Raw genomic sequence first — 144,179 nt, forward strand, 5'->3', positions numbered from 1 at the left:
GAGTCTGTCTGATTGGGACTAATCTATGTTTCAGGTGCGGACAGGAGGGGCACATTGCACGTGAGTGTCCCACTGCGCCCAGGTTGGCTCCGTCCCAACAAGCAGCTTCCGGTAGAGCAGCTCAGCCAACAGCTCCAGCCGTGGTTCAGGTTAGTGGTCGAGGCAGAGGAAGAGGGTCAGCCTTTTCTTTTGAAGGTTCCCGTGGAGAAGGTCCGTCAGCTTCAGCTCGGATCTTCACCCAAGCTCAGCAGGAGGCAGACACATCGAACATGGTGGTGTCAGGTACGCTCACTTTTGAATGTTCTGATGTGTATGTTTTTGTGAACCCTGGTATTCTCTTTCTTTAGTTGCTCTAGGAGCCGTCAAGAGGTTGAGTTGACAGCTTTTGGGCTAGAGTGTTCTCTTTGGGTCAGTAGACTCACGTGTGATCCATCTGTGGCAGAGTCAGTCTGCCGGTTCAGTTCTGTGACAGTTGAGGGTAGATGCCTTCCACCCGACTTTGAGGTCCTAGACTTAACTGTCTAGACGTCAGTTTAGGGTTGGACTGGGTTTTTCTGCTCGTGGGGCTATCTTGGTTTGTAGAGACAAGGTAATCAGGTTCATAGGACAGGATGGGTCAAGGGTTTTCTTCCGAAGGAACACAGTAGGGATGCCTAGAGGTCTGATGTTAGCCTATCAGGTTCGTAGGGTACGTAGGAGGGGTTGTCAGAGGGTTCTAGCTCTTGTTTGAGAGTTTAGCAGTCTAGTCAGGGAACCAGACTCAGTGGTAATAGTTAGAGAGTTCTTAGTTGTTTTCCCAGGCGAGTTGTCAGGTTTACCACCTGTCAGGGAGTTAGAGTTTGGAATGAAGGTGGTACTTGGTACCAGGACCATTTCTTTCCTTCCCTACAGGATGGTGCCTGCGTAGAGAGAGGTAGTAGTCAGAGTAGAGGCGAGACTTGGTAGACAAGGGTTTTATCCGACCTAGTACCTCACCCTGGATTGTTCCAGTATGGTTGCGGGAAAAGAAGGATGGATCCCTGAGACTTTGTAACAACTGTAAGCAGTGGGCTAAGGTCACTACCAAGAGCAGGTATTCCCTTGCAGGATGGATGATCTATTGGGACAGCTAGTAGGAGCTGTTTGTTCTCCAAGATAGATCTGAAATTCAGGTACTACCTATGAGAGTTAGAGTTAGTTTTGGGTTAGCAGTGAGAAGAAGAAGCCTGTTAGTGAAGATGAAGAGAAAAGAGCAAGGATAGAGTAGCGCAGTGGAAGCGTGTGAAGTTCAGGAGGAGGTTGGGTATTGCTAAGGTGTTTCTTTTGGAGACCCGGGAGTTTATACTCCAGCAGTGCCTGTGTCTCTCTTTTAGGAGAGAGATTTTTAGGTTTTGCTTGCTGGTTGCTTGCTTGTTCATGTATGATTGATGTTATGTTTTATGCTATGCCTGTTTGTTTGTGGAACATTCGGGGACGAATGTTCTTAAAGGGGGGAAGAATGTAATACCCGGCTAGATTCCGGCATCGAAATCCCTACCTTCCGGCGGAATCTCCGTTGGGATTTGGAATTTCTGAAGATGCCAGAGGTTTCTAGAGGGGTAAAATGTGTTTTCTAAAAGGTTTTTATTGATTTCATGGTTTTAAATGAAAAAGAATTGAGTTTTAAAAAGAAAAGACCAAGGAGGCATTTGCCAGGTTCGGCCGCCGAAAGTGAAGTTCGGCCGCCGAACATGGAAAGGCTTCGGGAGCGCCTTTGGCCTCCGAAAGTCTTGTTTGAACGAGCCAAGGTTCGGCCGCCGAAAGTCAAGTTCGGCCGCCGAACATGCATGAGTTTAGGGGGCACGTTAGGCTGCCGAAAGTCTTCGACCAGGCCACCTATAAAGGGCCCTCAGATCGAAAATGGGCGAGTTTTCTCCCCATTCTCGAGCTCAGGTGAGTTTTTGTCCTCCTTTAGCCGTTTTCATGTTTTTCTTCATCTCCTTCATGTTTTCATGAGTTCCATGGTTATTTTGAAGAGTTTTAAAGCTTAGATCGAAGTTTTGGGAGCTTGGAGCTTTTGGAGCTTGGATTCTCCACACCTCCGAGTTAGAGATCACACAACCCTCGATCTTCAAGAGGTAAGTGTAGATCTTTGCTTTCCTAGTGTCTTTTGAAGTTTTATGAAGGTTTTAATGGTAGAGTATGGGTAGATATGCATGTTAGGATTTATGTGGATTTTATGCCCCATATATGTTTATATGATGCTATGTAGGAAGTTTAAGCTAGTCTATGCATGTGGGAGTGAGTATGCATGATGGGGAGAGAGTATGTGAGGATTTGGGTTGTTTTGATGGTTTTGGCCTATGTGGGTCATAAGCTATCTATGTATGTTTTGATGTTGTTTTTGGAGTTTAATCAAGCTATTAAGCTCCTTTGTGCATGGTTAAGGGTTTATGCATGTTTTGGTAAGGTTGGGTGCTTGTTTTGGGGTGTTTGGAAGGTTTGGGAGGCTTGAATGCATGTGAAGCTGAGTTCTGCCCTTCTGGGAAGAACTCAGGTTCGGCCGCCGAAAGTGGCTTCGGCCGCCGAACCTGCCTTTGGATGCATGGATTGGCCGCCTAACCTTGCCCCCGAAAGCTGAGTTTTGGCTTGAAAGCAGACTTTCGGCCGCCGAAGGAAGGATTCGGCCGCCGAAGGAAGGATTCGGCCGCCGAAAGTGTCTGACTTTCGTCTCTGGAGTGGGACTTTCGGCCGCCGAAGGTGCCGCCGAAAGTGCCCGAGTTTCGTCTCTGGAGAGAGGGTTCGGCCGCCGAAGGTGCCGCCGAAAGTGCCCTGTCCAGCCTTTTCAAGGTTGCTTTCTATGCATGTTTAAGTGATGTTTTAGAGGGTTTTTGGAGAGTTGTTTATGAGTTGTTTAGAGTGTGTTGGCACCTCATTCGAGTCCACCTGTGTAGGATCGGACCCGAGGGACCGAGGAGGCCATCAGTGTTAGCGGTTGCAGAGTTAGTTCAGCGTCTGCCAGAGGTGAGTAGAACTAAACTTAATCTTTATTTTATGAAACCAAATGCCTAAAGCATGCTCATGCATCATGTTTATATGTAATAGGTTGATTGCACTAGTTACACGAATATGAAGCATTGCATTATTTACTGTTGATGGAGATTGGACCAAGGACGACCCCACTAGCCCTATGGATAAGACCTGGCTGGGCCAGGCATTACGAAGTCCTGTGGTGCCCTTTATGGTGGCCGGGCAAATAGCTTAGGGATGTTTTGGGGTTGGGTCCAATCCGTGATATGATTTGTTTGTACTGTGACGCATTTCATGAAAGCATGTAATTAATGAACTGTTTTCTTTGTTTCTACTCACTGGGCTTTTTAGCTCACCCTTCTCCCCTAACCCCAGTGTTGCAGGTATGAGGTCGATCGGGAAGTCTCAAGAGTTAAGGCTTTGCTTTTGTATTAGTATTAGATTAGTAAGCTTTTAGTGTGGACATGTATTAGGAATTGATATAATGTATTGTAAGATAATGAAATGTAATGTAAAGTTAAGTGAAGTTATGTTTATGGTATAGTGTTGTGCTTGGCCCTGAGACTTGGTTAGTCCCTGTTTAATACATGATGTATATTATGCTAGATGTTGAGTTATGTTTGAACTAATCTTGTGGCATGTGTTGTTTACCACGCTATGGTAATTGATGAGGACCTTAGTGGAGGTCTTATATTTGTGGTTTGATGCATGCATAGGTTAGGTTCTAGTTCCTTGGATGTAATCCCAGCTTGATGTATGTTATGTTGACCCAGCTAGAGTTTTGATGTGGGCTCTAGTAGGGGATCCTTTTATGTTTTCAGTTATGTCGCATACAGGTCAGGCTCGGTTTGTACATCAGATGTTTGAGTTTTTATGTTAAAGTTTCGATCATGTATGGGATTCGACCAGGTGATAGGAGGTATGTTTGGCTTGCTACGGGTCCCGGCGGCCTTAAGCCGATCTGGATCCTAGCGCCGGTGGCGGTTCGGGCCGTTACAGAGGGGTATCGATTTCCGGGTCGTTGCAGGGCCGATCTTGAGCTTATGGCATGTTTTAAGTAAGTTTTAAGTAGATCTATGGGGTAGAATGCATGTTTAGCTCATGGTTAGGTTTATGGGTATAATGTGTGTTCTTGAGCAATATTGGTATGTTGATGTGTTGTAGATGGGGTTTAAATTAGTTTGTTGCCCCTAGGAACTTGTATGTTTGAGTATGTATGTTGTAGTTTAGGAGAAATGCATGTTGAATGGTTTTGGGAGGCAAAAATGCATGAGGAACCAAGTTTCTGCCCTTTGGCAGAAACCAGGTTTGGCAGCCGAAGGACTTTCGTCCGCCGAACCTGCCTGGGAGGCAAGCCTTTCGGCTACCGAAGCCTGCCCCCGAAAGAGGACTTTCGTCTCTGTCTGGGAGTTTCGGCCGCCGAAAGTGCCGCCGAACATGCATGAGTTTCGTCTCTGTCTGGGAGTTTCGGCCGCCGAAGGTGCCGCCGAACCTGCCTGACTTTCGGCTCTAGAGGGACTTTCGGCTGCCAAACTTGCCGCCGAAAGTGTCCTGTTCAGCCTTCCTTTGCAAGTTTTTCTATGGTTGTTTCATGATGTTCTAGGGGGTTTTTGGGGAGTAGTTTAGAGTTATGTTCATGTATGTTTGGTCCCTCATTTGAGTCCACCTGTGTAGGTTCGGACCCGAGGAACCGAGGACCACAGTAGTGAGTCAGTTGCCCCAGTGTCTGGTCAGAGCTATCCAGAGGTGAGTAGAATAAACCTTTACGTTTTAAAGTAAATCAATTATAAATTTTTGAGCATGATCCACGCATCATGAATGCCATGTGATGATTTAGGTTGTTGCATTAGAATTCACGAATATGTTGCATTGCATACTCTACTGTTGTTGTTGTGGATGAATGTTGGATGATCCATAGCCCTCGATCTATGATGTGACGATGTGATATGTACGGTACGGAATGTAAGACCAGTGGGACCCATTCTACGTTCGCTGGCACTATGTAAGAGAAAGACTAGGACCCATTCTACGTTCTGGCACAGTTGGACCATGTAGAGGGCTATTGGTGACAACTTCATCCTTGATGTGATTAGCTGTAATGTGATGCATTCCATGTTATCATATGTTTAAATGTTTTATTATTCTGCTCACTGGGCTCTAGTAGCTCACCCCTCTCCCTAATCCCCCAGGTGTGCAGGTACAGGGTAGACCAGGAGGTCAGCAAGAGTATTGAAGTCTTGTCTATGTAATAGATAGTGTGGACATGATAAATTGTAAAATGATGAAAAGTTATGAATAGTAATGTATGTAATGATTTTGAGGATTAGAGATTGTGCTTGACCCAATGTATAAGGTATCCCTTTCTATACATGATCTTAGATGTTTTATGATGTTCATGTAAACCAACTCAACATATGTTACATCGCCCATTGGGGCATTGATGAGATCCCACAGAGGGGTCAATGCTTATGATTATGACTATGTTCAGTGCATGCACAGGTTGAGTTTGGTGTATGAGAGAATGTATGAAAGAAAAGTTTTAATTTTTATGTATATTCTTGATCATGTATGGGATGAAACAGGTTTACAGGTTGTATGTCAGGCGTGCTACGGGTCCCGGCGGCCTTAAGCCGACCTGGATCCTAGCGTCGGTAGCGGTCCGATTTTCGGGTCGTTACACATATCCCCCTTCTCTACCTAATACACACGATGGTATGAATGAACTCTTCATCATTTTTCGTTTGAGGTCTTTTTACTTTTATATGTGACACACTTCTTTGAATTTTTTTCAATTGTCTGTAACTTATCAAATATCAACAAAAAACAATGTTTATTAAGAGATTAACAATAAAATATTATCTACTTACTTACCCAACAATCTAAGTGCTTTTACTTGGGAATCATAACTCTCTTAGTCCTTAGTTTTAAGGTGGACCATTAAAGTAAACATAAAAAAAGAGTGATATACTAAATCACAAATTATTAAATTAAAAGTTAAGAGTTCATATTTACTTACTTGTAATGGATCAATGGATGCGAATAAAATTCTTAAAACCAATGGTCAACGGCAACTAGACCAAAAAGTCTACTCAATAATGAAAGCAATCTGTAATACCCGGCTAGATTCCGACATCGGAATCCCTACCTTCCGGCGGAATCTCCACTGGAATCTGGAATTTTGATGATGCCAGAGTCTTCTAGAGGGGTAAAATGTGTTTTCTAAAATGTTTTTACTGATTTCATGGTTTTAAATGAAAAAGAATTGAGTTTTAAAAAGAAAAGACCAAGGAGGCATTTGCCAGGTTCGGCCGCCGAAAATAAAGTTCGGCCGCCCAAAATAAAGTTCGGCCGCCGAACATGGGAAGGTTTTGGGAGCGCTTTTGGCCTCCGAAAGCCTTGTTTAAACGAGCCAAGGTTCGGCCGCCGAACCTTAAGTTTCGGCCGCCGAACATGCATGAGTTTAGGGGGCACGTTAGGCTGCCGAAGGTTGTTGACCAGGCCACCTATAAAGAGCCCTCAGATCGGAAATGGGCGAGTTTTCTCCCCATTCTCGAGCTCAGGTGAGTTTATGCCCTCCTTTGGTCGTTTTCATATTTTCTCTACCCATCCCTCAAGTTTTTCATGGATTCTACCTTTGTTTTGAAGTTTTGAAGCTTAAATAGGAGTTTTGGGAGCTTGGAGGCTTTTTGAGCTTGGATCCTCCACACCTCCGAGTTAGGGATCGCACCACCCCTCGATCTTCAAGAGATAAGTGTAGATCCTTGCTTTCCTTGTGTTTTAATGAAGTTTTAAAGTAAGTTTAAAGATGTTTTGATGGTTGAGTATGGATAGATATGCATGTTAGGGTTTATGTGGGTTTTATGCCCAATGTGTGCTTATGTATGTTTAAATGATGTTATGTTGAAGGTTTAGGCTAGGTTATGCATGTGGGAGAGTGTATGCATGATTGGGAGAGAGCAAGTGAGGTTTTGAGTAGTTTTGATGGTTTTGGCTTATATGGGTCATAAGCTCTTTATGTATGCTCTATGATGTTCTTGTTGGAGTTTAAGCTTGTTTAAGCTCGTTTAAGCTCCTTTGTGCATGGTTTAGGGTTTATTCATGTTTTTATGAGGTTGGGTGCTTGTTTGGGGTATTTGGTAAGGTTTTGGAGGCTGGTATGCACGAGAGGCTGAGTTCTGATGAACTCAGATTCGGCCGCCGAAGGTAGTTTCGACCGCCGAACCTGCCTATGGATGCATGGATTGGCCGCCAAACCTTGCCCCCGAAAGTTGAGTTTTGGCTTGAAAGCAGACTTTCGGCCGCCGAAGGAAGGTTTGGCCGCCGAAAGTGCCTAAATTTCGTCTCTAGAGAGGGACTTTCGGCCGCCGAAGGTGCCGCCGAAAGTACCCGAGTTTCGTCTCTGGAGAGAGGGTTCGGCCGCCGAAGGTGCCGCCGAAAGTGCCCTGTCCAGCCTTTTCATGGTTGTCTCCTATGCATGTTTTGGTGATGTTTTAGGGGGTTTTTGGATAGTTGTTTATGAGTTGTTTAGAGTGTGTTTGGCACCTCACTGGAGTCCACCTGTGTAGGATCGGACCCGAGGAACTAAGGTGTTTGGCAGTGTTAGCTGCTTCAGAGTCAGTCCAGAGCTAGTCAAAGGTGAGTAGAACATAACTCTTCTAATATTAAAGAAATTAAATGTTTAAAGCATGTTCATGCATCACGAATACCATATTATGTAATAGGTTGTTGCATTAGAGATCACGAATATGTTGCATTGCATAATACGATGATGACGATGTGGATGGATTTTGGATGATCCATTAGCCCTCAGTATGACATGATTTGACACGATATGACATGTATGACATGATATATGATGGAAAGACCAGGTGTGGCTGTATCGCCCCTGGCATAGAGGAAGAGAAGTCCAGGTGTGGCCGTATCGCCCCTGGCATAGAGTATGTGAAGTCCAGGCGTGGCCGTATCGCCCCTGGCATAGAGCATTTCTGAACTTGTTATGATATGACATCTATATGTAGAGGGCTATTGGTGACAAATTCATCCTTGATGTGTATTGTTTGTGATGTGATGCATTCCATGATAGCATATGTTTTAATGAACTGCTTTTCTTTTATGATTTCTGCTCACTGGGCTTTTTAGCTCACCCCTCTCCCCTAACCCCAGGTTTGCAGGGTCAGAGTTAGTTTGAGGAGTCGTCAGGATATGGCTATGGTTATGATGTATAATAGAATAGTAGTGGACATGATGTAATGTAAGGTTATGTCTTGATGTAAAAGAGTTGTATTGAAAAATGTTATTATGTAATATGATCAGAGTTATAGTATTGTGTTTGGCCCGAGTTGGATAATCCCTTTGTACATAAGTTTTATATTATGTTGATATGTATGTTGGACCGAGTTTGACATAGGGTATGCTGACCTTAGGGGTTCTATGAGTTCAGTCATAGTGCATACACAGGTCAAGCTTGGTAAAGGTAAAGTTTTAAATGTTTTATAGAAATGTTTGATCATGTTTGGGGATTATACCAATTGTACAGGATGTATGTTTGGCTTGCTACGGGTCCCGGCGGCCTTAAGCTGATCTGGATTGTAATACCCGGCGAGAATCCGGCACCGGAATTCCTGTAGTCCGGTGGAATTCGGGGTGTCGGAAGTCTACAAAAAGGTAGGATTTATGTTTTACTAAGTGGTGTGCTTTGTGTTGATATACCTTAATGGAAGTGAGTTGAAATGGACCAAGGCAGTTGAGCCAAGTTCGGCCGCCGAAGGTAAGTTCGGCCCTCGAAAGTGCTCAAGGTTCGGCTTCCGAATTCAGGTTCGGCCCCCGAATGTTGCATGGTTTTGCATGCGATCCGGCAGCCGAAGCTGAGTTGCTTAGCCAGCAGGTTTGTATCCCTTAGTCAGCATTGTGGACAGGTGTTATGTCCAACTTGTTGCCAGAAGCTTGGCCACGTCTCCCCTGGTTTATTTGCTGAGTTTGAGTAGCTCATGCAGAGTGTTTTGATAGTTCACAAGGGTTTGAATGTTTTGAAGCAAAAAGCTCCGTTTGTGCGAGTTTGAGAGTTTGAGGAGAGTTGGTCCGTTTTCCTTAGTTCAGAGTGTTTCAGCTTCTTGTTACAGGAGGTAAGTAATGCTCTTGAACCTGTTTATGTGTTTTCTGACGGTTTTCTGGAAGTTAAGGGAGAGAGATGCATGTTTAAGTGAGAAGTAGTGGTTTTGATGAGTTATGCATGTATACATGTTTCTGTGTTATGTTTGATTTGTTGTTTGGGGTTATTAGATAGTTTTGGACCCCTGTGATCATATACGTGAGTATATGTGTGTTGAGGAGTTGGAGTATATATGGTTTGAGTGGTTGAAGGGAAGGAGAAGATGGTTTGCCGTTGAAGCTGAGTTCTGGATGAACTCAGGTTCGGCAGCCGAAGGTTCATTCGGCCGCCGAACCTCCTGCATGGTGGCTTGGTTGCCACAGCTTGCCCCCGAGTGTTTTTGCATGTTCGGCTCTGTTTAGGGGATTCGGCCGCCGAAGGTGCCGCCGAAGGTGCTTGAGTTTCGTCTCTGGAGAGGACATTCGGCCGCCGAACCTGCCGCCGAAAGTGTCCTGTCCAGCTTTCTTTTGCATGCTTTGCATGGATAGTTGAGTGAGTTTAAGGGGATTCTTGGGGAAGTTTAAGAGAGTTATTGCTACGCTTGTTTGGTCCTTCATTTGAGTCCATCTGTATAGGTACAGACCAGAGGAACCAGAGAGAGCAGCAGTGAGTACGGCTCCAGAGGTTCAGAGCCTGCAGAGTCAGTCAGTCCAGATAGCCAGAGGTGAGTGGAACTACACTTATGACTTTTAATTGAACCACAAACTGCTTTGAGCATATCTCATGCATCATGGTTATACCATAGGTTGATTGCATTAGTATTCACGAATATGTTGCATTGCATCGTTATTTGGTGATGTGAGTGAATGCTGAATGATCCAATAGTCTCAGACAGGAAGTCCAGGAGCCTTTGACTACGCCCTGGCAGGTATAGTGAAGTCCAGGAGCCTTTGACTACGCCCTGGCAAGTATAGCAAAGTCCAGGAGCCTTTGACTACGCCCTGGCAATGGTAAGTACAGAGGTGTTATATACACATATACATATATGACAGGAAGACCAGGTGCTCGATTCTACGCCCTGGCACAGAGTTACTGGGACTATGTGGTGACAGGTTTACTCTTGATGTGACTTGTCTGTGATATGGTGCATTCCATGAGATCATATTTTACTGAGATGTTTTACTGTTCTACTCACTAGGCTATAGAGCTCATCCCACTCCCTTAACCCCAGTTTTGCAGGTTCAGTGTACAGTGTACAGGGACAGTCTAGCAGAGTACAAGAAAAGTAAAGAGATCTGTAATAGCTTAGAGTGGACATGTAATATTAAAGAGATGTAATAGTTGTTGCTTGACCTAGTGATGTATGTTTTGTACATGATCTGTATATGTATATATGTTTTCCTGTATGTGAAAACCAGGCTTAACAGGTATGAGTTAACCCATCTAGAGCAAGCTCTAGTCAGGGATACAGAGTACAGAGTACATGAGTACAGAGTACAGAGATAGTGCATGCACAGGTTAAGCCTTGGTTCAGAAAAGAGTTTTATTTTCACAGAAAATGTATGATCATGTATGAGGTTTACAGGTACACAGAGAGTATAGCAGGCTTGCTACGGGTTCTGGCGGCCTTAAGCAGACCTGAATCCTAGCGCCTGTGACGGTCCATTTTGGGGTCGTTACAGATTGGTATCAGAGCCCTAGGTTCACATGATCGGACCTATAGAGACAGTGTTGGGCTCAGACAGGTTAGAAGTGGTCAAGCACAATAGGAAATCATGTCCACTAGGATAGGGTCTTGAGTCCTATCTGTTATGATATGCCATGAGTGTTGCATGTGTATGCTTGCTATGTAATGTTTATGTGCTAAAGTGGTATGTTATATGTTGTGTTTCCAGAGAGTAAAGATGCGAGGAACTCGTCGATCAGCTCGATTGACTGGAGTCCCACCAGAGAATGAGCCAGCTGCTCGTCCTCCTGCATTGCCAAGGGCAAGGTCTCAGAGATCTAGCAGGGAAGGTACGTCAATAGACCCTAGAAGGTCTGTCGACGAGAGCAGAAGAGGAACAGCTAGGGGAGGAAGATCAGAGGAAAGGAGGGAAGCTATGGAGATTGATCAGTCTAGAGATGACAGCATGGGTATAGGCAGTTTTGAGGAAGGTATGGGAGAGTCGCAGGGAGGTGCTCAGACTTCAGGTTTTGGCTATCCAGAGTATCCGATGGGAGGTATGTCGGAGTACTCGAGTTTTGTGCCATATCCTTCTTACATGCCTTATATGCCTTATCCTTACTATCCACCATATCCTATGTATCCCTCTTCCCCTATCCATCCAAGTGCAGCACACCTCGAGCCAAATGAACCAGTACTACCACCAGAGCCAGTAGCCCCTGTTGTTGACAGACATGAACCTAGCTCATCTGGAGGTAAAGTCCAAATGACAGAGTACTTGAAATTGGATGCTCCTAAATACAACACGGGAGATGATCCATTTGATTACCTCAGAGCAGTTAGGATGATAACCAGTGAATTGGGAGCAGATGATAGGAGAGCCATTGAGATGGCAGGGTTTACATTGAAATGCAAGAAAGCCAGAGAATGGTTTAAGAATTATGTGGAGCCTAGAATGGACAGCATGTCATGGGGAGAGTTCGCCAATGAGTTTGCAGGGTGGGCTTTTCCTGACAGTTCGAGGGAGATGAAAGTAATTGAATTCGAACAGCTGAGACAGACAGATGAAATGAGTGTTGATGAGTTCACAGATAAGTTCCTGGATCTGCTTCAGTACGTGGGTCAAGCCTATGATACTGATCAGAAGAAAGCAAGGAGATATACTATGAGACTGCATCCTAGGTATGCTTCCTTGATTCTTCCAGCAGAAAAGGAGAGTTTCCATACCATAGTAGACGCAGCCAGGAAAATGGAAGCTAGTGCCAATATTCAGAAACAGTCAAAGGCACAGGCTTCGGGTTCTAAAGCCCCCACACCAAGCAGTAAAAGATGGGATAGAGCAAAAGGAACAAAGAGTAAGTTCTGGAGCAAAGTCAAGTCAGGTCTGGGAATAGGTAGTGGCTCAAGCTCTGGCACAGCTCCAGGCTGCAGACGATGCGGAAAACCACATGGAGGAGTTTGTCGGTTGGGATCTACAGCTTGTTTTCGATGTGGACAGGAAGGGCATATTGCTCGGGATTGTCCGCAGATGACTTTTGCACCATCCCAGCAGATGAGTTCAGGCAGTGTGGTACAGCCAGTTGTACGGCCAGCAGCTCCAGTCATGCCTCAGACTAGTGGCAGAGGTAGAGGGAGAGGGGTAGCCTCTACTTCAGCAGCAGGTTCCCGAGGTGGAAATCCGGTAGCCCCAGCACGGATTTTCACAGTGACACAGGAGGAGGCTAACACGTCGAACACAGTGGTGTCAGGTAATCTCATCATTGGGTGTTCAGATGTGTATGCTTTGATGGACCCCGGTGCTTCTCATTCCTTTATTGCTTCGAGAGCCATAGAGCGATTGGGTTTGATCAGTTCTGAGTTAGAGTATCCTCTCTGGGTCAGTGGACCTAGATGTGACCCATCAGTGGCAGTGTCAGTCTGTCGTTTCAGTCCAGTGTTTATCGAGGGTAGATACCTTCCAGCTGACCTTGTGGTTCTAGATTTGACGGCTTTGGATGTCATTCTAGGGATGGATTGGTTATCTACATATAGTGCTACGTTGGACTGTCGAGAGAAACTAGTGAGTCTCAGAGACCAGGATGGGTCAGAGTGTGTCTTCAGAGGAGACAGGAGAGGTACACCCAGAGGTCTGATTTCAGCCCTTCAGGCTCGTCGTTTGCTTAGGAGGGGTTGTCAGGGGTTTCTAGCTCATGTGAGAGAGCTAGACAGTCAGGTGAGGGAACCAGCCACAGTACCAGTAGTCCGAGAGTTTCTCGATGTATTCCCAGACGATTTGCCAGGACTACCACCTGATAGGGAGATAGGATTTGAAATTGAATTACTGCCAGGTACCAGACCTATCTCTATTCCTCCCTACAGGATGGCGCCAGCTGAGTTAACAGAGTTGAAAGAACAGTTGCAGGACTTGGTAGATAAGGGTTTCATCCGCCCTAGTACCTCACCTTGGGGTGCTCCAGTGCTCTTTGTCAGAAAGAAGGATGGATCCCTCAGACTTTGTATCGACTACAGATAGTTGAACAAGGTCACTATCAAGAATAGGTATCCCTTACCTCGGATTGATGATCTATTTGACCAGCTAGCTGGAGCAGGTTGTTTCTCGAAAATAGATCTGAGATCTGGGTATCATCAGTTGAGAGTCAGAGAGGCAGATGTGCCTAAGACAGCTTTTCGGACCAGATATGGGCATTATGAGTTCTTAGTGATGCCGTTCGGGTTGACTAACGCCCCTGCAGCATTTATGGATCTCATGAACAGGGTATTCAGTGAGTTTCTGGATCACTTTGTCATTATGTTTATCGATGATATCTTAGTGTATTCCAGAGATGCAGAGGAGCATGCCCAGCATCTGAGGATCATTCTGCAGACACTGAGAGAGCATGGGTTATATGCCAAGTTCTCGAAGTGTGAGTTTTGGTTACGGAGCATTGCCTTCTTGGGACATGTGGTATCAGCAGAGGGTATTGAGGTAGACCCCAAGAAGATCGAGGCTGTAGCTAACTGGCCTAGACCCACGACAGTGACTGAGATTAAAAGCTTTCTGGGACTGGCAGGTTACTACAGGAGGTTCGTTCAGAACTTCTCAAAGATAGCAGCTCCTATGACCAAATTGACTCAGAAGAACCAGAAGTTTATCTGGTCAGACCAGTGTGAAGAGAGCTTTGAGGAGCTCAAGAGGAGATTGACAACAGCACCAGTGTTAGCTCTGCCTGTCAGTAATGAAGAGTTCACAGTGTTCTGTGATGCATCTCGAGTGGGATTGGGTTGTGTATTGATGCAGAGTGATAAAGTAATAGCTTATGCTTCTAGACAGTTGAAGAAGCACGAGTTGAATTACCCTACCCATGACCTAGAGATGGCAGCAGTTATCTTTGCACTTAAGATGTGGCGGCATTACCTCTACGGGGTTAAATGCGAGATCTTCACCGATCACAAGAGTTTACAGTACATCTTAAGTCAGAGAGAGCTGAATTTGCGGCAGAGAAGGTGGGTCGAATTGCTCAGTGGTTATGATTGTAAAATCCAGTATCATCCGGGTAAGGCGAATGTTGTCGCAGACGCCCTAAGCCGGAAGTCACTAGGCAGTTTATCCCATATAGCAGCAGAGCGGAGACCAGTTGTGATGGAGCTTTATAAGCTTTTCGATGAGGGATTACAGCTAGAGTTGTCTGGTACAGGTGCGTTGATAGCACAGATGAGAGTGACACCTGTGTTTCTGGAGCAGATAGCTCAGAGACAGCATGAGGACCCTGAGTTGATGAAAATTGCCAGGACTGTTCAGTCAGGCAATAGTGTAGAGTTCAGATTTGACAGCAAAGGGATCCTTCGCTATGGGAGTCGACTTTGTGTACCAGATAAGGGCAGTGTGAAGGAAGACATTATGAGGGAAGCTCATAATGCGAGGTATAGTGTTCACCCAGGAGCCACCAAGATGTATCAGGATCTGAAAAGGGTCTATTGGTGGCCAGCCATGAAGAAAGAAGTGGCGCAGTTCGTGACAGCCTGTGAGGTGTGTCAAAGGGTGAAATTAGAGCATCAGAAACCAGCCGGAATGCTTAACCCATTACCGATTCCAGAGTGGAAATGGGAGAACATAGCCATGGATTTTGTAGTGGGTTTACCAGTAGCGTCCAACAGGATAGACTCGATATGGGTGATTGTGGACAGACTCACGAAATCTGCTCATTTTCTTCCAGTACGGAGTAACTATTCTGTGGATAAGTTGGCACAGGTCTATCTGGATGAAATAGTGAGATTACATGGAGTTCCAGTGTCTATAGTTTCAGACAGAGGACCTCAGTTTACCTCCCGCTTTTGGCGGAGTCTGCAAAGTGCGATGGGCACGAGATTGGATTTTAGTACTGTAACATTCCAAAACCTGCAGATAGAAATAGAGCAACCATTAGCTTTCAATTGTACCATTCCGAAGTTCGAATAACTAGCTTCAGGGAAGGTGCTAGCTTAACCTCGAGCTAATTAGGGGAGGTGTTAGCTTATCCATAGCCATTTGACACACAATTGGTTTCTAGATAGAGCACTAAAAGTTGTGTTTAGAGGTCCAACTTGCATTTCATATAGAGTTATACATGCACAGATAGAGTTAAAATAAGAATGACCACTAATAGTATTTTAATATCTTGAAGCTATAATAACTGAATCATTGAAAGCTCAAATAAGAAAACAGATATATCTTAAAATAAAGCATCTAATGCGATAAGCAGGTCGGAATCAAGTTGCTATCGGGAGGTGCTTAAGGGTTTCCCGACGTGCTAGCTTGAGGTGCTTACTAAAACCGACGTGCTTGCTTAAATGAAATGAACTTCTAAATGTTAAAAATGTAAGTTTAGTAGGTCAATCTATGAATATTGAAAATTTAAAAACTAAATTGAAACATGTGGAAAAGTTTAGTAGGTGAAAGTGTGAATATGGAAAGTTTAAAAGTAAAATTCCAAGTTTGCCCTCCACCTTTTTCTATATTTACACCTAACCCACCATATGACACCTAGCCATGCATGACTAAGCATGAAAGAAAAGAGTTGTCATTCATTTGGTCCATCATTGCCGTGGCTACACCAAAAGGAAAGAGAAAAAGCTTTTGCTTTCTTATCTTCCATTTCCACCATAGTTCATCAAAAAGATAAAATCTCCAGCCACACAAAATCTGTTCTTAAGTGTAATAACCAGCAAGGAAACCATAGAAAGGGAGGAAAGAAGGAGAGAAGTTAAGGTGCTTTAGTGGTAAGTGATGAAATTGAAAACTAGGTTAGGTAAACATATTCTTTCATGTTTCAATTCATTATATGTTGTTAAATGAATTAAAGCTCCTGTTTTTCTTATTCTTTGTAAAGAACAAACTCAAAGGGAGGAAGGTACATCAAAGGGGAAAGGCAAGGAAAGAGAGTAACTAAGGTGTACCTAAAGCTTTTGAAAAGATTGTGCAAAAGGTTTGGTGATTGTATGAACTTCTGTTTTTCCTTTGATTTTCTCATGAATATGTAACATTAGGGATTGGTTTTGTTTGCTGGAAATGCTCTTTTGATTGTATGGATATGTAATATGAATGTTGAAATGATGATTGGAAGGCTTAAAGTATATAGATACTACATGGAAGCCAAAAACATAAAACTGGCAGAATAGGTTCCAACAGGACAGTCTGTGTTAGAAGCCTCATAACTTATTGTGTGATCATTGAAATTAAGCCTAACATATACCAAATGAAAGCTAAGACACAAATCTCAAACTTTCATGAAGTGACCAAATTCTGAATCTGTAGCTAAGTATGTGAAAATTTCTAGTGAACCTAAGCTGGTCACAGGGAATTGTGCATCCGGAGCAGTATGTATCTCCTAGACCATAACTAATGATTTACTCAATGAAATGAATTAAAACCAGTGCCAAAGGAACCCTGAAAAGTATACCTAAAACTTTGTACAAGAAAGTTAAGCTTGAATCTGTATGCAAATATATGCATATGATAGGTTTTGTTAGATTAAAAACAGATACCAAAACTGTACTGGTTAGGACCTGATTGAGCAGCTTGCAAAGAAAAATTCATAACTTAAGTTAGAAAGGTCAGCATTAGATGTAATATATCTTGTTAGAAAGCTAAGACATAAATACACAAAGTTCATGAAGAAAGGTGAGTCTAATTATATCCACAAAATACTTAAAAATGTGATACAATCTCAGGCAGAAACAAACCTAATTGTAAATATTGACCTAAAAGAGATTGACATGCTAGCTTTGTGGCCAAATTATGCACATGCTAGCTTGACATGCCTGCTTTATGCACGTGCTAGCTTTATAGACTAAAAATTTGCATACATGTTCTTGATGAAATAGTAATATGTTCATGACTGAATATTGTGTTCATGAATGAAGATGGTCTATTACACACATATGTATGCTCCTAAGGACTCCTTTTTATTGACATATTTGCTTGTTTCAACAGGGTATGCATCTAAATGAATAAGTTTGATACCAATAAATCTTTAACATGTAAATATGTATTCTTGGCCCTAGTAAACCTTAGTGGGAGTCATAGATAGCATAAGGGTATGGCATGCCATATACAGTTTAGCAGTACTGCGCCCTAATGGGCTACATGATATGATCTTATCGACACAGTATGTGTCATATAGTTTCCCGGCTTTTTAGCCATACAGGCACAACATTCGGCCCCCGGGCCATACAGTTTGGCACTTTGTGCTATACAGATACAGTTTCCCTTATCTAGCTAAATGATCCTGTGAAGAGTTTATAGGGGCTAAGATTTAATTATATGACTTGTTAATGCTTTGCTAGCATGCATACAAGATGGTTACAAAAATATGAATAATCTTACTGCTATAAAATGTAGTGACCTGATTTGTCCACTGACACATAAAATATTTATGTGCTTTTATATAACATGAGTTCAGTATATATGTCATGATTATTCCTATTATATGTGAATGAGTATATATGTTGTTATTCACCCACTGGGCATAAGCTCAGCGCATTGGACTTTTCCATGCGCAGGTAATAAATAGAGGAAGCAACAGTTAGGAGGTCTGGTTCTGCATCAGTACAGAGACATCATCATAACCAGTTGTTCACAAGATTTGTCCAGAGGTTGTTTATGTTTGGCATGTACATTAATAGTCTACCAAGAGTCTGTAAATGAGTATTGTAAATAGTATGAATATAAACAAATGTGTTTACTATTTTACGTTATTATGTTCTATTTGTGGTTTTAATAGTGTGAAATGAGTAAATATTGAAATTTTATGACTAGTTTTCACAGGGATAATTGCTAATAAACAGGGGAGACTTTTGCGGTTTCTCCATTTAAAATTATTTTGTGAATCAACATGCATTTAAACAAACTAAAGAACAATTTATAAGGTCAAAGCTATCTTAAGTCCACATATGTAATTGCATATAGTATAGTATGTGGCATCCTTTACTAAGTTATTTTATAGACGGGTAAGGGGTGTTACAAGTACTGCTTTCCACCCACAGACTGATGGACAGTCAGAAAGGACCATCCAGACCATAGAGGATATGCTTCGACTATGTGTGTTAGACTTTGGCGGTTCTTGGAGGCAGCATCTACCTTTGGTGGAGTTTGCCTACAATAACAGCCATCATGCGAGCATCGGGATGGCTCCTTATGAAGCTTTGTATGGGAGGAAGTGCAGATCCCCTGTTTGCTGGGAAGAGGTAGGAGAGAAGGCTCTTGCAGGGCCAGAGTTAGTAGACATTACCAGTAGAATGGTGCCCATGATCAGAGAGAGAATCAGAACAGCTCAGAGTAGACAGAAAAGTTATGCAGACGTTCGCAGGAAGCAGTTAGAGTTTCAAGAGGGTAATTGGGTATTGCTAAAAGTGTCTCCAATGAAAGGAGTGGTTCGTTTTGGAAAAAAAGGTAAATTGGCTCCACGGTACATTGGACCCTTTGAGGTGTTGCAGAGGATCGGAAATGTGTCGTATAAGCTGGATTTACCTGTTTCTATGGCGAGAATTCACCCGGTATTTCATGTTTCTATGCTACGACAGTTTGTGTCAGATCCGAATCAGGTTCTGAGTGAGCCTGAGGTGGAGATTCATACGGATCTCACCTATATAGAGCAGCCAGTGCGGATTCTGGACACGCAGATCAGACAGCTAAGGAACAAGGAGATTCCGATGGTGAAAGTTCTATGGAACCACCATAATCTAGAAGAGTGCACCTGGGAGACGCGAGAGTCTATGCTCCAGCAGTATCCATATTTGTTTTGAGGTTAGTGTTCTCCGTTTCATGTGTTAATTGTGTGTTTTAGGAACCTTCGAGGACGAATGTTCTTAAGGGGGGGAGAATGTAATACCCGGCGAGAATCCGGCACCGGAATTCCTGTAGTCCGGTGGAATTCGGGGTGTCGGAAGTCTACAAAAAGGTAGGATTTATGTTTTACTAAGTGGTGTGCTTTGTGTTGATATACCTTAATGGAAGTGAGTTGAAATGGACCAAGGCAGTTGAGCCAAGTTCGGCCGCCGAAGGTAAGTTCGGCCCCCGAAAGTGCTCAAGGTTCGGCTTCCGAATTCAGGTTCGGCCCCCGAATGTTGCATGGTTTTGCATGCGATCCGGCAGCCGAAGCTGAGTTGCTTAGCCAGCAGGTTTGTATCCCTTAGTCAGCATTGTGGACAGGTGTTATGTCCAACTTGTTGCCAGAAGCTTGGCCACGTCTCCCCTGGTTTATTTGCTGAGTTTGAGCAGCTCATGCAGAGTGTTTTGATAGTTCACAAGGGTTTGAATGTTTTGAAGCAAAAAGCTCCGTTTGTGCGAGTTTGAGAGTTTGAGGAGAGTTGGTCCGTTTTCCTTAGTTCAGAGTGTTTCAGCTTCTTGTTACAGGAGGTAAGTAATGCTCTTGAACCTGTTTATGTGTTTTCTGACGGTTTTCTGGAAGTTAAGGGAGAGAGATGCATGTTTAAGTGAGAAGTAGTGGTTTTGATGAGTTATGCATGTATACATGTTTCTGTGTTATGTTTGATTTGTTGTTTGGGGTTATTAGATAGTTTTGGACCCCTGTGATCATATACGTGAGTATATGTGTGTTGAGGAGTTGGAGTATATATGGTTTGAGTGGTTGAAGGGAAGGAGAAGATGGTTTGCCGTTGAAGCTGAGTTCTGGATGAACTCAGGTTCGGCAGCCGAAGGTTCATTCGGCCGCCGAACCTCCTGCATGGTGGCTTGGTTGCCACAGCTTGCCCCCGAGTGTTTTTGCATGTTCGGCTCTGTTTGGGGGATTCGGCCGCCGAAGGTGCCGCCGAAGGTGCTTGAGTTTCGTCTCGGGAGAGGACATTCGGCCGCCGAACCTGCCGCCGAAAGTGTCCTGTCCAGCTTTCTTTTGCATGCTTTGCATGGATAGTTGAGTGAGTTTAAGGGGATTCTTGGGGAAGTTTAAGAGAGTTATTGCTACGCTTGTTTGGTCCCTCATTTGAGTCCATCTGTATAGGTACAGACCAGAGGAACCAGAGAGAGCAGCAGTGCGTACGGCTCCAGAGGTTCAGAGCCTGTAGAGTCAGTCAGTCCAGATAGCCAGAGGTGAGTGGAACTACACTTATGACTTTTAATTGAACCACAAACTGCTTTGAGCATATCTCATGCATCATGGTTATACCATAGGTTGATTGCATTAGTATTCACGAATATGTTGCATTGCATCGTTATTTGGTGATGTGAGTGAATGCTGAATGATCCAATAGTCTCAGACAGGAAGTCCAGGAGCCTTTGACTACGCCCTGGCAGGTATAGTGAAGTCCAGGAGCCTTACATGGATCCTAGCGCCAGTAGCGGTCCGATTTTCGGGTCGTTACACAATCGAGGAACTTCAATTATGGGTAGCAATGGGTTGCAGCAGCAATTGGAGTAAGAACGCTAATGAGCTTGCAAAACACAATTGCAGTAATTAATTGAAAAAAAAATCTCTTATCAAAATGCAAAATACAATATTAAGTGGAACACAATAATGGAAAATAATAATCCCTAACAATAAATTGATTAAATTAAACCAAGCGTAGAAATGATAAATGGTTAGTGCACAATCATATTATTTTAGCTGGTATGATTGTCAACAAACTTGCAAGATAATGCTACTCTTAGGTGTCTTGTGTAATTATTGTCTTCTTAGGACATGCCCTCACTTTCTCTCTCTCTCTTCTCTTTCCTTCCTCCTTCCACAAAGTCAGCTAATCATGGGAATTTTTTTTTCTTTTTGCTGTGGTGCCCTATGGTGCAATTTTGCACTACAGTTCTGCTGTGGTGAAAAGTTGCACTACACAGGGCAATTGCATAATAGCACCTCTGTGGTGCATAATTGCACCACAAGTTGCACCACAGGAGTTGTTGTGGTGCAATGGTGCAACTTTGCACCACAAAGCTGCCTTGTGGTGCAATATTGCACCACAACAGGTTGTTATGGTGCAAAGGTGCAACTTTGCACCACAAGGCTGCCTTGTGGTGCAATATTGCACCACAACAGGTTGTTATGGTGCAAAGGTGCAACTTTGCACCACAAGGCTGCCTTGTGGTGCAATATTGCACCACAACAGGTTGTTATGGTGCAAAGTTACACCATAGTCCCGCTGTGGTGCATAATTGCACCACAGTGGCTGTTGAACACAAATGCTTAAAAAGAGATGTGAAGGAGGTTGTTAAAAGCATTCAGCATGGTCATAAAAGGTCAGTTTTTCTATACATCATAGGTTTTTTAGGCAATTCCATAATACATTTAGTTCTTTAAACTCAATTCATATTGTTTTTGTTTTTTCACATTATTGTACAAATATGTTTTATGGATTACTTCCCTTTTCTCAGTAATGTAGTGTATTGATGTTTCTTTCTAGAATCATTGGCAAATTTCATGATATTTGTTTCTCAAAATTGAAGAAAAATAAGACTTGGATTGTATTTTCATAAATTTAAAAAAATAAGCCTGACCTGTGGTGTAATTTTGTACCACAGTTCTGCTTTGGTGCAAAGTTGCACCACAACAAACTTTGTGAATTTTTACTTCTGATGGAAGAAGATTTTTTTTTAAGTGACCCCTTGAAATTAGTAGAAGGCAATCCACAATATAATTACAAAAATATATTAAGAGCAAAAATTTTTTATCACTATATTTGTAATTTGGGCAAAATATAGATTGCAATTGAGGCTTCAATTTCATAGGCACTTGTTAATTTTAGTATCAGGAGTAATAAGGGTGCCCAATCTCAATAAACCTAGTTTAATCTTCCATTCATTGCATGAATTAAGGTTGAATTTTCAGTACTGTTAATCTCGATAGTAAGAAGTTGAATCCCAATCACAACAGCAAATGTACGGGTGTTCAAATCAGTCAATAGTAATAAGGAATTTTGATCACGTTGACGACGACAACAGAAAAGAATTAATCATGTACAATAAGCTTTTGTTAGTGTCAATAAAGACAATATATCGACGATGATAGCAACAATGGTTAAAATCATGCAACAATTGATTTGAATTTTAATCAAGTCGATGAAGACAACATTAACGGTAATCAGATCAAGCAGGTCCACACTATAGCTTTTGAATATGTAACACCCCTTACCCTGTCAAAGTATAAACAGAATAAAGATTGTCACAAACTATACCTTTTTAGATATATCAAAACTAAACAATTTTTTTTATCTGTAATTACCAAGTTATTAGGTAGTTCAAGTAAATTTTATAAAGTGATTAAAGTAAATGTGAGATTTTAAGCCAAAATTTTGGCAGAGTTTTTTTCTGTTTTATTAATATTGCAACATGTAGTACATATGAAAAACATATTTGTAATTATACTATTAACTGTCATTTGATACCTTACTATTCTTTAATTTAGCACACATTTCATAACAACATCACTCCTTTTTTTTGAATATCATCACATGCAAACATTTAGCTCTTTCTCTTTATCCATACATGATTACATTATTTTAACTTATATAATCCTCATAACCCACTTTATTTAATATGTACATGCCAAAATATAACTATACTATGATGTGAAGACTCAAACAACTAGCTATGATAATGGTTTTAAAGTCTGATATAGATCTTTGACAACCTCCGCTATGCCTACTTTATCAAAAACCTGCGTGAAGTAAAAACTAACACGCTGAGCTAATGCTCAGTGGGTGATTCCAAACAAATAATAAAATAAAGCAAGCATATTCATGTTTATAGAAAATTAAGTAAACAATTACAAGTATGGAAGGTGTAGTTAACATAATATAAAACATACTTGTCAAACTTCTTGGTATAAGATAGGAGTGCCATATGTATCCTTGTGCACGCTAAGAATTTCCTTCAAATTCAATAAAATATCTTCTTTTGCCATTATTGCACATTATATACTCATAGCAAATCACCATAGTTTTATGTATACAATAGATGTAAACATGTTAATATTCACTGATAATTTCACAAAATCGAACATAAATCTTAATTAGGTTCTTAGCCCTTATAAACATATAGTGGGGTCAACTAGGTAGATAAGGAGTTATAACAGTAGCCACAGGGTGCCAAACAGTAGGCTTAGAGGCTAAAATTGTGATAGCAGGGCTTTGTGTCAATGCTTATGAGGTACCTGATATGTAATCTTAAATATAGATCATGTATCAGTGGCAATACTATGATGTTTATATGGCATGCCATACCTTTAAGCTAACCTCGACTCCTATTAAGTTTACCAGGATCAAGTATCATTAATTCAATGTATCAATTGTTCAACGTAAATGCATATCATTTGAAACTATTTGAATTTATTTTCAAAGTATATATATCATATGCCAAGATTAAAAAGATAAGAAACTCATGGCAAATAGTGCAAAACTTTATTAACTTAGCATTTCATAACACTAACAAGTAAAGAATGACAAGTTTTACTCAAATCATCATGCACAAATATGTGTTATTATCAAGCAAGCACGTGCAAAAACTAAGTACGATAAGCAAGCATGTGCGTAATTCTTACTGATTAAGCAAGCATATCAATTTTTATACATTTCAATTTGATAAAACGACATTCTGCCATATATTGCATAAACTTTTCAAGTAGTTTAAAGTTATAATTTGACTTCAGTTTCTCATAATAAATGTATATTTATGTCTTATCTTTTCATGCAAATTTGATCATCCTAACTTAAGTTATGAATTTTTCTTTATAAGCTGCTCAAATAGGTCTTAATCAGTCCAATATTGGTACTTGTTTATAGTATCATAAAACATATCAAATTCATGCATTTTTATATAAATTCAAACTTAAGTTTCTTCTATATTTATTAAGATTCATTTAGCACTGGTCTTAACTAATTTCATTGAGTATAGAATTAGTTGTGGTTTAGTCAATACAGTATGTTCTGAATGCTCTATCACTATGTCCAGTTTAGGTTCACTTGCAATTTACATCATCTTACCTATAGATTCGAATTTGGTCAACTCATAAAAATTTTAGCTCTTTGTCTCAACTTTCATTTGATATATTTTAGGCCTAATTTCAATAATTAAACAATAAGTTATGAAGCTGCTAACTCATGCTACCCTGTTAAAATCTATCCTGCCAAGTTTATACTTTTAGCTCCCATGTTAAATTTCGTTACTTTAAGCCTTTCAAACACCATTTCAACATTCATATTTCATATTTATACAATCAAAACAATATTTTCAGCAAGTAGAATCAATCCCTAATTTCACATATCCATGAGAAAATCAAAGAAAAATAGAAAATCATACAAACACCAAACCATTCTTAAATTTCTCTTTCTTTTCCACTTCTACTCTCTAGCTATCTCATTTCCCTTTGATATTCATTCACTTAGGTAAATTTATATCTTATGGAAGAGTTAAGTAAATTAAAAATTAAAGCTTTGTAATTCAAATTCATGCATGAAGAAATGAGAAGATGTTATTTCGTACACATTTCTAAGCTCACCTATGATTTTCAAGCTTTGTCCATATAGAACCCTAAACTTTTCTTCTTCAATTCTTTCAATATATGACTCTTTCTTTAGCTCTTAGTCTTAGAGTGAATTTTAATTAAAGTAAGAAGTTAATTTGGTGAGAGTTTGGCTTGGATTTGGTAGAAAAAAGACAAAACAAGATTTTGGTTTTTCAATGGTGTAAGCTACGACCATAAGGTGGGTTGAAAAATACAACCCATCTTTCATTTGCTTTGTCATTTCTTTCATGCATAGCTAGGTGACACATGGAGAGTTTAGGTGAAGAGGTGGAAAACATGAAGGACTAAACTGAATTTTATCTTTAAACTTTTTATATTCATACTTTGACCTACTAAACTTTTTACCATATTTCAATTTAGTTTTTAAACTTTCAATATTCATAGATTGACCTACTAACTTATACTTTTACCCTTTAGAAGTCTTTTTCACTTAAGTAAGCATGTCGGATTTTAACAAGCACCTCAAGCAAGTATGTCGAAAAACCCTAAGCACCTTCCGAAAGTGACTCATTTTCGACTCGCTAATCATACTGTCTACTTTATTTTTGGATATGTTTGTTTCTTTATTTGAGTTTTCTATGATTCAGTTATTAGCAGTTTAGAGTTATGCTAGCAGCTCCCCTAAATAGCTCAGAGTAACCTATCACCTCTTCTAATGCAACTTGCTCTAATAGTGAAATAATCTAACTCATACCTAGTCATGTCACTATTCTTAACTATGAGTTTCAGGATGTTACAACCCTTTTCCTCCTAAGAAATTTTGTCCTCGAAATTTTGCCTGCTTTGAATAACTGTGGATATTGTTGCTGTATCACTTCTTTGCTCTCTCATGTAGCTTCTTCTACCTTGTGATTTCTCCACAACACTTTAACTAATGGAATCTTCTTATTTCGTAACTCTTTCATTTCCCTTGCTAAAATTTTCACTAGTTCTTCTTCACAAGTTAAGTTAGGTTGTACATCAATGGTTTTTGTTGAAATCACATGTGACGGGTCAGATCTGTATCTTCTTAACATGGATACATGGAAGACATTGTGTATTTTGTCTAACTCTGGAGGAAAAGCTAGCCTGTAGGCTACTAGACCCACATGCTCAATTATTTCATATGGACTAATAAACCGAGGGTTTAGCTTACCTTTCTTACCAAATCTTAACACTTTCTTCCATGGAAAAACTTTTAAAAATACTTTATCCCAGTAGCAAATTCTATATCTTTTCTCTTCAAATCTGCATAGGATTTTTTACTATCTATTACAGCTTTCAATCTTTCTTTGATGATTTTCACTTTCTCCTCAGTCTGTCTTATCAACTCTGGACTTACAAGTTTAGCTTCACTAAGTTCTGTCCAGCATAATGGGATTCTACATTTTCTGCCATACAATGCTTCATAAAAGACCATCTTAATACTAGTCTGATAATTGTTATTGTAGGCAAATGCTACTAGTGGAAGATACCTTTTCCAACTTCCTTCAAATTCAATTGCACAACTTATGAGCATATCTTTCAAAACTTGAATTACTCTCTCTGACTAGCCATTTGTTTGAGGATGAAAAGCTATACTAAAATTCAATTTTGTACCTAGAGCTTCATATAGTTTTTCCCAGAATCTGGATGTGAATCTTGGATCTCTATCTGATATGATAGAGATAGGAACACCATGCAGTCTCATAATTTTATTAATGTACAATTCTGCATACTTTTCCAATGTATAATCCGTTCTAATTGGCAACAAATGCGCTGATTTAGTTAACTTATTAACTATTACCCAAATGTCATCTTTTTTTCTTGGTGTGAGTGGCAATCCTGTTACAACATCTATGGCAATTCTATCCCATTTCCATTCTGGTATAGCGATAGGCTGCAATAACTCTGATGGAACCTGGTGTTCTGCTTTTACTCGTTGACATGTCAAACATTTTGTTATAAATTCAACTATAACTCTTTTCATACCCGACCACCAATAGTGCACTTTCAGATCTTGATACATCTTAGTGCTACATGGATACATAACATATGGACTGTTGTGTGCATCTGTAAGAAAACTCTGCTTCAATTCTCCAGTGTTAGGTATACATATTCAGTTACTATAGTACAAGTAGCCATCATCACTTATCACATGCTTCTGCTTCTTCCCTTCTTGTACTTGTCTGGTCCATAAAGCTATCTAGGCATCTTCTTTCTGTGCTTCTTTAATTTGTTATACTAAACTGGGTCTAACTTTTAATTCTGCTATGATAGCTCCCATCATCCACTATAGTCATGAGTAGAGAGCCAATCCATCCCTAGAATGATATCAAAATCAGTCAAATCTAGAACCATAAGGTCAGATGGAAGGCACCTATCCTCAACTATAACTGAACTGAACCAATAGGCTGACTCTACCACAGATGGATCACACTTGGGTCCACTAACCCAAAGAGGACACTCTAGCCTAGAAGCTATCAAACCCAAATTGTCTACGGCTCTTGAAGAAACAAAGGAATGAGAAGCACTAGAGTCCATAAGAGCATACACACCAGAATACCCAATAGTGAGTTTACCTGACACCATTTTGTTTGATGTGTTGGCTTCCTGCTGTGTCATGGTGAAATTCCAGGCTGGGGCTGAAGGACCTTCCCCTTAGGAACCTGCTAAAGAAGAGGCTGTCCCTCTCCTTCTACCTTGCCCTCTACCATGTGATGTGGCTAAAGCTGCTGGCTGAGCCATACTGCCAGAAGTCATCTCTTGGGACTGTGCCATCCTAGCTGCATTGGGATACTCACGCGCCATGTGTCCCTCTTATCTACATCTGTAACAAGCTGTAGTCACAAATCGACAAAGCTCTTTGTGTGGCTTACCACACTAACACATCTAGAGCTATCCAAACTAGAGCTTGAACCACTACCCATTCCCAGACCAGACTTCAACCTGTTCCAGAACTTGTTCTTCTTAGTCTTCTTAGTAGATTTGTTCCACTTTTTACTTTCCGTGGCGGCTGCACTCAGAGAAGAGAGATCAAAATTTTCTGTACTTGAGATTTTGGAACTCGATAACTGTGCCACCTATTGCTTCACTATTCCCTGTATGATGGCACTAGTCTCCATCTTTCTAGCTGCATTCATTATAGTGTGGAAACTCTCTTTCTCTGCTACTAAGATCAGGGAGGAATAACTAGAGTGGAATCTTATGGTATATCTCCTAGCCTTCTTCTAGTTAGTGTTATAAGCTTGACCCACATACTGAAGCAACTCCAAAAACTTGTCTGTGTACTCATCTACACTTATTTCCTCAGTATGCCTTAACTGTTCAAACTCTATCACCTTCAGCTCCCTTGAACTGTCTGGAAAAGCCCATCCTGCAAACTCATTTGCAAACTGCTCCCAGGATAAGCCATCTAGCTTCAGTTCCACATAATTCTTGAACCTCTCCTTTGCCTTTTTTCACTTTTGAGTGAACTCCACCATCTGAATGGCTCTACTATCGCTAGCCCCTAATTCGTCACTTATTATTTTCACTGCTTTAATGTACTCAAATGGGTCATCACCCTCTTTATACTTGGGAGTATTCAACTTCAAGTAATCTGTCATTTTTACCTTACTCCCTACTGATGAGTTAGGTTTGGGTGGTTGGCTTTCATGAATTACTGGTTCCGTTGGGGGGAGGGGGAGGAGGCAGTGCAACATTTCCTAGGTTAGGGTTTGCTAGATTCTAGTAATGGGGTGGAGGTGAAAATATAGGGTAGGGTGGATATAGTGGATGGTAGGGAGGATAGGGCATGTATGAGGGGTATGAGAGGTAGCTAGAGTAATCCAATGTACCTCCCATTGGATACCCGGGTCCTTGTGGGTAGGGTTGGTACTGAGGTGCATAGGTGGGTCTTGAGGCTTGAGTGCCTCTTGTTCCTCCTTCAAACTCTCCCACACCCTCTCCTTCAAAGCTCATACCCAAACTTCCATCTCTCCTCTGATCATCACCTACTATTTTCCTGACATTTGCAGACATCCTACCCGGATCTGTTCCCCTTTTATTTACATCAAAAGACCTTCTAGGGTCCCTTGACATTTCACCCCTGTTATTTCTACTTGACCACGCTCTTGACGGAGCAGCAGGGGGAAGGGCATCTATACCCTCATTTTCGAGTGGGTCTTTGGTCAATCGTGCAGATTGACTTGAGCCACGCATCCTATCTTTCGAAAAATAATATTTAAACAAATAGGCATTAGCATCATACGGTTCATCTGGATACACATGAACCCACATCATACCTATCATATCATCAATGCACATGCATATAGTCATGGCATTACACATGATCATTCATATATCAAGACAGGACTCTTATATCCTATTCTAGTGGACATGATTTTTTCTAATTGTGCTTGCTCTCTATAACATCTATGAGCCCAACACTGTGGGTCCGACTATGTGAACTTAGCGCGCTGATACCACTCTGTAATGACCTGAGAATCGGATTGCTACCGGCGCTAGGGTTCAGATCCACTTAAGATCGCCGGAGCCCGTAACAAGCCTACTATACATCATGTTACACCTGATATAATCCCATACGTGATAACACGAATAATAAAAACATAGCCATTACATGAAGCAAGACTCGACCTGTGCATGTATCATAATTGAAAATATAAAACCCATACTAGAGCTCTCATCAAATGCTCCAGTATGGTCACCATTACATGCTTCAAGCTCAGTTCAAACATAACTTATACTAAAAAACTTTTATATGAAAGGATCATGAAGCAGAGATTACAAGAAAGAACCCGGGCAAAACACAATTCTAATCCACAAATTAATACATGTCTGCAGCTATACTATTACAACAGGCTATACTAGCAACTCAGCTGACTTTCTAAGCTAACTCTGAGCCTGCAAACCTGGGATTAGGGAAAAAAGAATAAGTATAAGAGTTTAGTGAACATAACATAAAAAAGCCAGTTCAATAAAATATATGATCGTATGAATGCGTCACAATATAAACAATTCACAGTAACATAAATTTGTCACCAGTAACTTTATACACTTTCCAATAGTACTACTCAAATTAAAGAGAAATTTAAAAGAATAAGACATGGCAAAATAAATGAAAGAAAAAAAATTTAAGAAATAATTTTGCATGTAATTTTTTTAATTATTATCTTAAAATTATTTTCTTTGCATTTATTTTGAATAATAGTATAAATAAATTTTATTATTAATTAAATCATTTATATTGTACTTTTAATTTTTAATGGGCCTATTTATTAAAGATGATATATAATATAATTATTTTTATAATTATATAATAATAATTTTTAATTAAAAATATTTTATAGATCAACTATTTATATAATTAATAAATGTTTATAAATTCTAGCATTTGTAAGTTTGTTATTCCTCTTACTATGCTAGCATATTTTTATTTTTTCAAAATTATATTTATCCAGCACAAAAATACAAATATATATATATATATAATACAAATTAATTTTTATAGAAATCCAAAACATAAATTAAAATTAAAATTTTGTAAAAGATAAAAAAACAAATTAAACTAACATTGATTGCATAAAAAAATATAAAACAAATTAAATGAATTTAAATTGTAAAAATATGTTTGGTATTTAAATTGTGAAAACAATCACTTACCAATAATAAGAACTTAAATAAATAAACTTCTTTCGACTAAAAAAATATAATATTTCAAAATTATTTCAATTCAGCATAAAAATACATACATACATATATATATATATATATATATATATATATATATATATATATATATATAGAATAAATTAATAGATAAATGCAAATTAATTTTTATAAAAATTCAAAATACAAATTAAATTGTCTAAAAAAAATCTAAAAATAAATTAAATGAATATAAATCGTATAAAAAAATTTAAAATATAAATTGAATGAATCTAAATTATAAAAATATAGATTATATAAAAAATTTAAAAGACAAATTAAATGAATTTAAATTATGAAAATAATAACTTACCAATGATAATAAATGTAAAATATATATGTAAATAAATAAAAGAATTAAAAGTATTTAAAAAATTTAAAAATAAAAAAATTATTTTCTTATTCCATAATCTCACTCTAATAGCCTGTTTTTTTATAGATATAATAGATAGATTATTATTTTACGTAAAATAATAAAAAGCTTTATTTAATTAATCATTTATTATTTTATGTAAAATAATAAAAAGTATTATTCATTTATTATTCTTTTATGTAAAAAGATATAAAATGAGAAAAAAAAATAAATTCTCAATAATTATAATATGTTTTTTATTATTTCTATAAAAATGTGAACAATTTCAAAGTAAAAGTCATTTTCTTATATCTCTTTTATTTTATTATATAATAAAAAAAAATAAAAGTTATTTCTCTCCATTTCTTTTCCCATTACTTGCAAACAAAGAAAAATGAAAAGCAGCGCAATAATTTTTTGCAAAAGGTTGGATTCCTAATACTGACGTATTTATTAATTTATGCTTTTTTCTCTCTCCTCAACCCGTCAAACATCAACCGTAAATACACCTCCGCCACGACGACCTCCGCCACCGCCACTTCACCACCTAATCATTCCTAATTTCTCAACAATCGAAAGGGGGAACCGAATCAAGGACCATCAAGGCACATCATCATAGTTTTGGACTCACCGGTGTCGGAAAATCATGCTTATCCTCCAATCATCCTCCATGTCGGGGGAAAATTCAGTGAATATTTATGTTAGAACAGATCGGGTCTTGTATGAGCTACCCTAAATAACCATATTAAGGTATATTTTTCTTATTCTTGTTCTCGTTTTGAATTTGATTGTGGTTCTGCAGATATTGACTAATAATATTATGCTATTGCCATCAATAATCTTTGAGTAGTTAATTTTAGTGTTTTATTAGCGTGATCTTTATTTGGAGAAGTAATTTTATGAGTATTTTGGTTATTTGTTCATTTTTTGCTTATGCACGTATGATGAACCGGTATTGCTGTCCATGTGATGGTTTTATTTTAATTCTACAAATTTTTTACTAATGGGTAAGTTATTGCCATCATAAGATTTGAGCAGTAGGATTTTAGTGTTCTGTTAGGATGACAGTGAATTCGAGAAGTACTTTTGATTCATTGTTCATTTTTTTGGTTTATACATGTATAATTAATTATAAAAGAGGATAAGTATAATTACTGACACCGTCTTCCTCTTTCTATCTACTATCACCTCTTCTTCCTTTTTTTTTTTTGGTTATATTTAATAAAATAAGTGAATACGAATAGGATTAAGGGCAAGACCAAGATGGAAAAGTATTTTTAATGGTTAATAACTTGGTCTGATTTCTTCTATATGCAAATGATGTATTGCTGAAAGGAAGATCACCCTTGTGTCTATAAATCGGTAATTACTTTCATGAATCATAATAACTATGATCTAATCAACATACACTTGCAAGTTGAACTTATGTTTTCATGTAATGAAACAATGAGCTATTATAGTGACAAACCTTCTATATAGTATGTTTGTGTTGCTGCAACTTAATATACACCAAGTCTTCTTGGTTACCTGATACATCTAACTCATAACTAACTAGTTCCTGTTATTTAGGGCTTGCCAATCATATTCAATGCTATTATGTCTTTAAACCTGGTGGGAGGCTAAAATTGTTAACTTACCCTGAATTTGGATGTTTGGATTTCAACTTTTTGATAGGCATTGATCTATTAGGTAAAATGGAAGCCAAGGTCGCAAAGGTATTGGATAGTAATAGCCAAAGCGTTATGCTTGGTCTGAAAAGAAAACGAGCATCCCGTTATGCAGCATATTTCGCTGAAGCTTCTCGCATTACCTCACCTGAGTGGCCAACTGTGCGTTTTTCAACCTATAAGCCTAGGAAACAGAGGAGACTAACTGGAAGCCGAAGCAAGGTTGTGAGCTGTGGGTGTCATTTTAGAAGATCTTTGCTTCGGTGTTATTCCAATTTTATGAGGACTGGGGTGCTGCTACGTCTTATGTTTTATCAGAATGGTGAATGGACTGATTTTTCTCCAGATATTGTTGCTTTGGTTAGGAAGGATCTTCAAGAGAGGAAACCGGCTATTGAGCTTGAGTTAGAGGGCCAACGCTGTATGCTGGATCTCTTGCATATGTTTCTAGTGGACATGAAGACGGGTTTTCAGCAACCAATTGCTTGGATTGATGAGAAAGGTGGCTGTTTCTTTCCGGAAATTTTCATTGACAACAGGGAGCCACAAGCGTGCTGCCAGCATAATTGTGTGAATGACCAAGGACCTACATTTAGAGAGCCTAAAGTACCTCATGAGATAAGGTTGCAGCTGGAAATTGACATAAATGGACTGGATCATTGTCAGTCTAAGTTAGAGTGCAGTGGAGAGTCGGATGCTTTTGTCAAGCATATTGAAATTGTTCAAAATCCTATGAGTGTGAATGTTGTGGAAGTTGAGGATAATTGCAACAGGAAGCCCGATGAACAAATTAGTCAATTTTTTGAGGAAAATCAACATATTAAAACAAATGTATCCACTGGAATTGAATCTGTTAATGAAAAGTTGGATTCTGATACTGTACAAAATATGTTTCTTACAGGCATGAAGAATTTTAGTGTTACTGACATACTTGATATTCGTCGTTGCTCTAGTACTCCAATGCAAGCCCAATTGGAGATTTTCCAGAAGCAGATTGAACTAACAAAAAGGTGTCGTGGTGATGCAAATGTTCGATATGCTTGGCTTGCTTCCTCTAAAGCATTACTATCTACAGTAAAGTTGTATGGACTTGGAAATTGCGGGCAATCCGCAAGTAAGTCCAAATATGGCATTGGTGTTCATCTGTATGCAGCAAACTGCTGTGAATCCAGGTTGCATTCTTGTGCATTCTACCCTTTCACACCCTGTTGAAATTGTCTGGTGCATCGTGCATGGATTGTTGTGTGGTATCTCATTGCATCTTTTTGCAAATGGTTATCTAGATGAATGTTGTAAATCCACCTATACTGATTGTTGTACCTATGGAGATGCATATTGATTATGGTCTGGGTAAGCCTGGCAAGAGGCAAGCTGAGCTACGTAACTCCTGTGATCTTAACTTTGTGTTGCCAACAACTTGAGTGCCTTTTTTTATGATCATCATCCTGTCGATTGTAGCTTTAGTTTTGCATATAAGCCAAATGGTTGCTTGTCATGTTAATTGGAAGTCCTTAGTTATGGTCTTATCTGACTCAAAAAGTTCAGTTGTAAACATTATTCTTAGTCTTTCGATTTAAGACGGATGAATGGAACAAATCATATTTAAAAAGGTCTTTTGCAACTTATTAGGATGGTTTTTGCCAAGGAAATTTAATTGATTTTTTGCAAATTATTAGTACAACACATGCCAAGGAAATTTTCTGCTGCTCATCTCTGCTGCCACTTGCCTTTAGAAGTGCATGTGTTGCAACTCGCAATCTCAGAAGTATTTTAAATTTTTGTAGTATTAAAAAAGTAAAAATTGAATTATGAAGAAAATTGAAGTTCGTCTCTTCAAAGTCTAAACTAAATTTTTTTGCAAAATAAGAAATCTTTATCATATATTTTTTCACCTAAAATTTAAAACATTTAAAAATAAAAATATTTAAAAATCACAGTGTTAGTATTACTATAATTATTAGTATTTCCATATTATAAATGAAAAGTCTACAGTTGGACAATTGAAATATGTAAATAATTTGTAAATTTTAAAATATGTTATTTTCATTTGTGATGCTCTGTTTTTCTGTTTTGATGATTATATATAAAACTCATAATTGTATCTTCCGATTCTATTTTAATTTTAAGATAAAAGGATTATGAACCATCATTTTAATTTTAATGAAAAAAAAATAGAAGTTTGAATTTGGCCCCCATTAAAATGATTCTAGATTCATCCTTGTTGCACTATAATCTTCTCATAGATATCAAGTTTTATCTTATATTATTATGTTATTTTGTACTTTTAATACTTTTTTAATGATCTATTTACAGTGCAAATTTTTGTGATGTTGACGAAAATGGAGTGCGGCACATGGTACTTTGTCGTGTAATATTGGGAAAAATGGAGCTTGTTCAACCTGGGAGTCAGCAGTGGTATCCCAGTAGTGAGAATTTTGATAGTGGTGTTGATGACCTTCAAAATCCAAGCCAGTATATAGTCTGGAGTATGAATATGAACACCCATATTTATCCAGAATTTGTTGTTAGTTTCAAGAGCTCTTCTCATGCTGAAGGTGATATGCTGCTACTCTTGAGGTTTCTGTTTCTGGATGAAAATTATGCCTTATAAATATATATATGGATACACATGCACACTCACTTGCACAAATATATCTGTACATTATTCTTCTACTAATGAATGAGAAGACTGAAAACCCTTACACTGGATAGATACACTCTTGATTTGTCATCTGCTGGATGGAACCAGTAAATTCTCTTGGTTCAGAGTCAAGCTTGAATCTCTATTGCTCAATCTCCTTGGGTGCTGATAAACGAATACGTGATGCGCAGTTATCTATTTTTGGTTTGGCTTTGTAACATTTGAGAGCTCAGTAACTGCTCCGACTATTCATCCAGTAGCTTAGTTGGTGGTGTCTTCTCTGCAGATTGGTGGTGTCTTTCTCTGCAGTTGCTGTATGGATACATGGATTTCTTTTCTCAAAGTTTCTTTTAATTTGACTGCTAGATTTTTCTCTCTCACAACAGGGATTTTGGCTGGAACTGATATAAAACATGATGTTTCTGGTATCACTACATCTTCACAAGGTGCTCAGCAAAATGTACCAAATGAGTCTCCTGTTGATCTGAACCTGCCAGTAGAATCTCCTGATTTGAATCTACCAACAGAGTGCCCTATAGCTGGCCTGGTAAGTATACCTATTATATTTGGGCTCTCTCTCTCTCTCTCTCTCTCTCTCTCTTTTCCCCTCCTTTCATTTGTACACTTTTCACTGGGCCCAAAATTTTATATTTCGATTCGGACTTATTTCTTTTCTTCCTTCACAAAATAATAATTGTAATTTTTTTGTTAATACAGCAAGTCTGGCGTAGCTTCTGTTGCTTCTTTTGGCAACAGCACCCTGCACTAGCTTTCTTGAAATGCCTATTTTCGGGGAGCTCTTATTATTATTTAATTATTATTTTTGATACTATTCAGAAGTTCCATTGGGGGTTCTTAGAATCTTGTATTGTTGCTTTGTCATTTCTGCACATTTGATTGATAACATTTGGTTATATATTAGGGAAGTGTGAGCCAACCAGAATCTGGGGGATCTCTGGGAAAAGCTCCAAGTTTTGGTTCAAATAATACAAGGACCCCTAAATCCCCTTGGATGCCTTTTCCTATGTTGTTTTCTGCAATCTCAAGTAAAGTCCCTCGTGCAGAAATGGAACGTGTAACTACTTATTATGAACAATTCCAGGTATTTTGAGTAGCATCATGTCTTCTCTGTATTTGATTTAAATATTTTGTGATGTTCTTGTGTCACCTTTTTTTTCTTAAGAAAAAAAGAATTAAAGTTTTTAATTCAATACATATCAGGCCAAGAAGATAAGCAGGGGAGATTTTATCAAAAGGTTGAGATTAATAGTTGGAGATGCCTTACTGAAGTCAACAATAACAAGTCTTCAATGCAAGGTATGTTTTGATTTGCATGATAGTTGGCACACCAGTATTTTTAAGAACTCTGCAAGTTTAACTAACCGTTTTCATATAAACTAATTGTGGTTTGTAGTCAATGACTTCATAGTTTCTCAATGTTAGTCCACAACATAAACTCTCATGAAAAACACAACTCAAAGCTCATAGCAGTCTTAGTTTCTGTCCAAAATGGACATCAAAATTGGAATCAGAACATTGAAATTGGCAGAAGGGTCCTGCCAATTTTTTGTTGATGTGTTAGGTGACTTAATGCTACTAAAGGCTCAGCAAGGTTGCGGTTGAGTAGCTGACATTAGCAAAAATAGCGTAAGATCAGGTGGAATGTGTTACATTTGCACGAGATCTGCAGAAGAAAAAGGAGAGAGACATAAGGAAATGAAGAAGAAAGGAGAAACAGAAGAAAAAGATTGAGAAAGGAGAGAGAGAGAGAGAGAGAGAGAGAGAGAGAAAGGGAGGAGGAGAAAGATAGAGAGAATGAGAGAGAGATTAATTGTTGTATTATTGGATTCTCCTTTCCCATTGTTACATCGCCACCCTATTTATACAGTATGTTCTCCTATACATTCTCATAGATCCTACTCTCTTAGCCATAACATTCCCCACTCCTTGAAATCATTCTTGTCCTCAGTAATGAATAAGGAAAGCAGCAATATAATGATGAAACTGTTGCCTTCATATGCAGTACATTCCAACATCAAGTGATCTCAGGAAGGAATTCTGTTGCAGCCACTTGGAGTGGCAATTGGCAAACTAATAGCTGTAGCAAGAGCCTGACTTTATTCCTCAGTCCTCATTACTCAGTTTCTTTTAGCAGTAAATGATTGCAGTATCCAAGGAACTGCTCTTTTTTCTCTGCCTTCTCCTAATTTCTAAACTCTCTTCTCTAAGGATCACAAGATTATCCAATCGTACTTCCAAATCACAAATACCACAAGATTGATGTCATTTTTGCCCGGGAACAATAAAAGATTTTGATATCATTTTTCTTGGATTAGAATCAAATTTATCCAGCAATACCCCATGCTCATTCTCAAGAATTTCAGCAAAGTGAAGGACAGAAAAATATTGAATTGAAGAATCTACATCTTCATCAAATATTTAGAAAGAATTTAATTTGGACGCAAGAGCCTGCTTACCATTCCCATCAAAATCATGTTCTTGAAAATTAGAACAACCAAAATCCATAACTTTCTCCATCCATTGCAAGACCATCATTGCCATCAGAATCTAGATTCTCTTTTTCAAGATTGGAACAATCTGAATAATGGAACTCCACGTTATCAAATTCTTGATCATCATCAAGATTATATACTATCTCACAACTTTCTTCCTCAATTTTTCCAAATTGGGGGTGTGGCAAACACAAAGTTCTCCTAGTATCATTCCCATCATCCCATGTGAAGTTAAGACTCAGGATTTGGAACCAACTGAGAAACAGTTTCCTTATCTTTTGATTGTGAAGCTGATAATATCTCTACCATCTGATCCAGTTTTTTTGGACTATCAAGTCTATTTTCTGATCCATTTCCAATTGGTCATCTTTGTCCTTTTGTTGATTCTCCATCACTAAGAAAATGAGGAAAAAGAAGTGAATTTCAAGAGAAAATGAAACGTGATTCAATGCTCAAGAAATAAGAAAGAAGGAACAATGTCTTTCTCTTAAAATGGAAATGGAACACTCAAAGTGAGATTAGATTAGAAGAGAAACAGAAATGAAACCAAGAATGAGAGAAGATAGAAGAATTTGAGAGAAACAAAAGAAAAGAGGAAGAAACAAAGGGAAAATGAAAAAAGAGTAGAAATTAGGGAGAAATAGAGAAAGAAAGGGATGAGGAACATAACAAGAAATAGAGAGAAAAGCAACAATTAGATGAGAGAGAACAGAGGGGGAAAATGATTGAAATCTTGATATTTCTTGGTTTAGAAGAAATTCAAGAAAGAAAGAAGAAATTTGAAACTTTGATGAAAAGAAGAAAAAGAGAGTAGAAGATTTGAGAGAAAATGCTTGATAATTCCCATCAAGCCAATTGGAGTATATATACTACTTACAAGAGTACATACTAGGTAAGAAAATAAATTAATTCCCTAATTATAGCCTAATCATATCACAATCATATCATACAATCATATCCCTAATTATCACTATAAATCTAAGCTATTTACAGAAATAATCTCAACACTCCCCCTCAAGCTGGAGCGTACATATCATATGCTCCAAGCTTGTTACAAATATACTCTATTTGTGATCCTCGAAGTGATTTTGTGAACACATCAGCTAGTTGATCATTTGAGTTGACAAAGCTAGTAGAAATGCATCCGGACTCAATCTTTTGCCTAATAAAGTGGCAATCCACCTCTATATGCTTCGTCCTCTCATGAAAAACTGGATTTGATGCAATATGGAGGGCTGCTTGATTATCACATATCAACTTCATTTGACCAGTATCGCTATATTTCAATTCCTGAAGGAGTTGCTTCAACCAAATGAGTTCACATGTCCCTAAAGCCATAGCTCGATATTCTGCTTCTGCACTTGATCTTGCTACCACACTCTGTTTTTTACTTTTCCAGGATATAAGATTCCCTCCAATCATAATGCAATATCCTGAAGTAGATCGTCTATCTGAAAGAGAACCTGCCCAGTCTGCATCAGAATAGCCAACAATTTGTGAGTGACCCTTATTCTCATAGAGTAGTCCTTGTCCTGGAGCTCCTTTGACATATCTGAGAATGCGAATGACTGCATCCCAGTGACACTGTATGGATTTTGAAGAAATTGACTAACTACACTTACAGCAAAGGAAATATCTGGTCGAGTGATAGTGAGATAATTGAGCTTGCCGACCAATTTTCTGTATCTAGCAGGGTCTTTAAGTGGTTCCCCCTGTTCAGGAATCAGTTTGACATTTGGATCCATGGGAGTATCCACATGTCTACAGTCTAACATGCCTGTTTCTTCCAATATGTCCAAAGCATATTTTCGTTGAGAAATTGCGATACCTATTTTAGACTGTGCCACTTCAATCCCTAAGAAATACTTCAATTTTCCAAGGTCTTTAGTTTGAAAATGACTGAACAAATGTTGTTTAAGCTGAGAGATTCCATCATTATCATTTCCTGTAATGACAATATCATCAACATAGACCACCAAGTAGATGCATCTATTGCCATTATGTCGAAAAAACACGGAATGATCATAATCACTTCGAGACATTCCAAACTGTTGAACTACATTGCTGAATCGCCCGAACCATGCTCTTGGAGACTGTTTTAGACCATACAATGAGCGTCGAAGACGACATACTAAGCCTGACTCTCTCTGAGCAACAAACCCCGGAGGTTGCTCCATATAGACTTTTTTGGCGAGTTCTCCATGAAGAAATGCATTTTTAATATCCAGTTGATGAAGGGCCCAGTGATTAATTGCGGCCAGTGAGATAAAGAGACGAACAAAAGCTATTTTGGCTACTGGAGAGAAAGTATCACTGTAATCAAGCCCATAAATCTGAGTGTAACCTTTAGCTACAAGGCGAGCTTTAAGGAGATTAATTTTGCCATCAGGTCCCACCTTAACTGTGTAAACCCATCGACAACCAACAGTAGACTTGCCAGGTGGTAAAGAGACCAGTTCCCAAGTTCCATTATTATGAAGAGCAGTCATCTCCTCAACCATTGCATTACACCAACCAGGATGATCCAATGCTTCTCTAACTGTCTTGGGTATAAAAACAGCAGACATGGTGGAAACAAAAGTATAATAGGAAGGAGACAAACAATGATAACTCACAAAATTATAAATGGGATGAGGATTGCGAGAAGAGCGAATACCTTTTCGGAGAGCAAGAGGAGGAGTAGCTGTAGCTACTGAAGGCATGACCGAAGGAGGTGAAGATGGAACTGGAGGTGAGTCACTAGAAGTACCTGCATTAGGGAGAGAAGTATCAGTGTTAGTAGCAGATGGGTGGGGCCGACGGGTGTAGACCTGAAGGGGTGGACTGACATGAGGTCAATGAGATACAAGAGGTGTAGGTACAGGCAAAGCGCTAGGAACAAAGGTTTTATGCGTTGGACTAGAAGAAAAGTAAGGGGAGGTTTCAAAAAAGGTGACATCTGCCGAGACAAAATATCTGTTGGTAGTGGGATCATAGCATTTGTAACCTTTTTGAAGTCGAGAATAGCCAAGAAAGATGCATTTAACTGATTTGGGCTGGAGTTTGTCTTTACCAGGGGTATGATCATGACCAAAACATATACATCCAAAAACTCGCAGTGACAACTGGTTGGAGGTCTGGTTAGGAAAGAGAACCGAATGAGGACTCTGATGCTGCAAAACAGAGGAAGGCATACGGTTGATCAAATAGCAGGCAGTAAGGACCGCCTCGCCCCAAAAACGCAGCGGAACATTATGATGTATAAGTAAGGTGCGGGCGGTTTCAATCAAATGCCGATTTTTGCGCTCGGCAACACCATTTTGTTGAGGAGTATGGGCAAGCAATTTTGGATCCAACGAATGCCACAAAAGACTACATAGTTGAGCATCAATCTTAACCCAGTTGGGTCTATCAGTGACAGTGATATTAGTGGCGTTTTTTGTTAAATGATCATTATATTCCTGTCCCACAAACCATAATTCTACGGATACAGCCCAAGACACATAATTATTATTCCCTTGCAACTTTACAGTAGCAATTGAAAAGACAGGTTTAAGAGACTCAGAACCTGTATTGAGGGTGTTTTGCTTTTCAGACATGTCGAGAGAGATTCTGAAACAACAAGAGATCAAATAGAGACCTGAATCTGCAAAAAAGGAGCCGGATCTGCCAAAGAGCGCCTGTGAACAGTAAATCCGACGACCGGACTTACTGGGCTGGGGTCGCCGGCGTCGGGCAAGGCTGGAGGAAGGGTCGCCGGCGTCGGGCAAGGCTGGAGGAAGAGTCGCCGGCGTGAAACGGTCGCCGGAGGATGTGCACGCGTCCGCGCGTGGATGACGGACGTGTGAAGGCGGGCTGATCTGACAACCGGACCTACTGGGCTGTGGTTGCCGGAGCCGGGCAAAGCTGGGAGAAGGATCGCCGGCGTGAAACGGTCGCCGGAAAGTGATGCACGTGCCGGCGCGTGGCTGGAAGCAATCTGTGCAGGGTGGTGCGTGGAGGCGCGTGGAGGCCCGTCCGGAGGCGGTGCTTCGCCGGAAAATAGATCGGAGGTCGGCGTGGGGAATGGGCTGGGTGGTGAGACTAACTGATGTCCAGAAAGTCACCAAAGTAAGGTGGCCGGTCTGCCACTCAAAAGTGAACCAAATTTCTTGGCTCTGATACCATGAAACTTTGATGAAAAGAAGAAAAAGAGAGTAGAAGATTTGAGAGAAAATGCTTGATAATTCCCATCAAGCCAATTGGGGTATATATACTACTTACAAGAGTACATACTAGGTAAGAAAATAAATTAATTCCCTAATTATAGCCTAATCATATCACAATCATATCCCTAATTATCACTATAAATCTAGGCTATTTACAGAAATAATATCAATATATAGAAATAATCTCAACAAAATTCAAGAAATAAGAATAATAGAAAGACGAGCATAAGAAATATGGATTCCAAGAAAAAGAAGCAGAAGAAGAGAATACCTAGAATTTGGTGCTTGTGGATAGTAGGCTTTGATACTACCTGTTATGTATGCACCTGATTTGCAGAAGAAAGGGAAGGGAGAGGGACAGAAGGAAAAGAAGAAGGAAGGAGAAATAGAAGATTGAGAAAGGGATGAGAGAGAGAGAGAGAGAGAGAGGGGGGGGGAGGAGGAGAAAGATAGAGAGAATGAGAGAGAGATTAATTGTTGAATTATTGGATTCTCCTTTCCCACTGTTACAATGCCACCCTATTTATGTAACATGTTCTCCTATACATTCTCATAGATCCTACTCTCTTACTCATAGCAGAATGCAGCCTACAGTGACAACATGAATTCAGCTTGCACACACTTGAGTGTTTATCAACCCAAATCAAATGGAACTCACAACATAGGTGTTGGAACTTGTAGTCGAGTTCTGATTGCAGTCACGTTGCCTCCTGTGGACTACGAAGCTTGAAGATTTTGGGAGAGTTTATTGCTGTGAAAATTGTTGTTTACAATCTATGTGCATTCTAATTTATACATAAAAAATCAAAGCTGATAAAAAAATTACAAGGAATAAAATCTCTACAGTTATGTCCTATAATTTAGCCTAAAATATGGCATGAGATCAGCCCTTAAACTTTGCAACTATATCCTAAAGATCTCCTCATTAGTCAACAAAGCTCAGGGAAGGTCTAGATGCTGGAATTAGTTGAGTTCCTATGCTAGTGGCACGGTGGTTCGACGCACTGAGAGTGATGGTCTTGTTGCGGCAATAAGGAAGCTTGTCTTGAAACCCTGTTTTGCAAGGTTGGGTGCACTAGGGCTTTAGGGAAACAAAGGGAGACACTCCGGGTATGCTAAATCTACAAATAAATTTACCCACATTAGGATTTTTCTTTTCCTTTCTTTTTTCTTCTTCTTCAAAACATGATCAATAGCTAGAAGAGAACTTTTGAAACCCCCCACCCCCCCCCCCCCCCCCCCAACAAAAAAAAAAAAAAAAAAAAAAAAAAAAGAGTTTCTGAGTTGTGTGGTGCTTTGATACGAAACTGATATAAAACAAGAACACAAAAGATAGAGAAACTAAAAAGGAGGAGAATTAAATTCTCAAGAGAAATAAATATTCAAGAAAAAATACTCTCTCAAAATGGAAGAGAAACAAATTTCAATGCTGATATCATAATAAGCTCTGTAGTTTTGGACTCACTTTTCACTTGGTCTAAAATGGTTAATCCAAGTTATTTAGTTTTTATTTTTCCATACTTTGCTTTGCTGATGTAAGCATATGATTTTCTCACTCTTCCCCACTAAATTTGCGATGTCCTCGTCGTAATTGAATCGGATACAATTGCTAAATCAAGACCGGACTCTTGAGTATTGTGGTTCACTAGTATCTCGGGCGGCTCTACCTCGTCTCACATGGGTAGCCTTTTTTTCGCAGATCTACTAGACCTGCACAGTTTTTCTGACTTGGGATGACTCTTATACCAATTGAAACAGTCTAGTCCAAACTGACCCAAATAATTTTTGGATCGACTTTCCACTTGACCCAAAATAGTTAATTCAAGTTATTTAGTAATTTCATGCTAGTTATTATATACAATTTGATCTTTGCGTACTTTGCTGATGTGGGATGTGGGATGCAGGACGTTCTGATTTTCACATGAATACTAAACCAAAATAAATTAATAACGTTAAGCGGACTCTAGTTGGGGAAATATAAACTCAATATTCCTAAATGATAGAAAATGGACTTCCTAATTTCACAATTAAAAGTTAAATCAATATGATTCTTAAAATCTTGGATTTCCTTTAACTTATCACTACCTCTTTATTCATTTATTATATTTCCCTCCTATTTGACTCTTTTATACTTCTCATTGCATGGATCAGCATCTCCTTTGTCATGATTGGTTCAATGCATGCTTACAGCCCTTTACTACCTGGGATTAGTCCATGAACCCTTGAACTATAATTAAAACCTATTGATGTCTAAACTTATAAAAATCATGACAAAAAGACAAATATAATTGATTGATTGCTTGGGTTGTTGTGATTATGCCGTGCCGTGTTGATGTGAACATTGTTGTGGTTGTTATATGCAGATACCATTGGTGGGAACAGGCACAGTCAAATCAACTGCAGAAGGTTAAAGTGGGTTTGATGGATGGAGATGCTCTACTGACGCCCAGTGTTGGAATTTTAGGTAAAGCTTTGCTTGTGTGCTTGAATGTGTCGACATGGAAGTTGTTAATGTAAATGACTGTTTTGGGCTTGTTGGTTTAAGTTATATTGAAACAGGCTACTCAAAACATGCTAGTTTATGGGATTGAATGGATTGCAAGAGTTAATTGGCGTACTGTGCGAATCTGTCTCATTGTTGGTTCTTATTTTAAAATTACTTGGTTAAGACGTCCCTATATTTTATAAGATCAAATTGTTTAGTCCTGACTAAAAAACTATTTAATTAATTTACTTGAACCCTACAACTAAGTAGTATGAATATGATTTATTTAAAATTATAGGGATTAAATAATGTATATAGTTAAAAATTATATAAATATTTAAAGAACTGAAGTGTTTAATTTTACGAAATTGAAGAAGTTAATTTTAATTATTTTAATCAAATAATTTTAATGGAATAATTTTATAATAGGAATTTATCGATATTTAATAAAAAAAAAATCTTGCGATTTAATGATAATTCTCCTTTCTTTGGATTTGATGTTGTGAAATAACTAGGACTTTATTAGTTAATTTCACTGTAGAACTTTTTATTTGATTTTATTTTTATTATTTTCCTAAAGCAGAGAGGTGTTAGAAAATGGTTGGTGCGTGGATTAACATGTGGCACTTAAGCTCTAAGTTCTGTTTTACAAATCTATTTGAATATTTTTTAAGAAAAAAAGGTTTAGATAGCAACTTTTATGATCATTAAATAATTAAAAGAAGAATTAGAATATGAAAATTTGAAATTCAGGACGAATAAGCTTCAAGAAAATGTTCAAATTTATTTAAGATATATCATTTAACAAATTATTTCCTGATTTTATTCTTGGATTATATGTTTTTCTCCTATAGTGGAGTAATTCTACTATTTGATCTTTATATTTTTCTCATGTCTATAATAACACTCTTGTGTACCTTCTAAAATATCTATCTTAAATTCCTCACCTCACTTTTTCTTAATTGATTATTGTTATTGTCATTATTTATATATATATATTTAATATTACATAAATAATATTTTATATTTATATTATAAATAGTAATTTTTCATATTGTAAACAATACAATATAAAATTAATAATGATACATTAATGAATTTGTTATAAAAATATCACTTGCAAACTTATAAAGTTTAAGAGAAAAAACATATAATTTAAATATGGACACTCTCACTTAAATTAAATATTTATGTATAAATTTATACATTTATTATATATATTTTAAATTAATTTTACATAAAATTTGATATAAATATTTCATGAAATAATATTATTATAGGACTTCAAATTTATATTAAATACATTTTATAAATTTAGTTAATTTTTAAGTTAACTGATAAGAAAATTAAGAAGAAAATAATTTTAAAAATTAATATTATTTGGCTGAGAATTGTGGGAAGAATTTCACAAGTGAATAATTTACAAATTGAGCCAGAACTTTTCAATGCCCCGCTTGATTTGATTGGAGTACACCTTTAAAGACAATTACAAAATGTCTTTACACTAAAATCAGCTAAAGGAAGTGGGGGACAATGCAAGGCCATGGCTATGTTACTTCTTCTTCTTCTTCTTATTATTATTATTATTATTATTATTATTATTATAATAAAATTGGTTAAAATTTAATTTTCTAAGATTAAATTATTGTAATTATGTTTTATAAAACTATTTCAAATATTATAAAAAATAGTTTGTAAAATTTTAACGTAAGAATAAAAAAGTTTAACCATCTCATTCTGTTCACGTATACCCACTTCATTTTGCCGAACAAAATTCTTTATGACTATGTAAATAACTGTTTATGTTTTTTTAGGAGACTGAGGTGGCAAAGTTAAATTAAACTAAGTTGAATTTCTAACAACCTCTTTTAAACTTTATTTTGTTATTTCCAACATTTTATTTTAGATTGAAAAATAAATTTATCTTTAAGTGACTTCATAAAAATATCGATAATTTGATTATTTGATGCACGGTATTCAAACATGATCACTTTATTTATTTTGTTTTATCAAATTTCGAATATGGTGATATCCGATATCAATTCACTTTCTCTACCATGAAACTCTGAATTTTTTTTTTCTCAATTCCATTGTTGATTTATTATCGCAATAGATTGTTGTTGGGCCAACTTGTTGATGTTGTAACTAGCTATGCATCCTCTAGCACAACTAGTTACTGCTATATATTCGCTCCTACTGTTAAACGAGCTGCAACCTATTATTTCTTTGCTACAGAACTAAGGTGAAATACATACTCGAAAGTGTTTTTCGAAAGTGTTTTTCGGTTTCTCAATTCCATTGTTGATTTATTATCGCAATAGATTGTTGTTGGGCCAACTTGTTGATGTTGTAACTAGCTATGCATCCTCTAGTACAACTAGTTACTGCTACACCTATTATTTTTTTGCTATAGAACTAAGGTGAAATACATACTCGAAAGTGTTTTTCGGTTTCTCAGTATCTCTAGCTCAATCACTATTTGTATAACCTATAAGCTCTATATTATTATTATTAGAATAAAACATATCATTTAACGTACTTTTGATATATCTCAAAAATTTTTTTTAGCTTGCCAATGAGATTGTCGTGATGAATTCATAAATTTACTTATAATTCCAACTTCATAGACAATGTCAAGTTTAGTTGCTTATAGATACCTCAAGTTAGTTTTCATTCGATCCTGCTCTTTTTCATTAAATACTGCTGGTCCTTCTCAATTGCAAGTTTGGATATAAGAGTTCTCATGTAAAATGTCATCCATGTTTCATTAAATCTGGCTAAGCATGGATTATATGTTAATTTAGTTTGTCTCTTTATCATTCTGCTCCAAAAACTGCCAAGCATACTTTGTTTCTATGCCACCATGCTCGGCTAACTTAGTTTTTACGTTCATATGCGTATAGACTTGAAATGGTTGGTGTTTAAGCTACTAACGCTTTAAGATTGTCTACCTTCCATAAATGGGTCTAGAACTGGGAGCGATAAATATGATGGAATTTTAGACCTCTCCAATGGTCGAGGGAATAAAAAATAAGCATTTCACAAGCAAACTAAGTGGTTCATTTGCCCTTACTTGAGCTTTGGAAAAATAATAGTTTTTTTTTACTCGTTAAGAATTGGGTGAGCATTTTTTTATTCAAACCGAAAAAATCGATCGGATTGAATTAATTTAAAAATCAAATTCAATTTTTTATTCAATTCAGTTCGATTTGATTTTTAATTTCAAACATTTTAATTATTTTGATTTAGTTTAATTTTAATCAAGAAAAAATCAAAAAAATTAAATCGAACCCATTAGTGATAATAATATATTATTTTCAATAGTATAGAGAGATTAGATCGGTTAAAATATTCTAATTAAATTTTAAAATATTAAAAATAAAGGGTAAAAAATAAAAAAAATTATTAAAAATTCAAACCAAACAGAATCGAACCGAATCAAATCGGTTCAATTCAATTTAATTTCTGACCAAAATCGATTCGAGTTAATTTTCATAAATACTAAAATTTCCATTTTTGGTTTGAATTTAATATGTCAAGTGGAAGGATGAATCCACAAGGATGTGTATGGCATATTTTGACAGTAGTGTTGGAGACAAGCAACAAAATTCCACATTGCTGGAGGTCTATACATGTACATATGCCGAATGTTGACCAATCAAACCATATATATCCTGTACAAATTTTCCTTTCCTGAGCAAACAAAAATCAGTGAATTTAGCATCTTCACAAGTGAATAAATTTTGAGACAAAAGAGAAGTAATGAATTTAAAATGATAATGGGAAAATTGAAATTGGCTTCAACTATTCAGCTTAATACAAGAATTGCATCCAATCAAGAAATCAAAGACTCTACTAAACGTCAAACAAACTCATATGATCTCCAGCTATCAAAACTAAGGAATGAGAATAAAAAGATGGGTATTTTACATCAGTAGACTCTACAAAGCCTAGTTTAAGAATCAAAAGACTCGGCTTGAAAAAAAACCAATAAAAATCAGAAAACCTAAATTAAGACTCTAAGTTTACTAACCAGTCAAATGCTCAAATGTTCTTCTCTATGCAAGCTCTGAACAGTGTCAGACCATCGTCCTGGTGAATGGTCACTGCTGTTGGATGAAACTTGAGCCTCTGCCCTTGAATCTTTTATCATCTTCAAAATGTCCCTCATTGATGGCCGGTTCTCTGGCACAAATGAGACACATGCCATTGCAACATTTACAAGACTTTGAAGTTTCTCATCACCTGCCTCATTACCTGAAGCAGGTTCGTCCCCAGATTCTGTCTCTTCCTCACGTACCGACCGAACCCACATCGGAATATCTGTGCCATGTTCCTGAACAAGATCCTGGAAGGGAGTTTTGCCAGTCAAGAGTTCTAAGAGGAGCACACCAAAGCTGTAGACATCCGCTTGTTGAGTGGCTGGTTTTTGCATGTCCCTGATTTCAGGAGCTCTATAGAAAAGAGAAGTAGCACTTGGTTCCTCCAGCATGTTTGGATCTCGGAACACCGTCAGACCATAATCAGTGAGGCAGGACTCAAATTCAGGCCCTAGCAGCACATTGGAGGATTTCAAATTTCCATGGGTTAAGCCAGGGTTCTGGTGGATATATAGAAGTCCAGTTGCCAAATCCTCAGCTATTTTGAGGCAAGAAGTCCAGTGAAGAGGCTTTCCACCCCCAGAAGTCCTTGTTCCTGTTAAAAAAACCAAGACAAGGGATTACTACATGGAGTAGTATCCAAAAAATTATATTTTTTATATGATAATGCATTTTTCTAATACATATAATATCACACAACGCTATGTAATGCTGTTAATTTTCAATGCTAATTAACAATAAATAAATATTTTAAATGAATTTTACAAATGCAATTAGAAAATCATTTATCTTTGATATCAACCATTGCTTATTTTTCTTACTCCATTATCTACATCAATGTTGAGACTCAAAACCTAAGCCTCTTGATGAGGAAATTAAGTTTTCACTTCTTGGTTGTCCTCTTGAAGAACTTAAATCAAACTTCTACATTGAATATACACATACGGCTAGCCATTTGAAAATTTTAGTCCCAAGAATTTCAAATTTAACCACAATCTTTGGTAGGGGTGTAAATGAACCAAATCGTTCGTGAGCTACTCGAGGTTCGGTTCAATCGACCGACCTCGACTCGATTTCTAAACGAACCAAACTCGAGTTTAGTTTACTAAATGAACCAAGCTTGAACTCCATAGTATTTGGCTTGTGAGCTCGACTCGTTTCTGAGTTCATGAATAGGCTCCCGAATAAGCTCGTGAACAGTCTTGTTAAGTAAGTTGAAATTATTATCATAAGAGAAATAAACTCACACTCTGCATATACTTTCATGAGGCAAACCTAAATTTTCTAAAATTCAGCTCTATATAATTTAGTTACACTCTTAAACTTGCATATATTGAATCATTAAGATTTAAAAGCTCATCTTTATAAGTTTACGAGCTAATTTGTAAATATACTTATTTAACTAAAATTATTTTAGTTTTAAACTAAAACTCATTATACATGTAAATAAATTGAAGTACTCGTGAACTATTCAAGACTAAACTCAATAAAAACTTGACTCGTCTAAACTCATTAAAAGCTTGACTCGTCTAAGCTCGTTAAAAGCTTGACTTGTCTAAGCTCGTTAAAAACTTGACTCGTCTAAACTCGTTTGCTAAACGAGCCAAACTTGAACTTCTTAATACTCTGCTCAAGTTCGAAATGAGTAAAGCTCGAAATCGGTTTGAGTTCGAAAAAATTTTAACGAATCAAGTTTGAGATCTTCAAAGTTCGGCTCGAATCGGTTCGGTTCGTTTACACCCCTAGTCTTTGGTCACTCATATTGATCATGACGGATAAATTTATTTACTTTTGAAAGGATTTTCATTAATTTATCCTACAAACACTTTGTTTCATAGCACTAGATTCTCTCAAGTCTCAACCCTGAGAACCAAAATACTTTTACGTCCTAAATCATTGAGAGACGCGATCTAAATCATCAAAATAGAGGAATAAGAAATGAAAAAATAGAAGGAAAGAAGAAAGAAGAAAATAGAGGAATAAGAAATGAAAAAATGGAAGGAAAGAAGAAAGAAAAATAAATAAATACACGTGTGCAATAGTATGCCAGCACAAGGAGGAGAATAAGAAGAAATGCTATAACATAACAAGAAAAATAGAAAGAACAAAATACATCTTAAGTTAAAACATTTAGATATTAGTGGAACATGTGGAGATATTAACTTTGGGAATATAAATTATTATTTCATTAGTTAAATTTTAAAATATTTTTAAAAAATACAAATTATCATCAATTATTAATCATATATTTAATTATATAAATCTGAGTAAATCTGAGAGATCTCAGGTTCAATCCCTCATACCTCATTTAAAAAAAAAAAAATTATGTAAAAATTATCTTATATTATATAAATATAATTTACATGCTCTAAATTAAATTGCATATCAACTAAATATATTATTAGTCGAATTAGCGTACTTATTAAATTTATTCCTACATATTCTATATTTCATTAATTAATATATCACGTATACCACCATCCTGATAACTATGCTTTAATCAAGCTACGTTGTATACAAAAGAAACTATCATTAATGTATAATTTAATATCACGTTATTTTATTATTATTATTTAAACTTAGAAATTGTTATGTATAATTTTCATCTCAAGTACGTTTTTTTTTACATGTATTCATATAATAAAAAATCTGTTTCTTATTTATTAAAAATTATTAAAATAGATTATCAAATTTTTAAGCAAAAAATCTCTTACATTATTGAATTATTAATTAATATAATAGACATATTTTAGATTTAGCAATGAAAATATTCCAAATTTTTAAAATTTTTGCAACAATTTTGTTCTAATTTTAATAATTAATTTTATATAATTATAAAAAATGTAGTTAGGCGTGCTTACATAATAGCCAATAAGCAAATATTATTTTCAATTTGGGAATTACTGTGAGTCCGTAGTTTTCTGAAAAATATTTTCATGATAACTAATTGATATCGGATAATAATCATCCAAAATAGACAATATGCTGACACTCGAAAACAGATCTGATCACCAAGAGAAAAAAAGACCTACACACTTCAGGTCTCAGCAAGACTCGCCCCCTCAACTATGGGGCGAGACTCCACAGAAAGTTACCATTAGATAGCGCAATCCAGCAGATCCCCATTACGCCTATAATTATGCGATCACCTATCAATTAGCTGAGACTAACCGAATATTCAGGAGTTGCGATAATTAACCTCATCTTCTTACAGTATAAAAATTAATGATTGTAAGGACTAAGTACGCATTTCTTACACGACTATTTTTGAGTTCTAAGCAATTTCTTATATTTGTCCTTGTCTTTAGCTTACTAACTTGAGCGTTGGAGTAGCTGTTATACACGTCAACCACCTCACTTTCTCTTTCTTACAGATTGGCCCATTGCGGCACTGTTTCATTTTAGCAATATCATTTGGTTCCGTTGCTAGAAAATTCATTGAATTCTCTCTGTTCATTTGGATTAAAATCGGATTCTTATCCCTTTTCTCTTAAAAAGAAATATTTATTTTCTCTCTCGAAATGACCGACAGTTCACGAGCCGCTGTTAAAGTTGCTACCAATGAGGGTGCTATTATTTCTTCCGCTCTTGATAGTGAATAAAACACACTCTCTATGGTCAACGAAGAAGATCTCAACGATCTGAACAATGAGCAAATACTACAACACATCAAAGATTTCAGGCTAATCTTGAGTAATACAAAGCTCGGGGGAGGCATCATTTATGGCTCCCAGGGGAAGGGAGGAAGTCTCCATTGATATCTAAGGACTCGGACAGAGACGGTCCAGGTGCAATCCAAAGGGAAGGCCAAACTAGAGGATGAAGAGTCGTCGAACGAGACTCTAAAGAACGTCAACTGAAAGCTAGTTTGGGCCGTGCAAAGGTATCAGAAAGAGCAGGAGGAGGACTATGGCCTGGACAATGTCTCGCCCCTATTAGATGAAATCTTAGCAGAAACTGCCCCAACCAAGATCAAGCTGCTAAGTTTGGACAAATATGATATAACAACAAATCCCAGAAGTCACCTAACGATCTTTAGGATAACCATGCAGCTTCAGAATATCAACAAATTCATGTTGTGCCAAGTGTTTCCGTCAACACTCACAAGTTTGGCTTAGAAATGGTATCAACATCTGAATCCAGATTTAATTCAGAACTTTACACAATTCACTACATTATTTAAATTCAAGTTTATTACTTGTATACCTCCTAAAAAATTGTCCTCTGACTTGTAGAAGACCTGCCAAGGAAAGGATAAATTTTTAAAGAACTTTATCTTACGGTTTAATACAAAAGCAATACAGGTAGAGGAATTAAATAATGAGATAGCATGTAAAGTATTGAAGAAAGGAATCCACAACGTCAAGTTCATTGATTCCCTAATCAAGAACCCAGTTGCTACGTACCAACAGCTAATGGACAAAGCCCAGAAGTATATCAAGCTAGATGATGAAGTTCAAGCATTGAGAGAGGACAAAAGGACGAATCAAAAGTCAAATCAAAAGTCAAAGAGGTGAGGATATGAAGAAGACCATAGAAGTTACCCAGTCTCCCGAAAGAGGGAAGACTAAAGTAAATATAAGGATTATACTCTATTGAATGACTCACAAATACGTATTCTGATATGGATCAGGAAAAACAATAAGAGGTCAAGTGGCCTCCCAAGGTCAACTCTGAGAGAAATGTAAGGTGAGACAGAACTAAGTACTGCCACTTTCACGAGGACCACGAATGATAGTCGGCAACTGAAAGACGAGATCAAGACGTTAATAAGGGACGACACACTTCAAAAGTTCGCCAGAAAGAGTAGGGAAGAGAGGATTATTTATGTAATTGCAAGAAGACCCAACGATTGTAAGGGAAAAAAATAAACGAGTCGCGTAAGATATCCAGAATGTTCAATAGTAGAGTAAGGTCATGTGTCTTTTATGTAGAAGTCTTAGACCTTAAAAGAAAAAATGTAATAGGAGTTAATGTCGGGACTGATAAGTTAGATAAAAACTAAAAAGGACCATCGAAGGTCTCGAAGGTTATTCATCCAGGGTCTCATAAGCTTACCAAATTTGATGGCCGAGTCATTCTCCACTCCTAGAATATTTTTATTTGTAATTTGAGAAAATTTTATCAATAATAGTTAACAATGTATTTTTTCATGTTTTGTGTTATTCAGTGATAAGGAACGATGGGTTTTCTTTTTTAAAAAGATTAAAGAGCATTCAAGACTATAAGACAAGTTCCGTTAAACCATAATCCGAGTGTTAGTCTCGCTAAATAAGGCATCTTATGCCAGGCTACAAGGCGGGTTCCGCCAAACCATAATCTGGGTGTTAATCCCGCTAAATAAGGCATTTTAGGCCAGGCCACAAGGCAGGTTGCAATAATCCATATGTTAATCCATCTACACAAAGCATCTTATGCCAATGTCACAATGCGAATTCTATCAGACCATAATCCAAATGTTAGTCCTGCTAAACAAGACATCTTATGCCAGGCAATAATCTAGATGTTAGTCCCACTGAACAAGGTCTCTTATGCCAAGGCCACGAGACAAGTTTTGTTAGGCCATGATCCGAGTGTTAGTCCCGCTTAACAAGGCATCTCATGCCAAGCCACAAGGCGAGATCCGCCAGGCTATAATCCGAGTGTTAGTACCATGAAATAAGACATTCTATGCCAAGGCCATAATGTGGGTATCCGCCAGGCTATTGGACGAGAGTTATGGTAGATACCGAGTATATAAACACTTAGAGTATAGAAGGAAAGATTTCTCATTAAAAATGAAGATTACAAGGCGTGTAACTGCTAGGCAAGTCTTCGGCGTTAGTCCCAAAAGACAGAGGCGAGTTTTCTGTTGAAAAGCGCTACAAGGCGGGTAACCACTAGGTGAGTCTTCGGACGCTAATCCCAAAAGACAGGCGAGTTTTTGCTGAAAAGCGCCACAAGGTGAGTAACAGCTAGGCGAATCTTTGGACGCTAGTCCCAAAAGACAGAGATGAGTTTCTGTCGAAAGGCGCCACAAGTCGGGTAACTGCCAGGCCACATGTCCAGATGTTAATCCTATTCTATAAATTTTTCAAGTTATTGATTTTATGGTCACTAGTCAGGTTAGTAACTAGGTGTTATGGTCGGGTGTTAACTCCTTAATAATCTTTTAAAGAGACCATTTAATTCTTATTAACGATTATTGGACGAGAGTTATGGTAGATACCGAGTATATAAACACTTAGAGTATAGAAGGAAAGATTTCTCATTAAAAATGAAGATTACAAAACAGGGCAATTGTTATTTATGGGTAGGAGCAGACAAAGCGACGTGAGCATGGAATGCCAATCTAAACAGGCCACACGCCCCAAAATGTGAAAACAACTGTCATATTCAAATTTAAAAAATCGAAGACCAACGGGGGACTTCTGATATTGCACAATAATCACCCAAAGTAGGCCATATACTGGCACTCGGTGACAGGGCCATATGACAAGGGTTTGATCAGAGGATACTTGGTCCTACCGAGAAAAAGAAGACCCAGACACTTCAGGTCTTAGCAAGACTCGTCCCTTCAACTACGGGGCAAGTCTCTACAGGAAGTTAGCGTTAGAGAGCGCAATCCAGCAGATCCCCATTATGTCTATAATCACAGGATCCCCTATCATAGCCAAGACCAACCGGATTTTCAGGAGTTGCGATAATTAACCATCTTCTTACAGTATAAAAGCTAATAATCATAGAGACCAAGGTACGCATTTCTTACACAACTACTCTCGAGTTCTAAGCAATTTCTTACATTGGCCCTTATTGATCTTTGCCAATCCACTACCAAACCATCCCCTAATTTCTTATACATGACTAGCACAAATGCACAACGCAGTCATCCTATGTAGCTCCATCCCTTTACCTACACCAAAAATTTTGCCAATCTCAGCACAATTTCTTTCCTCATTGAGCCCAAAAGTGCACAAGCCAAGAAATCTATTGAGTGGTGTGCCGCCATGTAGGAAGAATTAAATGGCTTACATAAGAATCAGACATGGATTCTGGTTCCCCATCCACCAAATACTAATGTCATTGATAACAAATGGGTATTCAAGATTAAGAGGAACTCTAACGGGTCTCTAGAATAATTGAAAGCTCGATTAGTAGCAAAGAGCTACACTCAGCAATCTAGTATCAATTACTCCGACACCTTTTCTCATATTGTGAAATTTAATACTGTTCGCACCGTTCTTTCTCTTGCTACAGTTCACTCTTAGGCTATCAAACAGTTGGACATTTCCAATGCTTTTTTACATGGTTCCTTAAAGCAGGATTTATATATGAAACAACCTTGGGGCTTTATTGAATCTCAGTTTCCTCATCATGTCTGCAAGCTTCATCGTTCTTTATATGGGTTGAAGCAAGTGCCATGTGCATGGTTTCATCGCCTTTCTGAGTTTCTTATTAAGCTTGGTTTTTGGTCCTCTCAAGCCGATCACTTATTATTTGTTCTTCAGGATGGCCCTCTCAAATTTTATGTTATTGTGTATGTTGACGACATCCATGTTACATGTTTAGATACTGGGAAATTGCAATGGTTCCTTGCTCAACTTGGGAGCATGTTTCCTGTTCGTGATTTGGGTAACATCAATTATTTTCTTGGTATTGATATACTGCAAGTTCCAACGAGTTTACACTTGTCACAAACAAAATATATTTATGATCTTTTCGAGATGAGCATGACTGATTCCAAAGGTTGTAATATAGCGATGGCCACAACACCTAATCTCAGCAAATATATGGGCACGGTTCTATTAAATGGTGAACAGTATCACCAGGTGGTTGGGGCTTTGCAGTACCTCACACTGACACAACCTGATATAGCTTTCAGTGTCAACAAACTAGCACAATTCATGCACTGTGCTATGGATGTTCATTGGCAAGCCTACAAATGTTTGCTACGGTATCCACATGCCACTCACACTTGTGGACTCTTTCTCTTTAAACATTTTGATCTTCATTTGCATTTCTATTCTGATAGTAATTGGGCAGGGTGTCCTGATAACAAGCGTTCCACTAGTGGTTATCTTATTTATATAGCTAAGAATCTTGTCTCTTGGTCTTCAAAAATGCAGCCGACAGTTACTTGTTCCTCTACGGAGAGTGAATACAAAGCACTTGTGAATACAACAGCTGAGGTTATGTGGTTGACCACTTTGCTTCGTGATCTTGGTTCCCACCATAGTCAATTGCTTCCTTTTGGTGTGATAATATGAGTGCCATTTACTTATCATCCAATCTTGTGTTTCATGCTTGCACTAAACATATTAAGATTGATTATCACTTTATTTGGGATAACTTCGTCTTGGTACCATTACCATTTGTTTTCTAAAAAGTATAAATCAGATTACTGCATGACTAAACAGTTAAGTCAACCTTATTCCAGGTTCACTGTGCCAAGCTTCGCCTTCGTGATCGTCCGGCTTAGCTTGACGGTGTGTTAAAGAATATGTAAATACAATTTTGTATGTTCCGTAACTCTTCTCATATAGTAGTTTCCTCACTATATTCAAACACTACCTGTATATAAGGCTAAGCCTTTTCGCTATTGAAATACATTTCTAGTTATTTCAAAATAATCTTTTGCTTAAGAGGTGTTATTGTTAAAATTTTAATTTAAAATACAATTGTAAATTTAAAGAAAGTTTGGAATTTTTTAAACATTTTCACAAAATGTTATTATAACTAAGAAACTATAAGATATTTTTAACTTAAACAACAAGTTATTATTTTAATCAATTAACTACAAAATAATAAAAAATATACATTAGAAAATTTAAAGAAAATAACTATAATTAAATGACTATAATAAAATTTTAATGGGATAATTACCTTCATATCCTAATAATATAGCCTAACTAATTAAACTGTTCCTATATTTTATAAATTATATTAAAATACCCCTATAATTTATTTTAAGAACAACCTTCCAATTTAGCTATTAAATCAACGTATATAATTTTTATAATTCTAGAATTATCCTTCACTCTTCCATTCTCCTTCCCCTCTCCTTCTCTTATTTATTTATGCTTGTTAATGATTCAGGATTAGGATGAACATGTTACTCCACATAAGAAGGGTGATTATATTACACATAGAAGAGAGAAGCACTAGATTGCTGAAAGGTGGTGGAAAGAGAGACCAAAGAGGAAGAGCAGAAAATGAAAAGCAAGTTTGCAAGCTCAAAACAAGACACATGTTTTTGGGCCAGGGTGGAGGGACATGACTCGGATCCATTAAATCAGTCTCTACTATGGTCCTACCTTGATAACTATGCGAGATACAAGTGATTTAGTGGAAATAAAGGAGATGTCTAAGGATGCAGTAGCAAAGAATTCAAGCTATTGCCTATGGGTGAGAGATTATGAGGAATTGGTATCCCAGTTTGTGGTTGCATCCCAGTTTCCAAGTTTTATGGATAGAAGTTGTTCCTTGGCCTCTCGTTTCAAGGATAATGACGAATATCATGATTTGTAGTTTTTACCGTTATAGTATATAATATTAAGCTTTGTCATCGGCATGATGATATTTTATCTTGCCTAGAAAATTTGTGAAGCCAATAGTTAGACAAATATTACCTTTATAAGAGGAATCATTCAATATAAGAGTTAGGAGTGTAGACGAAACAAGTCGAGTCGAGTTTTAAAGAATTCAAACTTGATTTGTTAAAATTTTTTTGACCTCGAACCGAACTCGAACTTTACTCATTTCGAACTCGAGTTAAGTATTAATAAGTTTAAGTTTGGCTCGTTTAGCAAACAAATTTAGACGAGTCGAGTTTTTATCAAGTTTAGTTTCGAATGGTTCACGAATGATTCAATTTATTTACATGTATAATTAGTTTTTTTTTAAACTAAATAATTTTAGTTAAATAAATATATATACAAATTAACTCATAAACTTATAAAAATGAGCTCTTAAATTTTGTCGATTCAAATATATGTAAGTTTTAAAAGTGTAATTAAAGTATATAGAGCTGAGTTTTAGAAAATTTAGATTTGACTCATGAAAGTATATGTAGGACTTAAGTTTATTTCTCTTATGATATTAATCTTAGCATACTTTACGAGACTATTCACGAGTCTTAACGAGTCAAATACTATAAAATTCAAACTTAACTCGTTTATTAAAGGAGCCTAAAAATTAAGTTCGAACTTGACTCGTTTAGAAATCGAGTCGAGTCCGATCGAGATTTTATCGAGCCGAACCACATGTAGTTCATAAACAATTTGGTTAGAGTCATTCGATTAATAAAGGAAACAAAGATTTTAGCAGTAATTAAGATTCAGTCCAATAGCCTGTAATGGAACTCGGAGGTTTCAATGATGTGTTTGAATTTGCAATTGAAGTTAGACCTCTTCATTTGGAATCTCAATACTCCTAATAGTTCCCTTGAACCTTTTCTTGCATCTAATACCCACAAGAGCATTAACAAACTCAAAACAACTCCAAAAGCTACCCATGCATAGTTGAAAGTATCCCAAGAAATTGGATAATAAGTTGGCAAAAGAAAATAACAACATGTATAACAAATCCACAGAAAGGCAATGAAGCATATTGGCCTCAAAGCAAATAAAATGGCCCAGCTTTGAAATTCTTCTCAGCCATTACCATTCAGAGAGAAAATTGAAACTGTATCGCCACCAACCCACCAATCATGCAGATGGAAGCTATGGCTGTGAAGACTACATTGACTTTCAAAGTAAGCAGTGATGTTATATAACATCTGCCCAAAATAAGACATAAGTTGTCTACGTGGCAATAATTGAACAGGTGGGAAGTCTGGTCTCCCTATCGTCAAGCCTCGCCATTTCTCGATAGGTCGTGTCTTGACACAAAGTTACCATTACCAGACACATTCCCATTTCGCCAGAAATTGTGGAATTACCAACTTATTTGGTAATTATCAAGCAGCTGGCTACATTATTGCTAGATTTCCAATAAACACTATATTTATCTCTATTTTCTTATAGTATAAAAGGAAAACGATCCTAGAGGCAAAGGTACGTTATTCTCTAACACTAAAATTCTAAGCAATTCGTTGCATTTTCTCTACTTGTCATGATACTGACTTGAACGTCGAAGTGACCGTCGTGGGTACCCACCACCACCTCATATTTTTTCCCTTGCAGGTTCTAGCCAATCACAGTATAGTTCCATTTCGACCACATCATCAATCTAATCTCAGTTCCATCATTTGGTTATGTTACTAGGAAGTCCATTGAATCCCCTTCATTTATTTTGATTACGACATGTTGCCTATTCCTTCTCTCTCCTTTCACTCTCAAAATGGCCGGTAGCCCTACAGCTATTGCTAATGTTGCTACCAACGATAGATTCATCATTTTTTCTGCCCCACACAACCGAGAAAACACACTCCCAATGGTCAACAAAGTAGACCTTAATAATTTGAACAACGAGCATATACTCTAGTATATCCAAAACTTGCAATCTACTCTCATGCAGTATAATGCCCGGGAAGAGGCATCTAAAATGAACCCCGGTAGAAGAGATAAAGCTTCCGTAAACACTCCAAGGATCTAGACGGAAATGACCAAAGTGCAGCACAAAGGTAAGTCCGCATCTAAAGATGAATCAGATGAGGCTCCGAAAAGAGTGGACTGGAAGCTAATACGAGCCGTACAAAGATATCAAAAAGAACAGAAAGAGGATTTTAGTTTAAATGGGGTCTTGCCTCTTTCGAAGGAAATACTGGCAGAAACTTTTCCCTCTAGGTTGCCCAGTTTGGATAAGTATGACGGAACGCCGGATCCCGAAGCCATCTAGCCATTTTCAGGACGACCATACAGCTTCAAAATGTAAAGGATTTTGTGCTATGCCGAGTGTTCCCATCGACACTCATGGGTTTGGCTCAGAAACGGTGTCAACACCTAAGCCCAAGTGGAAGAGTTGAATCATGAGATAACATATGAGGCATTGCAAAAAGGGACCCGTAATGTCAAGTTCATGGATTCCTTAATCAAAAATCTAGCGGCAACATACCAGCAGCTAATAGATAAAGCTCAAAAGTATATCAGGCTAGATGATGAGATCCATACACTAAAAGAATATAAGAAGGCGAGTCAAAAGATAAGTCAAAAGTCCAAGAGTCGAGCCCCTAAAGGGGATTACAAGAGCTACCCCATCTCACGAAAAAAAACGAACATAGTAAGTATAAGAATTACACCCCGCTAAGTGACTCATGAACTCGTATCTTAATGTGGAACAAGAAGAATGATAAAGAAATTAGGTGGCTACCCAAACTTAATCCCGAGAAGGCAGACAAACGAGACAGAACTAAATATTGTTGCTTCCACAAAAATAATGGCCACACAATGGAAGAATGTCAAAAACTAAAGGACGAGATCGAAAGACTCATAAGGGATTGCACCCTCCAAAAATTCACAGGAAAAAAGAAGAAAAGGACAAAAGTCTAAGTCTGAGGAAATAATCCCTAAGACAACTCCTGACAGAGAACCCGTGGGAGTGATATATGTGATAACAAAAGGACCATATGAGGTACAGACAAGATTATAGCTTAGTTACCAAAAAGGAGGGGAGCTTTATTAGTCTAAAAAAATATTCACCCATAAGAGTCGTCTGCCCGAAGTATCCGTTCCAGTATTGTTCACATTTTGACAAGCAATTAGTTTTACTTCCGTATGTAAATGAAGGATATTCTTTTAATAATAAAATCAACAAAATATTTTTAAATGGTATGCTCTTAGGTCATAAGGCAATTCCAGCCAAATAATTCAATGTTGGTCCCACGAATCAAGACCACAAGACAGATTTTCACCAAGTTAGGTTATAAGGCGGTTCCCGCTAGACCACTCGGGCATTGGTCCCACGATTAAGGCCACAAGGCAAATTTTAGCCAGGCTAGATCACAAGGTGGTTCCTACCAAACTATTTGAGCGTTAGTCCCACGAATTAAGATCATAAGGCAATTTTAGCTAGGTCAGATCACAAGACGATTCCGGCCAGACCACTTGAGCGTTGGTCCCACGAATTAAGGCCATAAGGCAATTTTTGCCATGTCGGATCATAAGGCGGTCCCTGCCAGACCACTTGGGCATTGGTACTACGAATTATGGCCATCAGACAATTTTCACCAGGACAAGTTACAAAGCATTTCCCGCCAGACCATTTGGGCGATTGGTATAAGGCAATTTTAGCCAGGCCAAGTCATAAAATAATTCTCGCCAGACCACTTGGACATTGATTCCACGAATTAAGGCCATAAGGCAATTTTTGCTAGACCGGGTCACAATGTGGTCCCTGCCATACTACTTGGGCGTTATTCCCATAAATTATAGCCATCAGGTAATTTTCACTAGGACAGGTCACAAGGCGTTTCTCGCCAAACCACTTAGGCTATTGGTCCCACAAATTAAGGTCATAAGACAATTTTAATCAGGTCAGGTCACAAGGTGATCCTCGCTAGACTACTTGGGCATTGGTCCCACAAATTATGACCATAACGCAATTTTCGCTAGGCTGGATCATAAGACAGTCCCGGCCAGACCACTTGGGCATTGGTCCCACGAATTATAGCCATAAGGCAATTTTTGCCGGGACAGGTTACAAGGCGTTTCCTACCAGACCACTTAGGCTATTGATCCCATGAATTAAGGTCATAAGACAGTTTACACCAAATCACGGCTTATAACCACAAGGCAAGCATTCGCCATACCTTATAGTTAGTCACTGGGAATTCACTAAGTTCCTTATTTCATGAACCTAAGACATGACTAGACGTTATAAACAAGTGTTAGCCACATGAGCAAACTTTTTTCTTCAAGCAAAAAATTATATGCAGAAAATATAAACGACAAATAAAGGGAATATTCTCATTAAATAAAAAAAAAATTACAAAGGGGCAAGATCATCAGTCTCGTCCGTCCGAGTCTCAGTTACATTGATATTTTTGGCAGAAAAAATTCGGCCGAAGAGTACAGCTTCATCATGCCTGTCCTCAAAAGGAGTATCCTTAGCACGCTTCCCTCCACCTTCACTGTCCTCCTCGAGGAGGATATCATCTATCCAAGAGAAATGCTCAGAAAGAAAATGCTTCATCAGCTCTCTCTTCACAGAATCCTGACCTTGAACAAACATTTCCCTGCCTTGGGCCACTGTATCCTAGAGGTCCGCCTCAAGCTTGGCTACTCTGGTGAAAACGGCCCGAGCCTCCTCCACTTGAGCCTACAACTCTGAATTGGCAGACTTAGCCCAACTCTCAAGGCTCAGGTTAGAAGCACGGGCCGCGTCAAAATCAGCTTGGAGCTTATCCACCGACTCCAGGGTCTCTTTCATCGTACCCTCGACTTCGGCCACCCGAGTCTTCATATTCAAACATTCTTCGGCCAAAAGCTCTCTGTGCATCTCATTTGCGCCAAATTCTTGCCTCAAAGCTTTAAAACGCTCCTTGATGACGTAGACACAAAGAGCACCCTTCAACGCAGAACGAATAGCATTAATAAACAACTCGTCCATCTCAATTTCATTTAAATGACAGCGATCTGCAGACCATAGGACATTCTTAATTAGCAGGAGACTCAAAGAAGAGTCATCAAGGAGAGAAGGCGCCTTGTTTAGCGTTAAGGCCAAACGTTGAATGTCGACAGGCTAGTCCCTCAGTGAGGTTGGGAAGGAGGAGGGGGAAGCACGCTTAGCAGGAGGATTACAAACCTCAGCGGCAAAAGCCTTACCCTTTCGAGCAGCACGTACCGCCTCGACGAATTTGCTTGACCCAGCCATATCTACAAATAAAAGGAAAAGTAAGTAAGATAGCCGGTTCAAAAAATAAAAAGGATGAAAAGGGAAGTATCTTGATCCTGAGGTAGGGGTACGCTGGACGGGAGAGGAGCACGAGTTCAGTTCGCAGGCAGATGGCTTTGCCAGAACAAGACAGTGTCCCTCATCGCCTAGGTAATATCAATCTACCTCAAAACTTTAACCATCACCATAAAGGAAGCCAAAACCTCATATTCCTCTCCTCAGGTGCATCCCATCTTTCTTCAGTTTTATCTAGTAGTGCCAACTAGTCTGAAGGCACCCAAAACCCCTCGGAGTACGATGACAGAGAATAAAAAACTTATTTTTTCACTATTTCAAAGAAGAAGGCATCCGATCAAAAATATTCAAGTGCATCCGATAAAAAATATTCAAGTCCATCCGACTGCTAAAATACTAGAACTCGTACCCAGTTGGTATAGTTGGGAAAAAAGCGCTACAGTAGGTTCAATGTGATTGTTAAAACACACGAACTAAAAAGCTACCAAAATTCTTCAGCTGTTAGGATGAAGTTGAGCAACAAAAAGTTTATAAAACCGAAAAACTTCTATAAAGAAGGGGTCTAAAGGAAAATGAAAACTCGCCTTCAACTGCTCCTAAAAAATGACGATGGTATCACAGTAGGAATGAAGTTGTTAGTACAGATGCGAGGAGGAGTAAAGATTTGAAAAAAAATCCCGATGAATTTGATAGATGTCATACAAACGATCCACATCGCTATCCGAGAAGATGGATAGGATGTCAGCGAGGGAGCCGCCCTCATTCTTGGACGTCTCCCTCAAGGGAACTATGGGGGCTGGCACTCGAATAGAAACGTCAGAGGAAGAGTTGGAGACCCACTAGGAGAGGAAGAGATGTTCCTATCCATATCAAAAAGACAACAAAATTACCATAAGGACTTTAACGGAAAGGGAATCGCAGAATGAATTCCTTTGAAAGAAAAGTTACAGAAAAATGTAAAAGTGATGCTTGGAAAAGATGATGGACCCTTATAAAAGTAGTTTCGATGGCAGGCGATAAATATGGCACGATAAACAGTGCAACAACCGTCAAAAGGACCAGTAGACGAAGCGACGTGAGTAGCAAAGAACCAATCTCGAAGGGCCACGTGTCCCAGACCTCAATAGAAAATGTCCCCTTTGAATCTGAAGAAACGAACACTGGTGGAGGACCTCTAATATTACATAACATTCGCACAAAGTAAGATATGAGTTGTCACTACAATCAAGGGGTCACGTTGTAATAATCGGACAAGTGGAAAGCTCGGTCTCACCATAGGAAAGGGAGACTCAAACGCTTTAACACCCGGACTATTGTTAAGACTTACCATCCCTCGATAGGTCGAGTTTTGATACAGAGTTATTATTATTAGGAACATTCCCATTTCGCCAAAGATTGTAGGATTACCAACTTATTTGGCGATTATCGAGCAGCCAGCTACATCATCACCGAATTTTCAAGAAACACTATATTTATCTCCATTTTCTTACAGTATAAAAGGAGAGCGATCCTAGAGGTAAAGATATGCTATTCTCTAACATTAAAGTTCTAAGCAATTCGTTGCATTCTCTCTACTTATCACGATATTAACTTGAGCGTCGAAGTGGCTGCCGTGGACACCCACCACCACCTCACATTTTCTCCCTTACATGTTCTAGCCAATTGCAGTATAATTCCATTCCGACCATGTCATCAATTAATCTCAGCTACATCAAGTAGTTCTTGTAGAACACAGATAGTTGCACAAGCCACACTAAATTTAACGGAACTAGAATAAACAGAAATAAATTGGATGTTTCTCCTTGTAGAAAGGTGCTTGGGAGAGTGGAGGATAATTTTGAAATTAGAAAAATTTTAAATGTTAACTAACGAATAAATTAGACAGTTGTTCTTTATGATTAATAGAAATAAATTACAAAGGCATTTAATGTAATTTATAAAATACAAGAATAATTTAATTAGTTAAGTTATATTAGAGGGATAGGAGGGTAATTATCTCAATTTTAACTAACTTACTGAATACCGTAAGACTAATCCTCTCTTCTTTCAAACATTTAGAATGTAAAAGAATTTTAAGTGATTTGGAGTAAAGAAATTTTGAAAGTTAAACTAGTGGGTAAGATGGAGGTAGAATGAGAGTAATAAGAGAGTAATGGAATTGGGTAACTAGTGGACTGAGGAATGGGTCTGAAGTGTTTAACAGGTAGAGGAGGCAATGGTAAAGAAATGGAGTGCGAGTTACACTCGCACCCATCTAAAGTAGAACCCCATCACGGCATTTGTTGGACGCTACTTACAGTTACAGCACTACAGTGCATGTGCGGTAAGTAGCGTCCAGACCAGTGTCTCTGCACTATTCTTTTTTTTTTTTTCAAGAACTGCATTAGTAAAAATGCAATTCTCAGTCCCATCTGGACTTTTTGTTTTAATTTTCCGTCAGTCCAATCGTAACATTGCCTTTTTTATCATTAAAATTAGACAGATGAGATTTTCAATCGCGATTGGCTGAAAATCAACACAATTTGATAAATATGTTTCAAATCAACACTAAATAATAATTAGATTTCTAAAACCTAACTTTGAGTTAGTTAAAAGAAAATAATAATTGTTATTATTATTATAAAATACATCTTAAGATTTACACGCAATATAATAAAATATCATAAAGCATAATCACGTAATAATATCATAAAACATAGGCACCTAATAATATTATATTGCTCCCATCTACCCAACCTATTATACGGACCAAGTACGAGAACCCATGTGCCGCAAACCCCACCGACCAGAGTTGTCCTTTCTCTTTTTCTTCAGGCTAACAAGCTGGCCCGCCCTTCCACTGGCCCAACCCCCACCATTTCCTCTTTCTTTCATTTCTCACTTTTCCCCATTACCAAATTTCTTGTTTAATAACATCCACGCATATTTTTCTATATTTTTATTTTACTTCAAATAAATTTTCAAACCCAATTTCTTCACGTCGGTAGATAAAAAACAATTTCAAAAAAAAGAAAAATATAAGCAAAATTAAAATATGCCATCAAATTCAAATCAAAGAAAAGTAGGAAGTAGAGATCGACGTTACCGTGGAGGAGAGAGAAGAGACTGCCGTTGGGGAAATAATCGTATACAAGCAACCGTTCCTCTTTCGCCTGGAAATAAGCCCTGAGTGGGACCAGGTTCGGATGCCTTAGCCTACCAAGAAGGTCCATGTGTCTCCGAAACTCCTCCACCCTTGGATATCTTGAATCTTTTAACCTTTTAACGGTTACGATGAACCCGGACTCCATCACAGCTTTGTATGTGCTTCCCATAGTACCTCTTCCCAATGTCTCAGCTGAGGCCTTCAGCAAATCCTCTAAACTATAACTCATCTGCTGATCCCCGGCACCTAAGAATACCAAAGTCCCTAATCCCTCTCCTTCCCATGAAAATACACCGTTATTATCGCCCATGCCACTTCCACCACCTCCATTTCGGCCGTTGACACAGCCGTTATCACTACCGCCAAGAATCCCTTTGGTTTTGCTTCTTCCCTCTTCGACAACTGAGCCCTCTTTTCTGCGGTACTTGCACTCAAAGCACAGAACAAGTAAACCAATTAGACAAAGCACCAAAAAGCCACATACGCCTGCAATGATCTTAATCAATTTACTGCGCTTGGAGGATGGCTTTGAGCTTGGTGGAACCGTCGGAGAAACAGGACTGGATGATGGCCCAAAATTGCTACACGGTTTTTTAATCTGTTGACCGCAGAGATTAATATTACCGGAAAACGAGGACCTATTGAACCGAATCAAGGCAGAGGTCAACGGAATCTGACCGGAGAGTTGATTGTTGGACAAATTGAAGAACCTGAGACTGGTTTGGTTCAAAGGAGGGATTGCTCCAACCAAGCTGTTGTCTTGTAAGTAAAGAACATACAGTCGGGTTAGTTTGAGGAGCGACATTGGGATTGAACCTGAGATTTGGTTTCCGGATAAAACTATGACTTTCAAACGGTGTAAGTTGGTGATGGAATCTGGGAAATCGCCGGAAAAATTATTGCTGCTGAGGAAGAGTGATTTGAGGTTAAGTAGGCCCGAGAAATTGGGAATTTGGCCAGATATTGAGTTCCCTTTGAAACTTAGAACCCGAAGTTGATCCAACTGATTCAGGATTTTTCCATCTAGAGTACCACTGAGGTTCAGATACTCCAGAACAAGCTTAGTCACCCTTCCCTTCATGCACTCTTTGATCCCTTGCCATTTGCAGGGATCGCTTCCTTGAGGCCATGGCAGCGAGTTCAGAGGATCAATTGATGACTTGAGCGTTAATAGCACCTGGGCATCGTCCGGCTTAACCGGAGAAAAATGATAAAAGACGCAGAATAAGAACAAGTAGAGAACAGGGTACCTTGAAAATGGAGGTTCCATTATTAGGGAGATCAATCTGAAGCCTCCTTTGGGCGTGGAATAGAAATAGTCCTAAGCAAAGCCCTTGGTTAATATCATTAGAGTTGATTTTGCTGTAGTTCCCCAAAAAGGGAGACACTGCTAAAACTTCAAAAACAGGGACAACCACAATAAAAATCTTTCATCATCAAGCACTTTTTAGCTTACCCTTCTGTATAGCGGTCGTTCTTTGGCGCTTTTCAATCCGAGAAGTCACTTTCAAAAACCAAAATAAAAGAGCCCAAAATCTTCAGATCTGCCATAGCAACAAACTCTTAAAGGAGCCAACTTCAATTTTCACCTTCTCAGAGATTATAAACAGAGCAAAGCAGCTGAAGCAGCAAACGATAGATAGCAATGGAAGGTCACCAGCTACTCAGTCGGGTATGGAAAAGAAAACCGTCAACACAGCAGACCATTTGAGTACGAAGAGAGGCTCTATTGGTGTGTGAAGTTCCATGTTGAATCAACGGGAAGAAGAAGGAGAAGAAGCACTGTCACCGGCTCGTATCTCCAACTTCTTGCTTGCAAAACTCACGGACATTACAGCGTAGCCTTCACGTGAAGTCATCTCAGAACTTGCAGACTAGAAATAATAATAATATTTCTTTTGTTGTATCAATGTTTTCTATATTCTCAAAACTGCAGGCATTATTGGCAAAAGTAAATTACTATTTTGTATCTTTGATTCTTTATTTGCTTTCTCTATATTTTTCTTTTATCTGGGGTACGTGCACTCCTTGGGCTGCTCAAAGCTCTCTTTTAAGCCGTTTTTGAAGCCTTGACGTAGTAGAACTACTCATACAGTATAATTTTTAGAACCTGTGCTCCATCGGTCAAAATATGAAGATCCCACAGTGGGTTGATCAAGATTAACCAGAAGCTACTAACCACAAGCTAATAGAAGACGAAGTTAGAAATTTCCAATTTTCCAGCTAAGAAAGAAGCCATTCCCTGAAACCCAGGATCCAAGAAAGCCATATATCTATCTATCTGGACTTTGTATATACGCAGGCAGCAGGCCAGCGATAATAATTCGAGAGAGAGGGAGGGGAAGCAACACGTATCTATCTATAGTTTCACAAGAAACCGGTGAATATATTTGAGGCAAAAGGTCAGGGTTACCGTAATAAATTGGAGGCTCTCTCTTACCCTTACTAAGGGGTAGCACCATTAAATAGGAAAAAGAAAAGGGTTTGGTGGTACTGGGGAGTACTTATTACTGTTTCTTTTGGAAATAACGTTGAGGATATATGGAACAAGCTGTCCCGTTGAACTTTGGCGCAAAGCTAAAACAATGAGGCAAAGCTACAGGATTTTGCCCAAAAAATTTGGTGATCATGATTTGCCGGTGGTCTTGGCTGTCGTCACCGCCGAAATCTAGGTCTTATATTTACATATCAACATATATAAAGAGAGAGAGAGAGCGCGAGGAGGAGGATGTGGGGAGTTTTGAAATGAATAATCAGACAACCAATTTTGTTGTCTATCCGTGGCTTTGACGGTAATGATTAATAAAATATTCCACCGTACCAGCCTTCTGTGCACCGCAAGATTCTTAGCGCCCAAAATTCAATAAAAAAATTATATTGAATTGAATTAAAATTAAAAAAAATTAATGATGTAAAAATCATATTTTATCAAATTAAATTTATTTAATTATTTAATTTTAATTTTAATTTTAATTTTTTTATTAAAATTTATATCGAAATTAAATCAAAATTATATGGAAAATTTGATTTATATATATATATATATAGTAATATTATAATTATAATTATAATATATAGTTTTAATAATATATTTTATATATTATATAATAAAATTATATATATATATATTATTTAATTATTAAATATTTTTCTATCATTTTATTTAATCAATTTAATTAATTAATTATAATTTATTCTATTTAAATAAATTATATATATATAATATATATATCGATAAAATTATACTATTAAAATATAAATTATTAAAATAATTATATATATATATATATATATTTATAATTATTATTATTATATATATAAAATAACAATATAAAATTATTATGTCTTTTAGTTATTGATCGATTATTAAATATTTATAATGATATAATTTAATTAATTTAATTAATTAATTAAAATTTATTTTATTTAAATACATTATATATATACACGATTTTAAAATTAATAGAATTATACTAATAAAATATAAATTATTAAAATAATTATATATATATTGATATGTATATATATATTTATAATTGTTATTAAAAAGTATATATATATATATAATTATTATATATTTTAATCATAGTCAATTATTAAAAATTTATAAGAATATAATTTAACTTATTTAATTCGTTAATTATATTTTATTTTATCATATTATACATTATTTCTATATTAATAAAATTTATATTAATAAAATATAAATTACGAAAATCAATTTTATATATATACTTCTAATTATTATTATTGCCTCTATATATATATATAATTATTAACAAGATTATATATTAATAAAATTAAAAATAAATTAAATTAATTGTAATTATTTAAAAAAATACTACTCAGCTAAACTACATAATTTTATACACTATGTAGTGATGTAGCTGAAAATAAAACTGTATCGCAATTGGTCACTTTACAAGAAAGAAAATATCAGGTGGATGGCGTCTATGATAACCACTTCAATGCACAAATCAGTAAACTGAAAAAAATGGTGAATATAAGAAATTGCTTAGAATTCAAGAGTATTTATATAAAAACGCGTATATTGGTCTCTCCGATCATTAATTTTTATACTGTAAAAAGATGAAGTTAATTATCGCATCTATTGGAAATCCGGTTGGTACCGGATAATTGATAAGAGATCCAGTAATCATAGGTGTAATGAGGATCTGCTGAATCGTACCTGTTAACGGTAACTTTATATGAAAACTCAACTTATTTAGGAGAAGACGAGTCTTGATGAAGAACCGAGTGCTAAGTTGTCCGGGTCGTCCTTTCTGCAGATGGGATCGCGCACGTGGCATATCTAAATAAGCTTTCCACGCTCGCATCGCTTTGCTTGCTCCTAATCATAAATGATGATTGTCTTATTCTTCAAGCTGCATTCAAAATCTGCCATCGAAACTGCCATATAAAAACCCTACTCTTTTCCAAATACTTTTTTCTCACAGCTGACTTCTATGCTTTAGAAAAGATTCGACCATGCACTTTTTCATTCACATACTTAAGGTAATTCCTATTTACTTTCAGTTTCATAGCAATGAATAGGAACACTTTTTCATCTTCGTCTGGTGGAATTTTCGCCTCAAGCTGCTCCTCAGATGGCCCAATTCGTGCTCCGGCTCCCATTGTTCCGCTAAGGGCGGTCCATGAAAATAAAAGTGTAATACCCGGCTAGAGTCCGGCATCGAAATTCTACTTTCCGGTGGAATCCAGAATGTCGGAATCCTCTAGAAGGGTAAGAATTATGTTTTTCTAAAAGAGTTGTGATATGTTTTAATGTTTTAAGTGTAAAAGGAATGAGTTTTTGAAAGAAAAGAGCCAAGGAAGAAATGCCAGGTTCGGCCGCCGAATGTGAAGTTCGGCCGCCAAACATGCATGAGTTTGGAATCACGTTAGGCCGCCGAAGGTGGTCTGGCCAGCCACCTATAAAAGGCCCTAGGTAGGTGAATGGATAAGATTTTCTTTCCATCCACAGACAGAGGTGAGACTATGATCTTCCTTGGGTGATCTTCATGTTTTCTCTAAATCTTTCAAAGTTTTGATGAGTTTTCTTGATTGTTTGAAGGTTTTGAGCTAAAAACCAAAGTTTTGAAGTTGAAGACTTTGAGGGAGAGTTTCTTCATATCTCCACGTTGGGATCATTTATCTTCTTGTGTGTAAGAGGTAAGTGAAGATCCTGAACTTCTTTTTATGTTTTATGAAGGTTTTATGGAGTTTATGGGTAGAGATGCATGTTTAGAGTAAGTTGAGTTTTTTGTTGATTTGTGGTCAAAGCATGCTTATGTGTTGATTGTTGGGGTTTTAAGTTAGTTTTGGACCCTTTTGTGCATATGTTTGAGTATATGTGTGTTGTTGAGTGAGGTTTGGGCAAGTTTTGCATGATCAGAACAGGGTTCTGCCTTACTGGGGAACCTAGTTTCGGCCGCCGAACATGCTAAGGAGGTGGTTTAGGCTGCCTAAGCTTGCCTAAGCTTACCCCCGAAAGTTTAGACTTTCGGCTCTAGAGGGGAGTTTCGGCCGCCGAAGGTGCCGCCGAAGGTTGGGGACTTTCCTCTCTGGAGAGGACTTTCAGCAGCCGAAGTGTCGCCGAAAGTGCTTGAGTTTCGGCTCTGGAAGGGACTTTCGACCGCTGAACCTGCCGCCGAAAGTGCCCTGTCTAGCCTTCTTTTGCATGTTTTACTTGATTGTTTTAGGATATTTTCAGGGGGTTTTGGGGAGTTGTATAGAGATGTTCTAGAGTTAGTTTGGTCCCTCATTTTGAGTCCACCTATGTAGGAACGGACCAAAGGAACCGAAGAGAGCAGCAGTGAGCACTGCTTCAGAGTATTCAGAGTCAGTTCAGAGTCAGCCAGAGGTGAGTGGAACTAAACTTAATGTTTTAAATTGAGAACTCAAATGCTTTTAGCCTGTTTCATGCATCATGATATGTAATAGTTTGAGTGCACTAGAATACACTAATGTGACGCATTGCATTATTCTATGCTTGTACGGATCGAACATAGTTTAGATTCATTAGCCCTCCGAGTAAAGTCCTGAGGAGCCTTGAGAGGGCCGGGCACAGAGCACCATAGGGTGAGGAATAAAGTCCTGAGGAGCTCCTTCGCGGGCCGGGCACAGTACAGAGGGAGTTTTGAATCAGTCCGTCTGAGATGGGTGAATTACTTGTGATGTGATGCATTCCATGTGAGCATGTTTATTAACATGTTTTTTTATTGTTCTACTCACTGGGCTAGTATAGCTCATCCCTCTCCTTTAACCCCAGTCTTGCAGGATCAGAGTTAGGAGGAAGTTCAGCAGAGTACGGGAAGAGTAAAGAATTGTGTAATAAGCTTAGTGTGGACATGTCATATTGTAAAGAGATGTATTAGTTTTGTGCTTGAACCAGTTGTGTTGTAAAACCCTTTTGTATACATGGTCTGTTTATGTAAATATGTGATTGAAATGTTTTATGAGTATGATCACCAGGCTTAACATTGTATGAGTTTAACCCGTCTAGAGCAAGCTCTAGTAAGGGGTTTTGTAGTACAGAGATAGTGCATGCACAGGTTGAGCCTTGGTACAGAGAAAAGTTTTATGTTTTTTTTCAGAAACTGTTTGATCATATATGGTATTTTACAGGTACACAGAGAGTATAGCAGGCTTGCTACGGGTCCCGGCGACCTTAAGTCGACCTGGATCCTAGCGCCGATAGCGGTCCGATTTTCGGGTCGTTACAAAAAGTATCCTAATCAATAACATCCCTTCCGTACTAACTGAGAAAAACGTAGATAGCTTACACGATCAATACCATATCTCTCAAGAAATCTTTTGTATCTTCGCTCCATCTCCGAGGCGTTCATATAGATGACCAGATCCTTGCAGATGATACCATTATGATCCACGAAGAGCAGCTGAAGGCGGGTATTCGGTTTCCCATGGACCCATTTTTACTGAGGTCCTTCGATTCTACAAGCTATCAGTCGTCCAGCTGCACCTCAACAGTTGACGAATCTTAGTGGCGTTCTGATAAATTTGTTTTGACAATAATATAGAATCAAGCGTTGCACTTTTCTCTCAACTATACCAGCTAGGTACACGAAAGAATGAGGAATTTTGATTCTTCAGTGGAAGAAAAAGTCAAACGCTTTTTGATCGGATCCCCTCATCTTTGAAATGGTGGAAGAATATTCATTCTCTACCACCGGGTGTCCAAGGATTTCGGTCCCCTTTGCACGAGCTGAAATGTATATGAGGAGTTGAAAAAGGATAGGGTCCAACCACGAAGGAGCGAGGAAGAGGCTTTAGACTTCCTCCAAACAATGGCCACGTCTCAAAAAATAGATATTACCAAAGCAGTGAAAAATGCCATTTTATCTAGGTAAAGCCATCTCCAGGCGAGCCAGGCTCAGGGTCCTCACCCGCCCAGCCTTCCCTGCATTGGGGAAAGCATTTCCCTGGCTAGCGAGCAGGATATTTTTCTTTTCAACTTTCTTTTGTACTTCAAACTGCCTTACTTACTCACTTTTTGCTTTATACAGATATGGACGAATCACGAAATAAGTTCATCAAGGCGGCATGTGCTACCTGAAAGGGTAAAGCTATTATTGGTATAACCGAACTACCACCTAAGCGAGCTCATCGGCCCGAAGAGGTCATCACTCTTATTCCTACCCCTCCTCGCCCTGTTGTCAAGGAACCAGACCTCACTCAACCTGAGTCTTCCACGCGGGGTAGACCTAAAGCAGTTACTACCCAAGCCAGAACTTCACAAGGAGAGGCTAAAGCTGAAGTCACTTGGCCTCGGGCCATCCAGCACCTGGCGCTGGCCCTGACTCAGACAACCTCTCTTCTCGAGGAGCCCCGATGTCTGTCTTGATAGCTAAGAATGCCCTGCAGCCTGGAGATTTTCTTCTCCTGAATGCTATCGAGATAGATGATCTCTATGAAAACATCATCCACTCCATGATGGAGAGCGCTCTGTGTGCATACATAGGCAAAGAGCAAGACAAGGCTGTGAGGCGAGAGTTTGGAGCAATGGAAGCGAAAAAAAAATCTCCTACAGGAGGAATGCTCAAGGCTGAAAGTTTAGGTTGAGGAAATGGAGGGCACCATGAAGGAGACGTTGGAGTTCATTGACAAATGGCAAGCAGGCTTGGACGAGGCTAATACTTCAAAACTGGCCTCTGAGAACTGGGCTAAAACTACTTAGAGTTGCCAAGTCCAAGAGCTGCAGTCTTAGGTTGAGGAGAATTGGGCCGGCACTGTAACGACCCGGAAATCGGACCGCTACCGGCGCTAGGATCCAGGTCGGCTTAAGGCCGCCGGAACCCGTAGCAAGCCTGACATAAAACCTGAAAACCTGTTTAATCCCATACATGACCAAGAATATACATAAAAATTAAAACTTTTCTTTCATACATTCTCTCATACACCAAACTCAACCTGTGCATGCACTGAACATAAACATAAATATAAACAATGATCCCTCTTTGGGATCTCATCAATGCTCCAATGGGTGACATAACATGCGTTGAGTTGGTTCACATCTACATCATAAAACATCTGAGATCATGTATTAAAAGGGATAACAATACTCTATGGTCAAGCACACCTCTAACATCCATGAACATTTTTACATTACATTTCTATACTGTATTTATACGTAACATCTCAACATTTTTTCATGTCCACACTATCTATTACATAACCAAGACTTCATTACTCTTGCTGACCTCCTGGTCTACCCTGTACCTGCAAACCTGGGGGTTAAGGGAGAGGAGTGAGCTATAAAGCCCAGTGAGCAGAATAATAAAACATTTAAAACATATGGTAACATGGAATGCATCACATCACAATTGTAACAACCCCAAAATGGACCGTCACCGGCGCTAGGATTCAGGTCGGCTTAAGGCCGCCAGAACCCGTAGCAAGCCTGCTATACTCTCTGTGTACCTGTAAATCTCATACATGATCATACATTTTCTGTGAAAATAAAAACTTTTTTCTGAACCAAGGCTTAACCTGTGCATGCACTATCTCTGTACTCTGTACTCTGTACTCTGTACTCTGTACCCCTGACTAGAGTTTACTCTAGATGGGTTAACTCATACCTGTTAAGCCTGTTTTTTCACATACTCTGTAAAACATATACATATACAGATCATGTATATAACAACAGATTTACAACACAAACTAAGTCAAGCACATCTGTAACTAAAAACACAACTAGTACATCTCTTTATATTACATGTGCACTCTAAACTATTACATATCTCTTTTCTCTTTCTGCACTTAGCTGACCCTTCCCTGTACACTGTACACTAAACCTGCAAAACTGAGGTTACGGGAGTGGGATGAGCTCTATAGCCCAGTGAGTAGAACAGTAAAACATCTCAGTAAAATATGATCTCATGGAATGCACCATATCACAGACAATCCACATCAAGAGTAAACCTGTCACCATATAGTCCCAGTAACTCTGTGCCAGGGCGTAGAATCGAGCACCTGGTCTTCCTGTCATATATGTATATGTGTATATAACACCTCTGTACTTACCATTGCCAGGGCGTAGTCAAAGGCTCCTGGTCTTTACTATACTTGCCAGGGCGTAGTCAAAGGCTCCTGGACTTTACTATACCTGCCAGGGCGTAGTCAAAGGCTCCTGGACTTCCTGTCTGAGACTATTGGATCATTCAGCATTCACTCACATCACCAAATAACGATGCAATGCAACATATTCGTGGATACTAATGCAATCAACATAGTGCATAATCATGATGCATGAGATATGCTAAAACATTCCATTGGTCAATTAAAAGAGTTCAGTTTAGTTCCACTCACATCTGGCTAACTGGACTGACTCTGCAGGCTCTGAACACTCTGGAGCAGAACTCACTGCTGCTCTCTCTGGTTCCTCTGGTCTGTAAGATAAACGCAAATGAGGGACCAAACTAGCTTATAAACACCTCTATTTAACTCCCCAAGAATCCCCTTAAACTCACTCAAACATCCATGCAAAGCATGCAAAGGAAAGCTGGACAGGACACTTTCGGCGGCAGGTTCGGCGGCCGAAAGTCCTCTCCAGAGAGGAAACTCAAGCACCTTCGGCGGCCGAATCTCTACTTTCGGCAGCCGAACCCTTTCGGGGGCAAGTTTCGGAGACCAAAAGGCACTCTAGAGACGAAAGTCTCTAACCTTCGGCAGCACCTTCAGCGGCCGAACTTCCCTCCAGAGCCGAAAGTCCAAAAGCTCGGGGCAAGCTTGGGCAGCCGAAGCTACCTCCTCATGGGTTCGGCGGCCGAATGTACCTTCGGCGGCCGAACCTGAGTTCATCAGCAGAGCAGAAACTTGCCCTGCCTCTCGCCAAATGCACCAAACTCCTCTCCAACTTCACACCTCACTTCCTCAACTTGCATACACTCATGTATATGCTCAAAGGGGTCAGAAACTATCTAAACACCCCAAACACACAACACAAACAACACAGAAACAAGCTTTATGCACACAATCATCAAAAACCTCACAAATAACCCTATTCATACAACTCTCTCCATAAACCCCATAAAACCTTCAGAAAACATAAACACAAGCTCAGGATCTTCACTTACCTCTTGAAATCAAGAAGATGAACGATCCTAACGTGGAGTTTTGGAGCAACTTGCCTTCTAACTCTCCAAACTTCAAAACTTGAGTGTTTAGCTTAAAACCTTCCAAAAACCATAAAAACTAATCAAATCTTTGCATGATTCAATGAAAACTTGAAGAAATACTCACAAAGGATAGGGTTTCACCTCAGAAGACAAAAGAAACGGTGCTTGCACCGCTTCAACCGACTGAGGACCATTTATAGGTGGCTGGCCAGACCACCTTCGGCGGCCACACGTGAAACCGAAAGCCATGCATGTTCGGCGGCCGAACCTCAACTTCGACGGCCGAACCTGGCTTTTCTGCCTTGGTTCATTTCACTCAAAAACTCATTTCCTTAGGCTTAAAACTTGATAAACAGATCAAAACATGCTAGAAAAACATAAATCTAACCCTTCTAGAGACTTCCGACATCCCGGACTCCACCGGAAAGTAGAATTCCGAAGCCGGACTCTAGCCGGGTATTACATTCTCCCCCCCTTAAGAACATTCGTCCTCGAATGGTTCGAAAACAAACAACAAATACATAAAAAGGAGGAAACTAACCTCAAAACAAATATGGATACTGCTGACGCATCGACTCCCGCGTCTCCCACTTACACTCTTCGAGATTATGGTGGTTCCACAGAACTTTCACCATCGGAATCTCCCTGTTCCTTAGCTGTCTGATCTGTGTGTCCAGAATCCGCACTGGCTGCTCTATATAGGTGAGATCTGTAAGAATCTCCACCTCAGGCTCACTCAAAACCTGATTCGGATCTGACACAAACTGCCGAAGCATAGAAACATGAAATACCGGGTGAATTCTCTCCATAGAAGCAGGTAAATCCAGCTTATACGACACATTTCCGATCCTCTGCAAAATCTCAAAGGGTCCAATGTATCGTGGGGCTAACTTACCCTTCTTTCCAAAACGAACCACTCCTTTCATTGGAGACACTTTTAGCAATACCCAATTACCCTCCTGAAACTCTAACTGCTTCCTACGAACGTCTGTATAACTTTTCTGTCTGCTCTACGCTGTTCTGATTCTCTCTCTGATCATAGGCACTGTTCTCCTGGTAATCTCTATCAACTCTGGCCCTGCAAGAGCCTTCTCTCCTACCTCTTCCCAGCAAACAGGGGATCTGCACTTCCTCCCATACAAAGCTTCATAAGGAGCCATCCCTATGCTAGCATGATGGCTGTTATTGTAGGCAAACTCCACCAAAGGTAGATGCTGCCTCCAAGACCCGCCAAAGTCTAACACACAAAGTCGAAGCATATCCTCTATGGTCTGGATGGTCCTTTCTGATTGTCCATCAGTCTGTGGGTGGAAAGCAGTGCTAAATTCCAGTCTCGTGCCCAATGCACTCTGCAGACTTCGCCAAAATCTGGAGGTAAACTAAGGTCCTCTGTCTGAAACTATAGACACTGGCACTCCATGTAATCGCACTATCTCATCCAGATAGACCTGTGCCAACTTATCCACAGAATAGTTACTCCGAACTGGAAGAAAATGAGCAGATTTCGTGAGTCTGTCCACAATCACCCATATAGAGTCTATCCTGTTGGACGCTGCTGATAAACCCACTACAAAATCCATAGCTATGTTTTCCCATTTCCACTCTGGAATCGGTAATGGGTTAAGCATTCCGGCTGGTTTCTGATGCTCTAGTTTCACCCTCTGGCAAATTTCACAGGCTGTTACAAACTGCGCCACTTCTTTCTTCATGGCTGGCCACCAATAAACCTTTTTCAGATCCTGATACATTTTGGTGGCTCCTGGGTGAACACTATACCGCGCATTATGAGCTTCCCTCATAATGTCTTTCTTCACACTGCCCCTATCTGGTACACAAAGTCGACTCCCATAACGGAGGATCCCTTTGCTATCCAATCTGAACTCTGCACTGTTGCCTGACTGAACAGTCCTGGCAATTTTCATCAACTATGGGTCCTCGTGCTGTCTCTGAGCTATCTGCTCTAGAAACACAGGTGTCACTCTCATCTGTGCGATCAATGCACCTGTACCAGACAACTCGAGCTGTAACCCCTCTTCTAAGAGCGTGTAAAGCTCCATCACGACTGGTCTCCACTCTGCTGCTATATGGGATAAACTGCCTAGTGACTTCCGGCTTAGGGCGTCTGCCACAACTGTAACGACCCCAAAATGGACCGTCACCGGCGCTAGAATTCAGGTCTGCTTAAGGCCGCCAGAACCCGTAGCAAGCCTGCTATACTTTTTGTGTACCTGTAACTCTCATACATGATCATACATTTTCTGTAAAAATAAAAACTCTTTTCTGAACCAAGGCTTAACCTGTGCATGCACTATCTCTGTACTCTGTACTCTGTACTCTGTACTATGTACTCTGTACTCTCTACCCCCTTAGGTAACTCATACCTGTTAAGCCTGGTTTTTCACATACAGTAAAGCATATACACATATTCAGATCATGTACATAACAAACATCACGAAGTCAAGCACATTTCTAACGTAATACACAACTATTACATCGCTTTAATATTACATGTCCACTCTAGGCTATTACATGTCAACTGAACCTGCATAACTGGGGTTAAGGGAGTGGGATGAGCTCTATAGCCCAGTGAGTAGAACAGTAAAATAATTCAGGAAAATATGATCTCATGGAATGCACCATATCACAGACAATCCACATCAAGAGTAAACCTGTCACCACATAGTCCCAGTAACTTTGTGCCAGGGCGTAGAATCGAGCACCTGGTCTTCCTGTCATATATGTATATGTGTATATAACACCTCTGTACTTACCATTGCCAGGGCGTAGTCAAAGGCTCCTGGTCTTTACTATACCTGCCAGGGCGTAGTCAAAGGCTCCTGGACTTTACTATACCTGCCAGGGCGTAGTCAAAGGCTCCTAGACTTCCTGTCTGAGACTATTGGATCATTCAGCATTCACTCACATCACCAAATAACGATGCAATGCAACATATTCGTGGCTACTAATGCACTCAACCTATTGCATAATCATGATGCATGAGATATGCTAAAACATTCCATTGTGCAATTAAAAGAGTTCAGTTTAGTTCCACTCACCTCTAACTAGCTGGACTGACTGACTCTGCAGGCTCTAACTCTGGAGCAGTACTCACTGCTGCTCTCTCTGGTTCCTCTGGTCTGTACCTATACAGATGGACTCAAATGAGGGACCAAACTAGTTTATACATAACTCTATTAACCTCCCCAAGAATCTCCTTAAACTCACTCAACTATCCATGCAAAGCATGCAAAGGAAAGCTGGACAGGACACTTTCGGCGGCAGGTTCGGCGGCCGAAAGTCCTCTCCAGAGACGAAACTCAAGCACCTTCGGCGGCCGAATCTCTACTTTCGGCAGCCGAACCCTTTCGGGGGCAAGTTTCGGAGGCCATAAGGCACTCCAGAGACAAAAGTCTCTAACCTTCGGCGGCCGAACTTCCCTCCAGAGCCGAAAGTCCAAAAGCTCGGGGGCAAGCTTGGGCAGCCGAAGCCACCTCCTCTCATCTCCTCAGGGGTTCGGCGGCCGAATGTACCTTCGGCTGCCGAACCTGAGTTCATCAGCAGGGCAGAAACTTGCCCTGCTTCTCGCCAAAAGCACCAAAACACATTCAAACACAAACACCTCAATTCCTTCACTTGCACACACTCATGTATATGCTCCAAGGGGTCAAAACCTACCTAAAAACCCCAAACACACAACTCAAACAACACAGAAACAAGCTCTATGCACAAAATCATCAAAACCTCTCTTTTTACCCTATTCATGCAACTCCCTCCATAAACCCCATAAAACCTTCAGAAAACATAAAAACAAGCTCAGGATCTTCACTTACCTTGTGAAAACAAGTAGATGAATGATCCTAACGTGGAGTTTTGGAGCAACTTGCCTTCAAACTCTCCAAACTTCAAATCTTTGAGTGTTTAGCTTAAAACCTTCCAAAAACCATAAAAACTAATCAAATCTTTGCATGATGCCATGAAAACATGAAGAAATACTCACAAAGGACAGGGTTTCACCTCAGAAGACAAAAGAAACGGTGCTTGCACCGCTTCAACCGACTGAGGGCCATTTATAGGTGGCTGGGCAGACCACCTTTGGCGGCCACACGTGAAACCGAAAGCCATGCATGTTCGGCGGCCGAACCTCAACTTCGGCGGCCGAACCTGGCTTTTCTGCCTTGGTTCATTTTACTCAAAAACTCATTTCCTTATTCGTAAAACTTGATGAACATATCAAAACATTTGAGAAAAACATAAATCTAACCCTTCTAGAGACTTCCGACATCCCGGACTCCACTGGAAAGTAGAATTCTGATGCCGGACTCCAGCCGGGTATTACATTCTCCCCCCCTTAAGACCATTCGTCCTCGAATGTTCCAAACTAAACAATAAACACATAAAACAAGGAGGAAACTAACCTCAAAACAAATATGGATACTGCTGGAGCATAGACTCCCGCGTCTCCCACGTACACTCTTCGAGATTATGGTGGTTCCACAGAACTTTCACCATCGGAATCTCCTTGTTCCTTAGTTGTCTGATCTGTGTGTCCAGAATCCGCACTGGCTGCTCCATATAGGTGATATCTGTAAGAATCTCCACCTCAGGCTCACTCAAAACCTGAGTCGGATCTGACACAAACTGCCGAAGCACAGAAACATGAAATACCGGGTGAATTCTCTCCATAGAAGCAGGTAAATCCAGCTTATATGACACATTTCCGATCCTCTGCAAAATCTCAAAGGGTCCAATGTACCGTGGAGCTAATTTACCCTTCTTTCCAAAACGAACCACTCCTTTCATTGGAGACACTTTTAGCAATACCCAATTACCCTCCTGGAACTCTAATTGCTTTCTGCGAACGTCTGCATAACTTTTCTGTCTGCTCTGCGCTGTTCTGATTCTCTCTCTGATCATGGGCACCACTCTACTGGTAATCTCGACTAACTCTGGCCCTGCAAGAGCCTTCTCTCCTATCTCTTCCCAGCAAACAGGGGATCTGCACTTCCTCCCATACAAAGCTTCATAAGGAGCCATCCCTATGCTAGCATGATGGCTGTTATTGTAGGCAAACTCCACCAAAGGTAGATGCTGCCTCCAAGAACCGCCAAAGTCTAACACACACAGTCGAAGCATATCCTCTATGGTCTGGATGGTCCTCTCTGACTGTCCATCAGTCTGTGGGTGGAACGCAGTGCTAAACTCCAATCTTGTGCCCATCGCACTCTGCAGACTTCGCCAAAATCTGGAGGTAAACTGAGGTCCTCTATCTGACACTATAGATACTGGAACTCCATGTAATCTCACTATCTCATCCAGATAGACCTGTGCCAACTTATCCACAGAATAGTTACTCCGTACTGATGAGCAGATTTCGTGAGTCTGTCCACAATCACCCAAATAGAGTCTATCCTGTTAGACATAGCTGGTAAACCCACTATAAAATCCATGGCTATGTTCTCCCATTTCCACTCTGGAATCGATAATGGGTTAAGCATTCCGGCTGGTTTCTGATGCTCTAGTTTCACCCTCTGGCAAACTTCACAAGCTGTCACAAACTGCACCACTTCTTTCTTCATGGCTGGCCACCAATAGACCCTTTTCAGGTCCTGATACATCTTGGTGGCTCCTGGGTGAACACTATACCGCGCATTATGAGCTTCCCTCATAATGTTTTCCTTCAAATTGCTACTATCTGGTACACAAAGTCGACTTCCATAACGAAGGATCCCTTTGCTGTCAAATCTGAACTCTGCATTATTGCCTGACTGAACAGTCCTGGCAATTTTCATCAACTCAGGGTCCTCATGCTGTCTCTTAGCTATCTGCTCCAGAAACACAGGTGTCACTCTCATTTGTGCGATCAATGCACCTGTACCAGACAACTCTAGCTGTAATCCCTCTTCTAAGAGCTTGTACAGCTCCATCACTACTGGTCTCCGCTCTGCTGCTATATGGGATAAACTGCCTAGTGACTTCCGGCTTAGAGCGTCTGCCACAACATTCGCCTTACCCGGATGATACTGGATCGTACAATCATAATCACTGAGCAATTCTACCCATCTTCTCTGCCTCAAATTCAGCTCTCTCTGACTCCAGATGTACTGTAAACTCTTGTGATCAGTGAAGATCTCGCATTTAACCCCGTAGAGGTAATGCCGCCACATCTTAAGTGCAAAGATCACTGCTGCCATCTCTAGGTCATGGGTAGGGTAATTCAACTCGTGCTTCTTCAACTGTCTAGAAGCATAAGCTATCACCCTATCACTCTGCATCAAAACAAAACCCAAGCCCACTCGAGATGCATCACAGAACACTGTGAACTCCTCATTACTCATAGGCAGAGCCAACACTGGTGCTGTGGTCAATCTCTTCTTGAGCTCCTCAAAGCTCTCTTCACACTGGTCTGACCAGACAAACTTCTGGTTCTTCTGAGTCAGTTTGGTCATAGGAGCTGCTATCTTTGAGAAGTTCTGAACGAACCTCCTGTAGTAACCTGCCAGTCCCAGAAAACTTTTAATCTCAGTCACCGTAGTGGGTCTGGGCCAGTTAGCTACAGCCTCTATCTTCTTGGGGTCTACCTCAATACCCTCTGCTGATACCACATGTCCCAAGAAGGAAATGCTCCGTAACCAAAACTCACACTTCGAGAATTTGGCATATAAACCATGCTCTCTCAGTGTCTGCAGAACTATCCTCAGATGCTGGGCATGCTCCTCTGCATCTCTGGAATACATTAAGATATCATCGATAAAAACAATGACAAAGTGATCCAGAAACTCACTGAACACTCTGTTCATGAGATCCATAAATGCTGCAGGGGCGTTAGTCAACCCGAACGGCATCACTAAGAACTCATAATGCCCATATCTGGTCCTGAAAGCTGTCTTAGGCACATCGGCCTCTTTGACTCTCAACTGATGATACCCGGATCTCAGATCTATTTTCGAGAAACAACCTGCTCCAGCTAGCTGGTCAAATAGATCATCAATCCTAGGTAGAGGATACCTATTCTTGGTAGTGACCTTGTTCAACTGTCTGTAGTCGATACAAAGTCTGAGGGATCCATCCTTCTTTCTGACAAAGAGCACTGGAGCACCCCAAGGTGAGGTACTAGGGCGGATGAAACCCTTATCTACCAAATCCTGCAACTGCGCTTTTAATTCTTTTAACTCTGCTGGCGCCATCCTGTAGGGAGGAATAGAGATAGGTCTGGTACCTGGCAGCAATTCAATTTCAAATCCTATCTCCCTATCAGGTGGGAGTCTTGGTAAATCGTCTGGGAACACATCGAGAAACTCTCGGACTACTGGTACGGCGGCTGGTTCCCTCACCTGACTGTCTAGCTCTCTCACATGAGCTAGAAACCCCTGACAACCCCTCCTAAGCAACCGACGAGCCTGAAGGGCTGAAATCATACCTCTGGGTGTACCTCTCCTGTCTCCTCTAAAGACACACTCGGACCCATCCTGGTCTCTGAGACTCACTAGCTTCTCTCTACAGTCCAACGTAGCACTATATGTAGATAACCAATCCATCCCTAGAATGACATCAAAATCCGTCAAATCTAGAACCACAAGGTCAGCTGGAAGGTATCTACCCTCTATAAACACTGGACTGAAACGACAGACTGACACTGCCACTGATGGGTCACATTTAGGTCCACTGACCCAGAGAGGATACTCTAACTCAGAACTGATCAAACCCAACCTCTCTATAGCTCTCGAAGCAATAAAGGAATGAGAAGCACCGGGGTCCATCAAAGCATACACATCTGAACACCCAATGATGAGATTACCTGACACCACTGTGTTCGACGTGTTAGCCTCCTCCTGTGTCACTGTGAAAATCCGTGCTGGGGCTACCGGATTTCCACCTCGGGAACCTACTGCTGAAGTAGAGGCTGCCCCTCTCCCTCTACCTCTGCCACTACTCTGCGGCATGACTGGAGCTGCTGGCCGTACAACTGGCTGTACCACACTGCCTGAACTCATCTGCTGGGATGGTGCAAAAGTCACCTGAGGACAATCCCGAGCAATATGCCCTTCCTGTCCACATCTAAAACAAGCTGTAGATCCCAACCGACAAACTCCACCATGTGGTTTTCCGCATCTTCTGCAGACTGGAGCTGTGCTAGAGCTTGAGCCACTACCTATTCCCAGACCTGACTTGACTTTACTCCAGAACTTACTCTTTGTTCCTTTTGCTCTATCCCATCTCTTGCTGCCTGAGGTGCCTGCACTGGGGGCCTTAGAACCCGAAGCCTGTGCCTTTGACTGTTTCTGACTATTGGTACTAGCTTCCATTTTCCTGGCTGCGTCTACTATGATGTGGAAACTCTCCTTCTCTGCTGGAAGAATCAAGGAAGAATACTTGGGATGCAATCTCATAGTATATCTCCTTGCCTTCTTCTGATCAGTATCATAGGCTTGACCCACATACTGAAGCAAATCCAGGGACTTATCTGTAAATTCATCAACACTCATCTCATTTGTCTATCTCAACTGTTCAAATTCAATTACTTTCATCTCCCGAGAACTGTCAGGAAAAGCCCACCCTGCAAACTCATTGGCGAACTCTCCCCATGACATACTATTCACCCTGGGCTTCATATAGTTCTTAAACCATTCTCTGGCCTTTTTGCATTTTAATGTGAAACCTGCCATCTCAATGGCCCGACTATCATCAGCTCCCAATTCACTAGTTATCATCCTAACTGATCTGAGGTATTCAAATGGATCATCTCCCGTGTTATATTTAGGAGCATCCAATTTCAAGTACTCTGTCATTTGCACTTTACCTCCAGATGAGCTAGGTTGATGTCTGTCACCAACAGGGGCTACTGGTTCTGGTGGTGGTGGTACTGGGTCATTTGGCTCTGGGTGTGCTGCACTTGGATGGGTAGGGGACGATGGATACATAGGATATGGTGGATAGTAAGGATGATAAGACATATATGGCATGTGAGACGGATATGGGACAAAACTAGAGTACTCCGACATACCTCCCATCGGATACTCTGGATCCTGCGAAAAAGCTGGATAACCAAAACCTGAGGCCTGAGCACCTCCCTGCGACTCTCCCATACCTTCCTCAAATCTGCCTATATCCATGCTGTCATCTCTAGACTGGTCAATCTCCATAGCTTCCCTCCTTTCCTCTGATCTTTCTCCTCTTGTTGTACCTCTTCTGCTCTCGTCTACAGACCTTCTAGGGTCTATTGACGTACCTTCCCTGCTAGATCTCTGAGACCTTGCCCTTGGCAATGCAGGAGGACGAGCAGCTGTTCTCTCACTCTCTGGTGCGACTCCAGTCAATCGAGCTGATCGACGAGTTCCTCTCATCTTTACTCTCTGGAAAACAAAGCATATAACATAGCACTTTAGCACATAAACATGACATATCACTAATGTACATGCATAAATCATGGCATTTCATAACATCAAACAGATAGGACTCAATACCCTATCCTAGTGGACATGATTTCCTATTGTGCTTGACCACTTTTAACCTCTATGAGCCTGACATTGTCTCTATAGGTCCGATCATGTGAACCTAGGGCTCTGATACCAATCTGTAACGACCCCAAAATGGACCGTCACCGACGCTAGGATTCAAGTCGGCTTAAGGCCGCCAGAACCTGTAGCAAGCCTGCTATACTCTCTGTGTACCTGTAACTCTCATACATGATCATACATTTTCTGTAAAAATAAAAACTCTTTTCTGAACCAAGGCTTAACCTGTGCATGCACTATCTCTGTACTCTGTACTCTGTACTCTGTACTCTGTACTCTGTACTCTGTACTCTGTACCCCCTTGGGTAACTCATACCTGTTAAGCCTGGTTTTTCACATACAGTAAAGCATATACACATATTCAGATCATGTACATAACAAACATCACTAAGTCAAGCACATTTCTAACTTAATACACAACTATTACATCGCTTTAATATTACATGTCCACTCTAGGCTATTACATATTTCTTTTCTCTTTCTGCACTTGCTGAACCTCTCTTCTACACTGTATACTGAACCTGCATAACTGGGGTTAAGGGAGTGGGATGAGCTCTATAGCCCAGTGAGTAGAACAGTAAAATAATTCAGGAAAATATGATCTCATGGAATGCACCATATCACAGACAATCCACATCAAGAGTAAACCTGTCACCACATAGTCCCAGTAACTCTATGCCAGGGCGTAGAATCGAGCACCTGGTCTTCCTGTCATATATGTATATGTGTATATAACACCTCTGTACTTACCATTGCCAGGGCGTAGTTAAAGGCTCCTGGTCTTTACTATACCTGCCAGGGCGTAGTCAAAGGCTCCTGGACTTTACTATACCTGCCAAGGCGTAGTCAAAGGCTCATGGACTTCCTGTCTGAGACTATTGGATCATTCAGCATTCACTCACATCACCAAATAACGATGCAATGCAACATATTCATGGCTACTAATGCACTCAACCTATTGCATAATCATGATGCATGAGATATGCTAAAACATTCCATTGTGCAATTAAAAGAGTTCAGTTTAGTTCCACTCACCTCTGGCTAGCTGGACTGACTGACTCTGTAGGCTCTAACTCTGGAGCAGTACTCACTGCTACTCTCTCTGGTTCCTCTGGTCTGTACCTATACAGATGGATTCAAATGAGGGACCAAACTAGTTTATGCATAACTCTATTAACCTCCCCAAGAATCTCCTTAAACTCACTCAACTATCCATGCAAAGCATGCAAAGGAAAGCTGGACAGGACACTTTCGGCGGCAGGTTCGGCGGCCGAAAGTCCTCTCCAGAGACGAAACTCAAGCACCTTCGGCGGCCGAATCTCTACTTTCGGCAGCCGAATCCTTTCGGGGGCAAGTTTCGGAGGCCATAAGGCACTCCAGAGACGAAAGTCTCTAACCTTCGGCGGCACCTTCGGCGGCCGAACTTCCCTCCAGAGCCGAAAGTCCAAAAGCTCGGGGGCAAGCTTGGGCAGCCGAAGCCACCTCCTCTCATCTCCTCAGGGGTTCGGCGGCCGAATGTACCTTCGGCTGCCGAACCTGAGTTCATCAGCAGGGCAGAAACTTGCCCTGCTTCTCGCCAAAAGCACCAAAACACATTCAAACACAAACACCTCAATTCCTTCACTTGCTCACACTCATGTATATGCTCCAAGGGGTCAAAACATACCTAAAAACCCCAAACACACAACTCAAACAACACAGAAACAAGCTTTATGCACAAAATCATCAAAACCTCTCTTTTTACCCTATTCATGCAACTCCCTCCATAAACCCCATAAAACCTTCAGAAAACATAAAAACAAGCTCAGGATCTTCACTTACCTTGTGAAAACAAGTAGATGAATGATCCTAACGTGGAGTTTTGGAGCAACTTGCCTTCAAACTCTCCAAACTTCAAATCTTTGAGTGTTTAGCTTAAAACCTTCCAAAAACCATAAAAACTAATCAAATCTTTGCATGATGCCATGAAAACATGAAGAAATACTCACAAAGGACAGGGTTTCACCTCAGAAGACAAAAGAAACGGTGCTTGCACCGCTTCAACCGACTGAGGGCCATTTATAGGTGGCTGGCCAGACCACCTTTGGCGGCCACACGTGAAACCGAAAGCCATGCATGTTCGGCGGCCGAACCTCAACTTCGGCGGCCGAACCTGGCTTTTCTGCCTTGGTTCATTTTACTCAAAAACTCATTTCCTTATGCGTAAAACTTGATGAACATATCAAAACATTTGAGAAAAACATAAATCTAACCCTTCTAGAGACTTCCGACATCCCGGACTCCACCAGAAAGTAGAATTCCGATGCCGGACTCCAGCCGGGTATTACAACAACATTCGCCTTACCCGGATGATACTGGATCGTACAATCATAATCACTGAGCAATTCTACCCATCTTCTCTGCCGTAAGTTCAGCTCTCTTTGACTCAAGATGTACTGTAAACTCTTGTGATCGGTGAAGGTCTCGCATTTAACCCCGTAGAGGTAATGCCGCCACATCTTGAGTGCAAAGATAACTGCTGCCATCTCTAGGTCATGGGTAGGGTAATTCAATTCGTGCTTCTTCAACTGTCTAGAAGCATAAGCTGTCACCCTATCACTCTGCATTAAAACACAACCCAATCCCACTCGAGATGCATCACAGAACACTGTGAACTCCTCATTACTCATAGGCAGAGCCAACACTGGTGTTGTGGTCAATCTCCTCTTGAGCTCCTCAAAGCTCTCCTCGCACTGGTCTGACCAGACAAACTTCTGGTTCTTCTGAGTCAGTTTGGTCATAGGAGCTGCTATCTTTGAGAAGTTCTGAACGAACCTCCTGTAGTAACCTGCCAGTCCCAGAAAGCTTTTAATCTCAGTTACTGTAGTAGGTCTGGGCTAGTTAACTACAGCCTCTATCTTCTTGGGATCTACCTCAATACCCTCTGCTGATACCACATGTCTTAAGAAGGAAATGCTCCGCAACCAAAACTCACACTTCGAGAACTTGGCATACAAACCATGCTCTCTCAGTGTCTGCAGAACTATCCTCAGATGCTGGGCATGCTCCTCTGCATCTCTGGAATACACTAAGATATCATCGATAAAAACAATGACAAAGTGATCCAGAAACTCACTGAACACTCTGTTCATGAGATCCATAAATGCTGCAGGGGCGTTAGTCAACTCGAACGGCATCACTAAGAACTCATAATGCCCATATCTGGTCCTGAAAGCTGTCTTAGGCACATCGGCCTCTCTCACTCTCAACTGATGATACCCGGATCTCAGATCTATTTTTGAGAAACAACCTGCTCCAGCTAGCTAGTCAAATAGATCATCAATCCTAGGTAGAGGATACCTATTCTTGGTAGTGACCTTGTTCAACTGTCTGTAGTCAATACAAAGTCTGAGGGATCCATCCTTCTTTCTGACAAAAAGCACTGGAGCACCCCAAGGTGAGGTACTAGGGCGGATGAAACCCTTATCTACCAAGTCCTGCAACTGTTCTTTTAACTCTTTTAACTCTGCTGGCGCCATCCTGTAGGGACAAATAGAGATAGGTCTGGTACCTGGCAGCAATTCAATTTCAAACCCTATCTCCCTATCAGGTGGGAGTCCTGGTAAATCGTTTGGGAACACATCGAGAAACTCTCAGACTACTGGTACTGCGGCTGGTTCCCTCACCTGACTGTCTAGCTCTCTCACATGAGCTAGAAACCCCTGACAACCCCTCCTAAGCAAACGACGAGCCTGAAGGGCTGAAATCATACCTCTGGGTGTACCTCTCCTGTCTCCTCTAAAGACACACTCGGACCCATCCTGGTCTCTGAGACTCACTATCTTCTCTCTACAGTCCAAGGTAGCACTATATGCAGATAGCCAATCCATCCCTAGAATGACATCAAAATCTGTCAAATCTAGAACCACAAGGTCAGCTGGAAGGCATCTACCCTCTATGAACACTGGACTGAAACGACAGACTGACACTACCTATGATGGGTCACATTTAGGTCCACTGACCCAGAGAGGATACTCTAACTCAAAACTGATCAAACCCAATCTCTCTATGGCTCTCGAAGCAATAAAGGAATGAGAAGCACCGGGGTCCATCAAAGCATACACATCTGAACACCCAATGATGAGATTACCTGACACCACTGTGTTCGACGTGTTAGCCTCTTCCTGTGTCACAGTGAAAATCCATGCTGGGGCTACCGGATTTCCACCTCGGGAACCTGCTGCTGAAGTAGAGGCTGCCCCTCTCCCTCTACCTCTGCCACTACTCTGAGGCATGACTGGAGCTACTGGCCGTACAACTGGCTGTACCACACTGCCTGAACTCATCTGCTGGGATGGTGCAAAAGTCACCTGAGGACAATCCCGAGCAATATGCCCTTCCTGTCCACATCTAAAACAAGCTGTAGATCCCAACCGACAAACTCTGCCATGTGGTTTTCCGCATCTTCTGCATACTGGAGCTGTGCCAGAGCTTGAGCCACTACCTATTCCCAGACCTGACTTGACTTTATTCCAGAACTTACTTTTTGTTCCTTTTGCTCTATCCCATCTCTTGCTGCCTGAACTGGGGGCTTTAGAACCCAAAGCCTGTGCCTTTGATTGTTTCTGAATATTGGCACTAGCTTCCATTTTCCTGGCTGCGTCTACTATAGTGTGGAAACTCTCCTTTTCTGCTGGAAGAATCAAGGAAGAATACCTGGGATGCAATCTCATAGTATATCTCCTTGCCTTCTTCTGATCAGTATCATAGGCTTGACCCACATACTGAAGCAAATCCAGGAACTTATCTGTAAATTCATCAACACTCATCTCATCTGTCTGTCTCAACTGTTCGAATTCAATTACTTTCATCTCCCGAGAACTGTCAGGAAAAGCCCACCCTGCAAACTCATTGGCGAACTCTCCCCATGACATACTGGTCACCCTGGGCTCCATATAGTTCTTGAACCATTCTCGAGCTTTCTTACACTTAAGTGTAAACCCTGCCATCTCAATGGCTCTACTATCATCTGCTCCCAATTCACTAGTTATCATCCTAACTGATCTGAGGTATTCAAATGGATCATCTCCCGTGTTATATTTAAGAGCATCCAATTTCAAGTACTCTGTCATTTGTACCTTACCTCCAGATGAGCTAGGTTGATGTCTGTCAACAACAGGGGCTACTGGTTCTGGTGGTGGTATTGGGTCATTTGGCTCTGGGTGTGCTGCACTTGGATGAGTAGGGGAAGGTGGATACATAGGATATGGTGGGTAATAAGGATAAGGCATATATGGCATATAAGGGGGATATGGGACAAAACTAGAGTACTTCGACATACCTCCCATACCTTCTTCAAATCTGCCTATACCCATGCTGTCATCTCTAGACTGGTCAATCTCCATAGCCTCCCTCCTTTCCTCTGATCTTTCTCCTCTTGCTGTACCTCTTCTGCTCTCGTCTACAGACCTTCTAGGGTCTATTGACGTACCTTCCCTGCTAGATCTCTGAGACCTTGCCCTTGGCAATGCAGGAGGACGAGCAGCTGTTCTCTCATTATCTGGTGGGACTCCAGTCAATCGAGCTGATCGACGAGTTCCTCTCATCTTTACTCTCTCTGGAAAACAACACATAATATAGCACTTTAGCACATAAACATCACATATCACTAATGCACATGCATAAATCCAGGCATTTCACAACATTAAACAGATAGGACTCAATACCCTATCCTAGTGGACATGATTTCCTATTATGCTTGACCACTTTTAACCTCTATGAGCCCGACATTGTCTCTATAGGTCCGATCATGTGAACCGAGGGCTCTGATACCAATCTGTAACGACCCCAAAATGGACTGTCACCGGCGCTAGGATTCAGGTCGGCTTAAGGCTGCCAGAACCCGTAGCAAGCCTGCTATACTCTCTGTGTACCTGTAAATCTCATACATGATCATACATTTTCTGTGAAAATAAAAATTTTTTTCTGAACCAAGGCTTAGCCTGTGCATGCACTATCTCTGTACTCTGTACTCTGTACTATGTACTCTGTACCCCTGACTAGAGTTTACTCTAGATGGGTTAACTCATACCTGTTAAGCCTGTTTTTTCACATACTTTGTAAAACATATACATATACAGATCATGTATATAACAACAGATTTACAACACAAACTAAGTCAAGCACATCTGTAACTAAAAACACAACTAGTACATCTCTTTATATTACATGTCCACTCTAAACTATTACATATCTCTTTTCTCTTTCTGCACTTAGCTGACCCTTCCTTGTACACTGTACACTGAACCTGCAAAACTGGGGTTACGGGAGTGGGATGAGCTCTATAGTCTAGTGAGTAGAACAGTAAAACATCTCAGTAAAATATGATCTCATGGAATGCACTGTAACGACTCGAAAATCGAACCGCTACAGGCGCTAGGATCCGGGTCGACTTAAGGCCGCCGGGACCTGTAGCAAGCCAAACATACATCCTGGAAACCTGTTTAATCCCATACATGATCAAGAAAATACATAAAAATTTAAAACTTTTCTTTCATTCATATACCAATCTCAACCTGTGCATGCACTGTTCATAAACATAATCATAATCATGACCCCTCTGTGGGATCTCAACAATGCTCCAATGGGCGATACATCATACGTTGAGTTGGTTAGCATCATCATCATAAAGTATTTAAGATCATGTATTAAAAGGGATATCTTATACATATAGTCAAGCACAACCTCTAATCCTCAAAGTCATTACATACCTAAAACTGTACTTTTACATAACATTAATACATTTATCATGTCCACACTATCTATTACATACACATGACTTCATTACTCTTACGGACCTCCTGGTCTACACTGTACCTGCAATCCTGGGGAAAATGGGAGAGGGGTGAGCTACTAGAGCAGAGTGAGCAGAATAATAAAAACATTTAAAACATATGATAACATGAAATGCATCACATCACAGCTAATCACATCAAGGATGAACTTTTCACCATTAGCCCTCTGCATGGTCCAACTGTGCCAGAACGTAGAATGGGTCCTGGTCTTTCCCTTACATATCATAACATAACAGTGTCCAACTGTGCCAGAACGTAGAATGGGTCCTAGTCTTTCCCTTACATAGTGCCAGCGAACGTAGAATGGGTCCCACTAGTCTTACATTCCGTACGGTACATATCACATCGTCATATCATAGATCGAGGGCTATGGATCATCCAACATTCATCCACATCAACATTAAAATGTGCAATGCAACATATTTGTGGATTCTAATGCAAATAACCTAAAACATCACATGGCATTCATGATGCATGAACATGCTCAAAACTATACGATTAATTTGCTTAAAAACATAAAGGTTTATTCCACTCACCTCTGGGTAGCTCTGACCAGACACTGGAGCAGCTGACTCACTGCTGGGGTCCTCGGTTCCTCGGGTCCGAACCTACACAGGTGGACTCAAATGAGGGACCAAACAAACATGGACATAACTCTAAACTACTCCCCAAAAACCCCTAAAACATCATGAAACAATCATAGAGAAACATGCAAGAGAGGGCTGGACAGGGCACTTTCGGCGGCAGGTTCGGCGGCCGAAAGTCCCTCCAGAGCCGAAAGTCGGGCAGGTTCGGCGACACCTTCGGCGGTCGAAACTCCCAGACAGAGGCGAAACTCATGCATGTTCGGCGGCACTTTCGGCGGCCGAAACTCCCAGACAGAGACGAAAGTCTCCTTTCGGGGGCAAGCTTCGGCAGCCGAAGGCTGCCTCCACAAGCACGTTCGGCGGCCGAAAGTTCCTTCGGCTGCCGAACCTGGTTTCTCCCAGAATGGCAGAAACTCAACTCCCTTATGCATTTGTGCCTCCACTCTCATCCAAACATGAATAAACCTATTCTACAACACTCATACACAAGCATACAAGTTCCTAGGGGCATCAACTAACAAAAACCCCAACTACAACACAACAAGCAACTCACATTGTTCATAATCACATATAAAACCCATAAACCTAACTATGAGCTAAACATGCATTCTACCCCATAGATCTACTTAAAACTTACTTAAAACATGCAATGAGCTTAAGATCGGCTCTTACCTCGTGGAGATCGAGAGAGAGACGTCCTAAACTCGGAAATGGGAGGGGTTGAGTTCCTTTGAACCTCAAAGCTCCAAAACGAGATGAAAACTAGTGAGAAACTCGAAAGATCTGAAGGAAAAGACTCAAGATCGGTGAGGGGTGGCGGAGAACTCACCTTGGCCGGAAATGGGGAAAAAGCTCGCCCGTTTTCGGCTAAGGGACCCTTTTATAGTGGCTGGCCAGGCCACGTTCGGGGGCCGAACGTGCCTCCGCATGCATGCCATGTTCGGCGGCCGAACTTGAGGTTCGACGGCCGAACCTGGACTTTCCTCACTTATGCTTTCGGGGGCCTAAAGGCGCTCCCGAAGGCATGCATGTTCGGCGGCCGAACTTGAGGTTCGGCGGCCGAACCTGAGTTTTCCTCCAAGGTTGTTTTCATGCAAAAACTCATTTCCATTTTACTTAAAACCATGAAATACCTTAAAACATTTTATGAAAACATGATTCTACCCTACTAGAGGCTTCCTACATCCGAGATTCCACCGGACAGTAGGAATTCCGATACCAGAGTCTAGCCGGGTATTACATTCTCCCCCCCTTAAGAACATTCGTCCCCGAATGTTCCTCAACTAGTACATAGCATGGCATAAAACATAACATACATACATAGCACATAAACACATAGAGATCTAACCTTAAAAGAGATGAGGGTACTGCTGGAGCATAGACTCCTGTGTCTCCCAAGTGCATTCTTCCAAATTGTGGTGGTTCCACAGGACTTTCACCATCGGGATTTCCTTGTTCCTTAGCTTTCTGATCTGGGTGTCTATGATACGTACTGGCTGTTCAACATAGGTGAGATCCTCTTGGACCTCCACATCAGGCTCACTAAGAACCTTGCTCGGATCTGACACAAACTTCCTCAACATTGAAACATGGAAAACCGGATGGATTCTTTCCATTGAAGCAGGTAAATCCAGCTTGTACAACACATTCCCAATCTTTTGCAAGATTTCAAAGGGTCCGATGTATCGTGGGGCTAGTTTACCTTTCTTCCCGAAGCGAACCACTCCCTTCATAGGAGACACCTTGAGCAATACCAGATCCCCCTCCTGAAACTCTAACTGCCTTCTGCGGATGTCTGCATAACTCTTCTGTCTGCTTGCAGCAGTCTTGATCCTTTCTCTGATTATGGGTACTACCCTGCTGGTAATCTCTACTAGCTCAGGCCCTGCCAAGGTCTTTTCTCCAACCTCTTCCCAGCAAACAGGTGATCTGCACTTCCTTCCATATAAAGCTTCATATGGAGCCATCCCGATGCTAGCATGATGGCTGTTATTGTAGGCAAACTCTACCAAAGGTAGATGCTGCCTCCAAGAACCGCCAAAGTCCAGCACACACATTCTGAGCATATCTTCTAAGGTCTGGATGGTCCTTTCTGATTGTCCGTCTATCTGTGGGTGGAAAGCAGTGCTAAAATCCAACCTAGTACCCATGGCATTCTGCAGACTCTGCCAAAATCTGGAGGTAAACTGGGGCCCTCTATCTGACACTATCGAAACAGGAACCCCATGCAGCCTGACGATCTCATCAACATACACCTGCGCCAACTTGTCCACAGAATAGCCACTCTTGACAGGGATGAAGTGAGCAGATTTGGTGAGTCTGTCCACGATCACCCATATGGAGTCCAATCTGTTGGACGTCGCCGGTAACCCCACTACGAAGTCCATAGCTATATTTTCCCATTTCCACTCTGGAATAGGTAGCGGGTTAAGCATTCCAGCCGGCTTCTGATGTTCCAGCTTCACCCTCTGACACACTTCGCAGGCTGACACAAACTGTGCCACTTCTTTCTTCATAGCTGGCCACCAATAAACCTTCTTCAGATCTTGATACATCTTGGTGGCTCCGGGGTGAATGCTGTATCTTGCATTATGAGCCTTTCTCATAATGTCTCCTTTTAGCCCTATGTCATCTGGTACACATAGTCTGCTCCCATAGCGGAGGATCCCCTTGCTGTCGAATCTGAACTCACTATCATTGCCTGACTGAACAGTCCTGGCAATCTTCACTAACTCCGGGTCCTCATGCTGTTTCTGAGCCACCTGCTCCAGAAACACGGGTGCCACTCTCATCTGGGCTACCAAAGCACCTGTTCCAGACAACTCCAACTGAAGACCTTCCTCAACGAGCTTGTAAAACTCCTTCACCACTGGCCTCCTCTCTGCCGATATGTGGGATAAACTGCCGAGTGATTTCCGGCTTAAGGCGTCTGCCACAACATTCGCCTTACCCGGATGGTACTGAATCTTGCAATCATAGTCACTCAGCAGCTCCACCCATCTTTTCTGTCTCAAATTCAAATCTCTTTGACTCAGGATGTACTGCAGGCTTTTATGATCTGTGAAGATCTCACATTTTACCCCATAGAGGTAGTGTCTCCACATCTTGAGTGCAAAGATTACTGCTGCCATCTCAAGGTCATGTGTGGGGTAATTCAACTCATGCTTCTTCAGCTACCTAGAAGCATAAGCAATCACCCTCTCATTCTGCATTAGTACACAACCCAGTCCCACACGGGACGCATCACAAAAGACGGTAAAGTCCTCATCACTAGATGGCAGAGCTAAAACTGGTGCTGAAGTCAACCTCTTCTTAAGCTCTTCGAAACTCTCTTCACACTGGTCGGTCCACAAAAACTTCTGATTCTTCCTGGTTAGTCTGGTCAGAGGAGCTGCTATCTTTAAGAAGTCCTGAACGAACCTCCTGTAGTAACCTGCCAAACCCAAGAAACTCCTGATCTTCGTCACTGAAGTGGGTCTAGGCCAGTTAGCCACAGTTTCTGTCTTCTTGGGGTCCACCTCTATCCCACTCTCTGACACTACATGCCCCAAGAACGAAATGCTCCTCAGCCAGAACTCACACTTAGAGAACTTGGCATACAAGCCATGTTCCCTCAAGGTCTGCAGAACCAACCTCAGATGATGGGCATGCTCCTCTGCGTTCCTGGAATACACTAAGATATCATCTATGAAGACAATAACAAAGTGATCCAGGTATTGGCTAAATACTCTGTTCATGAGATCCATGAATGCTGCAGGGGCATTTGTTAACCCGAACGGCATCACAAGGAACTCATAATGCCCATATCTGGTCCTGAAAGCTGTCTTTGGCACATCTTCATCCCTTATCCTTAGCTGATGGTACTCCGATCTTAGATCTATTTTGGAAAAACAACCCGCTCCTGCTAGCTGGTTGAATAGATCATCGATCCTTGGCAGAGGGTACCTATTTTTAGTAGTGACTTTGTTCAACTGCCTGTAGTCGATACAAAGTCTGAGGGACCCATCCTTCTTTCTCACAAACAAGACCGGAGCACCCCAAGGTGAGGTACTCTGTCGGATGAAGCCCTTTTCTACCAGCTCCTGCAACTGCTCTTTCAACTCCTTCAACTCGGCTGGGGCCATCCTGTAGGGAGGGATAGAGATCGGTCTAGTTCCAGGCACCAACTCTATCTCAAACTCTATCTCCCTAGCAGGTGGTAAACCTGGGAGCTCGTCTGGAAAGACATCCTGAAATTCTCTGACAACTGGCATCGAGGCTGGTTCCCTGATCTGACTACTAAGCTCTCTCACATGAGCCAAATACCCCTGACATCCCTTCCTAAGCAACCTACGAGCCTGAAGAGCTGATATCAGACCTCTAGGTGTGCCCCTCTTGTCTCCTCTGAAGACGACCTCTGACCCGTTCTGATCTCTGAACCTGACTACCTTGTCCCTGCAGTCCAAGGTAGCACTATGGGTAGATAGCCAATCCATCCCTAGAATGACGTCAAAGTCTGTCAAATCTAGAACCACAAGGTCGGCGGAGAGGCATCTTCCCTCAACAAAAACTGGAGTATACTGGCAGACTGACTCTGCCACTGACAGGTCACACTTGGGTCCACTGACCCATAGGGGACACTCTAACCCAGAGACTATCAGACCCAACCTCTCAACGGCTCTCGGAGCAATAAATGAATGAGATGCACCCGGGTCCATTAAAGCATACACATCAGAACACCCAATGACGAGATTACCTGACACCACGGTGTTGGATGTGTTAGCCTCCTGCTGAGTCATGGTGAAGATCCTGGCTGGAGCTGATGGACCTTCACCTCGGGAACCAGAAGAAGAGGCTGTCCCTCTCCCTCTACCTCTGCCACTGCCCTGAGTTGTGGCTGGAGCTGCTGGCTGTGCCACACTACCAGAAGCTGTCTGCTGGGGCTGGCCCATAAAAGGTGCTCTAGGACACTCCCGAGCTATGTGTCCCTCCTGTCCACATCTGAAACATGTATTAGTCCCAGCTCGACACACTCCCCTGTGCGGCCTTCCACATCTCTGGCATTCTGTACCATCTGAGCCTGAGCTCGAGCCACCGCCAAATCCCAGACCGGATTTCAACTTATTCCAAAACTTATTCTTCTTCGGCTTCTTGGTGGTGTTATCCCACCTCTTCTTACTTGAGCTCTGAGAAGAGAGACCTGGCCCTCCTCTGCCTGGGGTCTTAACCCCTGAAGACTGGGTCACTGACTGCTTCACTGACCCCTCAACTACAGCACTCGCCTCCATCCTTCGAGCCATATCCACCACAGTGTGGAAACTTTCCCTCTCAACTGACTGGATCAAAGAGGAGTACCTGGAATGCAGCTTCATAACATATCTCTTGGCTTTCTTCGAATCTGTATCTAGAGCTTGCCCTGAAAAAGGCAATAGCTCTAAGAATTTATCCGTGAACTCCTCCACACTCATGTGTTCTGTCTGCCTCAACTGTTCAAACTCAATCATCTTCAGTTCTCTGGAACTGTCTGGAAAAGCCCATCCAGCGAACTCATTCTCAAATTCTTCCCATGTCATGCCGTCTAGTCTCGGGTCCACATAACACTTGAACCATTCCCGTGCCTTCTTGCACTTTAAAGTGAACCCTGCCATCTGAATGGCCCTGCTATCATCCGCCCCTAGCTCATCAGTTATTGTCTTCACTACTCTCAGATACTCAAAGGGGTCATCCCCTGACTTGTATTTGGGAGCATCCAGCTTAAGGTAATATGTCATCTTTACCTTGCTCCCACCGGCTGAGCTAGGTCTAGAAGGTTGAGTAACTGGGGCTGCTGGTTCTGTAGGTGGTGGAGGTGGGGGTGCAGCATTCCCCGAGGTGGGGTTTGCCGGGTTTGGATAGAAGGGTGAGGGTGGATAAGCTGGATACTGCGTGTAAGGTGGATAGAAAGGTGGATAAGGCATATAGGTAGGGTAGGGGTTAAAGCTGGAGTAATCCGATGTACCTCCCATCGGATACCCTGAACCCTGTGGGAAGGGTGGATAATGGGGTGGAAAACCATACCCCGAGGCCTGAACGCCTCCCTGAGACTCCCCTGTCCCCTCTTCCTCCATGCCCACCTCCAGGTTCCCATCCCTCCTCTGATCCTCTTCCGTAACCTCCCTCACACCTGAAGAACTTCCTCCTCTATCTGTCCCCCTTCTGCTAGCATCAAAAGACCTTCTAGGGTCCCTTGACACTCTTTCTCTGTTTGCTCTACATGACATTGCCCTAGGCAATGTAGGAGGACGGGCGCTCGTGCCCTCATCCTCAGGTGGCACTCCAGTCAATCGTGCAGATCAACGAGTTCCTCTCATCCTGTTTTCTGAAAAACAGCACACATCACATAAACATTAGCATCATATGGTTCATGTGGGCACACATGAACCCTCATCACATACATCACATATCATTAATTCACATGCATATAATCATGGCATTTCACATTATCATACAAGACAGGACTCCATATCCTATCCTAGTGGACATGATCTTTCCTATTGTGCTTGACCTTCTATAACATCTATGAGCCCGACACTCTAGGTCCGATCCTATGAACCTAGGGCTCTGATACCATTCTGTAACGACCCGAAAATCGGACCGCTACCGGCGCTAGGATCCGGGTCGACTTAAGGCCGCCGGGACCCGTAGCAAGCCAAACATACATCCTGGAAACCTGTTTAATCCCATACATGATCAAGAAAATACATAAAAATTTAAAACTTTTCTTTCATTCATATACCAAACTCAACCTGTGCATGCACTGTTCATAAACATAATCATAATCATGACCCCTCTGTGGGATCTCAACAATGCCCCAATGGGCGATACATCATACGTTGAGTTGGTTAGCATCATCATCATAAAGTATTTAAGATCATGTATTAAAAGGGATATCTTATACATATAGTCAAGCACAACCTCTAATCCTCAAAGTCATTACATACCTAAAACTGTACTTTTACATAACATTAATACATTTATCATGTCCACACTATCTATTACATACACATGACTTCATCACTCTTACGGACCTCCTGGTCTACCCTGTACCTGCAATCCTGGGGAAAATGGGAGAGGGATGAGCTACTAGAGCCCAGTGAGCAGAATAATAAAAACATTTAAAACATATGATAACATGAAATGCATCACATCACAGCTAATCACATCAAGGATGAACTTGTCACCATTAGCCCTCTGCATGGTCCAACTGTGCCAGAACGTAGAATGGGTCCTGGTCTTTCCCTTACATATCATAACATAACAGTGTCCAACTGTGCCAGAACGTAGAATGGGTCCTGGTCTTTCCCTTACATAGTGCCAGCGAACGTAGAATGGGTCCCACTGGTCTTACATTCCGTACCGTACATATCACATCGTCATATCATAGATCGAGGGCTATGGATCATCCAACATTCATCCACATCAACATTAAAATGTGCAATGCAACATATTCGTGGATTCTAATGCAAACAACCTAAAACATCACATGGCATTCATGATGCATGAACATGCTCAAAACTATACGATTAATTTGCTTAAAAACATAAAGGTTTATTCCACTCACCTCTGGGTAGCTCTGACCAGACACTGGAGCAGCTGACTCACTGCTGGGGTCCTCGGTTCCTCGGGTCCGAACCTACACAGGTGGACTCAAATGAGGGACCAAACAAACATGGACATAACTCTAAACTACTCCCCAAAAACCCCTAAAACATCATGAAACAATCATAGAGAAACATGCAAGAGAGGGCTGGACAGGGCACTTTCGGCGGCAGGTTCGGCGGCCGAAAGTCCCTCCAGAGCCGAAAGTCAGGCAGGTTCGGCGGCACCTTCGACGGCCGAAACTCCCAGACAGAGGCGAAACTCATGCATGTTCGGCGGCACTTTCGGCGGCCGAAACTCCCAGACAGAGACGAAAGTCTCCTTTCGGGGGCAAGCTTCGGCAGCCGAAGGCTGCCTCCACAAGCACGTTCGGCGGCCGAAAGTACCTTCGGCTGCCGAACCTGGTTTCTCCCAGAATGGCAGAAACTCAGCTCCCTTATGCATTTGTGCCTCCACTCTCATCCAAACATGCATAAACCTATTCTACAATACTCATACACAAGCATACAAGTTCCTAGGGGCATCAACTAACAAAAACCCCAACTACAACACAACAAGCAACTCACATTGTTCATAATCACATATAAAACCCATAAACCTAACTATGAGCTAAACATGCATTCTACCCCATAGATCTACTTAAAACTTACTTAAAACATGCAATGAGCTTAAGATCGGCTCTTACCTCATGGAGATCGAGAGAGAGACGTCCTAAACTCGGAAATGGGAGGGGTTGAGTTCCTTTGAACCTCAAAGCTCCAAAACTTTGCTCAAAGCTTGAAAATCTTCAAAACGAGATGAAAACTAGTGAGAAACTCAAAAGATCTGAAGGAAAAGACTCAAGATCGGTGAGGGGTGGCGGAGAACTCACCTTGGCCGGAAATGGGGAAAAAGCTCGCCCGTTTTCGGCTAAGGGACCCTTTTATAGTGGCTGGCCAGGCCACGTTCGGGGGCCGAACGTGCCTCCGCATGCATGCCATGTTCGGCGGCCGAACTTGAGGTTCGGCGGCCGAACCTGGACTTTCCTCACTTATGCTTTCGGGGGCCTAAAGGCGCTCCCGATGGCATGCATGTTCGGCGGCCGAACTTGAGGTTCGGCGGCCGAACTTGAGGTTCGGCGGCCGAACCTGAGTTTTCCTCCAAGGTTGTTTTCATGCAAAAACTCATTTCCATTTTACTTAAAACCATGAAATACCTTAAAACATTTTATGAAAACATGATTCTACCCTACTAGAGGCTTCCTACATCCGAGATTCCACCGGACAGTAGGAATTCCGATACCGGAGTCTAGCCGGGTATTACATGCACCATATCACAGACAATCCACATCAAGAGTAAACCTTTCACCACATAGTCCCAGTAACTCTGTGCCAGGGCGTAGAATCGAGCATCTGGTCTTCCTGTCATATATGTATATGTGTATATAACACCTCTGTACTTACCATTGCCAGGGCGTAGTCAAAGGCTCCTGGTCTTTACTATACCTGCCAGGGCGTAGTCAAAGGCTCCTGGACTTTACTATACCTGCCAGGGCGTAGTCAAAGGCTCCTGGACTTCCTGTCTGAGACTATTGGATCATTCAGCATTCACTCACATCACCAAATAACGATGCAATGCAACATATTCGTGGATACTAATGCAATCAACCTAGTGCATAATCATGATGCATGAGATATGCTAAAACATTTCATTGGTCAATTAAAAGAGTTCAGTTTAGTTCCACTCACATCTGGCTAACTGGACTGACTCTGCAGGCTCTGAACACTCTGGAGCAGAACTCACTGCTGCTCCCTCTGGTTCCTCTGGTCTGTAAGATAAATGCAAATGAGGGACCAAACTAGCTTATAAACACCTCTATTTAACTCCCCAAGAATCCCCTTAAACTCACTCAAACATCCATGCAAAGCATGCAAAGGAAAGCTGGACAGGACACTTTCGGCGGCACGTTCGGCGGCCGAAAGTCCTCTCCAGAGACGAAACTCAAGCACCTTCGGCGGCCGAATCTCTACTTTCGGCAGCCGAACCCTTTCAAGGGCAAGTTTCGGAGACCAAAAGGCACTCTAGAGATGAAAGTCTCTAACCTTCGGCAGCACCTTCGGCGGCCGAACTTCCCTCCAGAGCCGAAAGTCCAAAAGCTCGGGGCAAGCTTGGGCAGCCGAAGCTACCTCCTCATGGGTTCGGCGGCCGAACCTGAGTTCATCAGCAGAGCAGAAACTTGCCCTGCCTATCGCCAAATGCACCAAACTCCTCTCCAACTTCACACCTCACTTCCTCAACTTGCATACACTCATGTATATGCTCAAAGGGGTCAGAAACTATCTAAACACCCCAAACACACAACATGAACAACACAGAAACAAGCTTTATGCACACAATCATCAAAAACCTCAAAAATAACCCTATTCATACAACTCTCTCCATAAACCCCATAAAACCTTCAGAAAACATAAACACAAGCTCAGGATCTTCACTTACCTCTTGAAATCAAGAAGATGAACGATCCTAACGTGGAGTTTTGGAGCAACTTGCCTTCTAACTCTCCAAACTTCAAAACTTGAGTGTTTAGCTTAAAACCTTCCAAAAACCATAAAAACTAATCAAATCTTTGCATGATTCAATAAAAACTTGAAGAAATACTCACAAAGGACAGGGTTTCACCTCATAAGACAAAAGAAACGGTGCTTGCACCGCTTCAACCGACTGAGGGCCATTTATAGGTGGCTGGCCAGACCACCTTCGGCGGCCACACGTGAAACCGAAAGCCATGCATGTTCGGCGGCCGAACCTCAACTTCGGCGGCCGAACTTGGCTTTTCTGCCTTGGTTCATTTCACTCAAAAACTCATTTCCTTAGGCTTAAAACTTGATAAACAGATCAAAACATGCTAGAAAAACATAAATCTAACCCTTCTAGAGACTTCCGACATCCCGGACTCCACCGGAAAGTAGAATTCCGATGCCGGACTCTAGCCGGGTATTACAACAATCATATCACATCAAGGATGAAGTTGTCACCAATAGTCCTCTACATGGTCCAACTGTGCCAGGGGCGTAGAATGGGCCTCACTGGTCTTTCTCTTACATAACATAGCATAACATAACAGTCCAACTGTGCTAGGGGCGTAGAATGGGCCTCACTGGTCTTTCTCTTACATGGTGCCAGGGGCGTAGAATGGGCCTCACTGGTCTTCCGTACCGTATCATCATCATCATAACATACGAGGACTAAAGGATCATTCAACATTCATCCGCATCATCAACATATTATGCAATGCAACATATTCATGAGTTCTAATGCAAACACCCTATTATATCTCATGGCATTCATGATGCGTGAATCATGCTAAAACTGATTTATTTATTTTAAAGCATAAGAGTTATTCCACTCACCTCTGGCTAGCTCTGACAGACACGGAAACAGCTGAACTCACTGCTGAGGTCCTCGGTTCCTCGGGTCCGAACCTACACAGGTGGACTCAAATGAGGGACCAAACATACATGAGCATGACTCTGGGATACCCCCCAAAAACCCCCTAAAGACACCTCAAAACATTCATGGAATACATGCAAAGGAAGGCTGAACAGGGCACTTTCGACGGCAGGTTCGGCGGCCGAAAGTCCCTCCAGAGCCAAAAGTCAGGCAGGTTCGGGGGCACCTTCGGCGGCCGAAACTCCCAGACAGAGACAAAACTCATGCATGTTCGGCGGCACTTTCGGCGGCTAAAACTGCCCTCCAGAGATGAAAGTCCTCTTTCAGGGGCAGGCTTCGGCAGCCGAAGGCTGCTTCCACAAGCGGGTTCGGCGGCCGAAAGTTCCTTTGGCGGCTGAACCTGAGTTTCTCCAAAGTGGCAGAAACTCAGCTCTAACATGCACAAACGCCTCCCAAACTTTTCAAACATGCATAAACCTATTCTACAACACTCCCAAACATACACAAACAAGCATACAAGCTCATAGGGGTCTCAAACTAGCCTAAACCCCAACTACAACACATCAAACATACCCACATTGCTCAAAAACACATATTAAACCCATAAACTCAAAACAACCTAAACATGCATTTCTACTTCATGAAACAACTTATAACTTGTTTAAAACATAAAGTGAGCTCAAGATCGGCCCTTACCTCTTGAAGATCGAGAGGAAAACGACCCTAGCTCGGAGATGGGAGAGATTTGAGTTTCTTGAATCTCAAAGCTCCAAAACTTGCTTTATACTTGAAAAATCTTCAAAACAAAGTGAAAACTAGTGAAAACCGTGAAAGATTTGAAGGAAGAAACTCAAGATCGGTGAGGGACGGCGGAGAGCTCACCTTGGCCGAAAGTGGGGAGAAAAACTCGCCCATTTTCGGCTAAGGGACCCCTTTATAGGTGGCTGGCCAGGCCACATTCGGGAGCCGAACGTGCCTCCGCATGCATGCCATGTTCGGCGGCCGAACATAAGGTTCGGTGGCCGAACCTGGGCTTCCCTTACTTATGCTGTTGGGGGCCTAAAGCACTCCCGAAGTGCATGCATGTTCTGCGGCCGAACTTGAGGTTCGGCAGCCGAACCTGGGTCCTCCTCCAAGATTATTTTCATGCAAAAACTCATTTCCTTTTTACTTAAAACCATGAAATACATTGAAACATTTTATGAAAACATGTTTCTATCCTACTAGAGGCTTCCGACATCCGAGATTCCACCGGACGGTAGGAATTCTGATACCGGAGTCTAGCCGGGTATTACATTCTCCCCCCTTAAGAACATTCGTCCCCGAATGTTCACCAATCAACACATGCATAGCAATCAACATAACATACATACAAAGCACATAAAACTTACCTTAGAAAAGATGGGGATATTGTTGGAGCATGGACTCCCGTGTCTCCCAGGTACACTCCTCAATATTGTGGTGATTCCAAAGGACTTTCACCATCGAGATTTCCTTGTTCCTTAGCTTTCTGATCTGGGTGTCTAGGATCCGCACTGGCTGCTCAACATAGGTGAGATCCTCTTGGATCTCCACATCAGGCTCACTAAGAACCTTGCCCGGATCTGACACAAATTTCCTCAACATAGAAACATGAAAAACCGGATGGATTCTCTCCATTGAAGCAGGCAAGTCCAGCTTGTACGATACATTCCCAATCTTCTGCAAGATCTCAAAGGGTCCGATGTACCGTGGAGCTAGCTTACCTTTCTTCCCAAACCGAATCACCCCTTTCATTGGAGTCACCTTGAGCAATACCAAATCCCCCTCCTGAAACTCTACTTGCCTTCTGCGGATATCTGCATAACTCTTCTGTCTGCTTGCAGCAGTCTTGATCCTTTCTCTGATTATGGGTACCACCCTGCTGGTGATCTCTACTAGCTCAGGCCCTGCCAAGGCCTTTTCTCCAACCTCTTCCCAGCAAACAGGTGATCTGCACTTCCTCCCATACAAAGCTTCATATGGAGCCATCCCGATGCTAGCATGATGGCTGTTATTGTAGGCAAACTCCACCAAAGGTAGATGCTGCCTCCAAGAACCGCCAAAGTCCAGCACACACATTCTGAGCATATCCTCTATTGTCTGGATGGTCCTCTCTGACTGTCCGTCCGTCTGTGGGTGGAAAGCAGTGCTAAAATCCAACCTGGTACCCATGGCATTCTGCAGACTCCGCCAAAACCTGGAGGTGAACTGGGGCCCTCTATCGGACACTATTGAAACAGGAACCCCATGCAGTCTGATGATCTCATCATCATACACCTGCGCCAACTTGTCCACAGAATAGCCACTCCTGACAGGGATGAAGTGAGCAGATTTGGTGAGTCTGTCCACAATCACCCATATGGAGTCCAATCTGTTGGACGCTGCCGGTAACTCCACTACGAAGTCCATAGCTATATTCTCCCATTTCCACTCTGGAATAGGTAGTGGATTAAGCATTCCAGCCGGCTTCTGATGTTCCAGCTTCACCCTCTGACATACTTCGCAGGCTGACACAAACTGTGCCACTTCTCTCTTCATAGCTGGCCACCAATAGACTTTCTTCAGATCTTGGTACATCTTGGTGGCTCCGGGGTGAACGCTGTATCTTGCATTATGAGCCTCTCTCATAATGTCTCCTTTTAGCCCTATGTCATCTGGTACACATAATCGGCTCCCATAGCGGAGGATTCCCTTGTTGTCGAATCTGAATTCACAATCCTTGCCTGACTGAACAGTCCTGGCAATCTTCACTAACTCTGGGTCCTCATGCTGTTTCTGAGCCACCTGCTCTAGAAACACGGGTGCCACTCTCATCTGGGCTACTAAAGCACCTGTACCAGACAACTCCAACTGTAGACCTTCATTCATGAGCTCGAAGAACTCCCTCACTACTGACCTCCTCTCTGCCACGATGTGGGATAGACTGCCTAGTGACTTCCGGCTTAGGGCGTCTGCCACAACATTCGCCTTACCCGGATGGTACTGAATCTTGCAATCATAATCACTCAGCAGCTCTACCCACCTTCTCTGTCTCAAGTTCAGATCTCTTTGACTCAGGATGTACTGCAGGCTCTTATGATCTGTAAAGATCTCACATTTAACCCCATAAAGGTAGTGCCTCCACATCTTGAGTGCAAAGATTACTACTGCCATCTCAAGGTCATGTGTAGGGTAATTCAACTCGTGCTTCTTCAGCTGCCTAGAAGCATAAGCAATCACCCTTTCATTCTGCATTAGCACACAACCCAGTCCCACCCGGGATGCATCACAATAGACTGATAAGTCTTCATTACTAGATGGCAGAGCCAACACTGGTGCAGAAGTCAACCTCTTCTTAAGCTCTTCAAAACTCTCTTCGCATTGGTCGATCCACACAAACCTCTAATTCTTCCTGGTCAATCTGGTCAGAGGAGCTGCAATCTTTGAGAAGTCCTGAACGAACCTCCTATAGTAACCTGCCAAACCCAAGAAACTCCTGATTTCTGTCACTGAAGTGGGTTTAGGCTAGTTAGCCACAGCTTCTACCTTCTTGGGGTCCACCTCTATTCCATTTTCTGACACCACATGCCCCAAGAAAGAGATGCTCCTCAGCCAGAACTCACACTTGGAGAACTTGGCATACAAGCCATGTTCCCTCAAGGTCTACAGAACTAACCTCAGATGATGGGCATGCTCCTCTGCATTCCTGGAGTACACTAAGATATCATCTATGAAGACAATAACGAAGTGATCCAGGTATTGGCTAAACACTCTGTTCATGAGATCCATGAATGCTGCAGGGGCATTGGTTAACCCGAACGGCATCACAAGGAACTCATAATGCCCATATCTAGTCCTGAAGGCTGTCTTCGGCACATCCTCTTCCCTTATCCTTAGCTGATGGTACCCCGATCTCAGATCTATTTTGGAGAAACAACCTGCTCCTGCTAGCTGGTCGAATAGATCGTCGATCCTTGGCAACGGGTACTTATTCTTGGTAGTGACCTTGTTCAACTGTCTGTAGTCGATACAAAGTCTGAGAGATCCATCCTTCTTTTTCACAAATAGCACTGGAGCACCCCAAGGTGAGGTACTTGGTCGGATGAAACCCCTATCTACCAGCTCTTGTAACTGCTCTTTCAACTCTTTTAATTCTGCTGGTGCCATCCTGTAGGGAGGGATAGAGATCGGTCTAGTTCCAGGCATCAATTCAATTTCAAACTCTATCCCCCTAGCAGGTGGTAAACCTGGCAGCTCGTCTGGGAACACATCTAAAAGCTCACTGACCACGGGCACTGAGGCGGGCTCTTTGACATGACTATCTAGCTCTCTCACATGAGCTAGAAAACCCTGACAACCCCTCCTGAGCAGCCTACGAGCCTGTAGGGCTGATATCAAACCTCTAGGTGTACTCCCCCGGTCTCCTCTGAAGACCACTTCTGACCCATCCTGACATTTGAACTTGACTACCTTGTCTCTGCAGTCCAAGGTAGCACCATGGGTAGATAGCCAATCCATCCCTAGAATGACGTCAAAATCTGTCAAGTCTAGAACCACAAGGTCGGCAGACAGGTATCTTCCCTCCACAAAAACTGGACTATACTGGCAGACTGACTCTGCCACTGACGGGTCACACTTGGGTCCTCTGACCCATAGGGGACACTCTAACCCAGAGACCATCAATCCCAACCTCTCGACGGCCCTCAGAGCAATGAAAGAATGAGATGCACCAGGGTCCATTAATGCATACACATCAGAACAACCAATGATGAGATTACCTGACACCACGGTGTTGGATGTGTTTGCCTCCTGTTGAGTCATGGTGAAGATCCGCGCTGGAGCTGACGAACCCTCACCCCTGAAACCCGCTGAAGAAGAGGCTGCCCCTCTTCCTCTACCTCTGCCACTAGCCTGAGTCGCGGCTGGAGCTGCTGGCTGAGCCACACTACCAGAAGCTGTCTGCTGAGACTGTGCTCCAAAAGCTGTCCTAGGACACTCCCGAGCCATGTGTCCCTCCTGCCCACATCTAAAGCAGGCTGTCGTCCCAACCAGACATACTCCCTTGTGCGGCCTCCCACACTTCTTGCATACTGCATTATCTGCACCAGAGCTTGAGCCACTCCCTAATCCCAGACCTGACTTGATCTTATTCCAGAACTTGTTCTTCTTTGGCTTCTTGGTGGTACTGCTCCACCTCTTGCTGCCTGAAGCTACTGCACTTAAAGAAGAAGAGCCTGGGGTCTTAGAACCAGAAGGTTGTGCCACTGACTGCTAAACCGTCCCCTGAATGATGGCACTGGCCTCCATCTTCCGGGCCATATCCACTATGGCATGGAAGCTCTCTCTATCTGCTGACTGGATCAAGGAGGAATACCTGGAGTGGAGTTTCATGATATACCTCCTTGACTTCTTCTGGTCTGAGTCAAGATTTTGCCCTGCAAATGGCAACAGCTCCAAGAACCTGTCTGTGAACTCATCTACACTCATATCATCAGTCTGCCTCAACTGTTCAAACTCTATCATCTTCAATTCCCTTGAGCTATCAAGGAAAGCCCATCCTGCAAACTCGTTTGCAAACTCTTCCCAAGACATGCTGTCCACCCTCGGGTTCACATAATTCTTAAACCACTCTCGTGTCTTCTTGCACTTAAGCGTGAACCCAGCCATCTGAATGGCTCTACTGTCATCAGCCCCAATCTCATCTGTGATCACCTTGACCCTCTCAAGATACACAAACGGGTCATCCCCTTTTTCATACTGAGGAGCACCCAACTTCATGTAGTCGGTCATCTTGACCTTGCTCCCTCCAGATGAGCTAGGCTTAGGTACTTGGTTTTCTGGAACTGTGGGTTCTACTGGTGGAGGAGGAGTAGCACCCCCTGGGATAGGGTTTGCTGGATTTGGATAGTAGGGTGGAGGTGGGTACATGGGGTACTGTGGGTATGGTGGGTAGTAAGATGGGTATGGCATCTGTGTGGGATAAGGGTTAAAGCTATGGTAGTCCGATGTGCCTCCCATCGAATACCCGGGGTTTTGTGAGAAGGGTGGGTAGTAAGGTGGCTGAACAAATCCCGAGGCCTGGGTGCCTCCTTGGGACTCTCCCATACCTTCTTCTGACATGCTAACTCCCAGACTGCCATCCCTCCTCTGCTCTACATCCATATCATCCCCCATGTCCTCTGACATTCCTCCCTGAACTGTTCCCCTCACTGATCTGCTTCTACCCAGATCCAAAGACCTTATAGGGTCTCTTACTGCTCTTTCTCTGCTAGACCTGCTTGACATTGCCCTAGGCAATGCAGGAGGACGGGCGCTCGTGCCCTCATCCTCAGGTGGTACTCCAGTCAATCTTGCTGATTGACGACTTTCTCTCATTCTGTTTTCTGAAAAACAGTACACATCACATAAACATTAGCATCATATGGTTCATGTGAGCACACATGAACTCGCATCACATACATCACATATCATTAATGCACATGCATATAATCATGGCATTTCACATTATCATACAAGACAGGACTCCACATCCTATCCTAGTGGACATGATCTTCCTATTGTGCTTGACCTTCTATAACCTCTATGAGCTCGACACTCTAGGTCCAACCATATGAACCTAGGACTCTGATACCATTCTGTAACGACCCGAAAATTGGACCGCTACCGGCGCTAGGATCTAGGTCGGCTTAAGGCTGCCGGAACCCGTAGCAAGCCTGACATAAAACCTGAAAACCTGTTTAATCCCATACATGATCAAGAATATACATAAAAATTAAAACTTTTCTTTCATACATTCTCTCATACACCAAACTCAACCTGTGCATGCACTGAACATAAACATAAATATAAACAATGACCCCTCTTTGGGATCTCATCAATGCCCCAATGGGTGACATAACATGCGTTGAGTTGGTTCACATCTACATCATAAAACATCTGAGATCATGTATTAAAAGGGATAACAATACTCTATGGTCAAGCACACCTCTAACATCCATGAACATTTTTACATTACATTTCTATACTGTATTTATATGTAACATCTCAACATTTTTTCATGTCCACACTATCTACTACATAACCAAGACTTCATTACTCTTGCTGACCTCCTGGTCTACCTTGTACCTGCAAACCTGGGGGTTAAGGGAGAGGGGTGAGCTATAAAGCCCAGTGAGCAGAATAATAAAACATTTAAAACATATGGTAACATGGAATGCATCACATCACAATCATATCACATCAAGGATGAAGTTGTCACCAATAGTCCTCTACATGGTCCAACTGTGCCAAGGGCGTAGAATGGGCCTCACTGGTCTTTCTCTTACATAACATAGCATAACATAACAGTCCAACTGAGCTAGGGGCGTAGAATGGGCCTCACTGGTCTTTCTCTTACATGGTGCCAGGGGCGTAGACTGGGCTTCACTGGTCTTCCGTACCGTATCATCATCATCATAACATACGAGGACTAAAGGATCATTCAACATTCATCCGCATCGTCAACATATTATGCAATGCAACATATTCGTGAGTTCTAATGCAAACACCCTATTATATCTCATGGCATTCATGATGCGTGAATCATGCTAAAACTGATTTATTTATTTTAAAGCATAAGAGTTATTCCACTCACCTCTGGCTAGCTCTGACAGACACAGAAACAGCTGAACTCACTGCTGAGGTCCTCGGTTCCTCGGGTCCGAACCTACACAGGTGGACTCAAATAAGGGACCAAACATACATGAGCATGACTCTGGGATACTCCCCAAAACCCCCTAAAGACACCTCAAAACATTCATGGAATACATGCAAAGGAAGGCTGAACAGGGCACTTTCGGCGGCAGGTTCGGCGGCCGAAAGTCCCTCCAGAGCCGATAGTCAGTGTAATACCCGGCTAGACTCCGGTATCGGAATTCCTACCGTCCGGTGGAATCTCGGATGTCGGAAACCTCTAGAAGGGTAAAAGTATGTTTTTATGATATGTTTTCATGTTTTTAATAATTTTAAGTATGTTTTTACATGAGTTTTGTATGAAAAGTCCTTGGAGGAAAACCCAGGTTCGGCCGCCGAAAGTCAAGTTCGGCCGCCGAACATGCATGCGTTTTGGAGGCACGTTAGGCCCCCGAAAGCATGAGTGAGGGGAGTCCAGGTTCGGCCGCCGAAACTCAAGTTCGGCCGCCGAACATGGCATGCATGCGGAGGCACATTCGGCCCCCGAACGTGGCCTGGCCAGCCACCTATAAAAGGGGCACTTAGCCGAAATGGGGGAGCTTTCTCCCATTTTCGGCCACAGCTAGCTTCCGACCTCCCTCTCCCCAAATCTTGTGTTCTTTCTTCAAATCTCCTCCATTTTTCTTGAGTTTTAACCTCACATTGCAAGTTTTGAGCATTTTAAACAAGTTTGGAGCTTTGGAAACTCAGGAGCTCATTTGCTTGGATCTCCGAGTTTTGGTCGTCTCTTTCTCGATCTTCAAGAGGTAAGAGCCGATCTTAAGCTCAATGTATGTTTTAAACAAGTTTTATGAAGTTTTATGGGGTAGAAATGCATGTTTAAGTTAGTTGAGCTATGTTAGGTTTTATGTGATTTATGGACAATGTATGTTGTTGATGTGTGTTTGAAGTGTTGTAGTTGGGGTATATGCTAGTTTGAGACCCCTAGGTGTAATGTATGATATGTATGCATGTTTTAGAACAAGTTTATGCATGATTTGAGGCTTGGGGAGGCAAGAGGCTCGTTTGAGCCGAGTTTCTGTCCATTTGGGAGAAACCAGGTTCGGCAGCCGAAGGAACTTTCGGCCGCCGAACCCCCCTTGTGGAGGCAGCATTCGGCTGCCGAAGCTTGCCCCCGAAAGAGGACTTTCGGATCTGTCTGGGACTTTCGGCCGCCGAAGGTGCCGCCGAAAGTGCCTGACTTTCGGATCTGTCTGGGACTTTCGGCCGCCGAACCTGCCGCCGAAAGTGCCCTGTCCAGCCTTTCTTTGCATGTTTTGCATGGATGTTTTGAGATGTTTTAGGGGGTTTTTGGGGGATGTTTTTAGAGTTATGTTCTAGTATGTTTGGTCCCTCATTTGAGTCCACCTGTGTAGGTTCGGACCCGAGGAACCGAGGACCCCAGCAGTGAGTCTGCTGCCCCAGTGTCTGGTCAGAGCTACCCAGAGGTGAGTGGAATAACTCTTATGCTTTTAAATAAATAAATCAGTTTTAGCATGATTCACGCATCATGAATGCCATGAGATATAATAGGGTGCTTGCATTAGAATTCACGAATATGTTGCATTGCATATTATGTTGATGATGCGGATGAATGTTGAATGATCCTTTAGTCCTCCTATGTTATGATATGATGATGATACGGTACGGAAGACCAGTGAGGCCCATTCTACGCCCCTGGCACTATGTAAGAGAAAGACCAGTGAGGCCCATTCTACGCCCCTGGCACTATGGAATGTTATGTTATGTTATGTATGTAAGAGAAAGACCAGTGAGGCCCATTCTACGCCCCTGGCACTATTGGAATGTGTAGAGGACTATTGGTGACAAATTCATCCTTGATGTGATTAGCTGTGATGTGATGCATTTCATGTTATCATATGTTTTAAATGTTTTACTATTCTGCTCACTGGGCTTTGTAGCTCACCCCTCTCCCCTAACCCCAGATGTGCAGGTACAGGGTAGACCAGGAGGTTAGCCAGAGTTTTGAAGTATGTTTATGTAATAAGTTAGATTGTGGACATGATAATTGTACTATGATGTAATGTAAGAGATTATAGTATGTTATGTAATGAGGTATATTGAGGTTATAGTTGTGCTTGACCCTATGAGTATTGTAATCCCTTGTTGATACATGATCTTAATGTCTATTGATGTTTATGTTTTACCAACTCAACTTATGATGTATCGCCCATTGGGGCAATGATGAGATCCCACTGAGGGATTAATGTTTAAGTTATGCTATGATTAGTGAATGCACAGGTTGAGTATGGTGTATGATGAAAAGGAAAGTTTTAATTTTTATGTATGATTGTTGATCATGTATGGGATTGAACAGGTTTACAGGTTCTATGTCAGGCTTGCTACGGGTCCCGGCGGCCTTAAGCCGATCTGGATCCTAGCGCCGGTAGCGGGCCGATTTTCGGGTCGTTACAGAATGGTATCAGAGCCCTAGGTTCATATGGTCGGACCTAGAGTGTCGGGCTCATAGAGGTTATAGAAGGTCAAGCACAATAGGAAAGATCATGTCCACTAGGATAGGATGTGGAGTCCTGTCTTGTATGATGATGTGAAATGCCATGATAATAGGCATGTGCATTAATGATATGCTATGATATGTGATGTATGTGATGAGGGTTCATGTGTGCCCACATGAACCATATGATGCTAATGTTTATGTGATGTGTACTGTTTTCCAGAAAACAGGATGAGAGGAACTCGTCGATCTGCACGATTGACTGGAGTGCCACCTGAGGATGAGGGCATGAGTGCCCGTCCTCCTACATTGCCTAGGGCAATGTCTAGCAGGTCCAACAGGGACAGAGCAGTAAGGGACCCTAGAAGGTCTTTGGATCTGGGTAGAAGCAGATCAGTCAGAGGAACAGTTCAGGGAGGAGCATCAGAGGATATGGGGGATGATATGGATGTAGAGCAGAGGAGGGATGGCAGTTTGGGAGTTAGTATGTCAGAAGAAGGAATGGGAGAGTCCCAAGGAGGCACTCAGGCCTCGGGATTTGTTCAGCCACCCTACTACCCACACTTCTCACAAAATCCCGGGTATTCGATGGGAGGTACATCGGATTACCCTAGCTTCACCCCTTATCCCACACAGATGCCATACCCACCCTACTACCCACCATATTCACAGTACCCAATGTATCCACCTCCACCTTACTATCCAAATCCAGCAAACCCTACCCCAGGGGATGCTACACCTCCTCCTCCAGCAGAACCAGCAGCCCCAGTTACCCAACCTCCTAGACCTAGCTCAGCCAGTGGGAGCAAGGTCAAGATGACCGACTATATGAAGTTGGGTGCTCCCCAATATGAAAAAGGGGATGACCCGTTTGTGTATCTGGAGAGGGTCAAGGTGATTACAGATGAGATTGGGGCTGATGATAGTAGAGCCATTCAGATGGCTGGGTTCACACTTAAGTGCAAGAAGGCACGAGAATGGTTCAAGAATTATGTGAACCCGAAAGTGGATAGCATGTCTTGGGAAGAGTTCGCAAACGAGTTTGCGGGATGGGCTTTCCCCGATAGCTCGAGGGAGCTAAAAATGATTGAGTTTGAGCAGTTGAGGCAAACTGATGAGATGGGTGTAGAGGAGTTCACAGACAGATTTTTGGAGCTGTTGCCTTTTTCAGGGCAAAGCCTTGACACGGATCAGAAAAAGTCAAGGAGGTATATCATGAAACTCCACTCCAGATATTCCTCCTTGATCCAGTCAGCAGATAGGGAGAGCTTCCATGCCATAGTGGATATGGCCCGGAAAATGGAGGCCAGTGCCATCGTTCAGGGAACAGTTAAGCAGTCAGTGGCACAGCCTTCTGGTTCTAAGACCCCAGGCTCTTCTTCTTTTAGTGCAGCAGCTTCAGGCAGCAAGAGGTGGAGCAGTACCACCAAGAAGTCGAAGAAGAACAAGTTTTGGAACAAGGTTAAGTCCAGTCTGGGACTAGGGAGTGGCTCAAGCTCTGGTGCGGATAATGCAGTTTGTGCAAGGTGTGGTAAGCCACACAGGGGAGTATGTCGGTTTGGGACGACGGCCTGTTACAGATGTGGTCAGGAGGGGCATATGTCTCGAGATTGTCCAAGAGCAGCCCCGATGGCACAGTCCCAGCAGACAGCTTCAGGCAGTGTAGCGCAGCCAGCAGCTCCAGCCATGACGCAGGCCAGTGGCAGAGGCAGAGGGAGAGGGGCAGCCTCTTCTTCAGCGGGTTTCAGGGGTGAAGGTCCATCAGCTCCAGCACGGATCTTCACGATGACTCAACAGGAGGCAGATGCATCTAACACCGTGGTGGCAGGTAATTTAGTCATTGGTTGTTCAGATGTGTACGCCTTGATGGACCCTGGTGCATCTCATTCTTTTGTTACACCGAGAGCCGTCCAGAGGTTAGGGTTGATGATCTCTGAGTTAGAGTGTCCTCTCTGGGTCAGTGGACCCAAGTGTGATCCATCAGTGGCAGAGTCAGTCTGCCAGTGTAGTCCTGTGTTTGTTGAGGGAAGATGCATGTCCGCCGACCTTGTGGTTCTAGACTTGACAGATTTTGACGTCATTCTAGGGATGGACTGGTTATCTACCCATGGTGCTACCTTGGACTGCAGAGACAAGGTAGTCAGGTTCAGAGGTCAGGATGGGTCTGAGGTTGTCTTCAGAGGAGACAAGAGGGGTACACCTAGAGGTCTGATATCAGCTCTTCAGGCTCGTAGGTTGCTTAGGAGGGGATGTCAGGGGTATTTGGCTCATGTGAGAGAGCTTAACAGTCAGGTTAGAGAGCCCGCCTCGGTGCCAGTGGTTAGAGAGTTTCTAGACGTCTTCCCAGACGAGCTGCCAGGTTTACCACCTGCTAGGGAGATAGAGTTCGAGATAGAATTGATGCCTGGAACCCGACCGATCTCTATCCCTCCCTACAGGATGGCGCCAGCAGAATTGAAAGAGTTGAAGGAACAGTTGCAAGAGTTGGTAGAAAAGGGCTTCATCCGACCGAGTACCTCACCTTGGGGTGCTCCAGTTTTGTTTGTGAGAAAGAAGGATGGATCCCTTAGACTTTGTATCGACTACAGGCAGTTGAACAAAGTCACTACCAAGAACAAGTACCCTTTGCCAAGGATCGACGATCTATTCGACCAGCTAGCAGGAGCGGGTTGTTTCTCCAAAATAGATCTGAGATCTGGGTACCATCAGCTGAGGATCAGAGATGAGGATGTGCCAAAGACGGCTTTCAGGACCAGATATGGGCATTTTGAGTTCCTTGTAATGCCGTTCGGGTTAACCAACGCCCCTGCAGCATTCATGGATCTCATGAACAGAGTGTTTAGCCAGTACCTGGATCACTTCGTTATTGTCTTCATAGACGATATCTTAGTGTATTCCAGGAATGCAGAGGAGCATGCCCATCATCTGCGGTTGGTCTTGCAGACCTTGAGGGAACATGGCTTGTATGCCAAGTTCTCTAAATGTGAGTTCTGGCTGAGGAGCATTTCGTTCTTGGGGCATGTAGTGTCAGAGAATGGGATAGAGGTGGACCCCAAGAAGACAGAAACTGTGGCTAACTGGCCTAGACCCACTTCAGTGACGGAGATCAGGAGTTTCTTGGGTTTGGCAGGTTACTACAGGAGGTTCGTTCAGGACTTCTCGAAAATAGCAGCTCCTCTGACCAGACTAACCAGGAAGAATCAGAAGTTTCTGTGGACCGACCAGTGCGAAGAGAGTTTCGAAGAGCTTAAGAAGAGGTTGACTTCAGCACCAGTTTTAGCTCTGCCATCTAGTGATGAGGACTTTACAGTCTTTTGTGATGCGTCCCGTGTGGGACTGGGTTGTGTGCTAATGCAGAATGAGAGGGTGATTGCTTATGCTTCTAGGCAGCTGAAGAAGCATGAGTTGAATTACCCCACACATGACCTTGAGATGGCAGCAGTCATCTTTGCACTCAAGATGTGGAGGCACTACCTCTATGGGGTAAAATGTGAGATCTTTACGGATCATAAAAGCCTGCAGTACATCCTGAGTCAAAGAGATTTGAACTTGAGACAGAGAAGATGGGTAGAGTTGCTGAGTGACTATGATTGCAAGATTCAGTACCATCCGGGTAAGGCGAATGTCGTGGCAGACGCCCTAAGCCGGAAGTCACTAGGCAGTCTATCCCACATCACGGCAGAGAGGAGACCAGTGGTGAAGGAGTTTTACAAGCTCATTGATGAAGGCCTACAGTTGGAGTTGTCTGGTACCGGTGCTTTAGTGGCCCAGATGAGAGTGACACCCGTGTTTCTGGAGCAAGTGGCTCAGAAACAGCATGAGGACCCAGAGTTAGTGAAGATTGCCAGGACTGTTCAGTCAGGCAAGGACAGTGAGTTCAGATTTGACAGTAAGGGGATCCTCCGCTATGGGAGTCGACTGTGTGTACCAGATGACATAGGGCTAAAAGGAGACATTATGAGAGAGGCTCATAATGCAAGATACAGCATTCACCCCGGGGCCACCAAGATGTATCAAGATTTGAAGAAGGTGTATTGGTGGCCAGCGATGAAGAAAGAAGTGGCACAGTTTGTGTCCGCCTGCGAAGTATGTCAGAGGGTGAAGCTGGAACATCAGAAGCCGGCTGGAATGCTTAACCCGCTACCTATTCCAGAGTGGAAATGGGAGGATATAGCTATGGACTTCGTAGTGGGGTTACCGGCAACATCCAACAGATTAGACTCCATATGGGTGATTGTGGACAGACTCACTAAATCTGCTCACTTCATTCCTGTTAGGAGCAACTACTCTGTGGATAAACTAGCGCAGGTGTACGTTGATGAGGTTGTCAGGCTGCATGGGGTCCCAGTGTCTATAGTGTCAGACAGAGGGCCCCAGTTCACCTCCAGGTTTTGGCGGAGTCTGCAGAGTGCTATGGGTACCAGGTTAGATTTCAGTACTGCCTTCCATCCCCAGACTGATGGACAGTCAGAGAGGACCATCCAGACTATAGAGGATATGCTCAGAATGTGTGTGCTAGATTTTGGCGGTTCTTGGAGGCAACATCTACCCTTGGTGGAGTTCGCCTACAATAACAGCTATCATGCTAGCATCGGGATGGCTCCATATGAAGCTTTGTATGGGAGGAAGTGCAGATCACCCGTTTGTTGGGAAGAAGTAGGAGAGAAGGCCCTGGCAGGGCCTGAGTTAGTAGAGATCACCAGCAGGGTGGTGCCCATTATCAGAGAGAGAATCAAGACTGCTACAAGCAGGCAGAAGAGTTATGCAGACATCCGCAGGAAACAGGTAGAGTTTCAGGAGGGGGATCTAGTATTGCTCAAGGTGTCTCCAATGAAAGGGAGTGGTTCGGTTCGGGAAGAAAGGTAAGCTAGCTCCACGATACATCGGACCCTTCGAAATATTGCAAAAGGTCGGGAATGTGTCGTACAAGCTGGATTTACCTGCTTCAATGCAAAGAATCCATCCGGTTTTCCATGTTTCCATGTTGAGGAAATTTGTGTCAGATCCGGGCAAGGTTCTTAGTGAGCCTGATGTGGAGATCCAAGAGGATCTCACCTATGTTGAGCAGCCAGTACGGATCATAGACACCCAGATCAGAAAGCTAAGAAACAAGGAAATCCCGATGGTGAAAGTCCTTTGGAACCACCACAATATAGAAGAATGCACCTGGGAGACACGGGAGTCCATGCTCCAGCAATATCCCCATCTCTTTTAGAGGTTAGTATCCTTGTGTGCTATGTGTTATGTATGTATGTTATGTTGTTTTGCTATGCATGTACTAGTTGAGGAACATTCGGGGACGAATGTTCTTAAGGGGGGGAGAATGTAATACCCGGCTAGACTCCGGTATCGGAATTCCTACCGTCCGGTGGAATCTCGGATGTCGGAAACCTCTAGAAGGGTAAAAGTATGTTTTTATGATATGTTTTCATGTTTTTAATAATTTTAAGTATGTTTTTACATGAGTTTTGTATGAAAAGTCTTTGGAGGAAAACCCAGGTTCGGCCGCCGAAAGTCAAGTTCGGCCGCCGAACATGCATGCGTTTTGGAGGCACGTTAGGCCCCCGAAAGCATGAGAAAGGGGAGTCCAGGTTCGGCCGCCGAAACTCAAGTTCGGCCGCCGAACATGGCATGCATGCGGAGGCACTTTCGGCCCCCGAACGTGGCCTGGCCAGCCACCTATAAAAGGGGCACTTAGCCGAAATGGGGGAGCTTTCTCCCATTTTCGGCCACAGCTAGCTTCCGACCTCCCTCTCCCCAAATCTTGTGTTCTTTCTTCAAATCTCCTCCATTTTTCTTGAGTTTTAACCTCACATTGCAAGTTTTGAGCATTTTAAACAAGTTTGGAGCTTTGGAAACTCAGGAGCTCATTTGCTTGGATCTCCGAGTTTTGGTCGTCTCTTTCTCGATCTTCAAGAGGTAAGAGCCGATCTTAAGCTCAATGTATGTTTTAAACAAGTTTTATGAAGTTTTATGGGGTAGAAATGCATGTTTAAGTTAGTTGAGCTATGTTAGGTTTTATGTGATTTATGGACAATGTATGTTGTTGATGTGTGTTTGAAGTGTTGTAGTTGGGGTATATGCTAGTTTGAGACCCCTAGGTGTAATGTATGATATGTATGCATGTTTTAGAACAAGTTTATGCATGATTTGAGGCTTGGGGAGGCAAGAGGCTCGTTTGAGCCGAGTTTCTGTCCATTTGGGAGAAACCAGGTTCGGCAGCCGAAGGAACTTTCGGCCGCCGAACCCCCCTTGTGGAGGCAGCATTCGGCTGCCGAAGCTTGCCCCCGAAAGAGGACTTTCGGATCTGTCTGGGACTTTCGGCCGCCGAAGGTGCCGCCGAAAGTGCCTGACTTTCGGATCTGTCTGGGACTTTCGGCCGCCGAACCTGCCGCCGAAAGTGCCCTGTCCAGCCTTTCTTTGCATGTTTTGCATGGATGTTTTGAGATGTTTTAGGGGGTTTTTGGGGGATGTTTTTAGAGTTATGTTCTAGTATGTTTGGTCCCTCATTTGAGTCCACCTGTGTAGGTTCGGACCCGAGGAACCGAGGACCCCAGCAGTGAGTCTGCTGCCCCAGTGTCTGGTCAGAGCTACCCAGAGGTGAGTGGAATAACTCTTATGCTTTTAAATAAATAAATCAGTTTTAGCATGATTCACGCATCATGAATGCCATGAGATATAATAGGGTGCTTGCATTAGAATTCACGAATATGTTGCATTGCATATTATGTTGATGATGCGGATGAATGTTGAATGATCCTTTAGTCCTCCTATGTTATGATATGATGATGATACGGTACGGAAGACCAGTGAGGCCCATTCTACGCCCCTGGCACTATGGAATGTTATGTTATGTTATGTTATGTATGTAAGAGAAAGACCAGTGAGGCCCATTCTACGCCCCTGGCACTATTGGAATGTGTAGAGGACTATTGGTGACAAATTCATCCTTGATGTGATTAGCTGTGATGTGATGCATTTCATGTTATCATATGTTTTAAATGTTTTACTATTCTGCTCACTGGGCTTTGTAGCTCACCCCTCTCCCCTAACCCCAGATGTGCAGGTACAGGGTAGACCAGGAGGTTAGCCAGAGTTTTGAAGTATGTTTATGTAATAAGTTAGATTGTGGACATGATAATTGTACTATGATGTAATGTAAGAGATTATAGTATGTTATGTAATGAGGTATATTGAGGTTATAGTTGTGCTTGACCCTATGAGTATTGTAATCCCTTGTTGATACATGATCTTAATGTCTATTGATGTTTATGTTTTACCAACTCAACTTATGATGTATCGCCCATTGGGGCAATGATGAGATCCCACTGAGGGATTAATGTTTAAGTTATGCTATGATTAGTGAATGCACAGGTTGAGTATGGTGTATGATGAAAAGGAAAGTTTTAATTTTTATGTATGATTGTTGATCATGTATGGGATTGAACAGGTTTACAGGTTCTATGTCAGGCTTGCTACGGGTCCCGGCGGCCTTAAGCCGATCTGGATCCTAGCGCCGGTAGCGGGCCGATTTTCGGGTCGTTACAGTCAGGCAGGTTCGGCGGCCGAAACTCCCAGACAGAGACGAAACTCATGCATGTTCGGCGGCACTTTCGGCGGCCGAAACTGCCCTCCAGAGACGAAAGTCCTGTTTCGGGGGCAGGCTTCGGCAGCCGAAGGCTGCTTCCACAAGCGGGTTCGGCGGCCGAAAGTTCCTTTGGCGGCCGAACCTGAGTTTCTCCAAAGTGGCAGAAACTCAGCTCTAACATGCACAAACGCCTCCCAAACTTTTCAAACATGCATAAACCTATTCTACAACACTCCCAAACATACACAAACAAGCATACAAGCTCATAGGGGTCTCAAACTAGCCTAAACCCCAACTACAACACATTAAACATACCCACATTGCTCAAAAACACATATTAAACCCATAAACTCAAAACAACCTAAACATGCATTTCTACTTCATGAAATAACTTATAACTTGTTTAAAAATAAAGTGAGCTCAAGATCGGCCCTTACCTCTTGAAGATCGAGAGGAAAATGACCCTAGCTCGAAGATGGGAGAGATTTGAGTTTCTTGAATCTCAAAGCTCCAAAACTTGCTTTATACTTGAAAAATCTTCAAAACAAAGTGAAAACTAGTGAAAACCGTGAAAGATTTGAAGGAAGAAACTCAAGATCGGTGAGGGACGGCGGAGAGCTCACCTTGGCCGAAAGTGGAGAGAAAAACTCGCCCGTTTTCGGCTAAGAGACCCCTTTATAGGTGGCTGGCCAGGCCACATTCGGGAGCCGAACGTGCCTCCGCATGCATGCCATGTTCGGCGGCCGAACCTGGGCTTCCCTCACTTATGCTTTCGGGGGCCTAAAGCACTCCCGAAGTGCATGCATGTTCGGCGGCCGAACTTGAGGTTCGGCGGCCGAACCTGGGTCCTCCTCCAAGATTATTTTCATGCAAAAACTCATTTCCTTTTTACTTAAAACCATGAAATACATTGAAACATTTTATGAAAACATGTTTCTACCCTACTAGAGGCTTCCGACATCCGAGATTCCACCGAACGTTAGGAATTCCGATACCGGAGTCTAGCCGGGTATTACAGGCACTACTAGGATCGCTGAACTAGATGTAGAACTTCAAAAGATGGTGGCCCAGGGAGGGGAGATTTTTATCGAGGGCCAAGACTCGATCAAGAAGGAGCTGGTGAAGCGGTTTCCTTCTAAGAACTTTGCTTGGATAGATGACATCTTCCTAGAGAAAAAGCGCGAGGACGAGCGAGAGACAGAGAGGATTGAAGACATCGACCGAGTCTCTGTAGAAAATGTAATAGATGTAGAGAATGTAAATGTAACGGAGACTCGGGAGGAAGAAATTGAAGATATCTCTCCTCCTATGCAATCTTTTGTGATGTAATAAAAGTATGTCGTCTCATGTCTTGCCATTATCTTTTACCAAGTGCTTGTATGATCGGTACTCGACCATAACACTTGTCCAACTAAAAAAGGCTTTAAACAATCTCTAAAAAATTTCTAAGGGGTTAACAATCAGCCAAAAAGAACTTGGTAATCATTACCTTTGCTAGAAAATGACTAAAACAGGCTTTGCCAAATGGACAGAACACTCGGTCATTAGCCTAACTGGTGGTCATGAAATAAATGACTTGGAAAATCAACACTCGGACATGTGGCTTGGTGGACACCCACCTTGTGGCCTAGGCATATGCCTTAGAGAAATTTAAAACATTGGACTAACACCCGATTAGGTGGCCTAGCGAATACCTGCTTTGTGGCCTGAACATAAAATACCTTAGAAACTTTTTGTGAAGTGGAACTAACACCCGATTGCATGGCCTGGTGGATGCCCGCCTGGTGGATACCCGCCTTGTGGCTTGCGTGACAGTTACCCGCCTTGTAGCTTTGGCATAAAATGCCTTAGTTAGCAGGACTAACACCGGGATTATTAGCATGTAGATACTCTCCTTGTGGCTTGCCTAGGAGTTATCCGCCTTGTTGCTTTGGCATAAAATGTCATAGTTAGTGGGACTATCACTCGGGTTATTACCTGGCGAAACCCACCTTGTGGCTTTAGTATAAAATGCCTTGTTTAGCCGGAATAACACCCGGATTATGGTCTAGTGGAACCCGCCTTGTGGCATTAGCATGGAATGCCTTGTTTAGTGGGACTAACACTTGGATTATGGCCTGGCGGAACCCACCTTGTGGCTTTGGTATAGAATAACTTGTTTAGCGAGATTAACACTCGGATTATAGTCTGGCAGAATCCGTCTTATGGCCTTAGCATATAATGCCTTATTTAGTGGAACTAATACCCAAATTATAGCCTGGTGAAACTCACCTTGTGGCCTTGGCATAGAATGACTTGTTTAGTGGGACTAACACCCAGATTATGGCCTAGCGGAACCCGCCCTGTGGTCTTTGATGAATACTCTTTAATCGTTTTGAAGAAGGCAACCCTATCATTCCTTATCACTAAAGAACACAATACATGAAAAAATACGTTGTTACCTGTTATTGATAAAATTTTCTCACATTAGAAATATTCCAGGAATGGAAAATAACTCAGCCATCTAATTTGGCCAGCTTATAAGACCCTAGGTGAATTACCTTCGAGACCCTAAATGGTCCTTTTCAGTTTTTGCCTAACTTACTAGACCTGACACTACCCCCTGTTACATCCATTAATCTTTTAAAGACTAAATCCTCCACATTAAAAGCACGTGACTTGACTCTACTATTAAACATTCTAGACATTTTGTTCTTGTAAACCGCCATTTTAACTGCAGTATTTTCTCATAAAGATTCTGCTTGATCTAAATTGAATTGAATTTCTTTAGGACTTCATGAAATCTCAAGGTGTTGTATTCTGAAACTGCTTACTTGGATTTTCACGAGGATTACTACCTCAGCCCCATACACATGAGAGAAAGGTATTTCTCCTAAGGTGATTCTCGGGGTCATTCTGCACGCCCAAAGTATATGGGGCAATTCCTCAGGCTAGTTGCCCTTGACTTTATCGAGTTTTTTCTTTAGCCCTTGTAGGATAATCCTATTTATAATCTCGGTCATTTTATTGGTCTTTGGTGATAAGCCAAACTGAACCTTAAGTCAATCTCTCATTTTCTGTAAAAATCTTTAAACTTAGAACTCGCAAACTAAGTTCTGTTGTTAGTGATTACTACCTTTGGGATTCCAAATTGAGTAAAGATATTCTTGTTGACGAAAGAGATCGCTTGTTGGGTGGTAATGGACTGAACTGTCTCAGCCTCAGCCCACTTACTCAAATGATCCATTGCCACAATTATGAATTTTCTTGATCCAGTTGCTTTTGGGAATGGTCCAAGGATGTCTAGCCCCATTGAAAGAAAGGCCGGGGCTTCTAATTGCTGCTTGTATCTCTCCAGGAGTCCTTAGAATGCTTGCATATACTTGACATCGGTGACACCTTTGGACAAGTTCTTTTGCATCTTGTATTATCATTGGCTAGGAGTATTCTTATCTGAATACTTTCCGAGCGATCGTCTGAGCTCCTTCATGACTTCCATAATCACCTTCATGAATACCTTTAAGGATTTCTCGGACGTCATCTTTCGTTACGCAGCATAGCCATGGTTGAGTTGAGGATCTCCTGTATAACCAACCATTAATTAGTGCACATTTAGAGGATTTTCTTATTACTTGTTTGGCCAATAATTCATCGGCCGACAGTTCATCCTCTGTCAAAAACTTGTACACGAGTGTCATCTATGATTCTCCTTCCTCTATTAGGAAAGATTCTTCCTCGTTGGTTGCAGGATTGTGTAGCTCCTCAAACTGAAATGGTTGGGTTAGGTGTTGTTCACCTGCTGCCGCCATTTTTGCTAGAAAATCGGCTTTTTCGTTATCACCTCTAGCCACCTAGTAAAGCTCGTAGTTACCTTGTCTATCTTTGATCCTTGTCATTAAGAAGCGAACCTTCTCTTTGTATTTGATAAGATTCGGTTCTCGGATTTTAAACTGCCCATGGTACTGATTAATAACCAACTGTGAGTCACTAAAAATAATTAATTTATGTATACCTATTTCCATGATGATTTTTAGGGCCATAATCACAACTTCGTATTCGACTACATTGTTGGTAGCATTGAAGGCGAGTTTTGTCGCATAGTGAAGCTTTATCTCGGTTTGACTCTGTAGAAGGATTTCAATTCTAGAACCCCCAGCTCCGCAAGCACCATTTGCCCAAACCTTCCACTCGTCAATGGGGGATTCAGGCAATTATGAAGTCTCTAATGGAGGATTCATCTCTGCGATAAAATCGACTACCGCTTGGGACTTCATTACTTTTCTTAGGACATACCTGATATTGAAGGTTGATAGTATCACCGCCTAGGTGGATAGTCGCCCTGATAGTTTCGACCTATGTAATACCTTTTTCAAGGGATAATCTATTCCGACTTCTACGGTGTGTGCCTCAAAATAGGGACACAAATTCATTGTAGACATCAGAATTGCAAACACCAATTTTTCAAGAAGGGGATAATTCAACTCCGCCTCCTTCAAGACTTGGCTGGTGTAATAGACTGGGTTTTGCTCCCTTTTGTCCTCTCGAACGAGTATTAAACTTACAGTTGTCTACGTAACAAATAAATACAAATACTAGATCTCGCCTTCAATGGGCGAGCTTATCAAAAGAGGAGAAGATAAGAAAGTTTTTATAATTTTAAATGCCTCTATACACTCTTCTCTGCATACAAATTTATTTTTGCATTTTAAAGCTTTAAAGAATGGGAGGCACCTCCTGGCCGAGTATGATATAAACCGGTCAAGAGCTATAACCAGCCCATTCAAATTTTGCACATCATTTATGGTTTTTAGCGCCTCTATACTTTGGATAGCATTAATTTTTTGAGGGTTTACTTCTATGCCTCTTTTTAAGACTATATATCCTAAAAACTTTCTAACTTTTACCTCAAAGGTGTATTTTTTAGGGTTTAGTTTCATACCTGTCTTTTCCAATACATCAAAAACTTTCTGGATCTCATCTGGATGATCCTCTAAGGGTCGAATCTTTACCACCATATCATCCACGTTCACCTCGACTGTTGACCCCACCATGTATTTAACGATACCTGACATTAGCCTTTGGTAAGTCGTCTTTGCATTCTTTAGTCCAAATGGCATTACTTTGTAGAAGAAAACTCCTACATCGATAATGAACGCAATCTTTTATGTGTTTTCAATGTCCATCATGATATGGTAGTAACCTAAAATGGCATCAAAAAAGGAAATCACTAGATGACCTGAGGTCGAGTCCATTAACCTGTCGATAGATGGGAGTGGATAATGGTCATTTGGACATGCTTTGTTCAAGTTAATAAAATCCACGCACATCCTCCATTTCCCATTGGCATTCTTTAATAGTACTACATTGGCGAGCTATATAGGATACTGGACCTCCTTTATTAATCCTTCACCTAACAACTTATTAACCTCCTCCTTAATCACTCGCTGCCTTTCCAATGAAAACTTTCTTTTCTTTTGTTGTATTGGTTTTATTGTTTTATCAATAGATAGCTTAATGGGTGATAAGAGTCAGGTCCACTCCTGTCACATCTTTTGTAGACCAAGCGAAAGTGGTCACTCTACATTTTAGTAATTCTATTAAAAGATTCTTTATTTCACCAGTTAACGCAATACTGAATCGTACCTTTTGATCTCTACCTAATTAGACCTCTTCTACTGGGTCATCTGGCTCTAGTTTTATGTGTGAATCAGGCTTCTTTAGCAAGTCGATGGGCATCGTTGCTTTCTCAAGGATTTTTGTGGAGTGTTTATAACATTCTTGGATCGACTTCTAGTTATCTCGGACTACGACTAATCCTCCTAGAGCTGATAACTTAAGACACATAGTACCCATGTTAATAACTATATTGTGACAGTTTAGAACTGGACGACCGAGTATCACATTGTATGCAAGCAGGATATCTACCATCGCAAACTCCACATACAATTCCGGCTTATGCTTCTCATCACCCAGCATAAGGGGGAGGTTGATGGTGCTGAGTACTGCCACAGTCTTATCTCCTAATCCCACTAACAAATAGGAGGCTTTAACAAGGTTATTTTTATCCAAGTCTAATTTATTAAAAATATCTAAGGTGAGGAGATTAACAGAACTATCTGTATCCACCAAGACTCACCTCATCTCATACCTATTCAGATGGATGTTGATGACCAGCGGATCATTTTGAAAAAATCCTATCGCCTCGTCTGTAGGTCCGAACCTTACTTTCTATTTGGCCCATGGTTCTTTTTCAACTGATAAGACATCTTCTGCAATGTATTTATTTTTCTCCTTGCCATTGCTGGGTCCTCCTGCAATTACATGTATAACCCCTACAGGTTCACTGTCAGGGGTAGTTTCAAGAGTTTTACCTCGAGTTCAGGCATTCTCTCTTCTCTTTTTTTTTTTTTGCAAACTTTTGAAGTGTGTCGTTCCTTATTAATCTCTCGATCTCATCTTTCAACTGTCGAGATGTCACGACCCGGAAACCGATACCCTACCGTAACGGCCCGAACCGCCACCGGCGCTAGGATCCAGATCGGCTTAAGGCCGCCGGGACCCGTAGCAAGCCAAACATACATGCTATTACCTAGTAAAATCCCATGCATGAACAAAACTTTAACATACAAACTTGGACATAAAACCTGAAATCTGAACATACACCAAGCTTGATCCGTATGCTACAATATAACTGTGAACATAAACTTTCCCATGCTAGAGCCCTCATCAAATGCTCTGGCTGGGTCAACATTACAGACATCAAGCCTGGTTCTCATCTCAACATTAAAACGTTACATAACCATGCATCAACAGGGATTAACCAAGTCTCAGGGCCAAGCACAGTACTAATCCAATAAACATAACTCTACTATACTTTACATTACATTTCTCTTACAAATCCATATATCAATTTCAATACATGTCCACACTAAAAGTACTAATCTATTACTATTACAAAAACAAAGCCTTTTTACCCTTGACGTCTTCCCGATCAACCTCAAACCTGCAACACTGGGGTTAGGGGAGAGGGGTGAGCTAAAAAGCCCAGTGAGTAGAAACATAGAAAACAGTTCATTAATTACATGCTTTCATGAAATGCATCATAACACAGATAAATCACATAATCTTGTCCGCCTCGGGGCTTATGCAATATTTATTCCCCACGGACCCTGGTTTCTGAGAGTCTGTCTTTTTGCATGCATCTTTCCTCTCAGAGGATGGACATGACATCAAAAATCCCTCTGTCGGTGCCCGGCTCCCCCATAGGAGCTCACAAAGGCCTGTAACATACATGACATGGTGTCTGGTCCACAGAGAGCTCACATGGACTTTCCTACATGTACTTGTCCGGCTCTCAAAGGACTAAGACAAGACTCGTGACAGATATGGGCTATTGAAGTCGCCTCGGTCCACCCTTCCTCCATCAACATCAAATAATGCAATGCGTCATATTCGTGAAACTAGTGCAATCATCCTATTACATATAATCATGATGCATGAACATGCTTGAGGCATTTGATTTTCTTAAAATAAAAGATTAAGTTAGTTCTACTCACCTCCTAGCAGACGCTGACTGACTCTGCAACTGCTAACACTGATGGCCTCCTCGGTCTCTCGGGTCCGATCCTACACAGGTGGACTCGAATGAGGTGCCAAACACATTCTAACAACTCATAAACAACTCCCCAAAAACCCCTCTAAACAACACTTAAACATGCATGGAAAACGCCCAAGAAACGGCTGGACAGGGCACTTTCGGCGGCACCTTCGGCGGCCGAAAGTCCCTTCCAGAGACGAAACTCGGGTAAGTTCGGCGGCAAGTTCGGCGGCCGAAACCCTGGGACAGAAACGAAAGTCCCTCCTTCGGGGGCACATTCGGCAGCCTAAAGACTGCCTCCCATGCAGGTTCGGCGGCCGAAACTCCTTTCGGCGGCCGAACCTGGTCCCCTCTGGACGACAGGTCCGATTCTGCCAAGCCAAAAACCAAACTCAAATATACCCAAATCCTCACATACTCTCACCCAATCATGCATACTCACTCCCACAAGCATAAAGGAGCATAAACTAACATAAACTCCTCCACACAAACATCACATAACATACATTGGGCATAAAACCCACATGAACCTTAAACATGCATTTCTACCCAAACTCAACCATCAAACTCTATAAAACTTACTTAAAACTTCATTAGACATAAGGGAAAGCAAGGATCTACACTAACCTCTTAGAGATCGAGGGTTGGTGTGACCCAAACCTTGGAGATGTGGAGGAAACTAGCTCCGGGGTCTCCAAGCTCCAAATCCTTGATCCAAGCTTAAAACTCTTCAAAATAACCATGGAACTCATGAAAACATGAAGGAGATGAAGAAAGAACATGAAAACGGCCAAGGGAGGACAAAAACTCACCTGAGCTCGAGAATGGGGAGAAAACTCTCCCATTTCCGATCTGAGGGTCTTTTATAGGCGGCCTGGTCAAAGACCTTCGGCAGCCTAACGTGCCCCCTAAACTCATGCATGTTCGGCGGCCGAACTTGACTTTCGGCGGCTGAACCTTGGCTCGTTTAAACAAGACTTTCGGAGGCCAAAGGCGCTCCCGAAGCCTTTCCATGTTCGGCGGCCGAACTTCACTTTCGGCGGCCGAACCTGGCACTTGCCTCCTTGGTCTTTTCCTTTCAAAACTAAATTTATTTCCTTTTAAAACCATGAAATCATGTGAAAAACATTTTAGAAAACACATTTTTCCCCTTCTAGAGAGATCCAACACCCTAGATTCCGCCGGAAGGCAGGAATCCCGATGCCGGATTCTAGCCGGGTATTACATTCTACCCCCCTTACAAAAACATTCGTCCCCGAATGTTAAAACAACAAACACAAGCATGCAAGCAAGCAAGCGAATCCTAAAGCTTCTCTCCAAAGAGAGACACCAAACGCTGGAGTAAGAACTCCCAGGTTCCTAAACTCCACGAGCTTCTGCTGCGCTACTCTGATCCTTCTCTATCTTCCTCCTTCTCTGCTCTTACTCTTCTCTTCTCATCTTTACTAACTGGCTTCTTCTCACTACTAACCCAAAACTAACTCTAACTCTCACAGGTAGTACCCGAATTTCCGATCTATCTGGGAAAATAAACAGCTCCTACTAGCTGTCCCAATAGATCATCCATCCTACATGGGAATACCTGCCCTTGGTAGTGACCTTGTTTAACCGCTTACAGTCGTTACAAAGTCTCAAGGATTCATCCTTCGTTTCCCACAACCATACTGGAGCAATCCAGAGTGAGGTACTAGGTTGGACAAAACCCCTTGTCTACCAAGTCTCGCCTCTACTCTACTGCTACCTCTCTCTATGCAGGCGCCATCCTATAGGGAAGGGTGGAAATGGTTCTGCGTCCAGACACCACTCCTATACCAAACTCTAACTCCCTGAAAGGTGGTAAACCTGACAACTCGCCTGGGAAGACATCTAAGAACTCTCTCGAACAACTGGCACTGAGGCTGGTTCCCCGACCTGACTGCTGAACTCTCAAACAAGAGCTAGAACCCTCTGACAACCCCTCCTACGCACCCTACGAACCTTACAGGCTGACATCAAACCTCTAGGCATCCCTACTGTGTCCCCTCAGAAGAAAATCTTTGACCCATCCTGTCCTCTGAACCAGACTACCTTGTCTTTGCAGGCCAAGATAGCACCACGAGTAGAAAAACCAGTCCAACCCTAAACTGACGTCCAGACAGTCAAGTCTAGGACCTCAATGTTGGGTGGAAGGCATCTACCCTCAACTGTCATAGAACTGGACCGGCAGACTGACTCTGCCACAGATGAATCACACGAGAGTCTACTGACCAAAGAGAACACTCTATCCCAGAAGCTATCAACTCAACCTCTCGACGGCTCCTAGAGCAACTAAAGAAAGAGAAAAACACTAGGGTTCACAAAACATACACATCAGAACATTCAAAAGTGAGCATACCTGGCACCACCATGTTCGATGTGTCTGCCTCTTGCTAAGCTTGGGTGAAGATCCGAGCTGGAGCTGACGGACCTTCTCCACGGAAACCTTCAGAAGAAAAGGCTAACCCTCTTCCTCTGCCTCGACCACTAACCTGAACCACGGCTGGAGCTACTGACTGAGCCGCTCTACCTGAGGCTGCTTGCTGGGACTGAGCCAACCTGGGCGCAGTGGGACACTCACGTGCTATGTGCCCCTCCTGTCCGCACCTGAAACATGCTGTAGTCCCATAACGGCAGACTCCCTTGTGCGGCCTTCCGCACCTTATACATCTTGTAGTAGCTAAACCAGAGCTCGAACCAGCACCACAACCTAGACTATCCCTCAACCTCTTCCACAACCTGCCCTTCCTAGTTCTGCCCCATTGCTTAGGGGTTCTTCCCCACCTTTTATCTCTTGAGGCAGCTGTACTCAAAGTGGAGGGATCAATCCCTCCTGAACCTGAAATCCTGGAATCCTGAGTCTGAGCATCCTCCTGAGAATCTCCCATACCTTCTTCAGGTACTCTGATTCCCAAACTGACATCCCTTCTCTGAACATTCGACTCTACTTCTCTCATACTAGCTGACATCCTTCTTGGAGCCATTGCTTCTCTGCTTGCATCAAAAGACCTTCCAGGGTCCCTTGATGTTCCCCATCTGCTGACTCCCCACGACTGCGCTCTTGGCAGAGCAGGGGGAAAGGTATCCAAACCTTCCCTCTCAGATGGAACTCCAGTCGATTCCACAGATCGACAAGCACCTCGCATTCTGGCTCCTCTGAAGAACAACATACAAGCATACAATCAATCATTAGCATCATGCGGTTCATATGGAAACACATGAACCCACATACATATCATACATAACATATCATTAATGCACATGCATAATATCATGGCATTCCACATCATCAATCAAGACAGGACTCAACATCCTATCCTAGTGGACATGATTTTCCTATTGTGCTTGCCCTTCTATGACATCTAAACCAACCTCTTTCCGATGCGCAACACACCGTACTCTCGAGGCCCAAAGCTCTGATACCATTCTGTCACGACCCGGAAACCGATACCCTACCGTAACGGCCCGAACCGCCACCGGCGCTAGGATCCAGATCGGCTTAAGGCCGCCGGGACCCGTAGCAAGCCAAACATACATGCTATTACCTAGTAAAATCCCATGCATGAACAAAACTTTAACATACAAACTTGGACATAAAACCTGAAATCTGAACATACACCAAGCTTGATCCGTATGCTACAATATAACTGTGAACATAAACTTTCCCATGCTAGAGCCCTCATCAAATGCTCTGGCTGGGTCAACATTACAGACATCAAGCCTGGTTCTCATCTCAACATTAAAACGTTACATAACCATGCATCAACAGGGATTAACCAAGTCTCAGGGCCAAGCACAGTACTAATCCAATAAACATAACTCTACTATACTTTACATTACATTTCTCTTACAAATCCATATATCAATTTCAATACATGTCCACACTAAAAGTACTAATCTATTACTATTACAAAAACAAAGCCTTTTTACCCTTGACGTCTTCCCGATCAACCTCAAACCTGCAACACTGGGGTTAGGGGAGAGGGGTGAGCTAAAAAGCCCAGTGAGTAGAAACATAGAAAACAGTTCATTAATTACATGCTTTCATGAAATGCATCATAACACAGATAAATCACATAATCTTGTCCGCCTCGGGGCTTATGCAATATTTATTCCCCACGGACCCTGGTTTCTGAGAGTCTGTCTTTTTGCATGCATCTTTCCTCTCAGAGGATGGACATGACATCAAAAATCCCTCTGTCGGTGCCCGGCTCCCCCATAGGAGCTCACAAAGGCCTGTAACATACATGACATGGTGTCTGGTCCACAGAGAGCTCACATGGACTTTCCTACATGTACTTGTCCGGCTCTCAAAGGACTAAGACAAGACTCGTGATAGATATGGGCTATTGAAGTCGCCTCGGTCCACCCTTCCTCCATCAACATCAAATAATGCAATGCGTCATATTCGTGAAACTAGTGCAATCATCCTATTACATATAATCATGATGCATGAACATGCTTGAGGCATTTGATTTTCTTAAAATAAAAGATTAAGTTAGTTCTACTCACCTCCTAGCAGACGCTGACTGACTCTGCAACTGCTAACACTGATGGCCTCCTCGGTCTCTCGGGTCCGATCCTACACAGGTGGACTCGAATGAGGTGCCAAACACATTCTAACAACTCATAAACAACTCCCCAAAAACCCCTCTAAACAACACTTAAACATGCATGGAAAACGCCCAAGAAACGGCTGGACAGGGCACTTTCAGCGGCACCTTCGGCGGCCGAAAGTCCCTTCCAGAGACGAAACTCGGGTAAGTTCGGCGGCAAGTTCGGCGGCCGAAACCCTGGGACAGAAACGAAAGTCCCTCCTTCGGGGGCACATTCGGCAGCCTAAAGACTGCCTCCCATGCAGGTTCGGCGGCCGAAACTCCTTTCGGCGGCCGAACCTGGTCCCCTCTGGACGACAGGTCCGATTCTGCCAAGCCAAAAACCAAACTCAAATATACCCAAATCCTCACATACTCTCACCCAATCATGCATACTCACTCCCACAAGCATAAAGGAGCATAAACTAACATAAACTCCTCCACACAAACATCACATAACATACATTGGGCATAAAACCCACATGAACCTTAAACATGCATTTCTACCCAAACTCAACCATCAAACTCTATAAAACTTACTTAAAACTTCATTAGACATAAGGGAAAGCAAGGATCTACACTAACCTCTTAGAGATCGAGGGTTGGTGTGACCCAAACCTTGGAGATGTGGAGGAAACTAGCTCCGGGGTCTCCAAGCTCCAAATCCTTGATCCAAGCTTAAAACTCTTCAAAATAACCATGGAACTCATGAAAACATGAAGGAGATGAAGAAAGAACATGAAAACGGCCAAGGGAGGACAAAAACTCACCTGAGCTCGAGAATGGGGAGAAAACTCTCCCATTTCCGATCTGAGGGTCTTTTATAGGCGGCCTGGTCAAAGACCTTCGGCAGCCTAACGTGCCCCCTAAACTCATGCATGTTCGGCGGCCGAACTTGACTTTCGGCGGCCGAACCTTGGCTCGTTTAAACAAGACTTTCGGAGGCCAAAGGCGCTCCCGAAGCCTTTCCATGTTCGGCGGCCGAACTTCACTTTCGGCAGCCGAACCTGGCACTTGCCTCCTTGGTCTTTTCCTTTCAAAACTAAATTTATTTCCTTTTAAAACCATGAAATCATGTGAAAAACATTTTAGAAAACACATTTTTCCCCTTCTAGAGAGATCCAACACCCTAGATTCCGCCGGAAGGCAGGAATCCCGATGCCGGATTCTAGCCGGGTATTACATTCTACCCCCCTTACAAAAACATTCGTCCCCGAATGTTAAAACAACAAACACAAGCATGCAAGCAAGCAAGCGAATCCTAAAGCTTCTCTCCAAAGAGAGACACCAAACGCTGGAGTAAGAACTCCCAGGTTCCTAAACTCCACGAGCTTCTGCTGCGCTACTCTGATCCTTCTCTATCTTCCTCCTTCTCTGCTCTTACTCTTCTCTTCTCATCTTTACTAACTGGCTTCTTCTCACTACTAACCCAAAACTAACTCTAACTCTCACAGGTAGTACCCGAATTTCCGATCTATCTGGGAAAATAAACAGCTCCTACTAGCTGTCCCAATAGATCATCCATCCTACATGGGAATACCTGCCCTTGGTAGTGACCTTGTTTAACCGTTTACAGTCGTTACAAAGTCTCAAGGATTCATCCTTCGTTTCCCACAACCATACTGGAGCAATCCAGAGTGAGGTACTAGGTTGGACAAAACCCCTTGTCTACCAAGTCTCGCCTCTACTCTACTGCTACCTCTCTCTATGCAGGCGCCATCCTATAGGGAAGGGTGGAAATGGTTCTGCGTCCAGACACCACTCCTATACCAAACTCTAACTCCCTGAAAGGTGGTAAACCTGACAACTCGCCTGGGAAGACATCTAAGAACTCTCTCGAACAACTGGCACTGAGGCTGGTTCCCCGACCTGACTGCTGAACTCTCAAACAAGAGCTAGAACCCTCTGACAACCCCTCCTACGCACCCTACGAACCTTACAGGCTGACATCAAACCTCTAGGCATCCCTACTGTGTCCCCTCAGAAGAAAATCTTTGACCCATCCTGTCCTCTGAACCAGACTACCTTGTCTTTGCAGGCCAAGATAGCACCACGAGTAGAAAAACCAGTCCAACCCTAAACTGACGTCCAGACAGTCAAGTCTAGGACCTCAATGTTGGGTGGAAGGCATCTACCCTCAACTGTCATAGAACTGGACCGGCAGACTGACTCTGCCACAGATGAATCACACGAGAGTCTACTGACCAAAGAGAACACTCTATCCCAGAAGCTATCAACTCAACCTCTCGACGGCTCCTAGAGCAACTAAAGAAAGAGAAAAACACTAGGGTTCACAAAACATACACATCAGAACATTCAAAAGTGAGCATACCTGGCACCACCATGTTCGATGTGTCTGCCTCTTGCTAAGCTTGGGTGAAGATCCGAGCTGGAGCTGACGGACCTTCTCCACGGAAACCTTCAGAAGAAAAGGCTAACCCTCTTCCTCTGCCTCGACCACTAACCTGAACCACGGCTGGAGCTACTGACTGAGCCGCTCTACCTGAGGCTGCTTGCTGGGACTGAGCCAACCTGGGCGCAGTGGGACACTCACGTGCTATGTGCCCCTCCTGTCCGCACCTGAAACATGCTGTAGTCCCATAACGGCAGACTCCCTTGTGCGGCCTTCCGCACCTTATACATCTTGTAGTAGCTAAACCAGAGCTCGAACCAGCACCACAACCTAGACTATCCCTCAACCTCTTCCACAACCTGCCCTTCCTAGTTCTGCCCCATTGCTTAGGGGTTCTTCCCCACCTTTTATCTCTTGAGGCAGCTGTACTCAAAGTGGAGGGATCAATCCCTCCTGAACCTGAAATCCTGGAATCCTGAGTCTGAGCATCCTCCTGAGAATCTCCCATACCTTCTTCAGGTACTCTGATTCCCAAACTGACATCCCTTCTCTGAACATCCGACTCTACTTCTCTCATACTAGCTGACATCCTTCTTGGAGCCATTGCTTCTCTGCTTGCATCAAAAGACCTTCCAGGGTCCCTTGATGTTCCCCATCTGCTGACTCCCCACGACTGCGCTCTTGGCAGAGCAGGGGGAAAGGTATCCAAACCTTCCCTCTCAGATGGAACTCCAGTCGATTCCACAGATCGACGAGCACCTCGCATTCTGGCTCCTCTGAAGAACAACATACAAGCATACAATCAATCATTAGCATCATGCGGTTCATATGGAAACACATGAACCCACATACATATCATACATAACATATCATTAATGCACATGCATAATATCATGGCATTCCACATCATCAATCAAGACAGGACTCAACATCCTATCCTAGTGGACATGATTTTCCTATTGTGCTTGCCCTTCTATGACATCTAAACCAACCTCTTTCCGATGCGCAACACACCGTACTCTCGAGGCCCAAAGCTCTGATACCATTCTGTCACGACCCGGAAATCGATACCCTACCGTAACGGCCCGAACCGCCACCGGCGCTAGGATCCAGATCGGCTTAAGGCCGCCGGGACCCGTAGCAAGCCAAACATACATGCTATTACCTAGTAAAATCCCATGCATGAACAAAACTTTAACATACAAACTTGGACATAAAACCTGAAATCTGAACATACACCAAGCTTGATCCGTATGCTACAATATAACTGTGAACATAAACTTTCCCATGCTAGAGCCCTCATCAAATGCTCTGGCTGGGTCAACATTACAGACATCAAGCCTGGTTCTCATCTCAACATTAAAACGTTACATAACCATGCATCAACAGGGATTAACCAAGTCTCAGGGCCAAGCACAGTACTAATCCAATAAACATAACTCTACTATACTTTACATTACATTTCTCTTACAAATCCATATATCAATTTCAATACATGTCCACACTAAAAGTACTAATCTATTACTATTACAAAAACAAAGCCTTTTTACCCTTGACGTCTTCCCGATCAACCTCAAACCTGCAACACTGGGGTTAGGGGAGAGGGGTGAGCTAAAAAGCCCAGTGAGTAGAAACATAGAAAACAGTTCATTAATTACATGCTTTCATGAAATGCATCATAACACAGAGAAATCACATAATCTTGTCCGCCTCGGGGCTTATGCAATATTTATTCCCCACGGACCCTGGTTTCTGAGAGTCTGTCTTTTTGCATGCATCTTTCCTCTCAGAGGATGGACATGACATCAAAAATCCCTCTGTCGGTGCCCGGCTCCCCCATAGGAGCTCACAAAGGCCTGTAACATACATGACATGGTGTCTGGTCCACAGAGAGCTCACATGGACTTTCCTACATGTACTTGTCCGGCTCTCAAAGGACTAAGACAAGACTCGTGACAGATATGGGCTATTGAAGTCGCCTCGGTCCACCCTTCCTCCATCAACATCAAATAATGCAATGCGTCATATTCGTGAAACTAGTGCAATCATCCTATTACATATAATCATGATGCATGAACATGCTTGAGGCATTTGATTTTCTTAAAATAAAAGATTAAGTTAGTTCTACTCACCTCCTAGCAGACGCTGACTGACTCTGCAACTGCTAACACTGATGGCCTCCTCGGTCTCTCGGGTCCGATCCTACACAGGTGGACTCGAATGAGGTGCCAAACACATTCTAACAACTCATAAACAACTCCCCAAAAACCCCTCTAAACAACACTTAAACATGCATGGAAAACGCCCAAGAAACGGCTGGACAGGGCACTTTCGGCGGCACCTTCGGCGGCCGAAAGTCCCTTCCAGAGACGAAACTCGGGTAAGTTCGGCGGCAAGTTCGGCGGCCGAAACCCTGGGACAGAAACGAAAGTCCCTCCTTCGGGGGCACATTCGGCAGCCTAAAGACTGCCTCCCATGCAGGTTCGGCGGCCGAAACTCCTTTCGGCGGCCGAACCTGGTCCCCTCTGGACGACAGGTCCGATTCTGCCAAGCCAAAAACCAAACTCAAATATACCCAAATCCTCACATACTCTCACCCAATCATGCATACTCACTCCCACAAGCATAAAGGAGCATAAACTAACATAAACTCCTCCACACAAACATCACATAACATACATTGGGCATAAAACCCACATAAACCTTAAACATGCATTTCTACCCAAACTCAACCATCAAACTCTATAAAACTTACTTAAAACTTCATTAGACATAAGGGAAAGCAAGGATCTACACTAACCTCTTAGAGATCGAGGGTTGGTGTGACCCGAACCTTGGAGATGTGGAGGAAACTAGCTCCGGGGTCTCCAAGCTCCAAATCCTTGATCCAAGCTTAAAACTCTTCAAAATAACCATGGAACTCATGAAAACATGAAGGAGATGAAGAAAGAACATGAAAACGGCCAAGGGAGGACAAAAACTCACCTGAGCTCGAGAATGGGGAGAAAACTCTCCCATTTCCGATCTGAGGGCCTTTTATAGGCGGCCTGGTCAAAGACCTTCGGCAGCCTAACGTGCCCCCTAAACTCATGCATGTTCGGCGGCCGAACTTGACTTTTGGCGGCCGAACCTTGGCTCGTTTAAACAAGACTTTCGGAGGCCAAAGGCGCTCCCGAAGCCTTTCCATGTTCGGCGGCCGAACTTCACTTTCGGCGGCCGAACCTGGCACTTGCCTCCTTGGTCTTTTCCTTTCAAAACTAAATTTATTTCCTTTTAAAACCATGAAATCATGTGAAAAACATTTTAGAAAACACATTTTTCCCCTTCTAGAGAGATCCAACACCCTAGATTCCGCCGGAAGGCAGGAATCCCGATGCCGGATTCTAGCCGGGTATTACATCTTCTCCATTGTATGTCTATGGTCTTTGTAAAAATGACAGTACTTGATCCTATCTCGCCTTTCGGCTCTCTCAGGGTTGAGCTGGGGAAGCCACCTGACCTCCTTGTCATTTTTCCTGATCCATATTAGAATATGTGTTCGTGAGTCATTCAATAGAGTATAATTCATATACTTACTTGGTCATCCCTTCTTCGGAGACTAGGTAACTTCTGTGGTCTTCTTCATATCCTTACCTCTCTAGCTTTTAGTTTTGCTTTTAACTCGTCCTTTTGTCCTCTCTTAATGCTTGGAATTCATCATCTAGCCTAATGTACGTTTGGATTTTGTCTATTAGCTGTTGGTACATAGCGGTTGGGTTCTTGATTAGGGAATCCATGAACTTGACATTGCGTATTTCTTTCTTCAAGGCTTTACATGCCATCTCATGATTTAATCCCTCCATCTATATTGTTTCTAAATTAAAATGTGAGATAAAGCTCCTTCAAGACTTGCCTTTTCTTTGGCGAATCTTTCACAAGTCAGAGGAGAGCATTTTAGGAGGTATACAAGTAATAAACTAGAATTTAAATAACATGAAAAATTGTGTAAAGTTCTGAATTGAACCTAGACTCAGATATTGGTACCATTTCTAAGCCAAATCTATAAGTGTTGACAGAAACACTTGGCACAACACAAAGAAGCATTCAATAACAAGCAACCAAAACGTTCTCAATTCCTCTCTTTCCTATTCTTAAAATTCTCTTAATTCACTTAAAAGAGAAACTAAAAATTACTGCTCTCCTCTAACCATAATGGTTGCCCCTCTCTCTATCTCCTCTCTTTCTTTCTTATTTTCTTTATTTAATCAAAAGTAAATAGTCTAAAAAATAATTAATCATGGCATAAAATCATCTTTTTGCATGCTCTTTATTTTATTTTAGTGTATTGGTCATGTCCTCCATCAATTTTGATGTGAAATTTGAGGATATTACAATTTTTGTGATCAATCTCGAATGGCAGGTTTTATGGCTCTAAAAATATTTTTATTGTATTATTTATAAAATTCTCATAATTTTCATAAATTATTTGCATTAATCTAAGTTTTTTGCAATTAATTATGAAGTTTCAAAATTAAAGGAGACAATCAGGTGACACTAGTCAATATCAACAAGTGGAATGATTTCAAGGATCTGTGACTTCACCTTTCACCAAATCATGTGATTCTCAAGTCTAAAGTCATGTTTGAGAAATGAGCTAAATTTCTTCTTGTGTAAGCTTTTCATGTCCAAATCTTTAAGTAAGTGCTCTACGGCATATAGCATCAGTGTCTAGAATTTGCTAATTTCTGGAACAATAATGTTATGAGAGCTATAACTCGAGTTTTACCGATACTTTTGAGTTGCTTCTTTTTCTATTGTTTTAATTTTATATTTTAGTTGATTCATGTACAATTTTAGATTTTTAAAAAATTAATTTATTATTTTTTCCAAAATTTTAAAACTTGGTGCCAAAGTCTGTTATGATCAGGTATGCTTGTTTTCGACAGGGCAATTTCAATTCCTTTTGTGTACTTTTAATTTTAATTCTATGATTTATTATTTTAATCTTTATTTTTGTGTTGCTAAAATGTTGCTTTGTCTTAAAATAGGAACTAGACGGAGGTTAAGGTTTTCCTTACATTCTAAGGCCGGCTCTTCTTGTCCTTTCCTCACTTGTTACCCTTGGTTGATCAATGGGCTAGCCCAAGGAGATCTTGGAGACCAATTTCTTTTGAAAGTCCAAGAAAGCATCTTTAAAGACTATCTACAAAGGGTTTTGAGACTAAAGGCCTTGTACTAGGAATTAGATTTTATTTTTATTATTTTTATTATTTTAAATATGTAATTAATTCTTTTCTATTTCATCTTTTTTTTACTTATAGGATCAATAGTAACTCTTTTTCTCCTCCCTCCCTTGGATATTTTAAATTTTACACCTCACCTTAATGTGCATGAAATTGAGATTAGTAAGCTTAAGAATTTAATTGGTAACCTTAAAAGAAATTTTGAAACTTATTTATAGGTTGAAAAATATTAAAAATATAAGGGAAGTTCTTCTTTGCTTGAATTATGAATAGTAAAATTTCATGCATATTGATTTAACACAATAATTGCCTAAATATAGGCCGTGAACTATCACCATAAAACAATGCCACGTGATAAGGGTCTGATAAGCTGATACGCAGTTCCAGCCATGGAAAGAAAGACCCGAATACCATAGCACCCGATTCTTCATCAAAACTTATCTTCTACTGTATAGATTGAATTTTCATATAAAGTTACTGTTAGCAGATACAATCCAATATATCTCTATTACGCATGTAATCACAGAATCTCCTAACAATTAGCTGGTACCAATCGGATTTCTAGAAGATGCGATAATTAACTCTATCTTCTTACAGTATAAAACCTAATGATCGCAAAGATAAAAATACGCATTGTTACTCAACTATTTTTGAATTCTAAGCAATTTTTTACATTCGCTTTTTTTTCAGTTTACTGATTTGAGCATTAGAGTGGCCGTCATAAACGCCAACCTCCTCACATTCTCTTCCTAGCAAAGTGACTAATCGCGGCGTATCATTTCGGTCATATTCACATTCACATATAATATCAAATGAGGATTTTTAAGAGAATAAATTAAATTTTGCAACCAAAGGTTTTTTCAATTAAGTGGTTTTATCTAATCTCTAAATATGGTCCTTTCTTCACTATTTAAAATGCATACTCAATAAATTAAAATATTTTTAAAAAATTATAAGTGATTTTAAAAATAACCAATAAATAATAAAATGTTTTTATGAGTTTTAACATAGCATGTGATAACACCGGCCTAGTTCTTCCTTAGATTAGGGATGTCATATATAAAGTGATCACCAAGATTATGGCTAGCAGGATGGACAATGTCCAATCAACATTCATTCCAAGAATAAGAACTGTAGATAATGTTCTGCTAGCGCATGAGTTGGTTAAAAATTATCATAGGAGGAGTGGCAGGCCCAGGTGTGCAATGAAAGTAGAATTAAGAATGGCATATGATTCAGTTAATTGAGACTGTAGAAAGATGCTTCTGGAGTTGAACTTCCCAAACAAATTCATAAATTGGACTATGCAATGTGTTAGAACCCCAATGTATACTACTATGGTGAATCACAGTATGGAAGGATTTTTCCCTGATTAGAAAGGGCTGCAATGGGACTTTATGTTCCCTTTGCTTTTTTGTTGTGGCAATGGAGTACCTACATACTGGGGTGAGAATTCGGTTGGTTCGGTTTAAAATCAAACTGAATCGAATAAATCAAAAACTGAAATTTTGGTATTTATGAAATGCGAATCGAATCGATTTGATCGGTTTGAATTTTTAATAATTTTTTTATTTTTTACCTTATTTTAAAATTTAATTGAAATATTTTAATTTTAATATGATCTAATCTCTCTATATTATTAAAAATAATATATTATTATCACTAATCGGTTTGATTTGATTTTTTTGATTTTTTTATCAAAATCGAATCGAATTAAAATAA

General features: G+C 41.5%; 2 protein-coding genes across 4 annotated transcripts; one reads left to right on the plus strand and one right to left on the minus strand.

Moving 5' to 3' along the window:
• Window positions 1–31,136: 31,136 nt before the first annotated feature.
• LOC110619706 (inactive poly [ADP-ribose] polymerase RCD1) lies at window positions 31,137–44,368 on the plus strand. 2 transcript variants are annotated; one of them, XM_021763251.2, is made up of 7 exons: window positions 31,137–31,493; window positions 32,418–33,582; window positions 34,724–34,965; window positions 35,438–35,598; window positions 35,974–36,153; window positions 36,273–36,368; window positions 44,115–44,368. In XM_021763251.2, exons 2-7 carry the CDS (start codon window positions 32,438–32,440, stop codon window positions 44,160–44,162), a joined length of 1,872 nt encoding a protein of 623 aa, XP_021618943.1. In that variant the 5' UTR covers window positions 31,137–31,493; window positions 32,418–32,437; the 3' UTR covers window positions 44,163–44,368. The 2 variants fall into 2 exon arrangements, with proteins under 2 accessions (XP_021618943.1, XP_021618944.1); XM_021763252.2 differs by having other exon boundaries at window positions 32,433–33,582.
• A 3,631-nt stretch (window positions 44,369–47,999) lies between these two features.
• LOC110618567 (inactive leucine-rich repeat receptor-like serine/threonine-protein kinase At1g60630) lies at window positions 48,000–68,986 on the minus strand. 2 transcript variants are annotated; one of them, XM_021761723.2, is made up of 3 exons: window positions 67,764–68,986; window positions 66,248–67,628; window positions 48,000–48,931 (listed from the first exon to the last, which is right to left on the minus strand). In XM_021761723.2, the coding sequence occupies exons 2-3, from the start codon at window positions 67,575–67,577 to the stop codon at window positions 48,273–48,275; spliced, it is 1,989 nt and encodes a 662-aa protein (XP_021617415.1). In that variant the 5' UTR covers window positions 67,578–67,628; window positions 67,764–68,986; the 3' UTR covers window positions 48,000–48,272. The 2 variants fall into 2 exon arrangements, with proteins under 2 accessions (XP_021617415.1, XP_021617414.1); XM_021761722.2 differs by having other exon boundaries at window positions 66,248–68,986.
• Between the last annotated feature and the right edge of the window lie 75,193 nt (window positions 68,987–144,179).

The sequence above is a fragment of the Manihot esculenta genome, chromosome 7 (assembly GCF_001659605.2).
Source record: "Manihot esculenta cultivar AM560-2 chromosome 7, M.esculenta_v8, whole genome shotgun sequence".
Classification (NCBI taxonomy): domain Eukaryota; kingdom Viridiplantae; phylum Streptophyta; class Magnoliopsida; order Malpighiales; family Euphorbiaceae; genus Manihot; species Manihot esculenta.

What these genes read in the sequence shown, in the direction of transcription:
- LOC110618567 (XM_021761723.2), bottom strand. Translation starts at nt 67,577, where the DNA reads ATGGAACCTCCATTTTCAAGGTACCCTGTTCTCTACTTGTTCTTATTC. An exon ending in TCTCTTCTCTCTCCTCCACG is followed by an intron (nt 48,932 to 66,247) that starts GTAACGTCGATC and finishes TTTTTTTAACAG; the next exon opens with GAACAAGGACTTCTGGGGGT.
- LOC110619706 (XM_021763251.2), top strand. Translation starts at nt 32,438, where the DNA reads ATGGAAGCCAAGGTCGCAAAGGTATTGGATAGTAATAGCCAAAGCGTT. An exon ending in GCAAACTGCTGTGAATCCAG is followed by an intron (nt 33,583 to 34,723) that starts GTTGCATTCTTG and finishes ATCTATTTACAG; the next exon opens with TGCAAATTTTTGTGATGTTG. An exon ending in AGTGCCCTATAGCTGGCCTG is followed by an intron (nt 35,599 to 35,973) that starts GTAAGTATACCT and finishes GTTATATATTAG; the next exon opens with GGAAGTGTGAGCCAACCAGA.